The 144,179-nt window shown below is 44.2% G+C and overlaps 1 protein-coding gene across 2 annotated transcripts; it reads right to left on the reverse strand.

Moving 5' to 3' along the window:
• Positions 1 to 1,681: 1,681 nt before the first annotated feature.
• On the reverse strand, positions 1,682 to 64,216 carry VTCN1 (V-set domain containing T cell activation inhibitor 1). Of its 2 annotated transcripts, XM_043575952.1 has the most exons (6): positions 64,094 to 64,216; positions 31,661 to 31,725; positions 18,997 to 19,344; positions 15,887 to 16,165; positions 5,706 to 5,875; positions 1,682 to 3,258 (listed from the first exon to the last, which is right to left on the reverse strand). In XM_043575952.1, exons 1-5 carry the CDS (start codon positions 64,123 to 64,125, stop codon positions 5,751 to 5,753), a joined length of 849 nt encoding a protein of 282 aa, XP_043431887.1. In that variant the 5' UTR covers positions 64,126 to 64,216; the 3' UTR covers positions 1,682 to 3,258; positions 5,706 to 5,750. The 2 variants fall into 2 exon arrangements, with proteins under 2 accessions (XP_043431887.1, XP_043431888.1); XM_043575953.1 differs by lacking the exon at positions 31,661 to 31,725 and having other exon boundaries at positions 64,094 to 64,214.
• Positions 64,217 to 144,179: the final 79,963 nt, after the last annotated feature.

Below are 144,179 nucleotides of genomic sequence, written 5' to 3' on the forward strand. Positions count from 1 at the left end.
AGTTAGATTTGTGCTGAGAGATGAGATAATGCTGAAGGTCAGGCTATGACTTTGAGAAGACACAGACATACCATTATCCTGGGGAGCCATACCTTTCAGTGCGCACTTGGGCTCCTGTAGTGATTACTGCAGACCCCCCTTCTAGGCTGCGATTTAACTGCTTTGTCCCAGCAAACACCATCAGGAAGCAAGCCTTCCTGGGTTTATCCGCGTGGCCCTCTTTTAATAGCAGCCTTCCAAGGGCTGCCTGGACCTCCATCCTTACTTTGTCATCATCTTCAAGGGAGTCCAGGTACACAGCAGTGAAAACCAATAGACAAAACAGTGTGTGATTTTGTGCTAAATTGCATGTATAAAGGCGAGAGTAAAATCGTGGCGGGTAGAACTGCTCAGAAACAGCTCCATGGGGGAAGAATTTTTGCCGGAGGCTAAGTAGGATTTAAAGAAAGACAGGAGAGAGCATAGCTAAGCCTTTGTTTTTGTGACTTGTAAATTCTCACTCATGGCTTTCATACTGAAGCTCCTGGAGATGACTGATGTGAAAGAGAAAATAAGACAAAGTTAAGAGGAACCAGGAGCTCAAAGCACATTGTAAGACCGTCTCAATTAGAGCAGCCAGTTGGATGGGTAGAGACTTCACCAGCCGGGGGGAGATTGGTGAGTTATATTTCATCAATAGAACCAAAGCACACTGCATATGCCATCGGGCAGAAGTTTTATTATGCAGTAGTGAACCACGAACACCCCTTCCCCCAATCAACAATGCACGTACAGAGGCCACCGTGCGCTTAAATCTTCAAACAGCCTGGGTAGAGCTGGGAGCCAGTACGTCCACTGAAGTTTGACTTGGTCGGTCAAATGTGTTAATATTTCCGAAATGTTTTAACCTTTGGCATCTAAATGTGAGGTTCCCCAGATGTCTGTGGTGTGTCTCATAGTCTGGTCTTTGTGCTTTCGCGGATATGATGCATCTGTTGTCTGACGCATCTGCCGTGTGCTCATGGACAAGGCCAGAGAACGAACCTGGGATGGGCGTGTTTATGCTTTCACAGTTTGCTCTCTCAGTTTGCTTCGGCATTGGTCTCCTCTGGCAGAAGGCCTATTGGGACCAAGCTAGAAATGCAACAGGGAAGCGTTCTGAAAGTTTCCTGAGAATTTGTCCTTTGGCAATTAAATTTTCTATAGATTTTAACCCTCTAACAACTACCAGTGCAGTTTTTGTCAAGTCTCGTAACCTGACGATAGCCAATTATCCACACTTCCCCCTGGGCCTCTGGGTCCTCATCTGAAAAGTGAAGAGATTAGGAAAGACGATTTTGAAGTCCTCCACCTCTAAGATTTAGAATTGGATACTTCCTGAATAGTAAAAATCAGATTTTTTGACACTAGAGCAATGGGTTTATCTACCTTTATGTATTCTCCCAAACTGATCTGCCTCAAGCCACTGAGACCTTTCCCTGATAGAGACACGGCAGGCTGGTAAAGCCTATAGACTTTCCTCAAGTAACTAGGCCCAGCCAGTTGGCCCGTGCTCGCATCCTATTCATTTATCTTTTCATTCAACAAACACTTGTTGAAGGCCTGTTATGTGCTACGTTCTAATCTTCAGAACTTGATCCCTGGCTTTTTATCCATCTTCCCTTACGCTCGCTTTGTTTGACAGACCAGACAGACAACAGCATAGGAAATGCGTATTTAATCATTCTCTTGAATGGTCAGAACTCAAAAATCAAGTTTTCTATAACAAAATGTAATACAGTCACGGTGGGTCCAAAGTGCCGGGAGGCCAGTGGTCAACACATGAAGAGTACGGGCAGGGGGGTTGTGAACAGAACGTTCTTTTCGATCAGAGCTTCATTCCTCAGGGTCTCACTTCAAAGGTTCATCGCCCCTGCTTTCAGAAGTCTCTGTGTGTTTCAAGGAAGGTACATGTTTTTGTTGCCTTAATTTGAAGTGTGACCAGGCAAGGTCCTGAGCTCCAAATTTGGAGCACGAGAACTTGAGATGGAGTGTAGGCCGATCTGACAGAGCCTGATTTGTACACTAGGACAGAGGGAAAGGACCCAGCTGAAGACAACCCCATCGGGAATGCCTGATTGCCTGACACTGAGCTCTGGCTGTCTGTGCTGACACCTCTGTGCTGAGACCGAGGACAGGGCCTGTTTGTGGGAAGCAAACAGCTTTGTTTGCTCCCCTCTTTTCTAGATCCTCGTCTACTCTGCATCAGGGCTTCTTGTGACAGCACGACTGACGTTTTGGGCCAGATAATTCTTTGTTGTGGGTGGTCGTCCTGTACATTGTAGGATGTTGAGCAACCTCCCTGAGTTCTATCCGTGACAGTAGCACCCTCCCCTCTCCCCTGAGTTGTGACACCTCCAGTTGTCTCCAGACATATCCAGATGTCCCCTGTGTGTGGGGATGGGTGTGAAAAATCACCATCGTTGAGTAGCTGAGCATGCTCTAGATGCTGTTGAGAGTTGAGGTCATCGCCGTCCATGCAGGATACAAAGCAGAAGCCTGACACCTCGTGATGATACGGTGCCCTATACAGTGATGGTGGGAGGTCCTTTCCCGGACCGTTCAGGATGAACATCATCTGGGAAATGTAATGGCATTTGTTTGTTTTAGAAACAAGAGGCTCAGGTAATTTAGAAAATCCGTGTCATAATTTTTGTGTTACATTTATGACCTTCTCCACACTTCTTTAGCATTTGTCAGGTGGAAGGAGATTCCAAGGCGCTCTTGGGTCATCCTAATGAAAAGTGATTTGACCCATCACTAAAATTCAGCCATCTCTGAATTGTGAAGGGACACCCAATTAGCAGCTTCATATTATATCCACGGCCGTTTAATTCATAGAGTAGAAGATGTGGATCTATTGCAGTCAGAACGTTCTGGGATTTTAGGGCAACATTACAGCAATATAAAGATTCAGAGACGAGGGAGATACAGTATCCCTTCCTCTCACTCCCTGGATGGGCAGGGGTAAGGGGAGGTCCCTGAGGTATGGATACACCTGTCTCCACATGCATTTTACTCAGTCTTAACACATTTCCAGTTCAGGTGAATTATGTTCCCAGCTTTAAATATACACCTTTGAAGATAGATTTATCTTGTTCATCTTGGAGTCTTCCGTGGGTTGCTTTTGGCTTTTTTTGCTTCTTGATCTTATTTGTTCACTCCAAATTTCATTTCCCCCCAGAAATGTAAAACTAGGTCATATCTTGTGGTGAAATACTTCTGCAGATTCCTGGGCTTCTGAAAAGAACAGAAATAGGCTATCATTACAACCATTCAGCAAACATTTATTGAGAACTGATGGTCTCTGCCCCTGTATATGGGTATCTCTTGTTCAGAAATGGGCTGGTTATTCTGTATTTTGATGGTGTTCCACCAAGACCACATGGTACCATGGGTTGCTGGGGGAAAGGAGATGGCTTGAGTCTCTTCTTAAGGGAGGGGATCATCCTTAGAGCAAACCGGAACTGAGAGATGAACTATGAGGCTCCTGGGTAGAAGCAGAAAGATGACTTCTGCTTGAGTTTCCAACCAAGGAAAGCATGTGACCTAAAGTGTTGTGACCCGTGTTGGTTGGCAGCTGTCTCAGAGCTTCCTGGGTGTAATCCGACACTGCCTCCCCCGCTCCCCCCCCCCCGCCCCCCGCCCTCAACATGTAGGTCAGGGAGAGATCCAAGGAGGCCGGTTACTCCAGGTTGGTAGGTGGCAGTGTCAGTGAGCAGAGGGCACTTACATATGAGGCTTGTCATGGGCGACAACAAGATGAGTGGATCCCTGCAAATCTTTATACATAAAGGGGCCTTCAGGAGGTTCAAATACCGTGCAAGGTGTTCTCAACACCACATCATCATCTCAAGGCCATGTTCTTGGAGCAGCCTCTGGGAGTGGGAAAGGCAAGTGGGAACCTCATTCCAAGGACAGAGGAGGAGGTGAGGAGCCTCTGATCACCCGGGTCTAGCTCATAGGTCAACTGACAGTCACGTCTTTTCATTGACCTTCCCCAACCGTCACTTATCATGTGTGTCATAAGTAATGATCTATTTGGTTATTAAACAAAATATTTCAAGGTTATCCCTCTATAGTTCTAGGGAGAAAGAGCTAATCAGTTAACAGTATATAACCTATACATACTGCATGTGAACATTATCCCCTACATGTATGTCACGGCTTTTAAAAAAGCCTGCAAATTACTGCTTGAAGGGAATACAAGGTAAAGATGAATAAGCTATACTTTATAGGTCAGATTATCTAGTTGCAGGATATTAAAAATGTATTTACAGTGTTGTGGGGCATGAAGGAAAGAAGAAAGCGTTCCTTCTACTAGTGAGATCCTCAAGAGAGAGTTTCCTCAGGGAAATCTCCCTCCGCTGGCAGCGGTGGAGGCGGGAACTGGCTGGTTTCCTTACAGAGAATCCTTTCTGTGCACTGCGCGGTTGTGTTTGGAGCAGGAGAAAGAATGAAAAGCAGATCAACAGAGCTTCGCCTGCCCTACTTAACAATCTAGGCAAGGAGTGGATGTGCCTTAGAGAGTGGAAGATATCATACATTATTCATGCTTGCCAAGGGGATGCGGAATATAGGGACCATCAGGAAAGTGGGCCATAAGCTGGGAAGCACTCGATTGAAATGGGTGAAGGAAGCATGGGTTTGGGTCGCCATAGAGCAGAGGGCACCTCCAGGAAGGAGCAGTGAAGAGAGGGAGCAGAGCCAGAGAGAGGAGTGGGCAGCTGAGAGGAGGAGGAAGTTCAGGGCGAGACACCATTAGAGAGCTGTGACCGCACGGCTGAGGACTTCAACTTTGACGTAACAGTGCCCAGAGAGTCACTTGAGGTCCCAGAGCAAAGGAGGGCTGTGATGAAAATAGCATTTGAATAATTTTATTTTGCTATCTTGTCTCCTATCACCGGAAACAGGGAAAGGAAGGAGCAAGTATAAGGTTTTAGAACTAGGCTGGTGTGTGAAGCAATGAAGGCTGGGTTAGGGTCAATCTGAGGGACAACATGGGACAGTGCTACAGGGCTTGGTAGCAAATGGACACGAAGGCCACAGGGGGACAAAAAATAGCTCTAAGGTTGTGAGCCTGGGCCCATGGTGGTGATGCCACCGAATGTGGTCGTGCCGACTGGAGCTTCATGAGCTCAGCCGTGTACAAATTCCACACGCAGAAGGTGATTCAGAGAGAAACGTCCTGCCAGTGATTGGAGCCGGAGGACTGAGGTGACAGGGAGAAGCCTCAACAGGGGAGGCTGGTTGCTGAGTCACTTGTCAAATTTCTGGTCAAGAGGAGCTTTGCTGGGGGGGTAGGAGGAGGTCACTTGTGGAAGCAATGATGTTCATGTCATGATGCTTCGGAAAATAACGGTGAAATCCAGGGGAACTCTCGGGGCCAAACATCTCTTTCTCTTTCTCTTTTTGCCTTGTGGATGGGTGACTCAATAAATGAAAAGATGTTTGAATTTACACAAATATTTGAATGGCATCGTTGTTTTCTGCCCTAAGCGTATCGATGAGAGCTACACTCTTTGTTCACAAACATTTACCTTTCACAATACCGGTGGGAATAGTGCCCACTGGCCTGGCACCGTCCAGTGTTTCTCTCTGAGGCTGACGCCGGAGGTTGCTTGCCTCGTGTGAGGAACACCAGCACCCACGGAACCGACCCCCACCCCATTCGTGATTCATCTCACCTGTCGTACCAGTGACTGTGCATGTTTCCGTGTGGCCAAGGCACCTTATTTGAGCATCAGGTAAGGGGAGAGAGGCAGGAGTCCCCAGATGATGGCAAAGAAAGAAGAGACACACAGGGAGGCCTTTGAGTTCAGCAGCTGCAGGTGACTCCGCCTTTTAATCTCCGAGTCTATAAAGGGACAGAAACAAGTTCAGGGGTCACAGAGGAAAAGCTGGAGGTCTTCTTCGCATGGCTGGGTAGCAAAGAAAAGTACCTGAAAGACTCAACAAGTTGTTTCTAATACACCTTATACCCCAGTTGGGGGGCAGTTCTGTACCCTATTCTCTACCCCTCGAAACTGGCTTAAAATCTGAGCTTTCTCCTTCTTCAAAGGAAGTTCCATTCTGTGGTCCACTCCAGCGGACACTCAGCCAAATGAAAAACAATGCCAATACAGAGATTGTTACCGCTCAGCAAACAACGAATAGGGTGAGCAGTCATGGCCAGTGTTTGCTTTCAGACGTATTTGTTCCTGTAGGCAGGCACCTTTGCAGGCTCTGTGTCCTTTGCTTCCTCACAGCACTACAAAGCGTTGAGAAAGTATCGTCCTCATTTTGAAGCAGAGAAAGGTAGAAGTGAAGAAATGAAATTACTCTTCTTTTACTCTCTTTCCTTCCTAGACACCCCAGTCTCATCTAGTTCATTCCAGCAGTGACACTTGCTGGCTGTGTGACTTTAGGCAACTTACTCAATCTGTACATGCCTCAGTTTCTTCACCTATAAAACCAGGCTAAAAATAATAACAATCTACTCCCTAGACAACTTCTGAGGATTAGTGAGTTAATACGTGTAAAGCACTTTGAACAGGACCTGGCGCGTACTAAGCACTCAGGAGGTATCACCTGGCACAACAATAACAATGACCCCACTCAAGCCCAGTAAGTTTTACTTCCACTAGGCTGATGATCGCTTCCAGACCCACCTCCATAGTGTGAACCCCCGTCCCGAGTTCCACATCTGGATTTACGGCTGCTACCGAATATGTCAGTTAAAAATTTAATCATTCAGTAAATATTTTTTGAGCACCTGCCATTGGGGTTCAAAGGAGTCCAGTAAAAAAACAAAACAAACAAACGCCCCACTCTCTTCCCCAGCTGAGTTCTGAATCAATTAAAGGATGGGATAAAAAGAGTGGGGCTGCTGGAAAACCAGAATAGCACCTTTATTATTGGCAAGGGCGACAATAAAAGATGAAGCTTCGTCTTCAGGCAGATGGGCTGCAGCCCAGGCTGTCCCAGGGACGGGCAGCGCCAGACAGGGACAGGCTTCCCGTCACAAGGGCAGATTGCGCTTGGAAAAAACTGGTGGCTTAGAGGAGCGGAATAGAATGTAGACTTCCTGGGGGTTAGCTAGAGAGGAAAGGAAAGAATGGAGCCAAACTCCTTGTGTCTAGCTTCTCCTATTAAGGTCACCCATCAGATAAATTAATTCCTCCTCCTTGGGGAAGAAGGGGAGGAAGGGAGAGAAGAGAGAGGCTAGAAGGGTTACACTGATGGGGATCCCTGGTCATGGAAGGAAAAATGTAGAGTAGAGTTGAAGGTTTGGGGGAGAATGCTGTCACATGCTGGATAATGTGCTAAGCAGTGGACATGTGTACCTGTGTGCACAATGGGTCTTGTCAGCTCCACATCTCTAGAACCCTCGTCTTCATGTGTCTTCTCCTGTGTTTTAGGTTTTGTTTTTTTTTTTTTTTTTTTTTTTGTCGACAGCATTACTAACGTCCTAAGCAAGCTGGGTAGAAATATCAGATGCATTTTGACTTGCTCTTGCTGTCGTCCATCCTATTTGTGTCACCAAGATCGTTTTTTTCATTAACCTTTGATTCTTCCTCTTTCCTTTCCACTCTCACTGCCCCAGGTGAAGCCCTCATCGTTTCTCCCCTGGACCGCTGCCATAGGTTCCTGACTTCATACTTTCCTACTCTACCAAAACCATTCTTCTTGTCCTTCAAAGCCTAGCTTGAACTCTGCCTCATCTACTGAGCCACAGTCATAATTAGCGCTTTCCCCTAGACGCCATGTCTACACTGTGACTGACCTCTCTTATGACATTTGTGTTATTCATCTCAGTAGTTCATAGGGCTTGAAAAACTGCTTTGTACATGTTTGGCACACAATAGATACTTGCTGAATGAATGGCCTAAATTAGCAGTATAGTCAGAGAACACAGTATATAAACTTCATGGTCTCATCCGGTTGTTTAAAAACATGTATGGAGTCATTACTTTGTACATGGCAAGAAGGAATTGTGTTAATTTTCTGAATTTTGAGCTATGTCATGCTGCCATATGGTAGTCAGTCCTAGTACTGATACATGGGACACTTGTCCTAATGCATTCAATAAACACGTGTGGAAAAAGAATCTGCTCACAGAATAAAACGTGTGCTCAATTTCTGCGGTTTGTTCAGTTATTGTCCTTTCTATTAGAAGGCATTAGTTACACAGTTTGGAGATATTTATTGAGATCTGAACTGAGATACTGGTGTTAACACCCGTTGTTCTAAATGCCCAATGCTTCATTCCCCCCTTTCCTTCTAGGAAGGCCTTCCATCCATCAGGTACTATCCCATTGGTCTGTGTGTGGGCAGCTGACCCAAGTTGAGCCTTTCTGAGAATGTAGGCTAGGACTGAGGGATTAAGGCTCACTCTGGTTACTCTACTGAGTGAGAGAGACTTTTTTTTTTTTTTTAATTTTTTTTTTTCAACGTTTATTTATTTTGGGGACAGAGAGAGACAGAGCATGAACGGGGGAGGGGCAGAGAGAGAGGGAGACACAGAATCGGAAACAGGCTCCAGGCTCCGAGCCATCAGCCCAGAGCCCGACGCGGGGCTCAAACTCACGGACCGCGAGATCGTGACCTGGCTGAAGTCGGACGCTTAACCAACTGCGCCACCCAGGCGCCCCAGAGAGAGACTTTTAAACTAGGAACTCTTGGCACTCACATTCTGCCCTAGAGACTAAAACAAGAGAAACCAAATTAGAGAGTAAAGAGAGACTAGAGAATTGACAATCCCAATAGAGTTTAAATTCTTGGTTCCAGCACTTCCTGAAGCCAAACCGCACTTTGTGTCCTTGGTTCTACAAGATACCCTAATGTTCTTTTATTAAATTTCCCTTTTACCTTAGGCCTGTTTGAGCTGGTTTTCTGTTGCAGTCAACTAAGAGCATCTATTTAGTACAGTCACCAATTTGTTCCTCAGGATGGTGGGAGAGCTCTCTTTTTCTCATATGTGTGATTTTTTTTTTTTGGTTAGATACTTTTTTTATTGTGGTAAACATATCACAGATGTACCATCTTTACCATTTTTAAACGTACAGTTCAGTAGTTTTAAATATATTCACATTATTGTGAAACAGACTTCCAAAACTTTTTCATCTTGCAGATCTGAAACTCTATATCCGTTAAACAACTCCCTTTAGGGGCGCCTGGGTGGCGCAGTCGGTTAAGCGTCCGACTTCAGCCAGGTCACGATCTCGCGGTCCGGGAGTTCGAGCCCCGCGTCGGGCTCTGGGCTGATGGCTCAGAGCCTGGAGCCTGTTTCCGATTCCGTGTCTCCCTCTCTCTCTGCCCCTCCCCCGTTCATGCTCTGTCTCTCTCTGTCCCAAAAATAAATAAACGTTGAAAAAAAAATTTTAAAAAACCAACTCCCTTTGCCTTTCTCTTCCCCCAAGCTGCTGGTAACCACCATTCTACTTTCTATTTCTATGAATTTGACTACTCCATTAGATATCTCACATGAGTAGGATCATAGAGGATTTGTCTTTCTATGACTGGCTTATTTCATGTAGCATGATATTCTGAAAATTTACCCACTTTGCAGCATGTGAGAAAATTTCCTTCCTTTTTAGGGCTGAGTAATATTCCATTGCATGCATGCACCACATTTCGTTTATTCATATATCTCTTATGGACATTTTGGGTTGTTTCCATCTCTTGTCTATTGTGAATCATGCTGCTATGAACATGGGTGAAGAAATATCTCTTTGAGAACCTGCTTTCAATTCTTTTGGATATATACACAGAAGGTATTGTTAGATCACATGCTAGTTCTATTTTTAATTCTCTGAGGAATCTCCGTTCTGTTTTCTAGAGCGGCTGCACCATTTTATAATCTCATCAACATGTACAACGGTTCCAATTTCTTCACATCCTCACCAAAACTTGTTTTTTCCTGGGATTTTTTTTTTTGATACTAGCTCTTCTAATGGTTGTGGGGTGATATGTGATTTTGATTTGCATTTCTCTGATGATTTGTGATATTGAGCATCTTTTCATACGTTTGTTGGCCATTTGTTTGTATCTTCTTTGGAGAAATGTCCGTTCAAGGTCTTTGTCCATTTTTTTTAATTGGGTTATTTGATTTTTGTTGTTGTTGTTGAGTTGTAGAAGTTCCTCATGGATTCTGGATACTAACCCTTTATCAGATATATGATTTGCAAATACTTTCTCCCATGCCACAGATTGCTTTTTCATATTTACAATTTTAAATTAAAAAGTAAGCTGACAGAAATATGATTTATTCAGTTAAATTCAGCAAACATTCTTGATCAAACTGGCTAGGGGGTTGTCAATTTTGTTAATTCTTTCAAAGAACCAGCTTCTGGTTTCATTGATCTGTTCTACTGTTTTTTTGGGTTTCGATAGCATTGATTTCTGCTCTTTTTTTTATATTAAATATAATTTATTGTCAAATTGGTTTCCATATAAGACCCAGTGCTCATCCCAACATGTGCCCTTCTCAATGCCCATCACCCACTTTCCCCTCTCCCCCACCCCCCATCAACCCTCAGTTTGTTCTCAGTATTTAAGAGTCTCTTATGGTTTGCCTCCCTCCCTGTAACTTCCCCCCCTTCTCCTTCCCCCATGGTCTTCTGTTAAGTTTCTCAGGATCCACATATGAGTGAAAATATGTGGGATCTGACTTTCTCTCCCAGACTTATTTCACTTAGCATAACATTCTCCAATTCTATCCACGTTGCTGCAAATGGCCAGATTTTATTCTTTCTCATTGCCAAGTAGTATTCCATTGTATATATAAACCACATCTTCTTTATCCATTCATTAGTTGATGAAAATTTAGGCTCTTTCCATAATTTGGCTATTGTTTAAAGTGCTGCTGTAAACATTGAGGTACATGTGCCCGTATGCATCAGCACTCCTGTATCCCTTGGGTAAATTCCTAGCAGTGCTATTGTTGGGTCATGGGGTAGATCTATTTTTAATTTTTTGAGGAACCTCCATACTGTTTTCCAGAGTGGCTGTACCAGTTTGCATTCCCACCAACAGTGCAAGAGGGTTCCCATTTCTCCACATCCTCGCCAGCATCTATAGTCTCCTGATTTGTTCATTTTAGCCACTCTGACCGGCATGAGGTGGTATCTCAGTGTGGTTTTGATTTGTATTTCCCTCATGAGGAGTGACATTGAGCATCTTTTTATGTGTCTGTTGGCCATTTGGATGTCTTCTTTGGAAAAGTGTCTATTCATGTCTTCTTCCCATTTCTCCACTGGATTATTTGTTTTTCAGGTGTGGAGTTTGGTGAGTTCTTTATAGATTTTGGATACTAGCGCTTTATCTGATATGTCATTTACAAATGTCTTTCCCCATTCTGTTGATTGCCTTTTAGTTTTGTTGATTGTTTCCTTTGCAGTGATTTCTGCTCTAATCTTTAGTATTTCCTGTCTTCTGGTGGTTTTGGGTTTTATTTGCTGTTCTTTTTCCAGCTCTTTAAGGTTTAAGGTTAGATTGTGTATCTGAGACCTTTCTTTCTTCTTTAGGAAGGCCTGGATTGCTATATACTTTCCTCTTATGACCACCTTTGCTGAATCCCAGAGGTTTTGGGCTGTGGTGTTATCATTTTCATTGGCTTCCATGTACTTTTTAATTTCCTTTTTAACTTCTTGGTTAGCCCATTCATTCTTTAGTAGGAGGTTCTTTAGTCTCCAAGTATTTGTAACCTTTCCAAATTTTTTCTTGTGGTTGATTTCAAGTTTCATAGCATTGTGGTCTGAAAATATGCACGGTATGATCTCGATCTTTTTGTACTTGTTGAGGGCTGATTTGTGTCCCAGTATGTGGTCTATTCTGGAGAATGTTCCATGTGCACTGGAGAAGAATGTGTATTCCACTACTTTAGGATGAAATGTTCTGAATATATCTGTTAAGTCCATCTGGTCCAGTGTGTCATTCAAAGCCATTTTTCCTTATTGATTTTCTGATTAGATGATCTGTCCATTGTTGTAAGTGGGGTGTTGAAGTCCCCTACTATTATGGTATTATCGATGAGTTTCTTTATGCTTGTGATTAATTGATTTATATATTTGGGTGCTCACACATTTGGAGTATAAATGTTTACAATTGTTAGGTCTTCTTGGTGGATGGTCCCCTTAATTATGATATAATGCCCTTTTTCATCTCTTGATACGGTCTTTATTTTAAAGTCTAGATGGTCTGATATAAGTATGGCTACTCTGGCTTTCTTTTGTCGACCATTAGCAGGATAGATGGTTCTCCATCCCTTACTTTCAATCTGAAGGTGTCTTTAGGTCTAAAGTGGGTCTCTTGTAAACAGAATATAGGTGGATCTTGTTTTCTTATCCATTCTGTTACCCTGAATCTTTTGATTGGAGTATTTAGTCCATTGGTGTTTAGAGTGAGTACTGAAAGATATGAATTTATTACCTTTATGTTGCTTGTAGAGTTGGAGTTTCTGGTGGTGTTCTCTGGTCCTTTCTAGTCTTTGTTGCTTTTGATATATATATAATATATATTATATATATATATTATATTATATTATAATATATATTATAATTATATATATATATATATATTGATATAGTCTTTTCTCCCCTCAGAGAGTCCCCCTTGAAATTTCTTGCAGGGCTGGTTTAGTGGTCACAGACTCCTTTAATTTTTGTTTGTCTGGGAAACTTTTTATCTCTCCTTCTATTTTGAATGACAGCCTTGCTGGATAAAGAATTCTTGGCTGTATATTTTTCTGATTCAGCACTTTGAATATATCCTGCCATTCCTTTCTGGCCTGCCAAGTTTCTGTGGATAGGTCTGCTGCAAACCTAATCTGTCTTCCCTCGTAGGTTGAGGACTTTTTCCCCTTGCTGCTTTCATGATTCTTTCCTTACCTGAATATTTTGTGAATTTGACTATGATATGCCTTGCTGATGGTCGGTTTTTGTTGAATCTAATGGGAGTCCTCTGTGCTTTCTGGATTTTGATGTCTGTGTCTTGTCCCAGGTTAGGAAAGTTTTCTGCTATGATTTGCTTAAATAACCCTTCTACCCCTTTTTCTCTCTCTTCATCTTCTGGGACCCCTATGATTCTGATATTGTTCCTTTTTAATGTGTCACTGATTTCTCTAATTCTTAAATCGTGCTCTTTTGTCTTAGTCTTCTTTTTTTCTGCTTCATTATTCTCTAGAAGTTTGTCCTCTAGATCGCTGATTCTCTGCTCTGCCTCATCAGTCCTTGCCGCCATGGCATCCATTCAAGATTGCAGTTCAGTTATAGCACTTTTTATTTCATTATGACTAGCTTTTACTTCTTTATTTCCACAGAAAGGGATTCTAATCTATTTTCAACTCCAGCTAGTATTCTTATTATCGTGATTCTCAATTCTGGTTCAGACATCTTGCTTGTGTCTGTGTTAGTTAAGTCCCTGGCTGTTGTTTCTTCCTGCTCTTTCTTTTGGAGTGAGTTCCTTTGTTTAATCATTTTGAAGGGAGAAAAGGAATTAATTAGGTAAAAAAATTAAAAACAATTAAAATTAAAATAATTAAAATTAAAAAATTAAAAACAACAAACACACACACAAAATCAAATAAATGGTGCTAGATCCTAGGTGTGTTTTGGTCTGGGTGTTGAAAGGGGCTTAATAGATTAGAGGAAAAAGGGGAAAGAAAAAAAAAAGAAATCATTTGAAAATTTGAAAAAATGAATACACTGAGATAGAATAAAATGATAAGATGGAAGTAAAATAGAATTTGAAAAAATTTACACAAGACTAAAAAATATAGTAGAAAAAAATTAAAGAAAAATATTTTTAATAAAAATTGAAAGTAAAAATAAATTTTTTCTGTTTCTGTATTCAAGAAAAAGAAGAAATGAAAAAGAGAAAGAGAAAGAAAAATAAAGGAAAAAAAATTGAATAGATGGGCCAGTGAACAGACTGAAATACAATTGAAATTACACCGTTTTCCCCTAGAAGTCAAACTATGAAGTACTTTATAGTCCGTAAACTAAGTAGGTGGAGAGATTTGTCATGTTCCCGAAGAGCGAGGTTGGCCCAGTTGGGCGGGGCTCAGTGTAATGGCTCCCTTCTCCACTAGATGGTGCTGCTTAGCTTACCAGGGTGGATTGTTGTGGCGTTTGTAGGTGCGTATGCGCATGCGCGGGAAGGGCGAAAATGGTGTCACCCAGCGATCCCGTCTCTAGTCACACACCCATCCTTTGTCTCTGGTTTGTGGCGGCTCCCTGCTTTTATACCCTGCGTGACCAAGCCATCAGGGTGCCAGGCGGCACTTCCCTCCTGAGTTTTATCTCAAATGAGACTGTGTTTCCCGACCCCTCACTTTCGAGGGACCGCGGCTCTGACCCACTCCGCCCCTCTGCGGGAGGGTCTCACCGAGCACTGGCCAGGTGCCGCCACCCCCAGGAACGTTGGCGGGACTGTGCTGCTGACGCCCAGAGACTGCGGCTTGGCTGGGTGCCAGCCACCCCAGAGAAAGTTCCCGCAATCAGGTGGCAGCAGCGTTTCAGGGATTATGGAAAATTTCAACCCGCATCTGGCTTCACCCCCAGCGAACTTGTTCCAGCACCAGCGAATGCTGTTGTTCTCCGGGTGGCCGCACAGCCTCTACCAAATGTCCTCCCAGCAGGGGAACCGCCTCTCCCTGTGTGGCCCGAAGAGCCCCGGACCCCACTCTGCTCCTGGGGATTCACCCTTCCCACTGGAGCACCGCCAGGTATCAGCTGCGGAGTTGCAGACTCTGCGCTCCCTGTTTATAGTCTTAATGGAATTTAAACCTTCTCCTCTCCTTTCTCCCTTTTCAGTTCAGTCCCTGCGACTGTTTCCACTTTTCCGCTTTCTGTCCAGCTGTTTTTGAGGGGGAGTGCTTTTCCTGTATTCTCCATCGTCTCCCTGGATGGAAAAACAGCTCCCTGCCCTCCATGGCTTCTCTCCCCCGGTTCGCCTCTCTGCGCCATGTACCTGCTGAGTTCTGTGGTTCAGGTTGTGCAGATTGTTGTGTTAATCCTCAAATCAGTTTTCTCGGTGTGCAGGATCTGCTAAATTCAGCAAACATTCTTGATAGGGCTCTTAAACGTGCAAGGTATTCCACTGGTTCTGGGCTGGATATGAGACAGCAGTTCTCCTGACATACGCCTTCCACTCTAGACTGAATTTTTAATTCAGCTGCCGTAGGGACGGTCTTAAAAGTCATAATCCAGTCTGTGCATTTTCTAGACACTAGCTCAACCCTAGGTTGTGTGTGTGTGTGTGTGTGTGTGTGTGTGTGTGTGTGCATGAAAGCAGGGAAACTAGCATGTGGGGCCTCTCTGAGTCTTGGTCGTGTCAGCCTGGGAGGCCACTTAATGCCAGAGCTTTCAGATAAATCCCAGGCCAGTGTTAGTGGGATCATGAGCCAGTCCCAGATGGGCTGAATAAGACTAAGTCAGACCCTAAAAACGTCTTCTCAAAAGCAGGCTAGAACCAAATCAGTTTTGGGGGGCTAGGCATGTAGATCACCAGCTGAATATGTCAAAGATGTCAAATAATTGTCATTTTCCTCATTGCTTCACCAAAGCAGACCTACTGAGTTAGGGCCACAGATTCCTAAATACTGCTTTCCAGGGAACCACCCCCAGTCAATGAGAAGGCATACAAGATGAAGCCTCATTGCAATTTTTGACCTATATGCCATAAATATTGTCTTGTGTTAGGCTTCTTCTTATGTAATGCAGTCCCAACTATAATTGTGGCTAAGGTCTCCATGAAGAGGACTCTAGAGCTTTCCATTCCCTGATACATAATATATCTGTTAAAGAAATTAGATTTTAATTCAGATTTGATTCTCACCCCCAATAAACCCATACGAAAAGTGTACAAAAAGCATGGAGAAACCCACCTGTCACTTTGATATCCCCTGTGGCTTTGGCAATGTTGTTCTCAATCATACAGGAGTACGTGTTGTTGATCGTGACATTGTAGAGTACGGACACAACCTTCATGGTCACATTCTCAGAGTTCAGCTCAAAGCTGGTGTTGGAGACTTCTGAGAAGTTGGCTCCCTGGTCAACTTGGGATGCCCAGACCACTGTAGGCTGGGGGAACCATCGGGGAGCCTCACACCGTAGGCTCTCTGAGCTGGCATTATAGTCCACGTTCACCTCTGGGATGCTGAAGGCTGCAGGATTGAAAGGGGCAGATGTCAAGGTCATACCAATAAAACAATATAGCCTTTGAAGTGCAAGGTCTTAAAAACACAGTCATTTCCACCACTGAAGTGACTCAATACTTCCCCTGTGGGCTGTCTGTGCATGGCCCATTGTATAGTAGTTTCCAGTAAAGATTTACACAACCCTTTGGCCAAGACCTAAGTTTTAGGTATCATTGTTATAACAGGTAAATCTCTCCAACTAAGATGAGTTCCAGTTTATCCCTTTAAAGATAAAGGATAAAGTTGATCACAAGAAAGTGTATCCCTTAAGGAAATTGGGCATTTTCTCAGGTACCTGTATTTTTCTGCCTGGAGGATAAAGTTAGGGTGGGGAGGGAGAAGGAGAAGGAAAAAACAAACAGCATTCACCTGTCGCCCACAGAAATTCCATACACAGGCCTTCCCATCGTGGTGGTTTGGATTTTCTTGGGTGGAGCCTCTCCAGCCCTGGTGTCCAGGGGTAGAGGCAGGCATTTGTCTTCTTCTAAGATAGTTCTCCTTCTTGGGGAGGTAAGTGAACTTGGAAATTAAGACTAGCTTCTTCTAATATTCAGGCAGAAAGATACTTATGGAAAAATGTTAAGTCCTGGACTTTTGACTGTAAAACGCTTATCATGCCAGGATATAATTTATTAAGTTATTTAGCACTTTCCTTCACCCGGGACTGTGCTGGAACTGAGTGAGCGGTACAAGGAAAGTCCTTGCCTTGCCCTTAAAGAGTCTGCCATCTAGCAGGGGAGATGAGGCTCATCCCCCCCCAGCAGGCAGGGAATGAGCTCCCGGGAGATGATGTAAGGAACTGAGTGTACATGACAGTGAACCACCATTTATTGAGGGTGTTCTCTGTGCCAGGTACCAAATTCCAGACATTATTTCATTTGATCCTCACAACAGTTACAAGGATATCTATTATCACCATTTTAAAAATAAGCTTTTAAGTTTGGCATGATTTTAGATTTACAGAAACGTTGCCAGGATAGCACAGAGATCTTGTATACACCTCACCCCATTTTCCCTAATGTTAACATCCTAAATAACCGTGGCACATCTGTCAAAATGTGCCAGAGAAACCCATCACTGGTACATAACTATTATGTAGTTTTAATAGAAGCCATCGCTGGTACATAACTATTAACTTATCTCCAGACTTTGTTTGCATTTCACCAGTTTTCCCGCTAATGTCCTTTTTCTTCCCCAGCATCCCATATTGCATTTGGTCCTCCCATCCTCTTAGGTTCCTGTGGCCTGTGACAGTATCTCAGTCTTTCCATGTTTTTCCTGATCTTGACAGTTTTGAGTGGTATTGGTCAGATATTTTGTGGGATGCCCCTCTCTTGGAATCTGTCTGATGTTTTTCTCATGATTAGATTGGTGCTATGGGTTTTGGAGAGGAAGACTGTGGGAGGAAGAGTATCCTTCTCATCATGTCACATCAGAAGGCATGCTATCAACATGACTTATCACTGATGAGGTTAACTTTGATCACCCGGCTGAGGCAGGTTTCTCTGGAAGCTGGACTTCCTGAGAAAAACACACACTATGTGTGGTCATGGGGGAGGGAGGAAGTGTTAAGCTCTACCTCCAGGAGTGGGGAGATCTAAATACATTATTTGGAATTCATCTGTAAAGGTTTGTGCCGTCTCCCTCATATTTATAGAAGTATGGACTCACATGTTTATTTTATACTTGGAGTTCTAATTTACTACCATGCTGTTTATATGGTTGCTCAGACTGTTCCAGCTTTGCCATTGGAAGCCCTTTCAGTTGGCTCCGGTGTCCCTTTGATATGACCCTAGGAATCCCCATTTTAAGATGAAGAAACTAAGGCCCAGTCAGGTTGCCTTGCCCAGGTCACTATACTTGTCCAGGTCTGGCTCTAGATCTGTGCCTCAAACAAATATAAACACGTGTTATGAAGTGTCCAAGGAAGGCCTGTGCAGGCCAGGAGACCTCGGCATACTTTCTGCCTATCTTGCAAGGCCTTTCTCAAATGCCAAATTCTCCATGGGGGCTTTCCTATCCGTCCCCTCCCTAGGAATTTGGATGTGATCTCTCTCTCCCTCTGAATCCCCAAATCAATGTGTATTTCTCTTAAAGCATTTGATACACTTTACCAATTATTATAGTTATTTACCCATTTTTCTTATCTCTGCCCCAGCCCTCAACTCTATATGCTCTATACAAAGAGCTCTTCAAGACGGGGGACAATCATCTAGTTTTCTTAAACATCTTTTTACTCCTCACAGTACATTTCTGAGTTCCTTGTACAGTAATTCACCAAGCTGAGTTGATAAGGAAGGGTGGATTTCACTGGGGGAGGATTAGTGAGTTTATAGGACAATACTGTTTTTCATTAGTTCCTTTTGAAGTCTTCCTAAAATGGGTTCCACTGCCATAAGCCCCTGGAGGTACTGAATTCAGACTTGGGCTAGGGCCTACTTCTTGTAGAAAAGTCTCAGGCCAGATCACAGGTTTCTCTTGCTAGTAATGACACAGGCTACCATGAAAGAGACCACATTTATTTTGGCAAGATATTTCAGGGAGTATACCTGAAAATCTGGAAAAGACTAGAGTCCAGAGCAGAAGATTTTAAGATCTAATATGATAGGGGGCTATTTTTGGAGTTGCTGTGGGTCTTGGACAGCAAGGATGGCTGCTGGCAGAATTCAGACAGTCTTCGCCTTATTGGTCACTCTTGGGCACACATATTCCATCAGCCATCCATGGTCTTTAGCCCCAAATACCTTTGGGCACCTACCTTTGGGCACTTTCTTTCCCTCTTTCCCCAAGTGACTCACCTCCAGTCTTATACTCAAGGTTAGCATTCCCCTTGCCTTTGGAGGTGATGATGTAACATTTGTAGGTGCCAGCATCTGTGAGTTGCACGTTTTTCAGCCTCAGAGAGGCATTGCCACCTATCACTTGATCCGCAAACACAGCCGTCCTGCCTCTGAACATCTCGTCTTGGTCTGACAGGTCGTCTTTGCCTTCTTTGAACTCATGTACCAAGCCCATAACACCTTCCTTCAGCCACTGTATCACGATATCAGAAAGTTTGATGTCAGGTTCAAAAATGCAGCTCAGGATTCCATCCTCCCCGATGTTCCCAGCGGAGGTGAGAGTAGTGACTCTAATGGAGTGTCTCCCTGCAATTCAGGAAGCAAGGGTCAATGCTGAGGGAAGTCTTGGAATGTCTACAACCAAACCCTTCATTACTGAAGGCCAAACACTTCTGGAAAAAATTAGAAATGTAGAAGAACAGGAGAGACATAAAAAAAAGAAGACATAAGAATAGAAAGAACAGGGACACAATAGCCTTGATCTACAGCAAGATCTACAGCCTGTTTGGGAACAGGCAACCCAAACTTGAGAGGTGACAAGTAGAGAACATACGGAACTTGGAGTTTGAAATGGGAATTCAAGTCCTGGCTTTCTGACTTAATAGCTGTGTGAGCTTGAGTAAATCATGTAACCTCTCTGGGTCTCAGAAAAATGGAGGGAATGATATCTGTCTTCCCCACCTGAAAGGGTTCTTATGAGGATCAAATCAAATGGATGTGAACTTGATTTGCAAACTGCAATGACACACATCAGGTATTGTTACTCTTGGTTAACCAGAAGTGGCACAGAAGTGAGACCTCACGTTAACTAAATGTGGCTAGTGATTCTGGAGAATGCTAGATTCTAAAGTGCTGTTACTTTGATCTCCATTTGGATGATGAAGAAACCAAAGCAAAGAGGAGATAAGTGACTTGGTCAAGGTTATAGTGCTAGCTATGGTGTAATGAAGAATGGTACTTAATTTAATTGATTTTTGGCTTAAGATAGATACCACCCGCCCTCCAAACATACCACCAGTAGAAATATTAATTATGATGCCAGACGTGTCCACTGCCTCTCCCCCACTTGCCCAGTGGACAGCCTGTGCAATCTGTGAAGGACTGACCAACTGAATGACTGGGCATGCCTGTAGGGGTGACTTAATTAACCAAATCTTCTTCTTTTTTTAAATATAATTTATTGTCAATTTGGTTTCCATACAACACCCAGTGCTCATTCCAACAGGTGCCCTCCTCAATGCCCATCACCCACTTTCCCCTCTCCCCCACCCCCCATCAACCCTCAGTGTGTTCTCAGTACTTAAGAGTCTCTTATTAACCGAATCTTCTTGAGAGACTCCTTCCGTGGCTGGTTGTGAAGTGAAGGAGGGGGAGGGGCATTTGAGCCCAAGAGGAGAGTGGAGCCGATCCAAAGTGTGGGGGAGAGAACATGCGAGAGAAAGATGAAGAGAATCCTCCACCCCTAGAGCTGTCTTAGATCCTGAGGGGTTCCACGTCTAGTTCCTCTCCCAATCTCTGAGTACCTTTTAAACAAATGCTTTGTTATACTAAAACAGTCGGCACACACCTCTCCTACTTAGAGCCAAAAAAGTCCTACTTGATGGGTCCTGAGCATTTCTTGGCTTCCCTGTTGGTATTTCTGCGCTTCATCTTTGCTTCCATCCAATCTAGTTTACATGCATTCACCTTACGGGTAGACCTTAAAATACAGTCTGGACACATCAGTTTTATAATCACTAATCTTCCACGGCTCCCAAAGGCTGTGGAGTAAATAAAGTTCAGACTTACTAGCATGGCCTTCAAAGCTAAATCCTGGTTGGCACATAGTAAGTGCCCCATAGATATTAGTTTTTATCGCCGCCTTTCCAGTCTCATTTCCTAACACATCCTTCCATAGTCTCTACTATTTATGTATATCAAGTGATTTATTGATTTTCTGCTTTCACTGGAAAAAATACACAAGGTATGCACGCTATTTTTCAGATTTAAGAGGTAAATGCTATGAACATAAGGATATCCTTGGCATTTCACCTCTCCTAGCCCATTAGGGATTGGAACTAATTGGCTCATAGGCTTTATGGAAAGTAGGTGAAGGTACTGGATGGAGGACAGACCCAAAGAAGTTAAGCTCAGTGGGTTTATTTAGAAAGAACAGTTACTGATAGAAGAAAGTTCTAGGTAAAAAAGAGGCAGGGGAAACAAAGCCTGTGCACAGGCTGGCTTGGGAGGAAGTTGCGCAGACTTTTGAGTGTGGGGGAAGTGAGACCTGGGAGCAGCTGCCATGCACAGTGGCCATTCACGTGGGAGATCTGGGAGAGAAATTATGAAAGACGACTGTACGGAGTTTCAATGCATTATATGAATGCAACAGGCCCCATCCCCTGCCTTGGCATTTTCTTGAACTCTGCTTTAAAGATTTAATTTGCTTTTCAATTATTTTTACTTGACAGACTAATATCCAAGACATTCCAGGGTAGTACTGGTTATACCATTATACTATGCATCTTCACACCCCTGTTCATCTTGCACCTACAATTTATAGTTCCCCCCTCTCCTTTATCACCAGCTATCCAAATTCTACTTCTATGCAAGGCTGTTCAGATGGCAGCCCTTGCGTGAAGCCCTCTTTTGATCTGCCAAGACAAAATTAATAGATTCTCTACTCTCCCATAATACTTTCCCTTGCCTTTATTATAGCAGCTGTCTCCCTCCACCTTGTGTCTAGCCTGTCCCTGGCACACATTTGTAAGCTTTTCAAGGATGGAGGCTGTCTTCATGATATTCGTAAGCCCTATAATGCTCTGATTTTGTATGTCAACTTGACTGGGCCATGGGATGCCCAGGCATTTGGTCAGACATTCTGGGGCGTCTGTGAGGATGTTTCTGGATAAGATTAACATTTGATTCAGTAGAGTAAAGCAGGTCACCCCCCGCCCCTTATTTGGGGGGCGTCATGCAATCAGTAGAAGGCCTGAATAGAACACAAAGCCTGAGTAAGAGGGAACTCCGACTGCCTGATTGCTTTCAGCCGGGACGTTCGTCTTTTCCTGCCTTTGGGCTAGACCTGAAATACTGTCTTCTTGGATCTTGAGCCTGCCAGTTTTGGGACTGGAACTACATCATTGGCTCTCCAGGTTCTCAAGCCTTTGGACTCAGATTGGAACTCAACCATCTGGGTCTCCAGCTTGATGAAGCAGATCTTGGGATTTTTTAGCCTCCACAATTGTGTGAGCCAATTCTTTCTAAATCTCTCCCTCCCTCTCTCTCATTACACACACACACACACACACATACACACACACACACACTCCAATTGGTTCTGGGTTCTGTTTCTCGGGACGACCCTGACTAATACAAATTTTGGTACTAAGAAGTGAGGTGCTGGTGTAATAGACTAGTAAGCATGTGGAGGGTGCTTTGAAACAGGGTCCTGGGTAGGGGCTGGAAGAATTTTAAGATGCATGTAGAAATATGGATGTTAAGGGTGATTCTGGTAAGGTCTCAGATGGAAATGGGAACATGTTATTGGAAACTGGAGGAAAAGTCATCCTGTTATAAAGTGGCAAAGAACTTGGTTAAACTATGTTCTAGTGTTTCGTGGAAAGTTGAATTTATAAGTGATGGAATTTTGAATTTACAAGTAATGGAGTTGGGTATATAATTAATTGATTGTATATTTTTAAAGTGATCTCTACACCAAATGTGGGGCTCGAACTCATGACCTCGAGATCAAGAGTCAGATGCTGTACTCACTGAGCCAGCCAGGTGCCCCTAACTGAGATTTCTAAGCAAAGGTTTGAAGGAGCATTTTGGTTACTCCTGACTGCTTATATAGTAACATTTAAGAAAGGAAAGAGATGAATTGAAGAAGGAATTGTTAAGTTAAAAAAGAACCATAACTTGAAGATTTGGAAATTTCTCAGCCTATCCATATTGCAAAAAAATAAGAAAGGTTTAATTAGCCACCTCGGCAGAAGCCAGGAATAGAAATGGGGACTATACCAGCAGCAACAGCACCAGCAGGGGACAGAAAAACTAAAGGGGATAGAAAAAATGAGACAAATGAAGGAAGGCTGTCAGACTTCTTAGATCCTGCAGGCCAAGACCATAGAGCTGTAATATGTGCTATTCTTCCAGAAAAGGGAAAAACAATCTAAAGGTGATGCGCAGAGATCATCGGGTGTGCCTCCTTCCTTTCAAAGGACGAGGGCCATTGTCCGTGTTTCAACAGGCCAGAGGGCCACTACCATTGTAGCCTTAGAGACGGGACCACCTAAAACCTGGGGAGGACTTTCCAGCCTCCAGAACTGTGAGAAAATAAATTTCTGTTTTTTAAGCCACCCAGTCTATGATATTTTGTTATGGCAGCCTGAACAAAGTAAGACAAGTGCCTAATGCTACATTTCTACAAAGAAAAAGAGTGTTTGTTCATTGAATGAATACATGAATGAGTGAATGGAAATAAGTAGAAATCAAGGCACTATATGAGATAATGCTACTCTCCAAAATGGTTGTAGGAATAAGGAATATTCGGCAGGATTACCGCATCTAAATTTTGGGGAAACGTGAGCCACTGGAAAAGAAAGCAATGAAAATACAGAGATCCTCAATATAATCATGGAGCAAATGTAACTATGTTAGAGCAGGGATAAATTTGATTGTAGTTTATAAAGTGCCATTAAAGTTGAATTGAAAAATTACTTTTCAGAAAAAATACATGATTAACACAGTTTATAGAGAGAATGAAATGGTAATGACATATCTGAGTTTGGTAATTGTGCTACCGAATTAATTTTAATGTGTTGGCCTTGAGCCCAAAGGTAGAGAATTTGCTGAAATATCTCTTAGAGAACTTAATGATTGAAAGTAGGCAAGTGTGGAGTGCCCCAGGGACCCACTGCAGGCTCTAGCCCATTTAAGGTTGCATTAAAGATGGGGCAGATGGAATGAGCATAATGTCGATTAAATGCTCCCCTCCCTTATCAAATCAAGAGGAGGAATAAAAACTAGGGAGAACTTAAAAAACCATGAGGACCTAGCCATGGCTTTGCACCCAGAAAGCAATCAATAAATGCTTGTTAGCTGAATAAATGATGATTAAAAGTGATTAAAGGAAATTTCATTTGCAAGCAATAGCATACAAATATTGCTTTTCAAAAAAGAAGAAAATAAAAGAAAGAAAAAGAAAGAAAGAGAGAAAGAAAGAAAGGAAAGAAAGAAAGAAATCTGTATTCAAACTTGCAAGCAAATATTGGCTCAAAGAGCCAATTGTTTTAGGAAACACAATCTGGCCTGGTAGTATTCTCCAGGCCTCTTAACCACCAGTGGCTCTTGTGTGATTTGGTGAGCCGGAGGGTAAGAGGACTCCAGGAGATGGGTTTGAGGTGGTTATCTATTGATAGAGATTTCTGTTAATTGAAACAGGCACAGATTTTAAGAATTTCACTGGCCTCTAAGATTTCAACTTTAAAGTTGGAAAGCCCTGCCACTTACTGAAAATGCATTCTCTAGCCCTTGAGGGCTAATTGCTCTGACAGCTCTGGTTTGCATCGGAGAAGAGTAGCTGTAAAAGAGAAGCAGGCCAAAATCTGAGCGGTTCTGTTTTCACACTGGGTGAGCGCTATTCAATTGCCCTGCCCTGTAGGAGCAGAAATCTCTTGGAAAGTGAGGTTATAGGTGACACAAGGCAAGACTTCTTTACAGAAATTATAATCTGGGATGTCCAGTGCCACTGGATAAAACCTGGAAAATGAACTTTCTTTTGAAATGACTCAGTGAGACAAGTTCTGTACATTCCAGTAGCATAGACAGCATACTGGGAGCTTTCAGGAATGGTTGTTCGGCATTGGCTGGAAACACCCAGCCACCTGGATGGACACCATAGCACAAGGCTTAAAGGTGGTAACACGTAGGCTTAAGCTGGCACCAATGTGAGTGCCCCTCTTGCCAGAGAGGAGAGCAGGGTGGGGGTAACGGCTGCTTCTGTGAGAAGAAATGAGGAGGGATGCTGGGCCATGCTAGATGAAGGGACAATGTGGGAAGCCACTGTAGAATATGGTGTTTGAGAACGGGTATCAGGCTGTCTGGATTCAAGTCTCATCTCTGCCACTTACTGGATATGTGATCTTGGGCAAGTTTTCTAACTTCTTTATTTCATTTTTTTTTTCATCTTTAAAAAATTTTCTAACGTTTACTTATTTTTGAGAGACAGGGACAGAACATGAACAGAGGAGGGGCAGAGAGTGGGAGACACAGAATCCAAAGGAGGCTCCAGGCTCTGAGCTGTCAGCACAGAGCCTGACGTGGGGCTCGACCTCATGAACCGCGAGATCATGACCTGAGTCGAGGTTGGACGCTTAAATGACTGAGCCACCCAGGTGCCCCTAAAATTAAGATGTTAATGATAGTAGCTCCCTCAGACAGTCCCTGAAAGGTCTAAAGGATACAGCGCAGGCAAAGAGCTTAACATAGCACCTGACTTGCCAGATGTTAAATCTTAATGCTTTTGATAACCATTATTAACTAGAATCATTTGGAAAGATTGCAGATCAGAGCACCAGGAGGACAGGAAGACTTTACTAAGTGCTTCAGTTATAGTGACTCCTTTTAAGCCTGGTAAGAACCAGGAAAGATAAGAATTCCCATTATGCCCTTCTTATGACTGAGGATAAAGAGGCTCCATGGGATTAAATGGCTGGCCGAAGCTCTGTCTAGCATGTAGTGGAGCCAGGATCAAACACAATCTTGTCTGGAACTAACCCTGTGCTCTTTCTGCCACATTTGGCTTATATCCATGACCAGCTTGAGACGCACAGAGAGCCCATCCAGTAAGATGGTATCTTTACCTTACGTAAAATTAAAAACGATTGAAAACCATGAAACGAAAGTAAGAAAGGCCAACAACTGTTTCTCAGATGACTACAATTAAAAAATATCTCTATTTCTATATTTATATCTAGATAGGTTCTCTAGACCTAGCTCTAGAGATATAGATCTGTATGCCTCTCAAATACTTTGCAGACAATTTGTTCAGTCTCCTGTTTCGGTGCCATGAGCACATGCCTGGTTGGCTTATCCGGTGTCCAAAGATGGAGTATTTATTATGAGACCGTGTCCTGTGGCTTCCTGCCCTGGCCTAACTTCAGAGGAGGTGTCCAGCCCTGGCATGGCCAGGAAATTGCGGAAGTTTTAAGAAGTGCCATATAAATGCATTAATAACAACAATTTATTATCAATAGCACCGACGCTATCAATCTAAATAACAGTGACAGCCATTTATTACACTCATGTGCCAGGTACTTCGCAAACACTTTTCTCATTGAATTCCCACAATGGCTCTTTTACCAGCGAAGAAACCATTTCTGGAAAGTTAAGTTCTAAGTGTCAGACCTGAGATGAGAACGTCTCTGTCTGATCCCTCAACTCTTCCCTTACACAGAGCTGTTCCAAGTCATCCAGTGAGTGAGTGACAGTGTGAGGACTGGGCTGCAGAGGGTCAGGGACCTTTCCACGGTGTCCGCCCCCACCTCCCGCCCCCGTCTCGAAGGGCCATCCACAAAGGCTGTCCTATAACCAGGGATTAATGGGAGCCTCTCAACCTCTCTTCCAAATAATTCACCTCACGTGCATTTTATGTGTTCTGGGGTCCATACTTAGTACTCTTCAGGAGTGAGGTGGCGATGAGGAGCTGGCATATGTGACCTCAGGAGAGTGTTGAAGAGGTGGAATTGTTTTCTGTATTTAGGAATATCTCTATGTCTGAGCTGCGGTCTCAGGAATGATGCCTACAAGGGACACCAGAAAACACCCTTCCCTTTCCACAACTCTGTACGAAAATCATTATCTGTACCGGGGAGGTAGGGAAGAGTGTGGGTTCTGGAAGCAAATTACCAGGGCCTGAAACACAACTGTGCCATTTGCTAGCTGTGTGCAACCTTGGGTGAGTAGTTATTGGGAGGCAGGAATAATACTTTTCTCCTCTTTGTTGTGAATAGTAAGTTGGATAATGTATGCAAAGTTATTTATTGCAGTGAGGTGCACATAGGAAAGATTCAAAAGATATTGCCATCATCATCACCATCACCTACGTAATGCCATTTCCTTAATTTCACTGCCTTGTGTATGAAGCCAGCTAACATTTTTTTTAAAGTGGATTTATTTATTTTGAGAGACAGAGCGGGTGGGAGAGGGGAAGAGAGAGAGGAAGAGAGAGAATCCTAAGCAGGCTCCACACTGTCAGCGTGGAGCCCAACGTGAGGCCCAAACTTGCGAACCGTGAGATCATGACCTGAGCCAAAATCAAGAATCGGGCACTAACTGACTGAGCCAGGCGCCCCAAGCCAGCTAACATTTTATTGAATTTATCTAAAGTGTGATAATATGATGCTCTCGGGTAAGGGTTATGGGTGTTTTAATAAAGGCAACTGAGAAAAATCCAACTAAAGAGTGTTAAATTCATAAACAGCCTATTGTATTCAAAATGACCAGCTTTAACCCCATGAAATAGGACGGAGGCAGAAAACCTCTTTATTGGCAGTAGGGTTTTAATATTACTGGTGGAATATTGCTGGACTGGGTAGACTAGCTTTTATCCATGTATTTGCTTCTCCAAGCACCCATCCACTTGTCCGTTCAAAAAAGCACTTAGGGAGTACCCTCTGAGCATCCTGTTCAGGGGACGGAGCTAAGTACTGAGGTCGCTATAGTCATACAATAGGAAAAGTGTGAGTGGCAAAATGTTGACTGTCACAGGGAAGCTGTGGCAATGTGAAAATTCTTGCTAGGGTGGTCAAGTAAAAGATAATTCCATAAGGGGTATCATGCCAAGCCGTTTAGCCCTAAGCCCAAAAAAGGTTCGTCACCAAGATTTAGAGTGCAGGACAAACACTAGAGTTGTTGCTGTTGTTTTTGTTGTTTTTGTTGTTTTTAAGGCAGTGTATTTTTTATTTTATTTTAGTTTTAGAGAGAGAGAGTGTGCGAGCAGGGAAGAGGGACAGAGAGAGGCGGGGGGAGGGAGAGAGAATCTCAAGCAGGCTCCTTGCACAGCGTGGAGCTTGATGAAGGGCTGAAGCCCATGACCATGGGAACATGACCTGAGCCAAAATCAAGAGTTAGATACTCAACTGACTGAGCCACCAGGTGCCTAGGGTTTTAATTCAAGGAGATGTATAAGATCCAGAATGGGTAAATTATAACTAAGGAAGAGCTAACTAAGCATTAGTGAAGAAGTTACCAAAATGTATATACTGATATCTTTAAAAGTTAGTTCAAAATATTCACTTTATCAGTCAATATTTTATTTCCCAATGTATATATACACATATTTTATAATACATATTTGTAATGTGTGTATATATATGAATATATTTAAATTTTTTTAATGTTTATTTTTGAGAGACAGAGAGACAGAGACAGAGTGCAAGTGGGGGAAACACAGAGAGAGGGGGAGGCACAGAATCCAAAGCAGGCTTCAGGCTCTGAGCTGTCAGCACAGAGCCTGATGCAGGGCTTGAACCCATGAACCACAAGATCATGACCTGAGCCAAAGTCGGATACTTAACTGACTGAGCCATCTAGGCGCCCCTATATGTGTGTGTTAAAGTACAACACATATACATAAAAATATATACATCGTAACTGTGCAGTCTGCAGAATTATCACATTTTCATTTCCACGTAACCACCACCCATACCAAGAACTATAACTTGACTATCCCACAGAAGTCCCCTCATGCTGCCTCCTAAAGGCTACCCCCTCAACTCTTCCCAGGGTAGTAACCACTATTCTCCTTTCTAATAGAGATTCATTTGCCTGTTTATGAACTATATATACGTGGAATTATATAGAACGTACTGTTTTGTGTCTGCTTCTGTCACTCAACATTATGATTCTCATATGAACATGCACTCAGTCTCCTCAGTCACCAGGAAATAGAAATTAAAACCACAAAAGGATTCTACAGTATCTAGGGTTGGTGAGGACATGAAACACTGGATCTCTCATACACTTCTGGTGAAGAGTAAATTGGTAAACATTTTGGAAAGCTGAATGATAGCATCTCCTAAAAGCTATTAATTGGATTTCTTTTTAAAAAATGTTAATTTATTTATTTTGAGAGAGAGTGAGTGGGGCAGGGGCAGAGAGAAAGAGAGAGGGAATCCCAAGCAGACTTGGCATTGTCAGTGGGAAACCTGACACAGGCCTGGATCTCACAAACCGTGAGATCATGACCTGAGCCGACATCAAAAGTCAGATGCTTGGGGTGCCTGGGTGGCGCAGTCGGTTAAGCGTCCGACTTCAGCCAGGTCACGATCTCACGGTCTGGGAGTTCGAGCCCCGCGTCAGGCTCTGGGCTGATGGCTCGGAGCCTGGAGCCTGTTTCCGATTCTGTGTCTCCCTCTCTCTCTGCCCCTCCCCCGTTCATGCTCTGTCTCTCTCTGTCCCAAAAATAAATAAAAATGTTAAAAAAAAAAAAAAAGTCAGATGCTTAACCGACTGAGTCACAGGTGGCCATGTTGGCTTTCCTGGACATACTCTTTTGAGAAGTGTTTATTTTAAGATACTAGAAAAAAGAATGAAAAGACAGCAAAACAAAGCAGAAAGAGGGACATTAATAAAGATAAAAGCCAAAACTAATTAAATAGGAAAACAATCAGAGACAAACCTAAACGTGGCTCTTTCAAAACTACTGTTGAGCTAATAATGCCCTGTAAACCTGCTTTAAGATGAGAGAAGGAGAGAGAGATACACACAGACTGATGGACAGATAAAATGCCCAAGATCAGGACTAGGTAGAGAGAGAACATAAAAAGAAAATGAATTATAAAAGAATATTAGAATAAAACAGGCTAGTACACTCAGAAACAGATCCATACACATTTAGATACTCGATTTATGATAAAAATAGCACTTGGTGAGACGTGGGGGAAGGACAGTATTTTTGACAAATGGTGCGAGATTGCCTGGAGAGCCACACGGAACATATGAATCTTGACCACTCTCTTGCACCACACACAAAATTAATTCTGAATGGTTAATAGATATAAATGAGAAAGGTAAAATAAGAAAGCTTCTAGAAGATAACTTAGGGAAAAAATCTTCATGACCTTGGGATAGGCAAATATTTTTTTAACCAAACAGGCTACAAAAAGCTCCAGTATAAAGGAAAAGATGGATAAAATGGACTAGGTTAAAATTAAGAGCTTTTGCTCGCATTGAAAGACATCATTAAGAGAGGGAAAAAGCAAGCCATAGCGTAGAAGAGATTTTGCAATGCATATAACCAAATTGCATCCAAAATATATAAAGGATTCCTACAAATCAAAAAGAAAAAGGCAGATAATCCAATCAAAATGGATGAAAGACAAAAATACCTTTTTTTTTTTTTTAAGTTTTTAGTTTTTTTAAGTAATCTCTATACCCAGCATGGGGCTCAGACTTACAACCCCAACATCAAGAGTATCCTGCTCTACTGACTGAGCCAACCAGGCACCCTAAAATACCTATTTTTTCTCTTAAAATATTTTTGTAATGCTTGTTAATTTTGAGAGAGAGAGACAGAGACAGAGACAGAGTGTGAGCGGGGGAGGGGCAGAGAGAGAGGGAGACAGAGAATCCGAAGCAGGCTCCAGGCTCTGAGCTGTCAGCACAGAGCTCAACGTGGGGCTCGAACCCTCAGAGCCCGAGATCACGACCTGAGCCAGAGTTGGACGCTTAACTGACTGAACTACCCAGGCGCCCCCCAAAATACCTATTTTCGATCAAGGAAGTGGGGAAAGGTGCTAATGCCTTTTCTAGGCAAACACATGTACCACTACCATTTTCTTCACTTAAGCCACAACCACTGTTTGGTGGCAGCACATCCCCACCAGAGGAGAGTGACAGAGACAACAGGCAGCTGGGACTATAGAAACTGAAGTTATAAAGCGACAGCTTTGGCCCCAGACTAAGTTAAAATAGAAATGTTGGCCTGAGTCAGGCAGCTTAAGGGAAATGGAGCAAACAGTTTGCCTCGGAGAAGACAGCTGTGGCCTAACTCACTCAATGTTTTAATTAAGTGGCATCCATAATAGACGCTTCCAAGTCACGGTCCACACAGAAGAGGGGAGAGAAGACTATTCCTGCAACTGACATCAGCTGCCTTCGGAATCTCACCATCCACGCACGGTGGCGTCAGTTTCCTGCACAAACAGCAGTCACAACCTGTCTTCCCGCTACCTAGGACCCGATATTCTTTAACACTTCAGCAACGTTTCAATGCAAAGGAACCACCCACCCGGGCCAACCATTGCTAGAATGGCTCGCCGTAGCCCTTTACCTGTGACGCCAGATACCTTCAGCGCTGATTGGTAGGTAGAATACCCTGGTACACATCCCGTTTGGCTCTCGCAACTACCTGGGGACCTGGGCATTAATTCCCCCATCCTACGAATGAGGCAACTGAGGCCCTGGGAGTTAAATGACTAATTCGGAGAGAGCGGAGTCCATAAGTGGAAGAAGCAATGCTCTGCTCTGAGGTTTTCTGGGTCCAAGCCCTGCGCTCTTTCCGTTCGACCGCGCTGAGTAATCGGGCACCTAAGTGGTAAGGGGTGAATGGATCACGATAACGCAAGAAATCACATACCTGAGATACCAAAACCGATGATAAGTGCAATGGCTCCAGCCAAAACAATGATGATGCTAATAATGCTATGGAGAGATAGAGAAACAGGAAATTACTCTTCAGTTCACTTGACATGCTGCTTTGTGACCCGGGTTCATGTGTGTCATTTGTCAGAGGTGCCACAGAAAGCATCTCAACTTTCTTCTTCACCGTAAGCCCCTTCCTAGGAACAGGCGCCTTTGGAAGGGGTCTCAACAATTCCATCCCCGTGTCCCTGGGGGTGCCGGGGGTCATGAAAGCAGTGACTTTGTGTATCATCTTACTGTCCTATTTCCAGATCAGGGAAGACCACATACAAAGATCGTTGGGACAAAACTGAGGGCATCTCTGTGGTGTTGGGTGCAACCTGCGGGGGGACTGGTTCCATACTCAGCCCACACTGAGCATTAATGCCCAGCATTGATCTATCTGCCTTGTCTCCTTCCATAGACTTTAAACAATTTTTTTAATGTTTATTCATTTTTTAGACACAGAGACTGAATGCAAGCAGAGGAGGGGCAGAGAGAGAGAGAGAGAGAGGGAGACACAGAATCCAAAGCAGGCTCCAGGCTCTGAGCTGTCAGCACAGAGCCTAACGTGGAGCTCGAACCTGTGAACCATGAGATCATGACCCGAGGCAAAGTTGGACGGTTTTCAGACTGAGCCACCCAGGCGCCCCACCCTCCATAGACTTTAAACTCCACGAAAGACAATGGTCATATCTTCCCTGTACTCACCCATCCTTAGTCCACTGCACCCTGAAGATCCTCAATGGGAGTTTGTTTCCTCTTATTAAAAAATGTATTACATATTTATTACAGAAACTTTAGAAAATACAAATGTATTTTTTTTTTAAACAGAACAATAAAATGACCTGCAATTCCGTCATCCAGACACAACCATTGTTAACTTCTTGAAATGTATCCTGCAGGGGGGCCTGGGGGGCTCAGCGTCCCACTTAGGCTCAGGTTATGATCTCACGGTTCGTGGGTTCGGGCCCCGTGTCGGGGTCTGTGCTGACAGCTCAGAGCCTGGAGCCTGCTTCAGATCCTGTGTCTCCCTTTCTCTGCTCTTCCCCCATTCATGCTCTCTCTCTCTCTCTCTCTCTCTCTCTCTCTCTCTCTCTCAAAAATAAGTAAACATTAAAAACAATGTATCCTGCCAGTTTTCAATGAACAAATTAACAAATGACACTTGGGGGAAAACTAAGGCAGTACTGTTTACAAGTGCCGAGCGCTAGAATAACTTGGCAGACATGTTGTTCTAGGCACCATCCATGGATTATATCATTTATCTTTTCAATAACCTTATGAGGTAAACAAATGTATTATCCCCATTTTATAGATGAGGAAATGACACAGGGAGATTCATCATCTTCCTGAAATTCACCTTGTCGGTAAGTGGCAGAGCTGGGATTAGAATCTATCTCTGGAAGCTGCACTCATCTACTTCCTATGCTGCCTCCCAAGAGGAGGGGGGTTCACACATGGGGCACGGCCATCCGCTCTCCGGGTGGACCCATGCCCCTGGAGGGCTACCAGCTCTCGCTGTCGAGAGTGACGCGGGCAGAGAAGAAGGCCCAGGTCGGAGCTGGCGTGTTGGCAAAGCGGTTCCTGGGAAGCTCGCCCATCGCTGCCCGCCCTTGTGCATAAGTCATCAGGCAGGCGTCCTCGGGCACGCGGTCTCACTGCTGGCAAGCCGCACGCTCCCCACGCCCACACCAATGTTGCTCAACAACAGGACAAAAGAAAGGCACAGGGAGGCAAAGAATGGTGCCACAGAGAGAAAAGGGAGGCGCAGGGCATTCTGCTCTCCGCCCTGAATACGTGCATTGTGCCCAGCTCTCCCCTTGCTCAGGGCCGGACCCACCGCAAGAAACAACAGACGTACAAGAAACAATGTGAGTGAACAGTTTCCCTGGAGGTCAGGCCCTCACGAGGTGCGGCTGTGGGGGCAGCAACTGAATAAAGCAAAATGATGCTTTTAACAACGGGGTATCTGCCATTGATTCTAAGAGGAGACCACATTTGACCACTTTGCTCTCTCTACACCCTCGGTTCTGACCGCTCGAAGGGTGTGAGAACAGCCACACGCACCCAGCAGGCGGCACTGCCTGGCTCTCTCTGACTACTGAGCCAGGGAGCCACCTCGCATTTGTGGCTCAGGGTTTCACTTACCTTGGGGAAATTACTTCATCTCTCTGAGACTCGGTTTCTTTTTCCTTAAAATGGGCACAGGAGCCATCCCTGCTTTGCCAGCTGGAAGGGTGTTACAGGGTGAAGTGCATCCAGCCCTCCAGATTTATATTTTGAAGTCCAAACCCTGAGTACTTCAGAATGTGACTTTAGTTGGAAATAAGGTCATGGCAAAAGGAATTTGTTAGATGAGGTCATGCCAGAGTAGCGTGGGCCCCCAGTCCAGTATGACTGGTGTCCTTATGACAAGGGGACACTTAGACACAGACATGCACACACACACTTAGGGAACACACTACTTTAAGATGAAAGCAGAGACCTACAAGCCACGGAACATCAAAGATTGCCCAGAAACCACCAGAAGCTGGCGGGGAGGCCTGGAGAAGATTCTCCCTCACCCTCCAAAGGAATCAAGCCTGCCCCACAAGTGGTTTGCTAGTCTCCTGAGCTGTGAGAGAGCACTTTCTGTTGTTTAAGCCACAGGTCAGTGGTTCCTTGTTACAGCAGACTGAGAAGACTGATCTAAGAGGGTTGTTTTAAGATCAAATTAGATAGTGGATGTGGCATGATCCATGAAAGGCTGTGTATATATATTTTACCATAAAAACGTTTACCCGAAGCTATTTGCTGTAAGTTTGTTATTAAAAGCTGACTTACACCTGGGAACGGTCCAACTGGTAATGCTAACAATATTAGAGTATTTTGATACATCAGAAATACCGTGTACCAGGCGTGTGTGAGGGCTCAACGAGCTCCTTTGAGTTATCAGGTCCTGTTGAGTATCCTTTTCATTTCTCTCCCAGTCTCTTCATTTCTGTCTTCAGGGCCCCTGGTCACCACCGTGTGTCACTAGCATTTTTACAAGGCTCTCCCAACAGTCTTCCCTGTTTCCAGTCTGGCCCCTCCTGCCCATTCTTCATACCACCCCCATCAGCGTGACTTCAGAGTTTCTGTATGAGAGTGACTGAGGTGGGAGCCTCAGTGATCACGGGGAGAGTATGATGACAAGGTCCCAAACATGGCTTCTGGACCGAGCCCTGCTTGATTCGAGCCACAGCATCACCGCTTATAGTCATGTGACTTCCAGCTTCCATTCCTTCCTGTTAGGATTAAATGAGCTGGGGGCGCCTGGGTGGCTCAGTCGGTTAAGTGTCCGACTTCCGCTCAGGTCATGATCTCGCAGTTCACGGGTTCAGGCCCCACATCAGGCTCTGTGCCGACAGCTCAGAGCCTGGAGCCTGATTCAGATTCTGTCTCCCTCTCTCTCTGCCCCTCACCCACTCACACTATCTCTCTCTCTCAAAAATAAACATTAAAAAAAAAATTTTTTTTAAAGATTAAACGAGTTAACACAGTGTTAACACGAGTTGAGTGATTTTAAAAACCATGTAGAATAATGCCAGGCACGTGGGAAGCTTCCATAAGTATGAATTCTTATTTTTCTGCTGCGGTTATATAACAAACTCATGTTTTTAAGTTGGAATATATGTTTCCTTGGTGGTGCTGATGGAAGCTGGTGTGGAGATTGGCCCTTGGTTCAGCGACTGAGCTCTTTGTAAGAATGATTACCGAACTGTAATATAGTCATAACAGTCCTCTGCTGAAAACTTTGAGTGCCTGTCCATTTCCCTCGTGATAAAAATTCACCCTTGGATGTGGCCATGTGGCCTTCGAAAGGGGGTATCTTGCCTTCTCTCCTGCCTCTGCCTCTCCCCACGCTCCCCCTGGGTTCCTGCCCTCCAGCCACACTGAAGCATCATAGATACCCCTGCCTCAAGCCATCACATGTGCTTTCCCCTACCCTCTCTGAGGAAAAGCAAAGACACAGAACAGACACCTGCACACTCACCGGCAGGGATGGGACAGTGGAGGTCGCGTGTGTCAGTCAAAGCGGCTGAGCCCATCTCCATCACCAGCAGACCCGCATGTTTCCCTAATCGTGGAAGCTGAACCCTGCTGTCTGTCAGCAATCTCCCTAAGCAGGAATCACCTTGAGGTTTGTGCCGAGCTGCTGTTCCCTTGGGAAATAGCTCAACTCTAGCGCCTTGGAAAGAGAGGCAGGAACTCTCGGAGCTGCCAGATTAAATAATTCCTGTCTGCTGCTTATTAATTTTTTTTAAAGTTGAATAAAATATTCACATAAGGTGTTCTTACATTGCTTTTTGGCTTTTACTTTGCCAGAATGATTTCCAATAACGACGCTGTGGGAAATTTTTATTGCAAAACTGTCTTTTCACCACTGCGCTGGAATTCACGGCGCACATTTAAGAAGATCCTCCTTACAAAAGGACCCACATGAAAATCAGTGCTTTTGGAGGATCGGCTCATTTAGGAAGCTTTATTGAGTGTTGAGTGTGTGAAAGGCATTGCCGGGCAATATGGAGGAAATGTAGAGATGGGGTGCCTGCCCTCAAAGAGCGTATAGTGTAACTGAGGCAAAACACACACACACACACGCACGTACAACATACACAGACATGCACGCACACGCACACATGCATGCCGTAATAACACAAGACACATAGTCAGGGCTTCAGTACAAAGACCAACAAATTCTCGCAGGAATTCTAGGGCGTAGGAAGTATTTACATCGGAGAGAAATAGGAAGAATCCAAGAGTGTTTCCACGAAGTGTGTTTCCATGAACCAATTTCAAGGAAAGTACAAAGGAAGGTTTTCTTGAGAAATGCATTTAGCTAATTCATGCTGCAACGTACTCTCTCTCCAAGGCAGCAACCCAAAGCAACAGAAAGACCACGTATGCAGGAATGGGGTCAGGACCCCACTCAGTGCTCTGGACTTGGAGAAGGGGGCTTTGAGGTGCTGCAGGACTCAGAGCCTTCCAGGGGAGGGGCTTAGATTCTGCCAAACACATCCATGCTACCCAGGGATGGCCCTGTTCAACTCCCTCACACGCCTTTGTCTCCGCTGCTGCTGCTGTCTTGAAAGAAATGAGGCATTTCTGGGAAGACATGATCCGTGCATCCCTGCAAAACCTCACACTATACAAAATCACACACTAAACGTGGCAGTGCTTATGGAGAAAAACAGGGTAGAGGTCTGACCGCTCAAAACCTATGTGACCTTGTAACTGGTCTACCAACAGGAATAATGTTCTCTGGAGAGAACTCTGGCAGCCAAAGTGGGCAGCTCAGTAGGGCCAGAATCTGCTTCCGGGCATTATTCAAACTGCACAGACACAATTGTGCCGACCAAGGGTGCTGCAAGCCAGGGGGTCTTCTGGGAAGGTGGGGACGTGGGGAGGTGCAGACTGGGGTGTGCTGATCTGGGAAGGCAGCCCCAAGCACAGGTGTTGATTTGAAATTTAAAACACAGACAAACCTGAAAGCCACAGCAAGCCACAAAGGTCCCACGTGGCAGGAGGCCACAAGGTCAGAAGGCTCCCCTTGTCCCCACCCCTTGTGTATCTCCTCTAGTTCCATTTCAGAAAACAAGGGCTTTCTGGATCTGCTCCACGGTGCGTAGAGCACTCATTCTGGAAGGCATAAAGCGCCCTTTGTTTTATCCAGACATTAATGGTTTCTATGCTCTCTAGTTTCTGCCTCCTTCCCCAAATACTGACTGAACTGAGAGATAGCACGTTCCTTACAGATCATCAGCTTACCTCCACTTGAATAAATGATAAATGATTAAGGGCTCTGAAACGTAGATTAAGTTATCACTTGTATGATTAATCTGAATAAATTACACTTTTAAATTAAATATAGCAAGCAGAATATTTGAGTAAATCAAGTAAATATTTGAATAAATCAAATATATTACTTTGTTCATAAACTAACCAAGTGACTGAGTTTATTATAAAGACATTCATTTCAGCCTATCCAAAACATTTCTCTCATTCTTCCCCCCTAGAAAGGTGAAAAGGAATTATTTTTAAATACTATGTAGAAGAGAGCATTGGGCTTCAAGGTACAATTATTGTCCAGATATCAATTAGTACAGGTTTTAGGTTTCTGAGAGGCTTAGATTGTTGTCTCCTCAAACATTTTTTTCCTCATCTCTACATCCCCCTGCTTTATCTGTATTGATAAAATCAAGGCCAGCATTGATCCAGGGAACTGAGAACATGACCATTTAAGATTGGTAAATGGAGGGTTGGGAAGCAATTGGGAAAGAGGGGGCTGTTCCATGGAATTTTAGCTGCGTGAGGGGAGGGGGAGGAGTGGGCATCCTTCTGGGCAGCCCTGCCCTGTCCACATGGCTTTCCTGGCAGTGGACAGCCTGGCTTTCTGTTTGGGAAAGACATTTTCAAAAATTGCCCGTAAGACACTTGGGTGCTTTTGAGTATCAGGTTGAGTTCCTTCAAGCTTCCACTAAGAATAGTGATGCAGCATTATGGGGGTCCTCCAAAGCACAGGACCCAGGGTTACATCATACCCGGGCCCCAATGCCACAAAACCAGGAAGGTATGACCAACAAGTAGATTGCATCTTACGTGCCAACTTCTTTTGAATGATGGATAGTGGTGGTGGCCTAGGATATGGTGTTAGAGAAGATTGTAAGGCTGCCTCCAGGCTCAGCAGGAGAGAGTGCCACCACTGATGGGTGATTTCTGGGTGAGCACGTGGGCCCCAGGAGTGCCGTTTCTGGGCTAGCAGTGACACATGAAAAGGGGGCTTGAGCTAACCACTAGCCACAGATACCAGGGTCTTAGCCGAATTTAATAGAAAAAGAATGACAGTAAAATGGCTGACACTCCTCTATGTACATTTTTGGCCCACACTTTAAGAAGAACACTGATTGGGGCACCTGGGTGGCTTAGTTGATTAATAGTCTGACTTCAACTCAGGTCATGATCTCAAGGTTTGTAGGTTTGCGCCCCACATCCGGCTTTGTGCTGACAGCTCGGAGCCTGGAGCCTGCTTCAGATTCTGTGTCTCCCTCTCTCTGCTCCTCCCCCGCTCGTGCTCTCTCTCTCTCTCTCTCAAAAACAAATGAACATTAAAAAATAAAAATAAATAAAAAGAACACTGATTAATGTGTTTGTTTAGGACAGGGTTTCTCACGCTCAGCCATGTTGAGTATTTGGGCCAGATAATTCTTTGCTGCCGGGGCTGTCCTGTGCGCTGTAGGTTCTCTAGCAGCATCCCTGGCCTCTTTTAGATGCCAGCAGTACCCTGCCCTTTTTGTGACAACCTAAAATGTCTGGAGACATGTTGCTCTGGTTGAGAACTGTTGATCTAGGAGAAGTGGGACCAGCATGGTGATGTGGTTAGAAGACATTTCTTTTGAAGGGTAGTTGAAGTAACTGGGGTAGTTTAAGTTAGAGACGTCCAGATGTAGTGATGATCACTTCAAAATTTGAAGGGTGCCATACGGGCCTATTCTCTATCACTCTGGAAGAAATGAAGCCAATAGGTGAAAGTTCCAGGAGGTTAGATTTAGATCAAGTTATCCAGAGAACCTTTCCAACGAGGGTTCTGGTACGGGTCTGAGACTGCAGTTTCCTGTCACTGGACATGTGCCTATAAGCAGGGGCTGAGTAAGTACTTAGGGACAGAAGTGGGGAAGGGCATTTTGGGGCACCGGATAGGACTTGGAACAGTTTTGAAAGTCCCTTTCAAATAGACAGTTCTGTAATTTGATATCCCAGGGGGTTTGCTCTGGCCTTGCCCTTGCCACAGTTATGTATTCTGACTATGCCCCCTAAAACCTTTATTCATAACTTAACAATGATGGCTGGTATGTACTGAGGGCAGGGCCTCACTTATCTCATTTAATCCCTGCAACAACCCAACCGGTACTGTTATCTTTCTTTTCAGATGGGGAAACTGAGGCCTTGTGTTAAGTAACTCATCCACGGGCTCACCCCTACATTATTAAATCAGAGCAGGATGAGACTTGGGTCTAATACTCCATCATGCATGGCCTTCGTTATCGTACGGTATGTTACATAAATCCAAATTTTCTAACTCCCAGGGTTCCCATCAGTTGCTGGGTTCATGGTTTGTGCAGTTAATAACCTGTGGAGACCATCGGGCCTGATGTTCCACAGACTGAAGAAGCCCACCTCTCTGCAGGTGGTGTCTTTTGTTTGAGATGCTGGAAGGAAACCCGAAAGGGGGAGTATCAGGTGGGAAATTACTGAATGTTAACAGATAGATACCTTTCCCTAAACAATATTTGATTTTGTGGCAGAGCCATAAATTTTTTTTAATGTTTATTATTTATTTTTGAGAGAGAAAGAGAAAGACAGAACGTGAGCAGGGGAGGGGCAGAGAGAGGGAGACACAGAATCCAAAGCAGGCTCCAGGCTCTGAGCTGTCAGCACAGAGCCCGACACGTGGCTCGAACCCATAAACCATGAGATCATGACCTGAGCCGAAGTCAGACACTTAACTGACTGAGCCACCCAGGTGCCCCATTATATTTTATTCTTAAACCTTCTCTATTTATAACTGTCCCCTGATTGCCCATGAAGCACACATTAGCATTTCATCAGCCTTGTGCACACTGTTCTCCAGTGGCACAAGCAGAGCGGGACAAAAGTCAATATCAGGTTGATCGCTAGTCTTTTTTCTAATCATACCTGTGTCTCCCATTCTTCCTTATTCTCACTGCAGAGGAAATAACGTTTCCAGAAGATTTCTTCAGCAGTATAACTGATCCCATTGTGTTTAATAACAAACACACTTCACACCGGTTATGAACCTCCCATGAAGTGTCTGCTCTGTAGGAAGGGCTGGGCAGCCCCTGAGCAGTCTGTGTGGTCGGAACTGAAACAGCCTAATTATAAGTCTTCCAAAGCAAAGTTTGGGAGAGATTTCCAGGGGCGCGCACAGCACCTGGAGTGAGGTTTGGCCGCTAATAAGCTCGTCCTTCACATGATTGGCTCCTGTTTTTCAGGCCGCTCTCCTATCATGCACGGCCTCCTTCCCACCTTGTCCCACATCACCTTGCTTTCCTCACCCCTCCTGCTCCAGCCCAGTCCAGATGGGGGCTGGAGCACTGCTCAGTGACAGTGAATGGATGTATGGATGACGGTCATTTCTGGAATGGATGATGCAAAGAGAAGGTGCTCTCTATCTCTCCCCTCACCAACTCCGTGGAGAACCTGGCATTATTTTCCTAATGAAGACTTGATGGGAGCAGGGGGCTTGTATGATTGAGCAGTCCTGTAATTCTTCCTCTACCTGTGTCCTCATCAACACTTTGCCTCTACAGGATTGCTGTAAGGGTCAGAGAAACAAACTAGGCTTTGTATAGATGCTGGTTTTTGTTTTTAAATTATAAATGTTAATTCTTATTCCTATCCCTTCCCAGTATCCCCCAATTATTATTATTATTATTTTATTATTTTTATTTTTATATTTTAGAGAGAGAACACAAGCTGGGAGGGGCAGAGAGAGAGAGAGAGAGAGAGAGAAAATCTTAATCAGGCTCCACACTCAGCACAGAAATGACATGGGGCCTGATCCCACAACCCTGGGATCATGACCTAGGCTGAAATCAAGAGTCGGATGCTCAACTGACTGAGCCACCCAGGCACCCCTATGTCTCCTAATGTAAATGATTTCTCGTTGCTTATAGATCAAAGTTCAAATCGAGTCTAGAATTTGAGACCATTGTAAAATGCCCATTGTATCTACGTGACCCTTCTCCCCTTCTGGAGCCGTGAATCCTTACCAAGCGGATGAGTGCATTGTCCCCTGTTGTCCTCCGTCTGTAACATTCTTCTGACCCCTCTCTGGCTGTGAAAGGCAGGCCCCACTCAAAGAGCTCTGCCTTGACTCTGACGCCTTTCCTGAAGGCCCAGCCCAGAGCGTGCTCTCTTTTCCCTTTCCTTAGTGGATTTAAGGGGATGAGGTAGGAAGGGGAACCTCAGAGGGCAGGGCCTGAGCGAGAGGAGGAGGGTCAGGCACTGGGGTTTAGGATGGGGGCTGGGAGGCCGGCATGGGAACTAGCAAGTTTGATGGGGTAGGACAGGGCAGTCTCCCTCTGGGGCAGGTACATTTCCCTCAACCCTTTGTCCCCATCGGTCACTGTGATCTGGGCCTCATGGGTGGCCCCATGGGTGGCCCACAGATGGCACATGGGTGGCCCACAGAGCAAATGATCTAGAATCTAGATCACTTTGCAACACCCTAAAGCCACAAAAACTGTTGTGACTTTTCATCCCTTTCTTGCCTTCAGGAAACCTACACTGTCACTGAAGAGATTCAGAGAAGAACTTGGGCTGTCTTCTCTCAGAAAGCCTAGCCCTGGGATCAGTTCATTGTTTATTCATTAATAAGTCTGGGAACAAGTCTACCTGTCACCCTCAGAACTTTTCTCTCCCTGAGCACATACACCTGTCTTAGGCGGTCTGACGCCTCTGTCTTCTGAAATGGGATACAGTGTCATATTTGTATGCCCCAAGGCTTCTGTCATTCACTCTTTATTTCAGTAACACCAGGAAATCTCCCCAGTGAAAAGCAGACCGCTGTATCCTGGGAATCAATAGGGATATGCTGTTCGGTCTTCCAAAAGTCTGACCCAGGACTCTATGGCAGGCAAGTCCTCACCTGCTGGGACCCACGTTCTCATTGCATAGATGTGGACATACAGTGCTGAAAGTGTGGCTGAAAGTGTGGCTGTATGAAGCCTGGGAGGATGGACGGACTTGTGGAAGTTAGGCTGCCGGGCCCATCCCTTAAGGGATCGAGCCGCACTCCTTAGCCACAGACCCTGGGGCTGCCCTGTCCAGTACATGACAGGTCTCGACTGCTCACACTGAGGACGGTAGGCGATACGCACCCTCTCCTAGGATCCACGGTCATCCTTGACTTACACAACTCTGTGGACTTGCTTGTCTGTAACAGATACCAAGAAAGTTTCCCTGGCCTTCCAGCCTGGAATCTGCACCCTGCTTCTGCCCTGGAGCTGGGCTTGAATCCAGGGCCTCCTTGTGATTTCTGAGTCTGCTGCATGGTCATTTCTCTCTGGCCCAGCCTGACTTCTAGGGCACAGGCCTCAGCTCTCTCCTGTAGATTCATGGTTCCTGCATTCCTGCTAGCCTGGTACTACATGCAAGAAGGTCCCGCTGTATTCTCCTGTACCCACCCCCAACTCCCCGTCCCAGCCTATGCCTGGCCCAGGGGTTTGGCACTAACCCGGGGATTGGTTGGCTACAGGGCTACAATGAAACACAAAATTTCTGTTTTATCTTCTGGTTTAGACTTCTACATATTCAGATACCATATTTTAGTAACAGCTTAAGATTTACATCTAAATATAAAATATTGATTTGAGCATAAAAAGTAAAGAATGTATATGAATTCTGAAAGTTTAAAAAATCTTGAAACCAAATACAAGCTCAAGAAGAGTTTACATAAATGTGTGGATAGTTTAGGGGCTCCTGGGTGGCTCAGTCAGGTAAGTGTCTGACTTCAGTTCGGGTCATGATCTCACAGTTCGTGAGTTTGAGCCCCATGTCGGGCTCTGTGCTGACAGTGCTTGGATCTTCTTGGCCCTCTCTCTTTCTGGCCCTCCCCCACTCAAGCTCTCTCTCTCTCTCTCTCTCTCTCTCTCTCTCAAAAATAAATAAATATTAAAAAAATTTTTTTGAACTTGTGGATACTTTATCCCATTTCTTGCCCCATTTTCTGGCCCCCTACCTCCATGTTTCATCTATTCTAAATGAATTGGGGCCTCTAAAGATCCCAGGCTGTTTCTTGCCTCTGTGTTTTGTTCATGCTGTTTTTCCAGGTCTTAGAACATGGTAGGAATTTAATAAATGTTTGTTGAGTAAATGTTTCGCCTTAGAGAATGCATCCCTCAGAGTATCTAGCACATAGTACTTAAAAGTTATTGAATTAATGGATAAATCAAAGACTAAGGGAAACTAACACAGTCTTCACTTTTGAGGCGCCTTTTATGGGAGAAATGATCATTTATATTCCTCTCTAAAGGAAAATAATCTTTTAAAAAATTACAGCATATGAAATCTTGCTGGTGCCATGAATTCTAGCACAATGCTTTTGGGAGGGCTCAAAAAAGTAGAAGACCTAGTTGGCCAGGGTCAGGAAGCAAACCTGGAATTAACTGATAATAGCTGTGCTTGATCACTTATTCACCTTGGGTCCTTTTAGTCATTTCTCTCCACAGATGATTTACAAAATATACACGCCCCTTTAAGCCAAAAGGAAATTTTCAGGGAATGAAAATATAAATTTCCAGCCATAGAAACAAGAGAGGTTTCAAAAATATAAAAAAGAGGGTAGGACACACCATGACCAAAATGAGAAAATGTAATATGCATCTAATCAGAGGTGGAGAATGAGAGAGGGGCACTATCCAAAGAGAAAAAGGCCGAGTATTTTTTAGTATGTAGGAAAGATCCCAATTTTTCAGATTCAGGAAGGCCAGTGTATCTCAAGTAGGGTAAGTAAAAAGAAAACTACAAGACACTTCATAGCGCAACTGATGAACAAAGACTGAAGAGATCTTAAAAGCGGTAAAAGACAAATTACCTAGAAAGGAATGACAAACTAATAGCTTGCTTTCCAAAGTAACAAGGGATGCCAGAAAAATGATGGGATTGTATCTTCAAAGTCCTAAGAGAAAAGGAAATGCGAGGTATGAAGTATAGCTCGAGTGCCCAGCAGGTATCACAGACACAGATACGCCATGGAGGGAATATGGTACCCAACGTGAACACTTCCTGCACAATCAACAGACTATTAGATGATGCCTCCAAAAACTTAAAAGTAAGATTTATACCTTCACAGCAGGGTAGAATCAGTCTTAATGGGCATCCAGAGAATTTGCTTCAGGCAATATTGAACACGTTAGAGAAACAAGTGACAGACAAAGCTTCGCTGTCCAGGGGTCCAAGCTATCAGAACTTCAAGAGATGGGCCAAAGCAAGCTTTTTTGGGCAGCCCTGGGCTATTCATTAGGCCCACGAAGCGTGGCCTTATGGCCTTAGCCCAGCAGGAATGGCAACCTGTCCCTCCCAGCCCCGACCAACACTCACAAAGGGACCAGAGATCAAAGTTAAGTTTCAGTGGACTTTACAATCAGGAAAACTGGAAGGAAGTGTTTTTAATGTTAACTTGTGTATACTTTTTTTTTTGTTTTAAAGTTTAGTGGTTTTCGTACGTGAATTACCTGGTGGTTGGTGAGGCATTAGGGGGCACCGCGACCATCTTTTTAATGCTCTGAATGGGAGGGAGAAATATTTGAAGGCCAACGTCGGACCTACCTTCTTCATTTGGTGCCTTTCTTCATGATATATATAACACCTGTAGAACAGTGCCTGGCAGGTAGCAAATGCACTAAAAAAGCTGCATCCCTTTCCTTTAAGGCCCATGTGAAGAACCAGGGTGACTGTGGGTACACAGTGTGCTGTTTTCCAGGCCAAAGGGGTGGAGGGTGGAGCTAGGAGGGGAAGGTCTCCTGTGGAGACGCTTAGATTCTGTCAGGGACTGAGAATCCTGCCAGGCCTGGGAGAAATGCGTCCCCGGTTCTCCCTTGGTCTAGAAATGGATGGGCTTCGTTTCTCACTAGCCTGGATACAAAGGATAATTCCAGTGCCCCTAAAGCTGCACCAGCCACATCGACCTTGACTTAGATTTCAGAAGTCAGGATCAGAAACTAGTTTTGTTGGGTTCATATTTACAATGGTTTCTTAGTTTCTCCGCTCTTTCTAGGCATATATTACTCAAACCGAGGACAGAAACAGTGTCTCACATTGCAGTCAAATGTGACCATTCCAGTGGCCACAGAGTTGAGAAACCCAGGGTGACCATGGGATGTGGCAACACAGATGGGGGTGCCCAGAAGACAAGAGGTAGGAATGACTGGAGATGCTGGAACTATCTCCCTCTGGCCAATTTCCCTGCTACCACGGTCTCCCAGAGGACGTTGCCACGGCCTGCCATACGAGTCACAATCTAACAGGGTGGGGGATACCCTGGGCATGAAATGCTGCTTCATTGCTCTGAAGTGGTCTCTGGTTACAGGAGCGATCTTTCTAAAAGTGGGAAATGGGATTGGGTGGGTGTGAGAGGTCTGAAAGAGGTAGTTTCCATTCCTGACTGCTTGAATTCCTGGGCTATTCCAATGGCTGGGACGTGCAATGGGTAAAATCACTAAAGCTACAACAGGCCCGTGGACTTGTAGCCAGGGCAGGGTTCTCGTCGCGTGGAGAGTGGATTGCACCCGTTCGGACAGTTGGAGAGGACGTCTCTAGGGCCCAGGGCTCAGCAGCGTAAACTGCAGTTGAGACCCTAACAGATCACAGCTCCCTTTTCCTCTTGCCTTAGCACCACGAGCGGAGCAAGCTCATTCTTAGACGTGTTCAGTATTTTCCTTACAGTTTTGTAAAGTCGTGTTTGGGTGGGAGGTGGGGGCTGGGAAAGTGCAATGAGCTATTTATTGCAAAGGGAGAGAGAGAATTGGATGGTGGATAAAATGCAGAGAAGGTAGGAGAAGGTAGCTTTAGTGGACAGGGCCCCTTCTATTCCCTCTCCACCCCCAAAATCTGGGGCTGTGTTCGTGCAGATGTCTTCTATATGGGCACTGATACCATGGAGCCGAGAGCAGCAAGGAGACGCATCTGAGTGGCGCTGGTCCCCCAACCGGTCCTGTCTCTACAATGCCTCCAGGCAGATTCAGAGAGGATTACTATTTTTAGATGTGGCTGCCAAGATTTCTGGGCCTCCTTTCAAACCCTTAAGAAAGGATCCTTCCCCTATCCACTTTAACCAATTATACGGTATTACCTCAAATGTGTAACGTTATCATTTCTCCAGGTACTGGAGTAACTAGGAGGCAACTCCGTGGCCTTTGTGCTGAAGCATGAAGTTCCCAGGAAGACACCACATTCTTTGAGCTCACTTGTAAGCCAGACAGCCTCCTCATTCTTTTGGGTATGGCCTAACTCTGGATGGTGCTTGAGGGAAAACGGTGGCAATGTGTATCAGAGGTTATCTCGGTGTCCTCCTTGTCCCTGGTACATGTTTCTATCACGATGCCCATCCCATCATATATATCAAGTGTATAAATGATCTGCTTATACATTTGTGTCTCCTTTGGTCTCCTCTAAACTTCTCAGTAACGGGCAGTGTATCTTTTTGTGTGAGTATAATTGGATGTTAAGTTTAACGTTTCAGCTGAGGTTCTAAGATACAGTAGACGCTGCATACCAAAGCAAGATACCACAGCACTATGCAGATTTTTAAAAGGGGATCTTTGACAACCACTTCCAGAAATCTTAGCCGCCTCAATCAGGTGAAGGATTTAAAAGGGGCTCAGTGTAGGGAGAGAAGTTGCGTGAGGTAATTTCTGAGGCTGTAACTCCTCCCCAATGCACAAAGCACAAAGTTGGGGTGCAGCGGTGAAACACCCACTAGAACCGAAATCATACTTCAGGGATTTAATGTGGTCTAGAACAGCTCAGTGAGTGAGACAGAGACAGGGGTTCAGGTTGGGGGAGACGGAACACAGAGCTGAATTTGGGGGTCATTACCCTTTCACGAGGCAAGGAAAATGTGAGTTTGTCCGGTGGGCCTGATACCCTAGAGCTATGAGTCCTCACCACAAGCAATACGTGGGAGAGGACACCTGAGCGCTGAGAATCATGTGAGAAGTGCGCCTGCCATGAACCAGGGGCCAAGGAGGCATCAGCCATCTGAAGGAGAGGCCAAGTTTTCATGACAGCTTTCAGAAGGTTTGGATGGAACTAGAGAGTATCATGCTAAGTGAAATAAGCCCGTCAGAGAAAGACAGATATCCTATGATTTCACTCATATGTGGAATTTGAGAAACAAAACAGATAGCATAGGAGAAGAGAAAGGAAAATAAGATAAAAACAGAGAGGGGGGCAAACCATAAGAGACTCTTAAATACAGAGAACAAGCTGAGGGTTGCTGGTGGGGTGTTGGGTGAGGGGATGGGCTAGATGGGTGATGGGCATTGAGCAAGGCACGTGTTGGGATGAGCACTGGGTGTCATACGTAAAAGATGACTCACTGGGTTCTACTCCTAAAGCCAAGACTGCACTGTGTGTTAACTAACTTGAATTAAAAAAAAAAAGGTTTGTCATGCATTTCCCTACTATTTGAATGCACTTCAAATGGTCAGAGAGAGATAAAAATAAAATTGCGCTTTGATTATAAATTATTAACCTGCTGGTCATGCTGAATCAATGTATCAGTCACATTTATTCCCCTGAGTGTCAGACATAGTGCCTGACTAATCCTAGGCATTCGATAAATACCGAACTGAGCTGATCTGATTTTGGAACGTATCCTTCTTCTACTGATCCAAAACATGTCCACGAGGCGGCCCGATGGAATGGCGGTCCATATTTTTATTTCAGGATTATCTCTCCTTAAATAAAAGATTTTTACATGAATAACTAAAATTAGCAGCTAGACATAAACACGCCTTTAGAAATCAGCTCTTAATTATTATCCATAAATATTGTCTAGCTCGAGGGAGAGGATCTTATTATAATCTATATAAAGCCCAAATATCTTGTGGTCCAGTTTTTGACAATGTCACAAAGAAATACTGACCCGATGGAAAAGCTTCACTGAAACCACTGGACATGTAGGAAAACATCAAAAGGCATTACATGGACACTGCACGGCAAAACTTCTTAAAAAAAAAAAAAAGACACCCTCTTTTGCAACTTCTATCCTTCCTATTGGCTTCCCAAACTTTCCCTTCTTTAACGTTTATTTATTTTTTTTGAGACGGAGAGAGACAGAGCATGAATGGGGGAGGGGCAGAGAGAGAGGGCGACACAGAATCGGAAGCAGGCTCCAGGCTCTGAGCCATCAGCCCAGAGCCCGATGCGGGGCTCGAACCCACAAACCGTGAGATCGTGACCTGAGCTGAAGTCGGACGCTCAACCGACTGAGCCACCCAGGCGCCCCTCAAACTTTCCCTTCTTGAAAGTTCCCCCAAACTCTCTCTGAGGTCTACTCCCTGGTCTCTTCTCCCTCGTAGCTTTCTATCTATTCTCACCAGCAAATCCTCTCTCCTCTCTCTTCCACCTTCATCAGTTTTGCCTGTGTGGCTTACTCCACTGAATTCATAATTATGAGCTGGAGGGTGGGGAAACTTAGCAGAAAACACCAAGATTTTCCTGAGGGGGTGGGTAGAGAAGGAATAGCCTGTGAATATTCCATTGTTTTCTCTGTCCATATAAGAGACTCGCAGAGGGCAGTTCTAGTAGGAGTATGGCGGACAACTGACCCTCTGTTTTACTACCTCTTGGGCTTTCTCCACGCCACGGTCCCTCCCATCTTTAGCTTGATAATAAAGTGAAACCCTGTAAGAAATTTAGCCCTTTGGTTTTGTTACTGATTAAAATGTATAGTATAATATTTTATCTCATTAATCACTGTCTAGTGTACCTGAGTGTAAATGAGTATATTAGTGACTTTACTGAGAGTAGGGTTGGATGAGAAATTAAGAAGGAAACTAAGACATGAAAAAGAAAGCCTCAACAACAGGGAAATGTGGGAACATGAGATATAAAATTTGCCATTTTCGGGGCACCTGGTTGACTTAATCGGTTAAGCATCCAACTTCGGCTCAGGTCATCATCTTGCAATTTGTGAGTTTGCGCCCCGCGTCGGGCTCTGTGCTGACAGCTCAGAGCCTGGAGCCTGCTTCAGATTCCGTATCTCCCTCTCTCTCTGCCCGTCCCCTGCTCACCTTCTGCCTCTCTCTCTCTCTCTCTCAAAAATAAATAAACATTAAAAAAAATTGCCATTTTCTTTTTCAAAACGGTGGCAAAGGGTTAGTGCTGGTCCTGGAAAAGGCCTATGTAGACACTATTATTTTGGGAAGTTTAGATGGCTGGTAGGAGTGTGAGTTGGTGCAAACTTTAGGGCGAGGAGAAGGGGGACAGCGTCTTCACATGCATCAGAAGGCATACCGTGTACATTGTGAGTTTCCACTGTAATTCTTTCTAAGAACTCGTTATAAAGAACCAACAGGTTCTTTATATACATTTCCAAGGATGGTAACTATACGGTTGGTTGGGGGCCCCTGGGTGGCTCAGTCAGTTAAGCATCCAATTTCAGTTCAGGTCATGATCTCACAGTTTGTGAGTTTGAGCGTGGCGTTGGGCTCTGTGCTGACAGCTCAGAGCCTGGAGCCTGCTTCAGCTTCTGTGCTTCCCTCTCTCTCTGCACCTCCCCTGCTTGTGCTCTGTCTCTCTCTCTCTCAAAAATAAATAAAAATTTAAAAAAAAAATTTAAAAAACCCCAACGGGATGGATTTCCAAGGATAGTAACTATAGTGTTGGTTAAAATTAGCATCGTAATTGTGGGCAAATCATTGAAAGCACCCACATATCCAAGAACAGAGAAGTGAACGAGAGAATTAAGGTTCATTATAGAGGCAGTACTATGCAGTGGTAAAGAATCACACTTCCCAAGAATATTTATCTATATGAAAAATGTTCACAAAACCAATATGTAGAAAGTAGTTTCTAAAATAATATGCACTGTAGGGTATCACTTATTAAACATAGATACCAAGAAAAAAGACTGGAAGAACATAATAACGGTGGGTATCCCTCGGTTAGGGATGATAGGGATTTTGATAATTTTTTTCTTTTGTGCTTTTCTGCATTTTCCAAAGTTTCCACACTAATCCCACATTACTTGTAGAACAAATAAGGGAAACACATTTTGCAAGAGACAACACTAATTTCTTTAGGTTTGACCTGTCTTAGCAGGCATCTTTCAAAGTGATGCTCTCAGGAAGCAGTTCCAACAGTTTCCTGGGTCAGCTGTTGCACTTTCAGAGGCAGAGCCAGGACCCAGCGAACATGTGCTGGAAGTTATACATAACCGGTCTGCCTTCCTTTATGTGAGCAGACATGTTCTTCATAACACAATAGGCTGTTCACAGCTGCCCTGCATGATGGTTCGAGAACAGCCTCAGCTCTAGGAAGCCCAGCTGGGCAGCACCAGGAGCCCCCAGAATTTTCAGAAAAATGAAAAACCCTTCCTTCATAGTTTGACACCTTTTGGGAACGCCAATGAAAGCCCACCATCCTGCAACTCACTTTTCTACAATTGTACTTGCCTTAAGGGTAGGAAACTGGGAAGCTAGCAGGATCCTTTACACATATTAAACATTCTCTTACAGTCCCCATTTTTTCTGCCTCTGAAAATTAGCATTTAAATCTTTATTAGAATAAATGGAATATGTTGGGGTCAGTATTAGGGAAACTATAATTACCTCTTTGCTAAGTTGAGCATTTTGTTGATCTAGGAATTTGCCTATGAGAAAATGCCAACCTGGAAATATGAGAAAACAGCCAGATTTATCTTTTTTTCAGTTTTGGTCATGGTCAAAAGCTTTCAATGTTTTGGGATTTGTTTGTTTGTGGTTTTTTTTTTTCCTTTTAAAGATTTTATTTTTAAGTAGTCTCTAAACCCAATGTGGGGCTTGAACCCACAACCCCAAGATCAAGAGTCGTGCGCTCCACCGACTGAGCCAGCCAGGTACCACAACACTTTCAAAATTTTAGTCTTCTCTTAGAGTTTGAGCACGGTTAAGAAGTTTGGGGGGACCTCTTTAAGGAAAAGCTCCTTCTGGTACCTCAAGAGAGCCAAGAAGCTTATAGGTTTGCAAAATCAAAACACCTCCTTCTTACACCAATATCCCTTTTTGCTAACACTTAGAGTTTTACTTCTAAGGGCTTTTAAAGAAAGGCAGTGGCATTTAGGGTTTTGCACAGAGGCTCCTGGGGAGCTGGACTCCAGAGCTGTTGACAGAGTACAGCCATCAAGCTCTTGGACCTAAAGGGATTGGCCTCATAAGGTCCAACTTGCCACCAGTGGGCCACCCCAACTTCCCTAGCTCCTCCAACCACCTAATCTTAGTATTAAAATAAAATAAATTTGTTTCTAAACTAGGAAAGGGTATAGACTTTGGAGGCAGATAGATCTACACTCTATTTTCAATTCCCTTTGTATATATTATATTCAACAGTTGTGACAATGGATAAGCAGTGAAATTTATGATCCCTTGCAGAGAGTGTAAGTAATGGGCCTCACAGAGTCCTGCCATTAACCAATGGCTTCCTGACCTCATCATTTCTCCTCATTCATTTGAAAATCATTCTCAAAAGTGACTTGATCTCATCTGCTCATTTTGCACGTCTTCTAATCTTCCCCCCAAGTATCCGCCTTCACTTTCTCCTAGCACTCTCAAGCCTTAATTTACTCAGCTGGAAAGTGGGAGGATAAAACCCAACATCTCCAGTTGTTGAGGTTAAATCCAGCTCATGCTCATCTCTCCAGATGCCACTCTGTTCCCTGCTCTGCCTTCCCCCTTGTCTTCCCATCTTGCACCACCTCGTAGGCCTTGCACTTCGCCTGGATGTTCTTTCCACTTCTCCTTGCTTCGCTAATTCCCACTCAGCAGCCACCTCCTTCAAAAAGTCACTCTGACCATGCACCATAATCACTACCATCAACGCTGGGTTAGAAGTTGATTCCAAAGCATTCTGAAAGTGGCCTGCAGTGGCACTTTGCTTACTCTCTTATAACTGTGTGTTTACTTATCCGTCTCCTGATACACGACTATAATCCTAGGATCTCTGTTGCCAGGTACAAAGTAGATGATCAAATAATTATTTGTTAAATTCATCAATAATGTATGTGGAACTTGTGGAACTGTATTGATACACAGGAAGAACCCAACATTGGAGGCCATGATTAAAGGTTGTGGGGCTTCTCATAGGGTGATCCCATGAGAAGGCCAACACTAGAATTGACATAAGTTGCTGTCTGAGAGATCCAGAACGTGGGGCTACATTCCTGATATGCACAGACTCTTTGAAGCTGGACCCAAAGGGAAATGGACAATAGAACATGTATGACCATTGCTTTTAATTCTTCTGCCTGTTTTTTTAACTTATTTATGTATCTGAGAGAGAGAGAGAAAGAGAGAGAGAGAGAGAGAGAGAGAGAGAGAGAGAGAGAGAGCAAGTGCAGGAGAGACAGAGAGAGGAGAGAGAGAATCCCACGCAAGCTCTGTGCAGTCCGTGCAGAGTCCGATGCAGGGCTTGAACTCAGGAACCGTGAGATCATGACCTGAGCTGAAATTGCAGGCTTAACTGACTGAGCCACCCAGGCACCTCTGACCTTCTGCTTGTTTTAAAGGTCATGGTGTATGGGTCTTGTGTTTGTTTTTTTTTTTTTAAATTCTCTTCTTCAAATGGATGAGACAGCTTCTCAATTAAAGATGTAGACATGTCAAGCAATGCAAGAGATGCCTTAGGGCAGTTTTGGGAGGTCCATTTATTGTCATTACTTAACAGGAGAAATTAAGCAAGTGACTGGCATAAGATTACCCAATATAAATTTGGAAAGGGAAGTCAAGTCAGGACCCCCAGCTTCCGAATCCCACCCTCTTCTAATCTACCACGAAGCAGGAGAGAAGTAGCAATGCCCACACCCCTTCCCATTGCTCTCAGAGCTCTCTGAATGCTAGTAAGACTATTTGACTTTTATGGGGATAAGACAAAAGAGATATGAGGGCCTGCAAGATGATGTGGCCTGTTCAAGGCTTATCCGTGTGTGCTCTTTGGGCGAGCCTAGGTCAAAGGCTTTGTTTTCACTTACATCGTGAGAAATCAAAAAGGCTTGTTGTTACCCTTCCTGGAAATTGAATGTTTGTAGCCATGCCCCTGACAGGCTAGGGATTTCCTTTGTAAGGATGCTCACTCTAGACCGTTGTCTTCCACCACAGGACACAAAACTGTCAGGGGACCATTCAATGTCGTTAGTCCCAGCGAGCCACGATTCACAACTTTGATTAACGCTATGCTGTCCTAAGAAAGCAACACCCTATCCTTCAACTCTCATCTTCTACTTCCCACAGAGTCTTAGATAGTGCCTACCAATGCCTAACACCTGCTAGGTGACCAGAGGGGCTGACTGATGTCAAAATACCTAGTCCCTCCACAGAGGGTCAGTCACAGGTGGCCGTTAGGTAGCATATGAATGACAGAGAAGCCTGTTAGAGGCTCTCTCATGAGAAGAATTCCAGACAGTGGCATGGTGTGGGGGGCAGTGGAAGCACCGGGGATCTAGTCCTGGCCAAGCCCCTGTCTCACTCTACTCTACCTGAATCTACCCCATCCAACAATTTCATTCTCTGTCATGGACATTTGGCTCCAGTGCCTGGAGAACAACAAACTCACATTGGCTATGTGCCCACGTTCTTTATAGAGCGTGTGTGAGATGCTCCCTGAGGCACCGGCAGCCAGGGCTGAGTCTCTTCTCTGCATCCAGATGTGCTTAACTCACCTCACTGGTGTAAGCAGATTAGATGAACACCTATGAACTGGGATGATGATAATACCCGGAAACGATGAACTAATTAATAATTATAATAATATGAGGGCAGTCAAAATAATACCCATGTTTATTTAGTATCTGTCATTTGAGGAATATGGCATGAGCCATTGATGTCACCTCATGAATCCTCCCTACCCTTTAGGAGGGAGAGAAGGGCAGAAGTCAGTTACAAAAAAAGCTTATTTGGAAGAAGGTTCATCAAGGAAGAGCTTGACTGTATAAGGGGAATATCTGAAAAAATATGACTTTGGCTTTCAAAGACGGGCAGGCATTCCCTGGAAGGAAAACCCCATCCTGCTCTTTTTCTCCTGTGCTTTTGCTCAGGCCTGGCTGCTGCTTGCACACTCCCACCTTCTTGCACTTTTTTTCTATTCATGACTGCCGTTCTCAATTACCCCGGCCCATAGTTTCCCAAAGTGTGTCTGGTGTTTATTAATAAGTATTATTTTAAAAAGGATTACATTTTCATAACCTTGGGTCAATCGCAATCAAACAGATTTCTCTACCGTTAGGACGTGAAGATGCTAATATGCCTAAGTGAACGTCCCAGAGGAACACATATGAGGATGAACCATTTGAAATTGCCATTTCCATAGGGCAAAAGCCATTGAACATTGGCAATTTCACATGGTCCAACCTGATAATATTCAGCACTTCCAAACTTGCTTGACTGCAGGACTCTTCCAGGAAAAATTTTGTTGCAGCGTCAGTGCCCTTTAGACTCATTTGGGGAACCACGGTCTTAGGTACTTAAATACAGAGATTATTAGGGGCTTGAATCAAGCATGTTGCTTGGACCCCATGATGCTCGGATGTGACCAGATGATGGTCCAGTGGAGTGAGAAGACAGATGGGGGGATTCTGACAGGCGTTAGGGCTGTTTCCGGGAAGCGTGGCCCAATATGGCCATCCTCCTATATAGCACTTTCTAGTACACAACTTACCCTACCATCCTTATGGGACTTCATCCCAACCCTGAAGCTTACGCCAGCCCCTTTAAAGGATAATTGTCCCTATGCCATTATATTTTGTTCCTGGGCCCTAAGACTTTTTAGCAGAGTAGAGCCAATCATCAAATATAGGACATGGGGGCACCTGGGTGGCTCAGTGGGTTAAACATCTGACTTCGGCTCAGGTCATGATCTCACGGTTCGTGGGTTCGAGCCCCGCATCGGGCTCTGTGCTGACAGCTCAGAGCCTGGAGCCTGCTTCGGATTCTGTGTCTCCCTCTCTCTCTGCCCCTCCCCCACTTGTGCTCTGTCTCTCAAAAATAAATAAATGTTAAAAAAAATTTTTTTTTTTTAAATATAGAAAATGAATGAAAGTCCTCATACCGGAGGCAGGCTTCCCAGAGGAAGATCCTGGTGGTTTCCAGTTGTGGGCGGGGGGGGGCAGCAGAGGGATGGCTACCCTCAGACTAGACCCAGGCTTGGAGAAGCAGAGGTAACCCCAGGAGACCATACCAGTGCCACAGGGGAAGGAGGGTGGGAAGCAGGGGTGGGGGTTGGGGAATCAGGAGAGTGTAGTACCATGGAAACCAAGAGAAGAAATCATGAAGTAGGTAGCGGGACATCTGTGTCGAATGCTGCTGTGAAAGTAAGATGAGTACAGAGAGGTCAACATCAGGTTTGGCAGGGACAGGAGCAATACCTTGGTATAGTGGGGACAAAACTGTGTTCTGCAGTAAGGATCTGCTAAGCGCTTTATATGATTTCATTCACATAATTCTCACAGTCTTATTATGCAGATTCTAGTATCATCTTCATTTTACAGATGCAGGGCCCAGGTACCGGGGGGACCAAGAACCTGCCCAAGGCCACATGGCTGGAAGGTGGCAGGGCTGGGATTGCACGCAGGCAGCCTGGCTCCAGTCTGCGCTAGGAACCACATCATACTCCCTCTCTGATGCCGCAGATCTCATCAGCAACCCCAGACAGCTCTTTCGACAAGTTGGCTGAGCAGGGAAAAGAGACGTGGGGTGAGAGCTGGAGAGTCTGTGAGGTGAGAGAGGGTTTTCCCTTTAAGATAGCAATGGGCTGACGGGGACAGGGATGACAGAGGAGCAGAGGGGAGACCGAGGGTGTTGGCTGGCGGAGGTGTTCTTGAGCAGGTGAGAGCAGAGAAAAAGGACGCGGATGGGTGTAGCAGGTAGTTTTGGGAGTGAAAAGATAAAGGATACCTGTCTGCTGCCTCCTATTTTCTCAGTGAAGGATAAAGCAAGATAATCATCTGAGACTGGGGAGGGGAGGGCTTACAAGAGGATTGAAGAGAAGAGAGGTATGAAATGGCCATTTCAGGCGGGGGTGGAAGAGAGCACAATGTGGAGGCCATAGGAAGCTAAAAGAGACAATTCAATACTTTAAATTTTATGGATGCTCTCTCCCTTTCTCAAATCTTTCATGGTTTTTAGTGTATGAAATTTTTCATTCTAAACCTGCAGAAAAAGAAAGAGGGGAAACCGTCTGCCCTTTCCCCCATTACTGCTGTGCTGGGAGCAGTAGGAATACATTTGGAAGTGATGGGCTAGTAAATCTGAAACGTCCCAGGCAGATGGTTTGGGATTGCGGAAAGCTAATATAAAGAGAAATATAACCTGGGTTTCTTACCTGCAGAAACTTCATGTTTTTCCCTTTGTTTTCATCAAGGCCCACCTGTCCCTCTTTAGAACATTTCTTAAGGAGAAATGTGGAATGATAAATGAGCCCAGGTGAAATTTATCTCTGTCCAGATGAAATCCTTGTGGTTTCCCTGAGGAACCAAGGAGTCCAGAGAGAACGCTAATACAGAGCTTCTGGAACTTGAGCTCACGTCGGCATCACCTGGATGGCTTATTAAAACACATTGCAGGGCGTCTGGGTGGCTTAGTCGGTTAAGCATCTGACTTTGGTTCTGAGGGTCATGATCTCGCAGTTCATGAGTTCGAGCCCTGTGTCGGGCTCTGTGCTGACAGCTCGGAGCCTGGAGCCTGCTTCGGATATCTGTGTCTCCCTCTCTCTCTGCCCCTTCCCTGCTTCTCTCTCAAAAATAAACACTTGAAAAAATGGAAAAAAAAAAAAAAAACACAACACATTGCTGGACCTCACCCCCAGGTTGGGATTCAGTAGGTCTGGGGGAGTGGTAAGGGGGGGTTGTGCGTGATAATTTGCATTTCTAACAGGCCCAGGTGATGTCACCTCTGCCGTCAGGAGACTGAACCCTGAGTATCATGGGGTATGTTGCCACCTCAGGCGGCCAGGGATTTTTCCCGGATCTCACAGAACAGGGACTAGAAAAGAAAGTGTTTCCAGTTGACTGAAATCCTAGAACAATTCAGACACTGAGGTCCCTTAAACCCAGCTGCCACTGTGGGACTTGCCATTCGGCTCCCTATCTCCAAATCACTTAGTTATTCTGTGAAAACAGTGGGAGGGAATAACTGAGATAACTCATACACCCAACCGTTAACCCAAACAAGGTGCTGCTTGGAAACTTTCACGTGCATTAACTCATTTGGTCTTGACAACAACTCTGTGACATAGCTTCTGTTATGAATCGCAATTTACCGAGGAGGAAGTGAAGACACAGAGGGGTTAAGTAACGTACTTGAGGTCCCCCAGCGAGGGATTGGAGGGCTGGAATACGAACACAGGTCAGACGAATTCCAGTACCAACATTTATCTCCACATCTTCCTATGTCAAAGGTAAATATGGAGGAAGCTTTGGTCTCTCAGGTCTAGGGACCTTGCTGTTTGGTCAGTTGTGGCTGGCTGGGGTCCAGCGCAGTTTTCAGCTAGGGACACTGGACAATATAAGCTTATTGTTGTACCCATGTTTTAAAAACTGCATGACCCACGGGCAAGTTGCACAATTTATTAGCTTAGCAATAAAACGAGGGGGTGTACCGTCTGAATTGTCAAGCTCTGAGAGTATGTAATTCTCACTGAGTTTCAGTCACTTCTTCCTCCTGAGCTCACTCACCTAGAGCAGCTACTCAAAACAACGCAAACCAGGGGCCAACAGTCCACAGGCTCCTGCCTGTTTGGAGGAAGCTCCTTCCTTGGCGGTTAAGAATCCCGGCAGTCACTTGCCCCTGAGGATGTGAGTTTTGCCAGTGAGGAGCTGGGTTTTTTTAAGTCGCGCGAGATGAGGCAGAGCTGAGTAGAAAGACACTTTCCTAGTAACAGTCGGCATAGAGGTCTAAGTGGGAACTAGCTGGTTCCTGCCACTGGCTGGCTGGGGGACACTGAGCAAATCTTCTTGCCTCAACACTGGCATCTTTGAAATGGAGATAATCAGGACTGTGGGGTGGGTTAGCTAATTAACCATCACTTAGTGCTTGGTCAGATCTCCATAGCTCCAACTGCTCCCTGAAGGTTGTGGCTCCTGCTGTCAACAGTGCCTCGTCAGGAAGATGTAGATGCTGAGCTTGTATACCCAAGGGTCTCCCAACTCACCTTGTCTGCTTTCACGCTTGATACTGGGAAAGCCAGACATATATTCTAAACCGTAGTCATCCTTAGGTTGAGAGAAGGATTACGTGTCAGACTCATAGACAACAAAGTGAGGTGGGCTGGATTTTTTTTTTTTTTTCCAAAACAAGATTCTAGAAAACTGAATATGCTCCAGAGTGTTGTTAGAGTTAACTGTCTTTAAGAGACCCCAGTGGCAATTTATCCAAGTGTAGTCTCCCTAGAACACCTATTTAAGGGATGGGAGCGCCAGTGGCGTCACGGAGTTGAGGTTAACAAGTTCTTATGGAGAGCCGGTCACGGACCGAGCATTGTAGAGTGGCAACTAACTAGCAATAGCTAACATTTATAGAGTTCTTAGGATGTGCCAGGCACATAATCATCACGTGTCATCCACATGGCACTAGGAGTTAGGTACTACTGTCACCCCGTTTTAGAACGAGGGAAATTGAGGCTCACAGAAGAGAAGTGTTCAAGGTGGCAGGAGGATTTGAATCCAGGCAGTCTGATTCCAGAGCCCCGCTGTGTAGCCATGGTGTCACACATGGTGGAGCCCCCACACAACAGTGAACAAGGTGAAGGCCAGACCCTCGAGGGGCTAAAACCCTACTGAGGGAGACAGATGGGCGTCAGGAACAGAAATTCATCAACATGGGCAACCGCAAACATAAAAGGGGCAGTTAACAGCAGCTAGAAAGATCCAGGAAGACTTTAAGGTGGAAACGCCATGTGAGCTGAATGGAAAGACAGGGGCAGCAACACAGGTGCCACCTGTTTAAGTCTTTCTTCGTTTATCTCGTTTTCTAACTTCCTGTCCTGTCCACGGGGATGGACCCTGAAGGCCCCCAAACCTTAGATTTTGTAGGTTCAGAGGGTCTGACAGTTGGGCAGATCTCCTATCTCAGTGGGGTTTCAAGTGTCAGCATGGCCTGTGCTGAGATCCTCCCCAAGCCAGACCTTTCATGATTTTCTCATCAGGCGAACTTTCATTGTGTTGCCAAGTGCTGTTTTCCCTGGCCACTAAGGTCCGGTAGGTCTGAGCCAGCCACCAGCTTGAAAACTCAGGGACAGTGGGAAAGGAAGCCTCCAGAGCAAAGCCCCTTGAGCTGCTTTTGTTCTGGTTTCCCTTATTTTCTGTTTCATGTGCCTTCTTCTGGTAAAAAGATTCCTGCTACTTCTCCACCCAGTAACTTCCTTCCTTGGACATGTCTTTGTCACTCTCATTGTTGCTGGTGATTTCCCCCAGTCTTAGAGGCTCCAAAGAGTTGACTTCAGATAGAAGAGTCAGAATAGGACAGATGAAGAATCTAGGGAAAAAGAAGGAAGGAAAGGAGGGAGGGAGGGAGGGAGAGAAGGATGGTGGGGAGGAAAGCGGAATAACAATTTGAAATCTGTGCCAACTGGGCCTCACTTCTGCTACAGTTGTGTCTCTGCTTTCCGGAAAGAGAGCTGCCAGGTGTCATAGCAATCCGATGTTCTCTGCTGACCGTGCACAGTCAGAGCCCTTCTTCAGGCTCGACTCAGAGGGTCCCTGCCCCTGCTTGACCTCATCTGCATGCAGGATCTACTTGGAAGCCTGCCCTCTTCATTTTCTGGGCAAAGCCATGTGAGTTTCACTTAAATGCTGCATAGGCCATATTTTTATCTGGATTGGATCTCTCTGTCAGTGCCAGACTTTACTGAGCCTGAATGACACCGCTTCCAGCCCCGGGACCTCAATGAAACTTTGCTCTGTTGACATCCCTGAGACTTGTCCATCCTGGTCTCTTCCTACCTCTTCCACTGTGTACTCGCAGCTCTTTCTTTGACTCATCTTCCTTTGCCCACCCATAAAAGTTAGTTGTCTTTAGCCCACTTCTTTAGCTGGCTCCTTGCCCTCTCTCTCTCTCTACGTGTTCTCCTCAGAAGGAATCCCAGGTGACCATTCCCTCAACTGCTCTCCAACTGCTATCTCCAGACCTCACTTCTCCCAGTTTCATGCCTTCCACCATGACCTGGCCCTGCCTCTTCTGCTTCATCCCAGTACCCCCTGCCTCATGCTTCTTACTCTGATGATGAGAGGAGAGTAGCTGGTTCATGAGTTCTATTGTATTGTATTGTATTGTATTGTATTGTATTGTATTCTATTCTATTCTATTCTATTCTATTCTATTCTATTCTTTCCTCTGCACAGAGTGTCCTTCCCACCCTTCTTCACCAGGATCACACTAACTCATCCTTCAAGGCTTGACCCAGCCATCACCTGGCTCAGGAGACCTTCCCTAAGGCCTCAGATTAAGGAAATTCTGCTGTTACACACTGTCTTATTGTCTCATGGGTTATGAACAGCATACTGGAATTATCTGTTTGGGAGTCTTTCTTCTCCATTAGGCTACATTCTCATCAATGTCTTAGCCGCCTTTGACCCAGTGCCTAGTCTGATGCACACAGAAGGTATTGAGTTAATGTTGTTGACCATAACATAACCCCTTTCTACCCTTGAACTCCTAGCAGGTACTGCACAAATGCTCCATGGGCAAATGCTGTGTCCACTGTCAGCTACAGTGGGAGGAGGGGAGGAAAATTCTGATCACACAGCACTGAAATAGACCAAGGTCAGGTTCAGCAGAAACTGCATATTGGTATTCCATCCCTGAGTGGCATCCATTTTTGAGCATGAGATTTGAAGGTATTAAGCTCCGTGGTAATTATTTAAGAGAGAAATCCACCGGGTCTGCGGAGGTTGGCAGGCCCTCTCTTACGCTCGCCCACATCACCGACGGTCATGATCACCTCAATAAAAGGAATTATTATGAATGAAGAAAATTATGGCAAAGAAAGAGGGTTCGTTAGGGCCAAGGGTGGGATGAGTTCTCCAGCCCCTGCTTCCCACTGAGCCTGCCCACTGGTCCTCTTCCTGGTGGCCTCTTGACACAAAAGATCTGCTCTTGTGACTTGTCATGGCCTTTGCAATTGCAGAGCATGAATAGCTAATGAGGCATGCTGGGGCCAACAAGAGGAGCCTCTGTTGATTCCCTTGGGTCTCTAAAGGGTGGGGGAACATGCATTTTGAACACCCACCTCCTGCTAATCCTCCAGCAAAACCAGTCAGGCTGGTTGTAATGTATTATTAGAAAGCCCACACATCCATCCTTGGAACAACAGACCCACTTGTTGCTAGAGGAGTGTTTCACATCTATGGAACCAGAACGGAGGAATGGGGGTGGAGGAGGGAGAGCTGGGACAGGCAAGGCAAGGCGAGTCTGAGGGGAGGGTGGAGTGGGGGCAAGCATGGCCCAGAGGAGACAGCTTGGGGTTCAGAGTTAGGTAGAGTGGATTTAAATGCTGCCCTGCCTCCTGCACACTGTGTCACCTTGAGCACATGGCTGAACTTCTCTGAGGTGATAATGAACTCTCACAGGCTCAGATGAGGATTAAAGGACTTCTGTAAGGCACCTAGCCCAGGGCGTGGAGATAGAAGGTGCGGGCAAAACACCAGTTCCTCTGATGTAGGTGCTTCCTGGGACATTCTTGCAGGGCAGAAAAGCCTGAAGGGAAGCTCTCCACTACCTGCTCCTTCCCCTGGGAGTAAGGCATGGGGAGGTGAGTGCTGTCTGACAGCCTTGTTGACCACACAGAGCCCACCCCCCAACCCCCCCCCCCCCCCCCCCCCACTGCAGGACTGGCTATTCCAGAAGGACCCAAGTGAGGGGGCTATCATTTTTTTTTAAAGGAAAGAATTTTCTTTTTTTCTTTCCTAAATTTTTTACAATGTTTATTTATTATCGAGAGAGACAGAGACAGAGACACAGAGTGCGAGCAAGGGAGAGGCAGAGAGAGGAGGAGACACAGACTCCAAAGCAGGCTCCAGGCTCCAAGCTCCAAGCTGCCAGCACAGACCCCAACGCGGGGCTTGAACTCATGAGCAGTGAGATCATGACCTGAGCCGAAGTTGGATGCTCAACCGCTCAACCAACTGAGCCACCCAGACACCCCTAAGGGAAAGAATTTTCTAGGCTGCCGCTGGGAAGTAACATTCTCTCAGCCTCTTCACAAACTTCCTTGTTAATTTGAGCTTTCCTTTCCTCCCTCCCTCCCTCCTTTTCCTTTCTCTAAAAAAAAAAAAAACACCTAGAAATCAGAGGATTGGTCTCTCCAACGACCCTTAGAGTCCTCGTGTACCAGTCTTCCCATCTTCCTAAACACCATCATGAGTTATGACGGACATAGAATCATCAACCCTTTCAGGAAAACCCATCCTTCCCTTTCCAGCTCTTTCTTTCCAGAAAGGGAAGTGACGTTCTGAGGGAAAAAGAGGCAACTAGAGGTAGCTAAGTGAGAGGAGGAAATGTGAGGGGTGGGCTTTCTTTTTTCCTCATGAACCCTGCTCCTCCTCTCAGCTCTGGGCCTTCCATCCTGTCAGCTCTACGTGCCTACTGCATTTTATGCTTCCCTCTCATGCCTCCCTACTCTTTCTTTCAATTAAAAAATTTTTTTAATGTTTATTTATTTTTGAGTGGGAGAGCAAGACAGAGACAGAGTGCAAGTGCAGAAGGGGCAGAGAGAGAGAGACACAGAATCCGAAGCAGGCTCCAGGCTCTGAGCTGTCAACACAGAGCCCTACGCCGGACTCAAACCCATGAGCCATGAGATTATGACTTGAGCTGAAGTGGGATGCTTAACTGACTTCATGACCTGAGCTGAAGTCGGAGGCTTAACTGACTGACCCACCCAGGTGCCCCTCCCCTTTCTTCCTTTCTTTCTTTCTTTCTTTCTTTCTTTCTTTCTTTCTTTCTTTCTTTCTTTCTTTCTTTCCTTCTCTTTCCCTACTCTGCCCCAGTCCCCAGGATGGTCATACCCGGGCCTTAGCAAAGGCCTGCTTTCTCAGCAGCAGCATCTCGGGTCTCGTCTCCTGGGAACCCCCATGACAACTAGGGACCCCATCCTGCAGCTGGGAGTGGAGGAGGGGTGTTGGTGTGGTTTACTCAGCAGTACTGGGAAGTCACGCCCACAGAGAAGGGTCACAGCACGTTCGCCTGCCTCATCCTGGGGACCGGATAGCGTATATAGCACCTTCACATCCCATCCAGCATCAGTCACTGACTCCCTGCCATCCCAGCAAGCAGCCCCACACAGCCCTGCTCGGTGCCCCACAAGAGCCTTGATGTCTCCGTGGAGCTCTCGGCCCGATGCATACAAGCCTTGATCCAGAGCTGCCCTGGCGGGGGGCCCGGCCCTCCGTGGCAGAAAACCAGCCTCACCCCCAATGGGTGCCCTGAGTGGCTGGGGCGTGATGTTAAGTCAAGTCCAGTTAGGCTCCCGCCAGCCCAGTGCTGGAGCAGATAAGGGTATAGGTGGAGTCCCGTGGGACAGCCCAGTTGTCGTCAGCATTCCCCAGACACCTCACCCCTGTCCCCTTCACCAGGAAGGAAGGAGAAGAGCACACTACCTCCAGAAGATGGTCTGCCCCAGGGAGGCCATGGCCGGGGGAGCGCCCCTTCCCGCGCGTGTAGGGAGCCGGGTGCGTGGAGCTGCCGCCGCCTTCCCGGTGCCGTGACTCACAGCACGCTCTAGCGCGCTGGCCTTAAATAGTGTGCTCAGGCCGGGAGTGGTGCGTGCGGCCCGGGCGGCTCAGGTATGAGGAAACAGTGCTGCTGGGCAGAAGTCCCTGCAGGCACACAGGCTGCCCGCACCCAGCCAGCCGGGGAGGCCATGCACGCAGGGTTGCTTTCCAGGCCTTGACCCTGTGAGCGGGTGACAGGGGAAAGCTTCCCAGGCCCCCCGCTTCAGGGCTTGTGCTCAGCACACATCTTTTCCTCCTGATGCTGGAAGGGAACACTGGGCATGGAGATTTAATCTCCAAAGAAGAAAGGGCCTGGAACAGCTCAAAGTGACTGGGCTCTCCCAGGACGCTGGGAGGCTGGAGTCCTTATCGCTGGGGGCAGGCAGTGCTCAGACAGAGGCCCGTCACCACCAGTGGGGTCTCTCGAGGGAGATTCATGTTGAGGGACCTCAGAAAGGCTGAGGTCGGAAGGACGAGGGCGCTGAGCTTGTCACTGAGGACTGAGCTCACCTTGGGCCCCTGAGACAGCCCAGCTGGGCAGGCTGACCCCTTCAGGCTCCCTCTCGGTGAAAGGGTGAGAGGGCCTGCCCTGTCGGCCTCACAAAGGACCCTGCCTGGCATTGCACCGAAGCTTATTGCCGAGTGGGTGAGAAAAACCGATCTCTGACATTGTGCCCAGCACTCCGATTTCCAAGGAGACGGCAAGTTCTTAAGGGAGAAAGCTCTTTCTCGTGCTCTCTTCGTATTGTGCCATCCATCCCCTCCACACCCTGGAGGAGTGCCCTGGAGAGTAAACATCCACTGACTGGCTGACCGGTTCACCAGCTACTGCTTGGCCGACTGTGTTTACTTCAGGGTAAAGCACCCCAGGATTTCAGCAGCATGGAGTATGCCCGGGAAGGAAGGGAGAACCAGGTGGTGGTGGAAAGACAAGAGAGTGTCACTTAACAGCGGAGAGAACTTTAAAGTCACCCAGAGCCAAGTCCTGGGTTTGGTTTTTTTTTTTTTTTTTAGTGCTTATTTATTTTTAGTGATCTCTATACCCAACGTGGGGCTTGAACTCACGACCCCAAGATCAAGAGTCTCATGCTCTTCTGACTGAGCCAGCCAGGTACCCCCACATCCTGGGTTCTTAATTAATCACACAACCCGGGACAAATGACCTTTCTTCAAGGCATCTCTCCCTGGATTGGAGGGAGGAGTCCGCGAGAGGGGGTCCAGGCGCCTTCCCAGAGTAAGTAAACCAATGAAATGGTTCTACCCAGGTCTGGGAGGCTGGGCTAAGTGGGTGCGGTGGTTTCCATAGCTCCCGTACATCTGGCCCCACCCCAGAGGCACAAGGTTTCTGCCCAACTCCTCAAAAAGCCTTAAAAAGAGCAGTCTCACCTCAAACACCCTGGAGCAGGGCCACTGAGTCTGTGTCCTTCAGTGAGGTAATCACTGCAGGATGGGCTAAGACGGCCCTGGAGGAAAAACTGGGCCAACCTCCCGGAGGGTGACATTTAGTGACCAATGGACAGCTTCTGTTGGGGGGCTGGCTAGAGGCCAGGGCAGGCCCCAGCAGGCAGGGGTCCAGAGCTAAGAGCATTCTGTGGCCTCTGAAGAAGTAGACAGGCATTGCTCTGGTTCTGACTCTGAAGCCTGAAGAGCAGCACGTGGAAAACAATGGAAAAATCTTTGCAAAGCGACCGACCGATATCACAAAATGGTAGAACAACATGAACTTGTGTGTGTGCGTGTGTGGGAGAGAAAGAGAGAGACAGAGAGAGACAGGGACTCAGAGACATTGAGCTCTCCAGGATTTGAGAGCCTTTCTTGACATTTTCTTCTCTATGAAATGCCTCTTACTCTGTCCCGTGCCCAGGCCATCTCTGCTCCCTTCTCCCATAAGTGGCCTCTGCCTTCTCTTCTCCCAGCACACGTGTTGCCTGCGTGACCTCCACTGTCCTCTGCTTCAACGGCCCCTCTGTCTGAACATTTCATTACCTGTATCCCCACACCTCCTCCTGTGTGAGCTCCAGCCCCACACCTCCAGCTGCTTGGTGGGCCATCTCCACTCACTGTTCTACAGGGACCGTGGACATGTCCGACCTGGAACGCACCATCTTCTCTCTCTAACCCCACTGCTCCTCCTGAGTTCTACCTTTTGGAGAGGGGCAGCATCACATGCCAGACGGCCAAGTGAGAAACCTGAAAGTCACCCTCTACTCTCTTCCTTCAGCCCCTCCTGCCACTTAACCCCCAGATCTCCTGATTCTTCCTCCTTGTATTTGTTTGCTCAGGTTGCCACAGTGAAGTACTATAGATGGGGTGGCTTAACAGAAATTTATTCTCACGTGATCCTGGACGCTGGAAGTCTAAGACACTGTATCAGCAGGACTGGTTTCTTCTGAGGCTTCTCTCCTTGGTTTGTGGATGGCTGTCTTCTCCCTGTGCCTTCACATGGTCTTCTTCCTATGTGTCTCTGTGTCCCGGTCTCATAAGCACAACAATCATACAGGAGTAGAGCTCCTCCTAATGACCTTTAACTTAATCGTATCTTTAAAGACCTTCTCGGGGCACCTGGGTGCCTCAGTTGGTTGAGTGTCCAACTCTTGATTCTGGCTCAGGTCATGATCTCACGGTTCCAGAGAGTGAGCCCCGTGTCAGGCCCCGTGCTGAGCATGGAGCCTGCTTAAGATTCTCTCTCTCTCTCTCTCTCTCTCTCTCTCTCTCTCTCCCTCCGCCCTTCCCCTGTTTGTACACGTGTGATCGCACTCTCTCTCAAATAACAACAACAACAACAACAACAACAACAACAAAAGCCTTCTGTCTAAACACAGTCACATTCTGAGGTACCAGAACTTCACACATGAATTTTTTTATGGGAGGACACAATTCAGCCCATGACATTTCTTTCTGGCTCCCAAATCCACCCCCTTCTCTCTGTCCCCCAGTAGTATTACCCAGATTCAGTCCCTCATAATTTCCCATTTGAAGGGAATTTTAAACAGTCTCTTGTGTCCCTGTCCTGCCCCCCGACTGCCCGTATATGTGCTGATCTACCCACCTCGGCTACAACGATCTTTCTTTTTTTCTTTAAATTTTTTTTTTCAACGTTTATTTATTTTTGGGACAGAGAGAGACAGAGCATGAACGGGGGAGGGACAGAGAGAGAGGGAGACACAGAATCAGAAACAGGCTCCAGGCTCTGAGCCAGCAGCCCAGAGCCCGACGCGGGGCTCGAACCCACGGACCGCGAGATCGTGACCTGGCTGAAGTCGGACGCTTAACCGACTGCGCCACCCAGGCGCCCCAACAACGATCTTTCTAAGATGCAAATCCAACCAGACCACTTCCCGGGTTGAAATGATCAGCGGTTCCCCAGGACCTGTGGTCTGGCCTCTGCCACCCCTCCAGACTTTGCTGCTTTGCTCTCACCCCCCCCCCCCACCTCACTCTGTGTACCAGGCATGCTGAGCAGCTTGGGTTTCTCCAAAATGCCACACTCCCCCAAGCCACTCTGCCTTTGTACACGCTGCACTGTCTGCCTGGAATCCAACCCCTGCTTCTTCTTGTTTGATATACATCCTATGGGAAACATTCCCCGAATGCTTCAATCTGGCAGGTGCTGTACTCTGGGCTCCCGTGTGAACCTCACGCTTGCTTCTGTGTTCCTGGATTGTGACCGTTGACTTGTCTGACTCCTGCTCTAGACACCCCTCAAAACCAGGAAAGGCATCTTAATTCATTTTGTATTTCATGCCAGCAGAAGGCACGCATAGGGGAAGGGATCGTTACGTGCTCGTTGAAAAAAAATACACATTTTTCTTTCACAGCACACAATGATAGTGCTATGTCCTGTTTATGCATCTATCTCATCACCAGTCTGTGAGCAGCGAGAGGATAAAAAGTGTGCCTCATTCATCTTTGTGTCACCAGGTCCTAGCACCGTGCCAGACACATAAAAAGGACGTGGTACTATTATCTGATGGCTGGCTGAGCAGGGATCGACTTGGGGCGTGAGCCACAAACACTTTCTGGAGGAGATGTCTTGCAAGCTGGATCAACGCTGTTCGGAGCAGGAGGGAACACGTTGCGTTTGAGTTAGAGGAACCATTTAGAATTAGTACAAGAGGAAAACAGATGTGTGAAACAAAGACAAAATCTGTTTTCTCCTTGTCACTCTTGGGGAGAGAGACAGAGAGACCAAGACGAACTTAACGTCCCTCGAACCGAAAGGTCATCTCATGAATTTTTTAAAAAAATTCTCTACACAGCTCAGTCTCCCAGAACTCTCTTTTCTCATTGAGTATCTGCACATTTTCCTGTGTACCAGCTTAAAATTTCCCTCATGGCATCTCCTGGCTGATAGAAGAACACCCATTGAGGGCTTTGCACTTCCCCAAAGTCCCTGAGCTGGTGCGATCCTTACCATAACCCTATGGGGTGAGTTTTTTTGTTTTTGTTTTTTACATTATATCCCTAGGACTGACTTACTTGTTTGTTTGTTTGTTTGTTTGTTTGTTTATTAATATAATTCATTGTCAAATTGGCTTACATACAACACCCAGTGCTCATCCCAACAGGTGCCTTCCTCAATGCCATCACCCACTTTCTCCTCTCCCCCAGCCCCCACCCACCCTTAGTTTGTTCTCTGTATTTAATAGTCTCTTGTGGTTTGTCTCCCTCCCTCTCTGTTTGTAACTATTTTTTCCCCTTCCCTTCCCCCATGGTCTTCTGTTCAGTTTCTCAATTTCCACATATGAGCGAAAACATGATATCTGTCCTTCTCTGACTGACTGACTTACTTCACCCAGCATAATACCCTCCAGTTCCACCCACGTTGCTGCAAATGGCAGGATTTCATCCTTTCTCATTGCCAAGTAGTATTCCATTGTATATATAAACCACATCTTCTTTATCCATTCATCAGTTGATGGACATTTAGGCTCTTTCCAGAATTTGGCTATTGTTGAAAGTGCTGCTATAAACATTGGGGTACAAGTGCCCCTATGCGTCAGCACTCCTGTATCCTTTGGATAAATTCCTACCAGTGCTATTGCTGGGTCGTAGGGTATTTCTATTTTTAATGTTTTGAGGAGCCTCCACACTGACTCCAGAGTGGCTGCACCAGTTTGCATTCCCACCAGCAGTGCAAGAGGGTTCCCGTTTCTCCACATCCTCGCCAGCATCTATAGTCTCCTGATTTGTTCATTTTAGCCATTCTGACCTGTGTGAGGTGGTATCTCAGCGTGGCTTTGGTTTGTATTTCCCTGATGATGCCTATGGGGTGAGTTTTACAGATGGGAAACCGAGTCTCAGAGATTAATGGATTTATCCAAGACCCACAATTTGAGTTTCCCCAGGCTTACTTGCCTGTGTGTATAGATGGGATCATAGTAATGAAAGTAACAAAGATTTCACTACGTTCTAAGGCAGGAGGTCCAGTGGTCTGCAAGTTTTACCTTTGAGAATCTCAGCGACTTTTACAAAATTCTCAGAAAAGCGAACTGTGGAAGATTCTCATGCTGAAAGGCCCCCAAGGGATCATGGCTTCTTGTATCTAAGCCTTTGTGCAATCCCCTCCCACATTGGCTCTGGGTGTGGCCACTGGGACATTAGCAGGGGTGATGTAAGCAGAGGCCTGAAAAATGCTAATGAACTTGGGCTGCTGAGGACTCCTCTGCCACCTTGTGATAAAGCCTGTGTAACAGAGAAGAGCCAAGCCAGCTGAGATCCCTTAGGTCAGCTGGCCCTCAGGTGACCCGCCAGCTGGCTGCAGCCATGTGAATGACCTTGGGTGAATAGAAGAATCACCCAGCTGAGCCCAGCCCAAATTACTGACCCACATAATCATGAACAAATAAAACGCTGGTTGTTTTAAGCCACAGTTTTGGGGGTGGCTTGTTACATAAGCAATAGATACACTCTTCTTTTGTCTTTTCTACATATTTTTAAAAATTCTTAAGTTTATTTATTTGAGAGAGAGAAAAGGCACAGATGGGGGAGGACAGAGAGAGAGAGGGGGGGAGAGAGAGAATCCCATGCAGGTTCTGTGCTGTCAGCACGGAGCCCAACTCGGAGCTCGAACTCACGAACCGTGAGATCATGACCTGAGCCAAAGTCTGACACTTAACCAACCGAGCCACTCAGGCGCCCCTCTTCTTTTGTCTTATTCTGCATCATGTTTCTTTCTGGAGATCACTGCCTCTGAAGTCACTTCAGATGCCATCTCACCATGTTACCACTGCTGGGGCCTGCTGAGTCAACCCTGCCATCAATGGCAAGAGTGCTGTCTTGCTTCCAAATTGGGATGGTGTTCCAGGGAGCACCCAGTGTACTAAGACATGTTACGCATACACACGCACATGCATGCACACTAATGCCTCAGGTTCAAAATACAACAGTTTGTTGGGGCGCCTGGGTGGCTCAGTCGGTTAAGCATCCGACTTCGGCTCAGGTCATGATCTCGCGGTACGTGAGTTCAAGGCCCGCGTCGGGCTCTGTGCTGACAGCTCAGAGCCTGGAGCCTGTTTCAGATTCTGTGCCTCCCTCTCTCTCTCTGACCCTCCCCCGTTCATGCTCTGTCTCTCTCTGTCTCAAAAAAAATAAATAAAAACGTTAAAAACAATTAAAAAAAAATACAACAGTTTGTTGTTGGTGAATCTGCCTTCAGGGAGGAAACAAAGAGGGGCCCTCAGCTGCCAAAAGCAACCACTATCCCCAAGCCTCTGGACCTCTTCATGCATATTTCAGGCTTCCTCTAATGCCCTCGCACACTCTGACACCTGCTCTGAGAAATACGTCGCGGCTAGTAGAGTTTTGGAATCACTTCTGCTGGAGGTGGAGAGATTTCATAATACTCAGCAGGGCTGAGAAGAGCAGACATTGTGGTCTTAATATAGCAAACCTCAAAAAGAGTCATTGAAGGGGATGCTGATGTCTGGTAAAATATTAAGGGGCTATCATTTTGTCTGAGACTTTGACTTTCTCTTGCTAGTTGCTAGTGCTGTCTTATTAGTTAACGGGCGGATGGCTTTTGAGTAGGCCAGGGACCAATATCCTCGCGGATGTCATGCTATTCTCTGTTCTCCCTCCCTCATTGTTTCAGCAAAGCCCCTGTTTTCATTGCAAAGTCACAGTGTGCAGGAGCCCTTCCTGGGCAGCTGACTCCAAATTCAATGCTGCTCCCCACGTCACATTCATGGAAGACCTTGCTAGTTGATCACAGATTTCTTTCCTGCTATTCTGGTGTGGCACCAGAAGCCCTTTCCAAAGAGCATCCAGGACGCCCCCATCAAGCCGTTGGAGACGTTCCCTGTATTCGTTTGCTAGGGCTGCCATAACCAAGACCTGGGTGCCTTGTGCAGCAGACACTTATCGTCTTACAGGTCTGGAGGCTGGAAGTCTGACACCAAGGTGTTGGCAGACTCGGTTCCTTTTGTGGGCTCTGAAGGAAGGGTCTGTTCCAGGCTTCCCTCCTTGGCTGGTGGATGGCTGTCTTTTCCTTGTGTGTTCACCTCATCTTCCCTTGGCACGTGTCCATGTCCAAATATCCCCTTTTTGTAAGGGTACCAGTCACATTGGATCAGGACTCATCCTAACGACTTCATTTTAACTTGCGTGTCTCTGTACAGACACCATCTCTGAATAAAGTAACATTCTGAGGCACTGGGGGTGAGGGTTAGTATTCCGATATGTCTTTTGAGGGAGACATAATTCAACAGTCCCATAGGTGAGGCCACCTATTTCTCCCGTCCTGTCCTTTGCTGCTCTGGATTATATGTGTGCCCTCTAGTCTGAGCAGGATGTAAGATCTGGGGAAGAAATGTTGGGGTGGGCCTCATTTGCCCCTGGCAGGTAGAACCACAGGCTAGCAGTCATGTTCCTGAGCTAGCTGGCGAGATGGAGTTCCCAGCCTGCCTCAGGCTCCACGTGCATTTCTTTGCAAATCTGCACATTGGCAGGAGGGACAGTTATGAAAGACTGAAATGTTCCCAAATATTTGCTGTCCCTCCTCGGGGGAGAATCCCATTGGCATCAAGATGGGTTGTGCGGCTTGCTTTGCCAATGAAATGAGGGTGGAGGGGACATATGTCACTTCTGAGAGGAAGCTGAAAGGCAGTCTGTGCTTGGTCACGGCCTCTCTCCTGTGCATGACTGGCAACGATCTAGATGGAGGATGGTTCATCAGTCTGGGCACCAGAGTAAAGTTGATGCGGGGCAGAGCTTATGCCAAACCTTGATGGGCATGTAGCATGAAGTAGATTTTTCTTGTTAAAAGCCACTACCATTAGGATTTTTTTGTAATTGGGTATAACTTTGCCTATCCTGACTGGTGCAACAACCTTCCCAAACAGAAGAGGACTGTTTGTTCATCAAGAATATAAATGTGGAGTGAACACAGGATAAATTCCCAATGAATCAAAGCTCAAATGTAAGCAATGAAGCCATAAAAGAATAAAATAGGAATGACCTTTATAACCTTCAACTGGGGAAGAGCTTTCTACCTAGGACTCAAAATTCGGAACCCATGATATTGTGTTATATAAAAATTAAAAACTGCATGGAAAGACAAACTAACAAATAGTAACCTCATGATAAGGAACCCAAACCCAAAAACAAATAATTCCTGTAAATGTGGTAGGCAAAAAATAGCCACAAATGTCTCCCCTTTATTCACACCCTTGGCTATTCCTTTCCTACCCTGACTCCAACCTTAGCCATGTTACTTGCTTTGGCCATTGGGACAATAACAAATGTGATACAAGCAGACACTGAAAAACATGTGGGCATTGGTGTTTGCTCTCTTGCTGTTTTTGAAATCTGTGGCCACCATGAGAAGAAGAGTAGGTTAGCCTACTGGATGGCTAGTGATCTCCGTCATCTCTACTGACAGTCAGTCAAACACCAGACTTGTAATTGAGGCCATCAACCATCGAGTGACTTTAAAGCCTAAGTGAGCCCAGCTGACACCTCGAGGAACAGACAACAGTGGTCTCAGTGGAGGCCACAACATTGCATCATGAGCAAATAAATGTTACGTTAGGCCAATATGTTTGGGGATGGTTTCTTACACACACACACACACACACACACACACACAACTGATGCTGTAAGCAAGATCAAAAGGCAAATGGCAAATTGAGAAAGTTATTTGCCACTCATACTACAAATGAAGGGCTTGTATTTCTGACATAAAATTTTTCTTCTAGAAATTTCCTTATTACAAATACAGAAGGTCAACAACCCAATGGAAAAGGGGGCAAAGGATATGAACATACAATTTAAAGTAAATAGAATACAAATAGCTTTTAAAAATTATGAATATACCCTTAAACTCATTTTTTAATCAGATAAATTCAAATTGAAACTACACTGAGATGCTATTTTCACTTGTCAGATTGGCAACAAGGACAACAAGAGTTGGCAAGGTTTGGGTAAACAGGCACCCTCATATGTTGACATTGCAAGCAGAAGTATAACCTGATAGAGGGCAGCTTGGCAATAGCTATGGAAATGCCAAATGCACAAACTATTTGACCCAGTAATTGTACTTCTAGGAGTTTAGCTTATGAATGTACTCACTCGCAAAATGGCCTAGGTACAGGCTATTCTCAGCAGTATTGTTTGTAATAACAAAGGACTATGGCAACAACCTAAATGCCCGTCAATAGGAAACTAGTTGAATTATGGGACATTCATATAATCGAATACCATGCAACTGTAAAAATGAATAAGGAGCTGGTACGTTCTGATATGAAAACATATCTGAGATGTGTTGTTAAAAAATAAAGCAAGTTGCAGAAACATACTTATACGCATTTAGATTGACTTCTATGTGCGTAAAGACTCAGAAAAGGATACACAGCAAATTACTGGAGAATGCACAGGTTACTTACTGGGTGTGGTTCAAAGGGTGGATAATGGACAGGGGTGAGAGGGAGACTTTTCATCTTGCAGCTTTTGTACTGTTTAATTTTTGAAGCTTATAATGTATGATCTATTCAAAATGTAAAGAATCAAATCAAATATTTAGGAAAGGATGTAGAGATGGATGTGAAAAGTTGACCACAGAATTCAAAGAAGCTGAAGCTCAGAGAGCCCAAGTGTCCCAAGGTGCCTTAGGTAGCCGAGGTAGCAGAGTTAGCTTCTGAGCACAGGTCTGTCTGCCCCTAAAGATAGGAACTGGAGAAAGTCAAGGCTTCTCTAAACTCCAGTTTTCCCAGCAGTACTATTGGGAGGTTCACTCTGATGAGTTCATGTTTGTGAGAGTGCTTTGCAAACCACGGGAGGCTCTAACCATGAGGGCTCAATTGATCTGCACATACTAGATGATGTCTAACCATTTTTTTGGTCTCACTATGGCCAGCATGAAGGGCTGGGTACTTTGGGCACATTATCATTTCGTTGAATCCTCAACTGACAACTTAGGAATGAAGTATTTTATTCCAATTTTAGAAATGAGGATAATGAGACTCAGGCTTATTAATTTAGCTATTGTGTGACACGAGTGGGGTTTGAGTTCAAGTTTGTTTGACACTGAAGCAGTTGTCTCTCGGTTATTGGTGTGGGGAGTGGGGATCATCCCACCCCATCCTCAAGAATGGCTTTTCACTGTCTCATGGGCACAGTTGAGATTCATTCCCATTTTAGGATCTGTTCATGCACCTGAGTAGGTGGTCTCCTTTTTTCTTTCCCTGCCCAAATGTTGCCCATTCTTCAAGGCCCATATCAAATCCATCCTTCCTCCTAAAGACTTTCATGACAGGGGTGTCTGAGTGGCTCAGTCGGTTAAGTGACCAACACTTGATTTTGGCTCAGGTCATGATCTCACAATTCGTGAGTTTGAGCTCCATGCTGGGCTCTGCACTGATAGTGGGGAGCCTGCTTGGAGTTCTCTCATCCTCTCTATCTGCCCCTACCCCCTCGTTTTCTCTCTCTCTGCCTCTCTCAAAATAAATAAATAATTTTTTTAAGGCTTTCATGACCCCATCCCTTAGCAGTGACTTCTGCTTTCTCTAAATTCTCATTGCTCTTAATGTCTTGATTTTTAGTTTTATACAACACTTGGGATAGTTACCTTTTTGTTATGTATTTATCTTATTTTAATGTAAATGATGTTTAGTTCCTTATGGTCAGAGACTGTATTGATCACCTATGTAAATAAACTTAAGTATGTAAAAGGCCACCCAGAGCGTGGTACATAGAAAACACTCAACAAAAGGGGTTTTTTTTGGTCTTCCTCATGACATAAGGAGGGGAAGGGAAGGCTGTTCTAGAAGCATATCAGGAGGTTGCTATTCAGGTTGGTTAGCTTAGGCAAATGGAGATTGGTTAACTTGAGGGAAAACACAAAGCCAAGTTGGAACCTCAAGCTGAAGCCATGGTTTCAAGTGACCATCTGTCCCTCTCTGAAATCACAACCTTAGAATATTTTCTTTTTCCCACTACAGCCAACCTTGGAATATTTTCTTTTTCCCGTCACACCTCTGCTAGAGCCTTCTAAATCATCCTGTTACCCCAACAACAAATTCATGAGCTACAGGAAAATAAGACTCTGAGCTGACTCAAGTGATGTCATTCTTCCTTGCAATGGTAACAGTTAGGTGAGAGCTCTTACTTGACCCAGCAACTGGGTTGGCCAGTGACCCCCATTGCTAGTAATTAAAGAGTGGGGAAGCAGACATCACATAAGGAGCTCTGGCCAAATATTTAGGCAATAATTTAAGGGGAAGGGGGGGTGTGTATTTATCATCAGGTTTTACTTCTGACACTGATCTGCTACATGACCTTGAGGAAGTCCCTTTACCTTTCTGAGCTTAGTTCCTTCATCTGTAAGGTTACACTGGTGATGATCTTTACACCTGTTATCCTCCTCCTCTTTTCCCACTATGAGCACTGGTTTGTGCTACACATGGAAGTTAAAATACACTGCTTGGTACCATGAATGTTTGTGCTTATGTTTCATTCTCTTTCTCAAAAGCAAGGGTGACATTGTTTTGAACATTATATCCTGTAGAGCACCACCACAGGGCCTTCCCCACAGTAGGCAAATGGAGGACTTTGGGCATGAGGATTCACTGACCTGGTTTTCCTTTCTCTCCTCTTTCACACGTCATGGATCCTCATGCCATCTGTTCTGTTCTTGGATCCCATTAAGTTTATTTGTTGAACTACCTGATTGAGTGCTATAGTGGGTATTGTGATACGCCACCCAGATCTCCCTTCAGAAATGAAGGAATGATTTCCTCAGCTCCTGGGAGTGCTGCAGGCAGCTCTCAGCTGTCAGCCCACTACACAATTGCTGAGCTGAAGAGAGCCCCTCCTCCAAAGTCATGCCCCCTTCCTCGGGGAACCCCAGGAATGACTGATCTACATGGGCTTATCAAGGCCCAGGCTTGTCACCCCAATTTGGTACCACTCTGAAAGGCAATCCCAGCTTGATGGGTTTGTCTAAGGCCTTCATTAAGATGGTATCATCACCCAACTGCTCCCTCTGTCCAGTTCTGTTTCTTTCTCTTCCCTTTTATAGCCACTAATCTCAAGAGTACTCCCTTATAGAAGTCATGCACACCAAACCCTATCTCAGAATCTGCTTCCCAGGGACCCCAACCTATAACCAGTGTCAGATATTACTCTAGGTGGTGGGATTAGAGTGGTGAACAAGACCAGGCCCTGCCTCCATGGAGCATTTATTCTATGGAGAAAAGACGGACAATAAACAAATACACATATAAGAAGTTAAGGGAGGAGAGTGTCATGAACAGAATAAGGGAGTTGGAAAATGACTCAGGAAGTAGACAAGGATGCTGTTCCTAATGAAAGCTGAGGAGTCCCTGGTGAGTAGCAGCCTGAATAAAATAAGAGAGTGACAAGATATTTTGGGAAAGATATTTTGGGCAGTTGGAATAGCAACTTCCAAGACTTTGGGCCAAAGGAACAGTGAGGAGGATGGTAGCAGATCAGCACCGAGAGTCAGGTCATATGAGTTCTGATAATCCATTGTAAGGACTTTGGATTTTATCCTGCATGAGATGGGAAGCCATTGCAAGTTATGAAGCAAGGGTTTATGTGAGATGATCTTGAAGAATCACTCCAGATGCAATGAAAAGAATAGATTGGCTGGGGGTGGGGGTGGGATGCAAAAGAAGAAGCAGGGAGATCCGTTAGAAGACTATTGTGTGAGTCCAGAGGACAGCTGATGGTGTATGGGACACTCATGGTGATGGAGCTGGTGAGAGGGGTTTAACTGTGGGAGGTGGGGGTGGGGATACAGGGATAGGACGGAGGAAGACCATAGAGTATGGTTTCCATTATCGTCAACATTCTATTTTCTGTATTGGGCTATGGGTTCATACATATTTATTATATTATTTAAAATAATTAATAAAAGATTTTTAAAAGAAGGCCGAGCATTGACAAAAAAAAATTAGTGTGTCATCAGCCAAAGGTTATGATTAATTCATTTCTGTGCACCTGAAATTTAGAGGAAAAAAAGAGAGAAAGAGAAATGTCTATTGAAATCTAAGAGGTGGTACATGAGTCTTGAATTTAGGGCATGCGTATGAATTTTAGTCATCATAATGTAAAGAAGCTATAAAGTGGGGGAGTGAGTCTGATAGAAAAGAGATGTCTGAAGGCAGAAATGGGAATATTCCAACATTAAATGCTGGGTAGGAACCAGCAGAACCAGCAAATGTGACTGAGAAGGAAGGGCTGATGACGAAAAGGGAAGGAGACATGATTCCCTGGGTTAAACGATTGTTTGACAGGTCAAGTAGGATGAGGTCTAAGAACTGAATTTGGCAAAGTGGAGGTCATTGGTGATCTCAAAATTGCAGTAGAGTGGTAAAAACGAAAGTACAATTGGAGTGAGATCAAGAGAGACAAAGGGGTCAGGAGTGGAGACAGCAAGTATATAAACAATACTCTTGTGAATTTTGTCAGGAAAGAAGAGGAATGAATGGGGCAGCTGGGTGGCTCAGTTGGTTAAGCCTCCGACTTCAGTTCAGGTCATGCTCTCCCAATTCATGAGTCCAAGCCCCATGCTGGGCTCTGTGCTGACAGCTCATTGACTGGGGCCTGCTTTTGATTCTGTGTCTCCCTCTCTTTCTGCCCCTCCCCCACTCATGCTCTGTCTCTCTGTCTCTCAAAAATAAACATAAAACAAATTTAAAATAAATAAGAGGAAGAGGAATGGGGTGGTAGTTGGCAGGATTATAGCCAAAAAGAAGGATAATTTACGATGGGAGATCTTATCCATCCTTCAGTGAATATTTATTGAACACCTACTAATTCTCAGATACAAAATTATGCGTTAGAAAAAGTGTAGTCAGCTCCTTCAGCAGATGCTTTGGGTGCCTGCAGGCCACCTAAAGACAGCTTTATTGGACGGTGCTATGCAGGCTGTCAGCACCCAAGCACATGCCAAAGCATCTCTTTGCTTTTCTGCCTCAGAGCTTCCTCCTAAACCAATTGAGTGCTGATGGGAAGTATCCATTTGAGAGGAAAAACTGGTGATGCAGGAGAGAGAAGAGCCAACTGCAAGAGCAAAGTCTTGAGTATGCAGCAGGGGCTAGGATGCCACGTACACTCAGAAGAGTCAGCCTTGGATAGGAGCTGGGAGAAATTGTTCTTTGTGATAAGTGAAAAGGAGCAAATATGGGTAAGTTTGCAAGGGGGTGGTTGCTTTTGCTGCGGGAGGGTGTGGATAGTCTTCTCAGACTCATTTTATTTTCTCAGTCAACTAAGTAGCTGAGGGTGGACTGCAGTGAAAGGGTTCAAGGTCTTTGGAAAGAGGAGAAAGTGAAATACTTATAACATTCACTGTACATGCTATGTACCAGGCCCTATTCTAGGCTCTTGAAATAGAGCAGTGAACAGAACAGAAATCCCTGCCCACTTGGAGCTCACACTCCAGTGAATTTACTAGAGAAATGTATTCAGATAGTCAGGCAGCACTTAGGATGAGATTTGGCATCAGAGTATAAATAAAAGAGGTCACATGATTGTGATTATTGGTCAGTTGCTTGAGAGCATTGTTGAATGGTCAGCGTAGGGGAGGGAAAGTTTCTTCTACTGTCTTAGGTTCAGCTCCCAGATCTTGCAGATTAAACTGACAAAAGATAGATTAACAGGAGAAGGGTTTATTTAGTCTTTATATTAGATTTTATATTGGAAAAGAAGTGAAAACCCAAAAAGGGGTTTAGACCCAGGGGTTTATATATCACTTTAACAAAGAATGATAGTGGAGAAGTGACTAGACAGAGGAAAGAAGGAGGGCGGTTTGGGCTTCTAGGGACAGTAACTTGTGGGAAGGTAACCAGGAAATTCACGGTAGATGTTTGTTCAAAAACGTTTGTTATGCAGACTGAAGTTAGTGCTGTCTCCAGTGATAAGTGTCATCTCCAGTGATTAAAAGTATTCTCCTCTTCCTGGTGCTAGAAAGGGAGACACCTTTACAAATGGAAATTTGTGCTACCTTTACAAAGAAAAATTTATGCCTTCCTTTTAGGCAGTAAGGGGGAGGGCAGAGAATTCCTCCTGTGTCTGCTGGTTTTTAATCGCCTTGTGCTCAAAATAATCCTTAAGCCAAAGTGGCATATTTTGGGGTGTCATATTCTGATCTCCTTCATCAGCTAAGGAGGTGCTCGTTTCCAACGGAGCAGTGTGTGGAAGCTATGAAGTACGGATGGATAAATTCAACATAAAATGAATACTTTTTGATGTCTGTCTAAAATTAACGAAAACCCTCTTTTATGTATGAACCCACCTCCTTCTCTCACCCTTCTTTGTATCCCCATGGCCACTGCTCTAGTCCAGCTTCTCGGTCTGGGCTGGACTATTTCAACAGTCTCTTGACTTGTTTCTTTCCCATTATTTTCTCCCTTTAAGCTAGTCTATAAAATCTTGTTAGATTACTTTTCTGTAAATATAACTGTCAAAGTGTCACCCTCCTGCTCAGAAGCCCCAACTGCTTCTCAGTCCCTCCAGGATAAAGTCTAAACTGATTTTTGTTTTCAGTGCTCTTTTCAATCTGATTCCCAATTTGCCCGTGCCATTCCTGTACCCCCTTAGTCCCTTACCTGAATATCCTGCTCCATTTAGACTAATTTGCTCAATGGTCCTTGACCATGGCACGCTCTTGACATTCACCATGTTCTTCACTTGGAACACACAGCCTCTCTGCCTATCTTAAGTACTTCTTCACACTTCATGGACTGCTCAAGTAGCATCTTTTCTTAGCCCCCTGCCTCACCTAATACTGCCGAGTGTTTATACTACTCCTTTAGCTCTCACATGTGACCTACATTGATAATTATCTTAAAAAAAATTTTTTTTTAATGTTTATTTTTGAGACAGAGAGAGACAGAGCACGAACGGGAGAGGGTCAGAGAGACAGAGGGAGACACAGAATCCGAAGCAGGCTCCAGGCTCTGAGCTGTCAGCACAGAGCCCGACGCGGGGCTCGAACTCACAGACCGTGAGATCATGACCTGAGCCAAAGTCGGACGTGCAACCGACTGAGCCACCCAGACGCCCCGATAATTATCTTTTACATGTCTATTTCTCACCTCTCTGGCTAGGTTATAAGTTCTTAGTAAGGAGAAGCCATGCCTTATACTTCTCTGTCTGACCCTCCGTGCTTTTGCACTTGGAAAGTCAACTCTTTTCCAGCATTTAACGTGGTATGCGATTCAGAGACAAAAAGCATTCCATTAGGGAGCCCTCATGCAACACCTCTGATTGGTGGTTCCAATTACAGGAAGCTCACATGAGAAGCCGCTCCCCCCCCCACCCCACCATTTGTTTTCACTCCATTAAGAAATTCTTTGTGTTAATTCAACATTTTGTCCTATGACCCATTAAGTAAAGCTACTTTGAAAGCAATTTTATTAAAACCTTGTGATTTTGCAAGATTGCCAAAATGCTAGTAGCTCTAGACAGACCTATGGCTTATAAAATGCAGCATTTTCAGATATCGGCATAGCAGGAGAGGAGACCCGCAACTCAGGCTTGTTCAAAGATGAAGTTCTGAGAAGTTCCTCCTACATTGGTTGAGGTCACTTGGCTGGTAGACAGATTTTGCAAATGTAGGTTAACTGTCAAAAAGCTGCAGCATAAAAAAAAAAAAAAAAAAACTCCTCTTGCCCACACATATACACGCATACGCCCTCTCTTTCTTTGCCTAAATAAATATAATAGCAACCTGGGTGTGCCAGCACAGCCCAAGCACCTATACAGTTAAAAACAGCAAGTACCACATTGTCGCATCTGAAGTTCTCGGTTCTCCAAATGAAAAGTCAGCCCCTTTGAAGCTAAGTTTTCTCTGCACCCAGAACAGTCATTTTCTCAGCAGAGATTGAGAGCTTACAATTCACTAAAGACAAATGGAGTTGCAGTAAGCAATACAAAGAAAACTAAGGCCTGGGTTCTGCCCTGAAGAAGTTTATAATCTACCAACAGGAAGCAGGAAACAGAAGATCATTAAACTCAAGTTCAGGTGCCAGAAGAGATGTGTACATTGTAAGCAGTGGTAATACAGGGAGGGTAGGTTGACTTGGGTGGATGGGGAAAAACAGACCCCCAAGAACTTCAGAGTGGATTTCTTAAAAGATGCCCAATTGACTGATAAACATAAAATTACCATATGGTTCAGCAATTCCACCCCTGGGTATATAACCCCCCAAACTGATAACCAGTGCAAACAAAAACTTGTAAACAAATATTCGTACTAGCACTATTTGCAAGAGCCGAAAGGTAGAAACAACACAAGTGTCCATCCACAGATGACTGGGTAAACGGAATATCGTGTATCCATACGGTGGAATATTATTTACCCACAAAATGAAATGATGGGCTGGCATATCCTAAAACAGGGATGAACCTTGAAAACATCGTGCCAAATGAATGAAGCCAGACACAAAGGCAACAGATCACGTGATTCCACCCATATGACATATTTATCATAGGCAGATCTATCAAGACAGAAAGTTTAATGGTTTCCAGGGGATGGGGTTGGCGATAGAAATGGGGAGTTTCCTTAATGGGTACAGGGGTTCCTCTTGGGGTGATGAAAATATTCTGGAACTAGGTAGTGATAATGGTTGCGTAATACACACACACAAGTGACACAGGGATAGGGCAGAACATTGCAGGAAGAGGGAATGACACACAAAAATATACCTGTGCACCTGAAACTGCCCGGTTTCAAACTGCCTTTGACAGATCTGAGGTGACTGGGGCCAATAGCATCTCCCAGTCACCGTGACAACCAGAAGCGTCTATGCATTTCCGAACTCCTCCAAGGCACCATGTCTGCAGTCAAGAACTGCTGACTTGAAGGTTGGTAAGAACTTTCTAAATTCAATGTAAATATGCCCTTCTTGATGAACAGGCTATTTGAATTAGAACTTCTTTCCAAAGGAGGATCATAGCTAGTTGGCTCAAGGTCATTAAAAACAGGCGGGGCACTACTGAGGCGTGGTATTAGCCATGCTATCGCAAGTCTGCATAAAATAGGCAGATTGACCGTTTAGAAGTTATTACTCTATTAGTTATGGCATGTACTGAAATTCAGGAAATTGTATTAAAATATGGGCGGAAGGCAGTTTGTTATGTCAAGATAAAATGTCTTTATGATATTTTATTTAAAGATAATCTAATAGCAACACAAACTTGGAATATGGCCCTGTTTTATGAGATGCTTAAAACTAATTTCATGGGCCACTTTGAAAAAGATTAAATGTTACACATATTGAACTACTTCTTTAGGATTCCATCCATCAAGTGATAATGGATGCTGTTGGTTGGAATGGCGCAAGCCTTTCATAACCATATTTTCTGACCAAAATAGTTCAAAGGGGGCGCAGATGGGAGGGAACACAAGGCTCAAGTCCACCTAGAAACGCATTCGTAAGAAGGCAGTCCACCAACGTATCAGTCAGAAAGCAGCTGCAGGCTCTTTGGAAAAACACTTTACATCACAAGTTGGAAAGATAACATCCACCCTCATCTGTTAAGGTATGACATTGGTCAGAATTCCTTTATTCCCTTCTTGATTACCAGGATATTTAAATTAGAATCTTTTTTCAAAGGAGCATCTTAGCTCCTTGATTCAAAGTCTTTAAAAGTCTGCATCAAAGAATGGGAGAAAGGAAGGCGAAAAGGAAGAAGAGAGGGAAGAGAGGAGGGGGAGAAAGTTGTGTAAGCAACTGCAATTTGCTGGCGCAAATATATATCCATGAAGATAGAAACATGCTTTCCTCTTAACAGACACTCCCATTGTGGATCCGCACCCCCCCCCCCACAATTGTGTAAGCACAAACACTCATCTGCACACACTCACACACGTCCCTATAAGAGATTGAAAAAGAATCACTTAGCACATAGTTACAGGACTTCTTTCAGGTGTCGTTATTCAAGTGTCTTGGTACCACCCAAGGCCCAAGCCCCTCCTTCCTGTCATCTGTATTGGCTCAGCCCTAGCCAGGTCCATTCTCCATTGCTGACCTCCCTCATTGCCGCCATATTCGATTATCTCCTGGCCCTCACCCTGCAACCTCTTCTGTGTCTCTCCTTTGGCTAATACCCCCATCCTCCACCCTTCCTCCCAGCAACCTCTTAATTCTACCATCTAATGGCTCTCTCTAGTCCTCACCTTCTTAGATATTCTGCAATGTTGAGTCCTTCAGTAAAATTCATTCAAGAAATACTTGTTAAGATCTTACTGTGTGTCATCGTGGTTCAAGGCATTAGGAATACCCAAACCGATGAGCCCTGGAGCCCCCTCCCCCTTTGTTTTCATACTGTCATCTTGATCTCTTAAATGTTCAATTGTTCCTTCTACCAACAAACAAAACCCCCAAATCTGGAAATTTCCCTCGTATCTCATCAGCAAGTTATGTCATTCTACCTTCGAAACATATGTCAGGTTTCCCACCTTCTTACCATCTCCGCTGCCACCATCCGTGTCCCAACTGTCGCAACCGTCACCTGGACCCCCTCAGTAGCTTCCTCGCTGGCTCTCACTGCCCCACCCGCTTTTTACAGTTCATAGCAGGCAGAGCGACCTTTCCAGAAAGCAAGTCAGGGGCTCGGTTGTTTGGGTGTCCCACTCTTAACTCTTGATTTCAGCTCAGGTCATGATCTCATGGTTTTTGGGATGGAGCCCCACCTTGGGATCTGGGCTAGCAGCACGGAACCTGCGTGGGAGTCTCTCCCTCTCTCTCTCTCTACCCCTCCCCCACTCTCAAAAATCAATAAATAAACTTAAAAAAAAAGTGCTTCCCATACTATCCCTCCCACTTTCTTTTGCTCCCTTCACTTCCCCAAACCTCATCACTTTCTAGCCCTCTTCTGCTTTATTTTCTCCATGGCTCCATTTAAAACCTTTTAATTCCTGTGCATGTATTCTTTCACTTTAGAACAGAAGCTCCAAGAAGGTGAGGACTTTGATGCCAGGACATGCAGAAGCTTGTGGCAAATGTTGGAGCTCCTGTGGGCAGATTCTCTTCCTTGGGTACTTAAATAGCCATTTTCAGTCACCTTTTGTTCTTTGTACACTCTCGGAAGTCCCTAAGTCCACAGCACTGCCTCTCAAAGTGTGATCAGTGCCCCACATGCATCGACATCATTTGGGATGTGACTTAAAAAAAAATACAGATTCCTAGACCCAAACCTGAATCTTACTCAGTTTCTGTGTCCATAGGGCAGAGCCTAAAACCTGCATTAAATAAGCTCCCAGGTAATTCTTCTGCTTCAAAAGCTTAAGAACCACTATTCTGTCATTTCAGTAATTACCTTTACTGATTTCCAAATCTGTGTTTCCATCTTGTTTCTAAATGATCCCCAAGGCTTATTGATCCAGCTCCCTTAGCATCCCTCAAATCCGCGCTGTCCATTCACACAAGTCTCATATGGTTCAGGCATGTAAAGTTCATCTGAATCACGGCAATCATTGTTGAGCCAGCATCTGTCTGTTTTCCAGACCACTCAGCTAACCCATGTCACTTCTGATTTCTAAAATGAATGGTTTTCCATTCCCTCCTCCTTAGGGCCCACTCCCATCACTTTTTGGGGCTTGCTTCTCCAACAAGGATCAGTTTATGCACCAATTTCTCCAGGAAACTTCTCTTGTCTCAGCTGAATATCCTCTTCCTCTCCTTTGTTGCCCAAAGAACTGTCATCTCTGATGGTACTTATTCATTTTACCTTAAGTAGGGGCTGTTTGTTTATCTTTTTTTATTTGCTGTAATTCATAAGTTCTATGAGTACCAGAAATATGATTTATTCATCTTAGTATACTCCAGAGGATTCAGCCCAATTGTTGGTACTCAATAAATGTTTGTTGAATGAATGATTGAGCTCATGTTTGGTTCAAAATATACTTTATCATTGTGTTGGGTTTTTTTTTTTCTCTTCAAGTAGTTAAAAAAGAAACCCACAACAAACTAATTCAAAAAATTTGCATCATTCATTTCTGCTAGAAGAAAAATACTGACAGCCAAATACTGACATTGGTTTGTGATAATGATCAATTTAGATATCATAATGAAATTCAAAAACAAATTTAATATAATGAAGGTACATAAAACCATTTACTAATTATAACAAAGACAAAAAAAAAACCTTTGAGTTCTCAATCATGGTCACAAAACAGGTTCTGAATTAATTCAAAGACAAGCAATATGTTGTGAATATTCGATTTACAGAATAATTTAAAAAGTAAGACCAGGGAGAGTTGACATTCACCACTCCACCCTTCTAGATGACTTTGCCTTGTTCCCCAGTGTGGGACAACTTTGTCTTCTCTTAGGCAGATGTAAAGCTTGAAGAAACTGTGGATGGCTACCATTACCGGCCCACAATTGTCCTACCATGGCAGGTCTGTTTCTACTGCTGGACTGAGGGAGATATGCCCATGGCATTGCAGTAGGGAATGCAGAATGTTTTTTTCCCCCTAAGAAAATGATGCTATAAATGAGGCTAAATATATAAAAATAAAGCTTTCAATGGTCCTTTTATATTATATTTTGGGTAAAATGGCTTTTGGGATCTAGCCTGGTAAACTAGCCGTATAACCTCAATGGTCTGGCAAATGGAGTTTGGATTCCCACCAACAGATCAACTCTTGAAATACCCCCTTTCTTCACATTTGTACGCAGCTGGAAAAAATCCTCCCCTTCCTTTACGTAGTCCCATTGACCTTGCAAAATGGCTCTAGAGCCCGTGGCCTCTGTGCTGGGGGTATGGAAGACATTATAAGTACACATACCATTTGCTGAATCCCAGTGGAAACCTCACACAAGTGGCATTTTTTAGAAAGTAAGAAAAATAAGACAAAATGAAGCTACGTATCATGAGGCACTGAAAATAAGTTTTGAGATGTTCTCTCTGAGATTTATTGCCATCGTATGCTATTTGTTTGTGCAAAGAACAATTTATTTCTTACACAGTTCACCTGGAACCCATGCTGTTGTTCTCATCTGCCCAGAAATAATAAACTTACAGGCTGGAGGAACCCTCAGAGATCATCTGGTCCAATGCCCTCACTTTGCCTACAAAGTTTTATCTTTATCATAAATTCAATATGCCACAAATGTTGTGAATGCTTCCTGTGGGTTCCAAATGTAGCCTATTGGGTTTTTATATTGAACCAGCTTTGTTTATAAAACTGTCGGGAGAATTAAAACATGGCAACCCCTTGGATAATACTAGACAGAAAATGATATGAGAATCAACTCTATAAATTGGAATTCTGGAAATAAAAGACCACAGACCCAAAATTTTAAATTAAGACTCTACATGCAGGAAGACTAAATGGGAGAAGCACTCGACAGCAATGTCTGAATTCCCAGACTCCTTGGCACTCTGGAGATACACTTTCTCTTTCATGTAACTTTCTGGAAACTAGCTTAGTAATTGCAGCAAGTAGCCAGAGGCCTCTTTATAAGAATATTCTTTGTGGTTAGGAATCTTTGTCCAAAAACGTCTCTCCCTCCCTCCTACCCCCCATAATTGGGAATTTGTTGTGGCACAGGAAAGCTATGAGTGGGGGGTGCCAGGTAACACAGGGGAGTTATCTTTGGGGGTTCTTTTTGTGAGCATTAGGGATTCTTCCAGAGAGGGTGAGTGGCGTCTTCATCAGGTGGTGGAAAATATGTGCAGATAGGGGAAGGTGGCAGAAAAGCAAATCCCTTACACGTGGCTGCAGATAGAAAGAAAACCTGAATGACAAAATAGCCTTGGGATCAAACTCATCAATTTGCTCTTCAACCAGATCAGTTCCACCTGTATCCAAATTATAAATTGAGATTCCTTGTAACGTTTTGTTTTTAATAAGAGTTGTATTAAGGAGTGTTCCAAAAGACTTGAAAATCATTGATCTATTTTGATTCCCTCAATTTAAATCAATTAAAAGACATTAATTAAGCACCTGCTCCAATTTTGTGAATCATGCTGGTTTCTGGGTTTATAAAGATGGATAAGACACCCTTCCTGCTTTTCATAAGTTTATCATCTTGTGAGAAAGACAGATTCATCAATCACCATTGCAGAGGTGATAAGAGCTATGGGAACACAGAGGAAGGAGCAATTAATTCAGCCTGAGAGAGCCAAATAAAGTTATAAAAAGGTAATATTTGAGTCAGGCTGTAACTGTGTAAGAAGTTTGTCAGGTGAGGACAAATAGGATAGGAGAACTCAAGGGCAAATAATCTAGGTGTAGTTGGAGTTAGCTGCCTGCCAGGGAAGTGGGGGACCCCCAAGGTGCTCTGGAGGGGGATACTGGGGCCAAGCTAGGCACTGCAGTGGGCAAGAAGTTGTCATCACCAAAGGTTGATACTATTAAGAAGAGGGCAGTAGAAGGCTCAGATCCATGCTTTGATTATGCAACTTTGGAAAGAATATGGAGGGTAGGGCCTCCATATTGGAGGATTCTCTGCAGATCTGGATGGGACAGGACAAGTGCAAGAAAGCTTGCAGGTAGACTTGGTTGTACTTGGTGATAAACTGGATGTGACAGGTAAGGAGGGAAAGAGCCAAAATGGAATCTTTGAGCTATTTCTTGGGAAGAAGGTGAGTGTGGTTTTATCATTCTCTCTGCAAAGCATAGAAACTCAGCTTGGGCGAAGTGATGAACATATTGCCCCAAGAATACAAGTTTGGGTTAAGACACCAAACTGGGGAGCAGCTGGACATTTAGAACAGGAGAACTAGATACTATCTAATATCATTCTTTCTCCTGTTTTCCCTCCCTCCTGCTTCTCTCTGTGTTAAGTTTTCCTCTCATCTCTGATTAAAAAAAAACACTTTTGTTGAGGTATCACTCACATAGAATGAACTGCATAAATTTAAAGTGTACTATTTGATAGGTTTTGAAATACATACCCATCCATGGAACCATCACCACAATTAAAACAGTACATATATCAATCACTCTCCAATGTTCCCCATGCCTCCTTGTAATTCCTCTCTCCCACCCCACTCTGCCTCTCCTTACCTTGCTCTTCCTGGCAATGACTGACCTGATTTCTGTCACTCTAGATTAGTTTACATTTTTAAGAGTTTTGTGTCAATGGAATCATACGGTAGGTACTTACTTGGGTCTCGCTTCTTTCACTCAGATTGACTCATACTGTTGTGTGTATCTATATAGGTCATTCCTTTTTAACGCTGAGTAGTTTCTATCACTTCTGCCATTTTACCTGTGTTAATAAATCTCTTTCACTACTACCTTGCCATCTCATAGGGAAGGAAGCCTGGCCCATGGAAGTCCCAGGGTTTACTTTTAATGGCTGTCTCCACCAAGCACTTCCTGATTCTCATGCTGGTCCCAAGGTCAGAAATTCCTAAGGACTCTGATTGACCTGTATCGGGTTAGATAGTCACCTCTCGGCCAAAAGCCTGTGGCTGGAAGGGCAGGGACCCTTGAAAGACGTGGCAAAGCTACGAGAACCTTCTGGATGTTTTTGATTCCAGCCTTCAGCCCACATAGAAACATCCTTCTGACTTCCCTCCTTGTCCTACTCTTCAGGTTCATGCCAAAATTGTGAAATGCATTATACTAGGATCCATTCCAAATGAATCAAATATTGAACGTAAAAAAATAAATCCTGAAAGGAAAATGTCTGTATTAATTTAGAGAAGACCTTTCTAACTAGGACTCAAAATCTAGAAGGCATAAAGGAAAATATTTGAAAATTAAATTCCATAAATATAAAAATCTTTGCTTAGCAAAAAAAAAAAAAAAAAACCCCGAGCCAAGTAAAAATACAAATGTCAAATTGGGAGCAAATTATTTGTTACTCATTTCACAGACAAAGTTTAATGTTTTATATATATATATATATATAAAGGGCAACACAAGTTCAAACTACAATGAAATACCATTTTTCACTATCAACTTAGTAAAAATCTAAGTGTATTAGTGTGTGGTATTAGCAAGGAAAGGGGAAATAGGCATTCTCCTACTTTGTCCTTCCAAGCGTCAATTGGTGTCACCCACAGGGGGGCAATTTAGTAATAACCATCAGAATCGGTTATTCATGATAATATTGTTGGCTATGGCAAGACATTGGTAACAACCTAAATGTCCACCAATAGGTGTTGGTCATACACACTATGGTACATCCGTGCAATGAAATACTGTATAGTTGTCAAAAGAGAATGAGGGTGTTTCTTACGAATTGAACTGAAAGATTTCCTAGATGGATTATGAAGCGAAAAAAAAAAAAAACTAACAAAATAATACACGGAGCATGCTCTCATTTGTGTAGAAAGGAGGAGATTGCATTGTAAATCCGTATTTGCTTCTGCATGCGTTTAAAATCTCTGGAAGAATCCACAGGAAATATTAACATGGTTACCCATTTGTGAGGGTGAAATAGAGCTATATGCATACCTATATAAGTGCATATATATTTATTTAACTTTGAATCCTGTAAGTGTATTATCTACTTAAAAGATCAAGTGATTTTTGAAAAATTCTATTGCTTGTCTTAAATGGAACCACGTTATTTTCTTCTAAGCTTTTCTTCTAAGAAAAGTTTAGCTTTCAGACTTGCCTTAGTTCAGGACACCAGCATGTTTCCTTTAGGTATGGCTTCGTGATTTTGGCTTAAGTCCCTGATGACTACAAATCTAGATCACACCGATACAAATATTAAGCACACTGGGGGTAACGCTGTACATGAACACGCGTAGACACTCATTTAGGTTGTACCCGCATAACTCAAAAATAGAGTTGAGTGAGTGGGAGTCTCTACAGAGGAAGAATGCAGTGTCTGAGGAAGTGGGACTTGGGAGGTGACTGGAGGGGGAGGGAAAGTGAATAGGCCATAAGCGGATGGGATCAATAGAATTCTGTGCCTGCCTGTTACTGCAATCACTGCAGGTACCTGCCTGGGGACGGTCTTCCCTGACTCAGCAGATCTCAGGGCTGAGTCACCTGGTTCTGCAGCATCGTGGGGGCTCATTCAAGAGTGCCCCACTGCCCCCGCCCCCCATGAGTCCACTTCTGCACACTTTATTTTTTTTATTTTATTTTTTCCAATATATGAAATTTATTGTCAAATTGGTTTCCATACAACACCCAGTGCTCATCCCAAAAGGTGCCCTCCTTAATACCCATCACCCACCCTCCCCTCCCTCCCACCTCCCCATCAACCCTCAGTTTGTTCTCAGTTTTTAAGAGTCTCTTATGCTTTGGCTCTCTCTCACTCCTCTAACCTCTTTTTTTTTTTTCTTCCCCTCCCCCATGGGTTTCTGTTAACTTTCTCAGGATCCACATAAGAATGAAACCATATGGTATCTGTCTTTCTCTGTATGGCTTATTTCACTTAGCATCACACTCTCCAGTTCCATCCACGTTGCTACAAAGGGCCATATTTCGTTCTTTCTCATTGCCATATAGTACTCCATTGTGTATATAAACCACAATTTCTTTCCCCATTTATCAGTTGATGGACATTTAGGCTTTTTCCATAATTTGGCTATTGTTGAGAGTGCTGCTATGAACATCGGGGTACAAGTGCCCCTATCTGCACACTCTTTAATTTGAAGTCCATCTGCAGAGTTCTGAGGATAGCCAAGAACCTTCGGGGCACATCAAAGACCTGTTACGACCCCTCCCCTCTCCACTCCCGATAACCAGAGCTACGACCAGAAGAGAAATGTCCACTTGAATGACTTCTTTTAGGGAGGTGAAAGGATTCACTTGGGTCCCTGCGCCTGATTCAAATGGACTCCTCCCTTCAGATTTCCATTGTTGGCTTCACGGCCTCTGGGGCTAGAATCTTCATTCCCGGCTCAGGTATCTGGCGTGTCTCTTTGAAGCCTCCAACTCACTTGCAGAAACACCTCCCTTATGTCACCACTAGAAAATGTCCTCAGCCAGGTGCTCCACTTGCACTGGAGTCTGAGCTCAGCCCCTTTCTGGAATGCTGCCAGCTAACATGAGAAACTGTGACCTACAGAGTTTTACGTTCCTCAGCACAGAGCTCTTAGGAGGAGATACAGGATAATAAATGATTGCTAACATTTATAGAGCCCTTAGTATGTGCTGAACAGCTTACGCACGTTATTTAATTTAACCTTCACTGCTCTTTTATATACCTTATGTACTGCTATTATCCCATTTCACAGAGGAAGAAACCGAGGCTTAGAGGTTAACTGAGTTGCATGTGTTTGAAAAGTTGGTGAGAAGGAAACTAGTAGTTGATCTCAGATCTGTATGATGCCAGAAGTCTGACTCTTAAGATCTGTGCTTCATCCCAGCACACACGTTGCAAACTCAGGTTTTGCACATAGTACTTCTTTTTTTTTTTTTAAATTTTTTTTTTCAACGTTTATTTTTGGGACAGAGAGAGACAGAGCATGAACGGGGGAGGGGCAGAGAGAGAGGGAGACACAGAACTGGAAACAGGCTCCAGGCTCTGAGCCATCAGCCCAGAGCCCGACGCGGGGCTCGAACTCACGGACCGCGAGATCGTGACCTGGCTGAAGTCGGACGCTTAACCGACTGCGCCACCCAGGCGCCCCACTGCACATAGTACTTCTTGTTGTTAGTCTGGAACACTGATCATAGCTGGCATTTGTTGAGTACTTACAATATAGGTATTTCACCCATATTATCTCATTTAATCTTTAAAAATTTTTTTAATGTTTATTTATTTTTGAGAGAGTGAGACAGAGTATGAGAAGGAGAGAGGCAGAGAGAGAGAGTTACACAGAATCGGAAGCAGGATCCAGGCTCTGAGCTGTCCGCACGGAGCCCGAGGTGAGGCTTGAACCCTCGAAGCGTGAGATCATGACCTGAGCCGAAGTCAGACGCTTCTCCAACTGAGCCACCCAGGCCTCCCTCATTTAATCTTAACAATAACCCTTTGAATGTCTTACTGCCCACATAAGGTCTCCTTATCCAGGGTAACACAGAGGATGCTCTTTCAACACTGCCAGTCTGACACCAACAATTGCCCTACTTACCACTGCCCTCTGCTATCTTCCCCCACATTCAAAGATTCACGAAAAATATTCGATGAGGTGGTATTATTTCTGTTCGGAAACAAATGAACAATTGCAACGTCCCTGGTTTGTTGCTGCTCAGAACTTCGGTGCTTGTGCAGATACGCTTCAAGAAAGACAGAGGTGTGGTTGTCCAAATTTTTGGCTGAGTACCTTTCTGATTCCACCACAGTTCTGTGTCTTAGCTACTCAGCGCTCTCAACCCTTTCTAGAAGATTGTTAAGGATCAAGTAGCCAAGACGATTGTTAATTTAAGCACTCTTCTCCTTTCCTCTCCCCCAAATAGGTCATTTGTCCCATCAAACAGGCTGGCATGCCTTTTTCCTGTGGGATTTTCTTGTGACTTCCCACGGAAGAGATTTAAAGTAAGTGAAAGAATTAATTGCCGGCAAATTAAAAGGCTTCACTCTCATTTCTCTGCTGCTTGGTCTTCTGCCTTCCACCCAGAACAGTAACAAGTAACAGTTACAGTAACAAGGCTGTAGTTTCTTTTCCAAGCTGCCTGGCTTTGCAGCTTACGTTTACAGCTGGGGACCTGGAAATGTGGGAAAGAACTCTGTACTCCAGAAGCATCTCTATTTCTTAAGAAATGTTGGGACTCTTCCCTCCGGGAAAAAGGCTGAAGCATACACTGTGAGTTCCTGAGAGAGAGGAAGTAGATTTCATCCCATTTGTATGTATCCTCAGCAGCTGGAAGAGTGCTTGGCTCGTGTGAAGTCCTTCACCCAACTTGGATGCCCACCAATCAGTCAACCTCCACTCTGCTGGGAAGCTATATTCAGTTGTCCTAGGGAAATAATTCTACTTGTGCTACAAAAAATCAGTTTAGGCACATATACAAATTTCAGATCCCACACAATTACTCCTGTATAAATTCTAAGATTAGGGACAGACAGATAGATGAAAGGAGAGAGAGAGACAGAGGGAGAGAGAGAGAGATGTTGTTTTTCCTTGACTTCAAATTTGCAAATTTCTTCTCCTTATTCCCAAGGCCCAGTGTCAACATCGTGTATATATCTCTCACACTCTACTATAGGCTTCTTGAACACTGGGACTATTTCGTATTCACCTGTATCTCCCACAGTGCTTTGCACATCATATATGCTTAGTATCTATTTGCTGAATAACTGTAATTTGTAAATTTAGAAAACGCTATTTCAATTAAGGAGTGGAGCGCCTGGGGGGCCCAGTTGGTCGGGCACCTGACTGTTGATTTTCGCTCATGATCCCACGGTTTTGGGATCGAGCCCTGCACTGGACTCCATTCTGAGCACGGAGCCTGCCTAAGATTCTCCCTCTCTCTCTCCCTCTCTCTCCCTCTGCCCCTCCCCTGCTCACACACACGTGTTCTCTTTCTCTCAAAAAAATTTTTTAAACATATGTAAAAAATTAAGAAGTATTTATTATTTTTCTTAGAACGTCCTCTATACCATCAAAATTCCTACGGATCAGACAGTGCTGATAGGCAGTCCTATGTAACGGTCCTACTATGTGCCAGGCACCCTTCCAGCTGCTGAGGTTACAAACAGGATGCAATCTGCTTTCTCTGTTCCAGAAACTCACAGTCTACACTTTAGCCTTTTTCCCCGAGGGAGGAGCCCCAACCACCCCTTCAAGGAATAGAAGTGCTTCTACTGAACGTTCAGGTGTGAGCACAAGCTGAAAAACCAGGCAGCGTGGAAAAGAAGCTCCAGCCCACCGTGCTTGTGCTCAACAACGCCCTTGTTATTGTTCTGGGTGGAAGGCAGATGACCAAGGAGCAGAGACATGGGAGACGAAGCCTTTTAATTTGCTGGCAATTAATTCTTTCACTTACTTTAAATTAAAATGTTCAGCCGTTCCCAGCCACTCATCAACAACTGTTAACATCAGTGTCTTTTCAGCATTGGAAGGCTCTGAGTATAAACAGCCCATTACCTTGCAATGAAAGATAAATTGTAGAACCTTGATTAAGCAGAATGCTCTGGAAATGAGCTTTACTGGTTCATTGATTCTTCTACTTATCAGAGACTTCGCCAGAACTTTAAAAAAAAAATTTTTTTTTTTTTTTTTTACTTTTAGCGTTCATTCATTCATTAGTTCATTCCACCAATTAAACAACATGACAGAGGGGCTAAGAGCAGTCTCTGGAACCAAACTGTGTATTCAACCCCAGCTCCATCACTTGGTTACTTCGGACAGCTTGCTCACCCTCTCTGTGCTTCTGTCTCCCCATCTATCAAAGAGAAATGGTAATGGGGTTTATTTCATAGCATCTTTACAAAAATCCAATCGACTGACATATGTAAAGTCTAAAGGACAGTGCCTAGCACACAACTTTAAGTATTATTATGGTTGTTCACTCCTATATATTATTCATCAAAGGGCAATTGGCAGGCTAAGATGATCCCTGCATCACAGTGAGTTCTTACTATTTAAAAACAAATTTAAACAATATAAAATTATATAGACTAAAATATGAAAACCTACCCCCATCTCCCCTAATTCTATTTCCCAGAGGTAACTGTTAATAATTTCACAGGTATCCTTCCAGACTATTTTTCTAGGCATATCAAAATAGATATATAAACACCAGTTGTTCCTTTTAATAAAAGATACAATCATCTTGCTAACAATATATCAGATACATTTTTGCAAGTCGTCCATATAGACCTATCTTTTGTTTCTATCATATGCCTTTTGTTTCTATCATATGATAAACCAAATACTTTTTATTTCCTCCTCTTCCTATTGATGCACGTTAGGTGTTTCTAGCTTTATAACTGATGCAAACAACACCAAAATGAACTTCCTTAGGCCTGTAGCTTTGTACATTTGTAGGATATTTCTTTAGCACAAGTTCCTAAAAATGGACGTGGTAGTCCATTGGCCCTTCCTATGAAAGCATCCACTTTAATAGAAGAGAAATAAATCAGAGTTGAAAGGACAGCTTCGGACCCATTATGAGAAATGCCCATTCTGTGGTGCCTGGGAGGCTCAGTCAGTTAAGCGTCTAACTCTTGATTTTGGCTCAGGTCATGATCTCATGGTTTGTGGCATCCAGCCCCACGTGGGGCTCTACGCTGAAAGGGAGGAGCCTGCTTGGGATTCTCTCTCTCCTCCCTTTCTTCCCCTACTCTCTCACTTTCAAAATAAATAAATAAACTTAAAAAAAGTTTATTCCATCACACCTGGTTGTGGATGCCACCAAGAAAGAGTAGCCAACGGGGTGACATTCTGTCATGGGCTTAGGAAGCAGATATTTTGAGTAAATCTCTCTCTCATAACAGCTTATGTTGTTGCAGTTTATTTCTTTCTAAAGATATGGTAGAACATTCTCATTAATAGAGAGTTGTGATTAGCTGGGCTGCAGGTAATTAAGGTCTTCATCTTAATTTCAGAATCTCATTCACAACCCTTTTTCTCCTGGCCCGTCCCCCGCAAGGCACTGTGACCTGGCAAGAAAACCCATGACTCCATGACATTCATTTTTCTCCAAATATTTAGAGCACCTGAACAATGAAAGAAGAAGCAGGTGAGCAGAGGAAGAGAGGCTGGAGAGTTAAAAGAAATCATGGCCAGATGGGGATCACGATACACTTAAACTGGAAAATCACTCAAGAGAACCTCATGCTGTAACTATATATAGATTATGATAAACTGAGTAAATGCCTCTGTGGTCCTGAGCTAAGCTAATGACATGCCAAGGGGTGGACCCTGGATACGTGACTTAGGTTATGTCCTGCAAAGAGGTCCAAAACAAGACAGGAGTTGAACCCTTTGGTTGCCAGTGTCCACAGATAGGCTGGAGCTGCGTAATGGACATACAGCTCTGTTCCCCAAGGTCATCAGAAGTATAGGTCTGGGGCAGCTCTTCCATCCTCCATGGTGGCTCCTGCCTTTGGTTAAATGTGGCCATGGCAGTTACTGCCATTCCCCACACAGGAGGAAAGAGAGAGTGGGCACAGCCCTTTCTCTATAAAGAATGTGGTACTGATGTCATTCACATCACTTCCACTCAGTGTCAAATAGCAGGAATTCAGTCACATGTCCCTCCTAGCTGCAAGGGGCACTGGGAGATGTGGTTGTTACCTGAGTGACCATTTGCCCAGATAAATCTTGGCATTTTATTACTGAAGAAAGGAGGGGGAGGAGAAAAAGAAGGAGAACAAGGAGAAAAAGGAGGAAAGAACTGAGCCCTGGGTGGCTCAGTCTATTGAGTGTCCGACTCTCGATTTTGGCTCAGGTTATGATCCCAGGGTCATGAGATCGAGGCCCACATTGGGCACCAGGCTGAGTGTGCGGCCTGCTTAAGATTCTCTCTCTCTCTCTCTCTCTCTCTCTCTCTCCTTCCCTCAGCTCCTCTCCTGCTCATGCTCACTCTCTCTGTCTCTAAAAAACAAAACGACTTTCTCTCTCCCCTCTGCCCTCCCCCACTCATGCTCTCTCTCTCTCTCTCTCTCTCTCTCTCAAAATAAATAAATAAACTTAAAAAAAGGAGGAAAGGAAAGACACTGGTTTTTTTTGTAGGGTTTGGAGCTGGAAGGTAGACATGGGCTAGAACTAGCCAGCTAAGCAAACCAATAACCACCATGACTCACTATGTCCTAGGGCCAATTTACTTGTTCAAAGTGCTCTCACATGAGAATTTTATTTGACGTTGCCAGAAATTCTATGAAACAGGCAGAGAAGGTACAGGCGCCGAAAGAGAAGATGAGTTGCCAAGAGCACCCAGCAAGATTGGTTGGAGAAAGGGGTTTTGGGGGATGGGGAGCCACCATTCTCTAGGGAAGGGACAACAGATGGAAGGAAGCTACAGAAAAATCCATTTTCATTCAGTTCAAAGAGAAAGTTCCTGCTCAGGAGGCAGGGAGTAATTGCCCCCGATGTGCCCAGCTGTTGGTGGGCTTCAGGGCAAGAAAGCTCTAGAGGAGTCTGAAGGGCAGGAGTTGGGGGTTATTATGCATGATGACCTTAGGTTTCTTCCACCCCTAGCATTTCTCATTTGGGGCAGAAATTTCATCAGTTGGTCCTAAAAAGAATCTGAGGCTTAGAAATAAATAACCAGCCCTTAGCTTAGCCCCTAAGTCCCAAGGCAAGGAATGGGGCTGTGAGCTTCTCCTCTGCTCTCCAGCTGTGTGCTGCCTCCTGGACCTTCCCTGATGCACCGCCCCCCTCACCCCCATCCCCAGTCTGTAGCCCCAGTGCTCCATACGACCTGGTCTCACCTGAACGCTAGTATGTGCTGCTGGAAAAGCACCAAGCACACTCTCTAGAGAACCTAGGCCACTAGGAGGAGCCTGGCCCGTTTGCCCTGGGCGCATGGCTGACCCTACACCCCAGGCCTACCGAATCAAAACGCGCATTTGACAGTGATATGTATGCACATTCAAGTTTGAGAATGTGCCTGTTCTAGGGTTGTCGCTGCTCTAGCACAAGCTGCAAAGTCAGCAAACCCTGGATATAGAGGCAAGTTCTGGAAGATCAAGCCAGTAGGCCGAGTCCAGGACGACTTGGTCTCTTCAAAGGGGCTTCAAAGAGCCTCAGTTGGTATCTGGCTCTCTCCTGTAGGCCGCATCTCTCCTATGGGCCCTCACCCACACCCTCAAACCTGCCCAGGCTTGGGGGATTCTGGGAAGTCGTGCTTGAGATCAAATGTTCGCACAAGCAACTGAACTTCAGGCGGTACACAACACCTTTGCCAAAGAGAAAATAGGGCTTACTCTAAGGCACCAGAGAATCTTACAGATGGTGGCAGGCCCAAGGGAATTACAAAACCCACAGATGTACGAAATAGAATACAGAAAACATGTATTATGAGGGTTTTTCTTGGACCCGTGCCTGACTTCTTGACTTCTACCTTGATTTCTTTCAGTGCAGTCTTTTGGATATTTATTTTCATGGCTCCTCTAATTTGAGAAACAGGTTCACTTTGTTGTGCTTTAAAGAGAGAGAGTAGAAAGCAATACGGCTCCCATGGGTTCCTCTGAATGCACAGAAAGATTGTGAAATTCTCTCTTCCAGAGTTCTCAGTGATATTGTTTGGGGCTGAGATGTTTGCCCTGGCAAGGACTGTGTTCAGTGGTTGTTATTATGGTTTTCTAAATAAAGAACCGAGCTTCGACGTGACCCTTGAACTAACGTCAAGGCATTCGGCACCTGAAATGGAGGCAGTGCCCCAAGCCATGGCCCCCTGTCTCAGCTGCTTTGAACCTTGGCCAGCCAGAGCTGTTTGCTCCTTACCTGTTCACTTGTAGCTACTGAGGGCAATTTACAAAGACTTGTCCGCTTCCAGAAGGTGTGTTCCCAAAGTCAGTCCTCTTGTGTGAAAATCTGACTTACAAGCAGAGGCACGGAAGAGTCTCAGTGCTGACATCTGCCTTGTAACTTACCAACCTCAGTCTCCTGGTGCAGGGAAGTGACTCAGCATGGCTCACCCAAGTTGCTCGCTGCTGAACTCAGTAAATTCCTGGTGTGCCGTCACTTCCCAGCATTTTCCATTCACCCCTCAGAGAGAAAGTGACTTTGGGGTGAACCCTGAACTCTAGTTACCTGCCTTATTGCTCCAGACCATCACCAGCTTACACTTGTGCTCTGTGTTCCTAACCAGCCAGAGACACAAACGTTAGCCCCAAATTCTGTTTCCAGGGTGGTATCGCTCAGGGATGCACCTACCACCCCAAAGTCATGGACGAGAGGACTCTCTAGCAGGACTGGGCAATTCAGAATCACATGGAGGTCATGCAGGTGTGACCATGGAGTTGGCCTGCTGTACTGGGTTCTATGAACACTGAGGGGCACAGGCCTCATCTAAGGAGGCACCTAATACTCACCTCCAGTAGAGGAAAGCCTTTGGAACTGAGGGCCCAATCTTGCCAGACCTATTTTTAAAGAGACAGAATTTTATATGTGTTTATAAGTGAAATCTCTTGCATTTTAAATACTGGCTTACATTAAAAAAATTTTTTTAAATGTTTATTCATTTTTTGTTTTTTTGAGAGAGCAAGAGAGAGAGAAAGAAAGAATGGGGGGGCGGGAGGGGCAGAGAGAGAGGGAGACACAGAATCTGAAGTAGGCTCCAGGCTCCAAGCCATCAGCACAGAGCCCAATGCAGGGCTCAAACCCACGAACTGTGAGATCATGACCTGAGCCAAAGTCGGATGTTTAACCGGCTCAGCCACCCAGGCGCCCCTGGCTCACATTTTTAAATGTCTTTTAAAACATTGGCAGGCTAAACACAGCCCAGCCCATGGGCTGCCTATAAGACACCTGCAGCATAGCAGTGGATCAAAAGCAGACACTAAAGTCAGACAGACCAGAGTGGATCCTGGCTCAGCCCCTCTCTGTGACCTTGGGCGAGGCACCCCTCCCACCTTCAGTTTCCTCATCCGTAAGGCAAGGATAGCATTGGTCTTATCTCATAGCGTTCTCGGGAAGATTAAGTGACATAATGTAGCTGAAGCACTTAGAATGCTGCCAGGCACATAATCAATACTCAATAAAAGTTAGCACTGCCATTATTATAACACTAAATCATGAAGACCTGAAGGTCCTTAGTCAGAGCTCCACCCAGAAAGCTCTAAAGCAGAGTCAGCTCTCATCACCCCTCACAGCTAGTTTCTGGAGCAGCATCTTTTACAACTGAACCATCTCTGCTGAGCATTCTGTGTTGGGGTAACACAGTGCACTGACCTATCCTGAGAGACTGGACGAACGGAAGGAATGGGTGCGGCAGGCAGCTCAAACCACTCTGGAGGGTCTTGGAAGGTGCCAGGCACTGGCCGGGGGCTATGAGTATGCACAGAGGAAAGCCTGGCCTCAGTTACGAGGCCAAGGGTGCCTGGTCTAGGAGATGAATGTTCTTCCAGGGACAGCTCAGATTATCTGATACAAGCATGTGGCCTGTGACCTGAGAGAATTTTGTTCTGTTTTGTCTCAGCCAGTCAGGCATACGTGAATGATGTGGTTGAGATTGAGATCTGGCCTGCAGAGGCTGCTGGGGAACATGAAGGCTTAAAGGGGGGTGAAGGTTCTTTGGAACGCTGTGCTCTGGGGGTTACATTCCCAGCACGGTTGGGAAGGACCTGAGAACGAGAGATGCTAACCTGGCCATGCGGCTTGGTTTAAGGGGGCCTCGGTGCTCTTGTGGGGATCTGCTTCTGCTTACTGAAGGGTCAGAGATGGGGTCTTCAGGGAACACAACAGCGGCAAAAGCAAGCGGGTCTTCAAAGGGCACAGCCCTTAGTGGATAGGCACAGGGCTCAGCAGGAGGGACTGAAGCATTGAAAATGGCCTTGATAGAATGACCTCTCTTTTGAAGAGGTTAAAAAAAAAAGTGCACGAAAAGTTATTTTTGCCTAACACTCTCTGCATAGACCAAAGAGGTCATAGAAATTGCAGAGAGCCCCCCCCTCTTGGACAACAGATAAGGCCTATTTTCAAGATGCATTGTTCTGTGGACACTACTGTCCTGAATAGTTTATAAATTTCTCGTGTATTGAAATATTGAGAAATGCTTCTTATTCTATTTCCAGTTCTTTTCATGGACGTGGAAGAAATAGACCAAGAGAAAAGGTTTAATATTTATGCAATGCCTAGTATCCTTTTTTTCTAGAAAACATGGTATATCTCCTCCCCTAGCCCAGTTTTGTTTTTGTTTTTTTTTTGGTTTTTTTTTTTTTTGCAAACACAATTCTCTTAGTGCCACAAAGGAATTTATTATTTACAGGAACTACAGGGAAGCCTGCTGTACCATAGTTTCAAGAGATGGTGTTGTGTGTTTGCTGATTAGCCAGTTTTTTGGGGTCGGACAGAATTGAGTATCAGGTCTTATCCCACCACTTCCTAGATGTGAACTTGGGCAAATTACTGAAACTTTCTAAGCCTTGCTCCCCCACAGCTATAAAAAACAAAACAAAACTAATATTAGTATCTACCTCGGTAGATTATTCTGAGACTCAAATGAGCTAATGGATAGAAAGCACTTCGTAGGATCTGATACATATTAAATGCCAAATTAATGGTAGCTATTGTTAACATGTCCCTTCAGTTTGAATCTTAAAAAACAAAACAAAACAAAACACCAAATCACTGTTTCAAAAACGGGCTTTTCTTCAAGTCAGGTGTACCTATCCTTAGGATATGCTTAAATTTCTGAAGAAAGAGTAATGGAAAAAAAAAAATCCCTACTGCTTTGCATGGCTCAGGTGGGAGCTGGGCTCCCCCTGAGAGCAGTCTGGCTATGCGGTCTCAGTGAAGGCCTCAGAAGATTCTTCCGGAAGTTCTGGATGGACCTTCAGGGTTTCCTGGGTTGGAGCAAAACGACAAGAACTTTATATCCCCTAGTGATCAGTCTAGGGATCAGTGGGTCACCCTGAGACAGGGACTCTCCTGGATGGGGAGGCTCTCTGTAGCGGGGGGTCGCGGAGGGTCAACTGCTAACAGTTTTCCCGGCAGCTGGGACAGCCAGCCAGCTCTTCCTTGAAAAGAAAGGGGCAGCTGGTGGCAGATCACAGTTTTCACTACAGCTCAGTTGTACTTTCCTGTCTTTTTTTTTTTTTAACTGTATTTTGCTTCCCAACAGCTCCCCACACTTCACAAACTAGCACATTTTTCTCATCTACTTGCAGAAGGCTCTTGAGGAGTGAGGTGCTGCTCTGTGCTCTGCTCATGCCCAGTTTTCACACGGTGATAAGTGGCATATGGCAAGGCGGGGACAGTGACAGGGACTCATGCACAGTTCTCCTGCCATTGGGCCAGGGTTCTGCTGCCACATCATTGCTATATTTCTTATGTGGCCACCGTATCCAGATGCCGTGAAGCCAGATCTGATCATGATTTCTGGTTTCGTTTGGTGGAGAATAATGATCTTGCAAGGCTCTGCCTTGCTGTCTTCAGTTCATGCCTTCGTCATGACCTTTCTCAAGCATCGTGCACTCCCGCGTCTCAGTAGCAACACCAGGTTTAGGGGGGAGTAGATGAGGGGGCCAACCACTGCTAACCAGACTAAGCAAGGGGGCTTCATGCAAATAGACACCAGGGGCCTTCACACACCTTACCCCTTACATTCCTTGCTCTCTGAGCTATGCTTAGGAACCTGGCTGTCACCAGTCACAGTCCGCGCCAGGGACACCTTCACAAAAGAGGCAATCACACAGTCCACGGTGAATCCCCAGTACAACCACTTTGGAGACAGCCCCCCCCCCTTTTTTTTTTAATAGCCGATAATACATTTATTTCATAAATCGTTCCATACTAAAATCACTGTTTTCAAAGAAATGAATGTCATTATTTAACATTTGGGGCACGAAGAGTTTCATCTTCTGACCAAGAGGGACACCAGTTTGGCATTTTTGCTAGACGAAAGACTTCCAACAAGTACTAGTATTCACATCACAAAGTTGTCGGTTGGGGATCCCCGCTGTGCCAACTTTAGAAGCAATGTGAGGCTGCCGTGTTGCCAGGACAGCATGTTTTGGTGAGGACCCAATGCAAACGGCCTTTGGAAAGACTGAGTAGTTCCTTGTTAGTGACATTAATAATATTTATTTTTTTCTCCATTGTCCTAGGCAAGCAAGGTGTCATCCTTACTAAAGGTACAGACTTTGCAATGTCTCCCAGATTCCCTTGGAAACAATGTGCTTTCCGTGAGACGGGGTGGTCCATCCACCCTGTACTAGCCTTTTGTTCCTTAGACTGTCAGGAGCAGTGGGGAGGGTGCCATTCTTGTCCCAGAAAGCCAGTCTGGGGATCTGGAGACATCAAAGGGAGAACATTGCTAAGCTGGTTGACAGGTATGCAATTTCTGGCTCCGGTAGACTTGTAATTTCAGCACTCCTGGAGAATTCGCCGATATATGCTCTCTTTTCCTACAAGAGAAGCATTTCACACATACAGTGTGTTAAATTGCCCTTCAAATTTAACCTTTTGTAGCACATTAGGAAAGGGGTCTGGGAGCCATCAGGGTCCAAGGGCTAGAGTTTCCCAGGTTCTCTTTTCAGACAAACACAAACAAACACACAAAAGCAGAGGGTGGCTTCTTTCAGACAAATAGAATTCATGTCGAAAAACATTAAATGGGTCAAAGAAAAACGTGGTATGCTGAACAAAGATACAATCTACAATAAAGACCTAACAGCTGGAAACTTTCTGTGACAGTAACAAAGTATGTTAGAAATGTAAGAAAAAAATACTTGAAATACAATATTTGTAGGAGACTTTTAAACACACGTACCTCAGATGTTGACAGCTGAAATAAACAAAAACTGTCAAAAACATAAAAAACCTGGATCATAGACAGAATTTTTCTTTTACAAAGAGAAAATATACCATCTTTTTATGCTTCTGTGGAATATTTAGTAAAAGTGATCATAAATAAGATGCGAAGATGAACTCAGTAAGTTTCTTTTTTAAAAAAAATTTTTTTTAACATTTATTTACTATTGAGAGACAGAGAGAAATAGAGCATGAGCATGGGAGGGGCAGAGAGAGGGGGAGACACAGAATCCAAAGCAGGCTCCAGGCTCTGAGCTGTCAGCACAGAGCCCGACACGGGGCTCGAACCCACAAACTGTGAGATCATGACCTGAGCCGAAGTTGGACGCTTAACCAACTGAGCCATCCAGGCACCCCAGAACTCAATAAGTTTCAAAGCATAAAACTCAATAAGTTTCTAGCCATTTTATCATATAAGAAAGTAATAAAACAAGAAATTAAACAAGCAAATAAACCATCCACTTGATGTAGAGAGCAAACTTCCAGTTACTATAAAATGAAATAAAGATTACTTTAAAATTAAATTTAAAAGTTAATTTTTAATAATGTAATAATAATTTTAAAATAAAAAATTAATTTTAATTGAGGTATACTTGAGATATAACATTATATTAGCCTATTTTAATTTTTTTTATTTTTATTTTTTTTTTAATTTTTTTTTTTTTCAACGTTTATTTATTTTTGGGACAGAGAGAGACAGAGCATGAACGGGGGAGGGGCAGAGAGAGAGGGAGACACAGAGTCGGAAACAGGCTCCAGGCTCTGAGCCATCAGCCCAGAGCCTGATGCGGGGCTCGAACTCACGGACTGCGAGATCGTGACCTGGCTGAAGTCGGACGCTTAACCGACTGCGCCACCCAGGCGCCCCTAGGCTATTTTTAAATAATGAAGTGAGAACACATTTTATGAATTTATACAATAAATACTTATTGAGCGCCTACTGGATGCTAGACATTATTTCAACAGCAGAATATAAAGCACTGAAAAGACAAACTCTGTTCTTATAGTCTTAACACTCAAATAACTTAACACTTTGCTTATCTAATAAAGATAAAACAAAATAATGTGACTGGCATGAGGGTAGGGATACTTTTAGTTGGAACGGCCTCTCTGAGATGGCCTTTGAGATCTGAAGGTCAGGAAGATTTCATCATGTGAAGATGTGGGAAAGAACATTCCAGCAGTGAGACAACCTAACACTATGTATCAAAGTTAGAGACTTGGATGCAGAAAATACAAAACTGATCACTCTAAGTTTTCTCATAAGTGAAGAAAGAATGAAAATAATTGAATTACTGATTTCAATTCAGGAAGTTAGAAGAAGGGTAAAAAATTTCTTTAAAAAGGAAAAGAAAAATAGTAACAAAAATGCATAAGCAAAAACAAAAAAAGAGCAAGATTTATTTTTTAAAATCCAAGATTTATTATTTTGGAGGAAAAGTAAAAAGATAAGCATCTAATCAAAAATTGTTTAAAAACAAAAATATAAAAGTAAATATAAAGTTACCCAATTTTTAACAGAACTAAGACAACTTTAATATAAAATCTTAACCCCTCCCCTCCCCCAAAAAAAGTTAACCAGAAAGAAAGGCATATCAAACTTTAAAACCATTTTATTTATGCATCTGGATTCATAAACCTACTAAATTGAATGAATTCACAGTAAGTTAAATGGCTCATGCATCACGACCAAAAAAACTTTATTGCAGAAATGCGAGGATAATTTAGAATTAGAAAAAAAAAAGTTAATATAACATGACATATCTTTTTCAGTGAGTAAGACCTAGTTTATAATCACAGGGGATGAATGAAGGCTTTTGTTAAAATTCAACACTTTTTCTGATTAAGAATTACTGGCATCTTGGAAGAAAAAGCTAACTTGGACCTCTTGCTTCACCCAACATGGAGAAATGGTAGATAATATATGACACGTACAATTAAAATAATAGCAGGGCTCTGCCAGGTGCCTGGGCGGCTCAGTCAGTTAAGCCTCTGACTTCAGCTCAGTTCACAATCTCACGGTTTGTGCGTTCGGTAGATCCCCGCGTCGGGCTCTGTGCTGACAGCTCAGACCTGGGAACTTGCTTCGGATTCTGTGTCTCCCTCTCTCTGCCTCTCCCCCACTTGTGCTCTGTCTCTCCCTGTCTCTCAAATATGGATAAATGTTAAAAAAAAAATAAATTAAATAATGGTAGGGCTCCAAAGAAAGAAAAAACTAGGTACCTAAACAATGAAGGAATTTAAAGCCGGAATTATAAGCTAATGTAGTGATGACTTAGGAGATGGGGGGTGAGACATATTAAGTCCTGATATTAGCTCTAATGGTAAAAAAACTCAGCATTTTTTTGGTTCATTAAGGGATAAGATATATGGTTTGGGTCCTGCGTTAGATGGGAGGCCATGACTAAGATCAACGCGTGAGATTGGAACCTTAAAGGGTGCGGGCCCGCCTCCCTGACCAGTGAATTAGAAACAAGAAACATTTCATTCCCTGGATCAGAAAAGTGATGAGGAAATTTGAATCTGCCTAGAACTCTCATTAGAGGAAAAATTCTTCCTGTCGAAACCAAAATATGGAGGCTTTGCATGAGTGTGCTTTGCCTGAGCGTGGAGCCCAGATGTATGCTGCCCAGGGGGTGTGGGCATCCCCAAGTCAAGAAATTAAGGTAAACCTGTTCTGGCTAGCAAATCCCTGGGGCCCTCAGCAGATAGAAGCATACTTTTTCAACATAATGTATGATACAAATCAATTGTGGGAGCTGGCACACTAAGGTTTAGGGGCCAAATACTGCCCAGATCCTGTTTTTGTATGACTTGTTTGTTATGAATAGTTATTGCATTATCAAAAGGAAGAAGAAAAAGAAGGAGGAGGAGAACGAGGAGAAGGCGAAGGAGAAATAGAGACTGTATGACTCTATGTGACCTATGAAGACTAAAATACAGTTCCCCCCTTATCCGTGGTTTCACTTTCATGGTTTCAGTTACCCACAGTTAATCACGGTCTGGAAGCAGGTGATCCATCGGAGGTATTCAGAAGGTCGATAGCAGCCTAATCCTACGTCACAATGGCTGTGCCATTCACCTCACTTCATCTCATCAGTAGGCATTTTATCATCTCACATCATCACAAGAAGAAGGGTGAATGCAGTGAGTAAAGTATTTGGAAAGCGAGAGGGAAAGACCACATGTACATATCTTTCATGACGGTGTTTACTCTAATTGTTCTATTTCATTATTAGTTACTGTTGCTAATCCTTTACTATGCCTAATTGATAAATTAAACTTCATTATAGGTATGCATGTATGTATAGGAAAAAAACAGTGTGTGTAGGGGTCAGCGCTACCAATGGTTTCAGTCATCCACTGGGGTGCTTGGAACGTATACTCTGTGGATAAGGGGAGGTTCCTATATGCACTGTCTGTCTCTGCTCTAGAAAAATCATGCCAACCTCTGATCCAGAGCACAAAGAAAGCCCAAAGGGGGAAAATATCGTTATTAAAGATCAGCTTACAATACAAAATTTCCATGTGACAAAAAAAGAAAATTAATATATGACAAAGCCATCCGTTACTTAGGAAAGTCAACAAACTAAATAAATAGTAGGAAAACAATCTTGCAAATTTTAGGCAAAAGTACAACCTGAAGTTGTATAAAGTATGTATTTCTAAATGATTAAGAGATGAAAGGAGGTAGATTTTTACAGAACTTCTATAAAAGGGAGATCTAGTAATTGGAATTAAAATTCAAAGGAAAAATTAAATAATTTAATTGATTTTAAACATAATTGAAGAAGTAAGATAAATCTGAGAAAATGAACCAGAATGTAACACAAAGCGATGAAGGTATAGAAAGTATAAAAAAGGTATAGAAAATATAAAACAGAAGTTAAGGGTCAGGAAAGACAGACTAAGAATGACCAATTTAGTTCCAAAAGGAAAGATTAAAGAAAATGACAAAGAAGAATTATTTGAAGAGAAAATTATGGTGAAGTTTTCAGAATTGATAAAAACATAAATCTTAGATTCAAGAAGCATGCTAAATATTCAATGCGATGACAAATATACAAATAAACACATTTTGATAAATTATAAGACACCAAAGAAAAAAATTAGAAGTAATCAGAGAGAAAACACAAATTACTGGTGTGGCAGAGTTTGCTATATGTCCACCTAAATATATTCTAAATCTTTTGAAAAAATAGAGTTGTAATTGGGCATATGGATGTTAATGATAGAAATCTATAAATAAAACATGCTTTGCAGATTTGACTTTAGAATCATGTAATATTTTACATAATTATGAAACAAATTTAAAAATTTAAAAAGCAACCTCTAAGAGTGAAAAGTAAAAGAAAACAATTCTAACTTGTATTTAAATGGTGGCATAACCACATGGAAAGAAACTGGTCAGAGTGATTTTGACTAGTCACTAAGGACAAAAAAGTTATGTAAAAATTTAATAAAAAGTTTTTTTAATGTTTATTTATTTTGAGGGAGAGACAAAGCACGAGCAGGGGAGGGACAGAGAGAGAGAGACACAGAATCCAAAGCAGGCTCCAGACTCTGAGCCATCAGCACAGAGCCTGATGCGGGACTTGAACTCATTAACCGCGAGATCGTGACCTGAGCTGAAGTCAGACACTTAACTGACTGAGCCACCCAGCGTCCCATAAAGAATTTTAAAACTATTTACAATAATCATATTATTAGTGGTAGCAGTGGTATTATTTTATGTGCTTTGTAAGATAAAGCAAATGAGTTATTATGGTACTATATTAGTCTTCTAGGGCTGTCATAACAAAATACCATAGCCTAGGTTGCTTCACAATAGAAATTTATTTTCCTGAGAAGTCCAAAATCAAAGTGCCAGTAAGGTTGGTTTCTGGTGAGGTCTCTTCCTAGCTTGGGGACAGCTGCCATCTTTCTGGGTCCTCACATGGCCTCTACTCTGGGTACATGAAGAGAGAGATAGAGAGAGAGACAGAGACAGAGAGACAGGGAGAGGAAGAAAGAATCTTCTACGTCTTACTCTTCTTAAAAAGACACCAGTCCTATCAGATTAAGATGCCACTTTTGTGACCTCGTCTAACCTTAATTATATCCCTAAAGATCTTATCTCCAAGTATATCACACTAGGGTTAGAGCTTCAATATACGCATTTGAAAAGGAAACAATTCAGTCCATAATAGGTACCACTGAGAACTGAAATTTATGATATGGGAGAAAGGACACATGGCGTAAGATAAACAAGGCTAAATAAAAACTCTGTGGTCCTGAATTTGAATGAAACTATCAGTATGAGCTCATGGTGTATTTTATATTCATAATAATTCATAATTAATGTCATTTTAATATATTATATATACCGTAATATATATGTTGCACAAATATGCATACTATATCCATTTGCTTCTGACAAGTCTAGAAACAAAGACCAAACCACTAGCAATGAGACCATTAGGGCCCAGATTATAGTCTCTAAATACCATTTCCTATTAAAATGCACCAGAACTCCTTAGGGAATGTCTGATTCCAGGCCTGACAAGGGAAATGTACAAGCTGGGCATACAATATCTTGTCATCCCAGGTAGAAAGGAAGTTATTAAAGTTATCATTTCAAAGGACTCGGGAACTAACTTGAATAGAACTCCCCTAGCCAAAGATGAGATAGTTCGAGTTTTGGAATTGATTTTGGCTACTGAGTATATGAGCCTGGTTCCCCATTCTGACTGGCAATTCTATGAATTACCCAATATCCTTTAAATAAATTCCTCTTCTCCTTAAATAGGTAAGCTTTGTTTTTGTTACTTGCAAACAAAGATAGCTGATGGATACTCTGAGGAAAATTGCCTAGCACCATGTAAGCCATAATAGATGTTCAATAGATATTGGTTCCCTTCTGAAGATTCAAAAATCTATAATGACTTCTTTTCAGACATTAAAAACTGTACAGGAAATTTCCTCTCCGTCTATGAAAGAGATTCTGTCTCTGTTCATACCCCCTTAGCTCTCCCCAATCTCCCCAACTTGAGGGAAGAATATTTGTACACTGATTGGTCACAGTCCAGGATTTTGACTGAATCCCAGTTATTAGCAGGCAGGGCCACCATGTTGAAATGTCACCACCCCAGCTCTGTTCTTACACTTTCTGTGTCCTATCTTCCCATGATAAGCAGACATTAAGATCTCTTATTTCTTCCTCAACACGGTGCTAGGAGGGAAAGTGATTTAGTTCTCCTTTTAGGGCGTGGATCTCTCTATCTGCCAACATGCCTAAGATTTCAAACTGAAGAGAAGTAAAAGATCCCACATAGACATTAAAGCTTAAACCATGTACTCAAGCCGATCTTTTAGCAGAAAACCCTGCACTGACAATTATCAGGTGCTGGCTCAGCTATTGATTTGCATTGGCTGCTATTCCTTGTCTTGCCCAGAAGTCACTTGGGACACTGATGGCAAGAACAGATGCAGAAAGGGTGGGGCTCATGTATTTCTGGGTTCTCTAGGTTGGGGGAAGAAAAGAGGTAACATCATCAAGCACCACCAAGCATCAAGTAATTCTAACTCTTACAGAACCACCAAGAGATAGCGAGCAGAAAGTACAAGAGAACACAGCATGGGTGCTGACATTTCAACACAATGATCCTCAAGTTTATAATTAGGGACTTCGACAGGTAGGAATAGGGTAGAAAGAAGGAGAAGAGGAGGCAGGTGGGAGGAGAGAGGAGAAGGAGAAAATGGCTTCCTCTGTGTTTCTCACTCCATTTTCCTTACCTCACTCCCCCTCCATTAATCCCTTCCCACACATCCAAGGCAGAGAGTGATAAAAAGGGTAATGAGGATGAGTCAAGTTCATAGGTATTTTATTGGCTACATCATTCTCTTGAATGCACGTCTTGGGAATTTCTCTTTTGTACCTCTGGTGTGCCAAGATGGGTTGTAGTCAGTAACTTATACCATCTATATTCCAGATCTTTAGAAGAAACTCATTTCTTTCTCTTTTCCCTGACATGCTTTTCCTTGGATTCATCTTTTCTTGCCATCAGAAAGTTAAAATATAGAAGTCAAAGAAAGGTATAAATAAGGAGGTATATAAACTTAAGGGAAAAGTCATTTGGTCTACTTTTAATGTAGAGTTTTGCCTTTAGACTGGGGAAAAAGAATCCTTCAGTGGTTACTCTCAGCTTCTCAATGGCCTAGCATGGTGTTTGAGGCCAAAATACCACAAAAGAAAATGCATGCGTTTCCCTGGCCCTGTCCTCTGAGCATATATCTCTTGTGGACCCCATGGGTAAGGGCACATAGCTCTGGGAAAAATGGATCTGGTGTTAGGAACCTTGGGCTCAACCCCAATACTACCTCCAAATGAATACCATGTCGCCCAGAACAAACAACATAGGTGATAATAGATTTGCCATTTTGTGACCATCTGTGGCTAATGTCTTGGCCAATGACTGCTGGGCTCTGAGCCCAGCTGAGCAGTGGCCATTCATAGGGATTAGAGGGAGCAAACACACAACTGTGAAGAGGCCCCAGGTCTTGAGAATTATTACTGTGATCCCAGGTTGGCCTCTTTGCGGGCCTTGCCTCACTGTTTTCTGCTGTCTCCATCAGTCTTTTCCTGATGGGTCTCTAGGTGCTCCCCCAACCTGTTTCTTGTGTTGGCTCTGGGAAATTCATACTGGTTTGAGATGATGGCCTCCCACAACGGTACCTCATGTTCTGCAGATGATGTGGTTGAAATGTGAATGGGTCACTCTGCTTGGGTGATGTTGTTTTTGAGGCAAGCTCCTAGACTGTAGCTGCCTTATCTTAGGTCTGTTCCCAAGTCACCACAGGGGTCTGAGATGCCATCCCAGGTCCTCTGCTTCCCTCTTCTGGTCAATTGAAGGGAATCTTTATAGCCATTGAGAGTTCAGGGAAAGGAGTAATACGATGGGGCCTAATAATAAAATCAAATTGTAATCTCCAAACAACCACTTTTCAATTCACAAAAAGCTACACCCAGGAGGTGGGACTTCCTGTTAATAATGTTAAAGATAACATTATTGCATTTCAGATATGCTCACACCAAGACAGTCATGACATCTACTCTACTGTAATGACCTAGAGGGAAGATGTTAGTTAAATCAGCAGTTCCTAAACGTGATGTCAATGTGCATCTTAAATCTTATGTAGGGGGGGGGGGAATAAGTTACACAGATTTCTTTACTATGAAATTTCCCAGGGCCTTTAAGTTGCTGATGTCCATTGGGACATCATTAAGTCCTTCATTAAGGAGCATCCCTAGGGCTAGCGTTCCATCCTACAGAACACCCTTGGGGAAATGCGACACTGGACATCAAAGAGATGAACTAAGGAAGGGAGATATTCACAGTCTGAAATGACAGGTATCATCTCACCCAAGCCAACACCAGAACTAATGAAGCAAATGACCAATCCCTCTTGAGTCATTATAAGACTCAGTTTCAATCGCCAAGCTCAGAGTTGGAAAAAAATCCCAAAGGTCCTACGGATCCCTTGCGGTCTAATCCCTTCATTTTGCAGAGAAGATGACTGAGACTCGGAGCCCGAGAAAGAAGGTATAGTCTCAAAACCCATGGAGAAAAATAACTATAATATCTATTGTGGGAGTCCAGGTTTTATGACCATGTTGCCCAGAGGAACTATCCATTGGAAAGCCTGTGTTTTTATATATTAGATTAGCAGGTAGAACAAAAAGTTTAGAAGAGTATGTATCAAGCCATCTTCTTCAACGGAAAGATTTTGCAGCATTGGACAAAACAAGATCAGATTCATTGTTCATTTATAAACTCAGAGAAGACACTTTCATAAAAGTCGTCATCCTCATTCAAACATCAAATGGAAAGCCAGGAAATGGAGTTTGTGTTAAACTCCAAAGTGCTTTGATGCTTTTTCATAAATGTTAGCACATTTGGGAGAGCACCATGGCCTTCTATATGAGCTAAGACTATTCTGGTTGCTAGTGACAAGAGCCCAGATGGAACTGGCGTAGGCAGAATAAAAAGGAGTGAAGGGAGTAATTTATTGGAAAGCTCTCGTAACAAAAGGAAGTGCTGGAGAGTAGGTGAACGAGCCAGCAGGATTCTCACTCTTTCTCTCTTGTGTGCTTTTCTATCAGCCAGCTTACTCTCTTCTACGGCAGATGGGATCTGCCACCCTGTGGGGCTTATGGCTGTCACTGGTGCTCCAGAAAGGAATAGTCTCAAGTTCAAAAGTCCTGGAGAAGGGCTCTGATTGGACTTGCTTGTTGAGGTGTTCCTTTTGAGAGAAGGGTTATAAGATCTTAGAGGCAGGTAGCGTGGTAGGTAAGAGGTCCAAATACCGATGCCCTTGTCTTCTAGCTGTATGACCTTGGGCAAGTTATTTCAGCTCTTTTACTTAGTTTCCTTACCTGTAAAATGACAATAACAATGATATCTACTTTATAGGTTTTATGTGATGATTAAATGAGATAAAACATGCAAAGAATTTTATGTAGTATCTGCCCCAAGGTAAGAAATCAACAATCACTCCTGGTTCAGCTGGAGTGTTAGGAGGTCATGCTTGGATCAATCACTATGGCAATTTAATGAAGAGATTAAAAGCATAAACTCTGTGGTCTGATGATTTTGGTTCAAATTCCAACTCCTGCACTTACTAGCTATCCCTAATGCAAGTTATTTAACTCTCGGTGTTTTGGGTTTTTTCATCTATAAAATGGGGCAATAATAATTCCCGCCTTGTCAGGTCAATAAAAGTTATCATGAGGGCTATGTAGGTGATCTGTGAGAAGAAAATAACTCCCATCTGGATCTATTATATTAGAAGGAGTATTCCATTCATACGATAGATATTGAGTGTTCCGGCTATGCGAGGCATGTGCCAAATGTGGAGAATACAGAGTGATGAAGAAGACCAAGAAGACGCTGATCTCATAAAGCATACATTCTAGGAAGCCTTTTAGAAGAGGGCTATTGTTCAGGACAAAAGAAACAATAGACATCCACTACACCTGACTCATGTCAATAACTATTAGGTCAACGATTAGACACTGACTTCTGTCAATAGCCAGTCCTTTATGTTTCCTATCTTTTGCATTCTCTCAAAACATAGTCACTTTTCACCATCGTATCTCTGTCTCCTGGCAAAGGGATACCTTTTTCTATTCTTGCTGATATTTATCAGTTATTTTTGTATACATGTGTATATTGTATGTACAAATTATATTACATGCATACATTCTTCTTGGCATTTCAAAGAACTGGTAGATCACTTCACTGCCTAGGTATTTGCTAAACTTGACATCTTGACATCTTGATTAACCTCAAATTTAGAGTATGTGGAACCAAGGGTGCAGAGGCTCAATTTCACCAAAAGATAGAAGAATCCTTTAATTTTTTTTGATGTTTATTTATTTTTGAAGGAGAGAAAGACAGAACGTGATGGGGGAGGGGCAGAGAGAGAAGGAGACACAGAATCAGAAGCAGGCTCCAGGTTCTGAGCTGTCAGCACAGAGCTCGATGCATGGCTTGAACCCGCAAACCACGAGATCATGACCTGAGCCAAAGTCAGACACTTAACCGACTGAGTCACCCAGGTGCCCCTAGAAGAATCCTTTAAAAAAGCGGTTAATAAACTATACACACAAATCATTTCCAGCTGGATCATAGATTGAATGGGAAAAACAAAAACAATAAGGCTAACAAATAATATGAGAGTATATCTTTATGAATTCTGGATCAGGAAAGATTTCTTTTTTTGTTGTTTTGTTTTAAAGTTTTTTTTTTTCAACGTTTATTTATTTTTGGGACAGAGAGAGACAGAGCATGAACAGGGGAGGGGCAGAGAGAGAGGGAGACACAGAATCGGAAACAGGCTCCAGGCTCCGAGCCATCAGCCCAGAGCCCGACGCGGGGCTCGAACTCACGGACCGCGAGATCGTGACCTGGCTGAAGTCGACGCTTAACCAACTGCGCCACCCAGGCGCCCCAGGAAAGATTTCTTAAAATATAGTACCAAAGCATTTGCAATTAAAAAAATAAAAAGAAGTTTGAGGGGCGCTTGGGTGGCTCAGTCGGTTAAATGTCCAACTACGGCTCAGGTCACGATCTTGCAGTTCATGAGTTCGAGCCCCATGTCAGGCTCTATGCTAACAGTTCAGAGCCTGGAGCCTGCTTCGGATCTGTGTCTCCCTCTCTCTCTCTGCCCCTCCCCCACTCATGCTCTGTCTGTCTCTCTCACAAATAAATAAACATTAAAAAAAAAGAAGTTTGAAAAAGCTGACTATGCTAAGAACTCCCATTCATCAAAGTATACCACCAAAAAAGAGAGAGGTAAGCCTCAAAGTGGGAACATTTTGCAATGAGTCTAACCAACAAGGGGTTCATATCCAGAATACATAAAGAATTCCTACAAATGTATACATAAAAAACCAAAAATAGACAACACACACAAAAATGGCCAGAAAATGTGAACAGGTACCCCACAAAAGAGAAACCCAAAGAGACAAATATAAGAGGGTGCCAACCTCATTAGTTATCGGGAAATGTACACTAAAATCACTAAATGTAAAGTTATCGGGAAGTGTAACGTAATATACCATTACACACTCACTAGAGAGCCAACAGCAAATGTTGCAAAGATATTGACTATCAAGAACTCTGACACACTAGTGAAAGAAGTGTAAATCGGCACAATTACTATGGGAAACAGATTGACATCATCTAGCAAAATAGAAGATGTGCATAATTTATGACCCAGCATTTCCCCTCCAAATTATATGTCCCCATAAAACATATGCTTATGGGCACCAATATACATATTTATGAATGCCCGTAGCTGTATTGAATAATAGTTCCAAACTGGAAACAACCTAAATGTCTGTTAAGAGTGGAGTAAACGAGAAACTGTGTTATATTCATACTATACTCATGCCGTACCATGAAAAATGGGGGTGGGGGGGAATACTGCTACATGACCCATAGAAGATGAATCTCAAAGACAATATTGAGTGAAAAGAGCCAAACAGCACAAGACACATACTATGTGATATAATTTTTAATGTTTTATTTGTTTTTTATTTATTTATTTATTTATTTATTTATTTATTTATTTATAGAAAGAGAGAGAGAGAGAGAGAGAGCAAGCACGGGGAGGGGCAGAGAGAAAGAAATAGTGTCCACACTGTCAGCACCCACCCCAACGCAGGGCTCTATCCTACAAACCATGAGATCATGACCTGAGCTAAAATCAGGAGTCGGACGCTTGACTGACAGGTGCCCCAATCATATTTTTATTTTTAAAGCTTTCTGTCTGTTTGCTATATTATACACACGCACACATACACACAAATAAGTATATTGCACACATACTGGACAGAGATTGACATTAATATGGCAGAATCAAGAGTAGCATTGTTCAAGTCCAAAGTCATGGAGATCCCTAGGAGAGGTTATCAGTTTAAGGATGGTCACCCTCCTAGAGCAAGTACTGAGAGACTTGTTACTAAATGGGGCTAGTGGAATCTTGCCCGGCCACATTACACATGGTGTTAGTGCGACTTGTGGAAAAGTGTTTAGTTGTAGGGAAACCATGTTGCAAACATTGAATCCATAGTTTATAAATGATCAAGGCTAACAGTCTCCCCAGATGTCCATCTGGGAGCGGATGTCCTTGCTCCACAAATTTACAGGTGGTGGACAGGAAACTCAAGCAATGCATGGAGAGCGTCAGCCAGCAGAGCCTCTGCTGACGGGACAGCTTCTGTTCCTAACATGTCCCTTGTTTATTGTCCCTGAACAACTGACCTGCTCCCCAGCTGCCATTAGCAGTTCCAGTGGGAACTGCAGCCATTTCTGCCTTGAACAATGACCTTCCCCACGCTTTCGATGCTGCCCTTTTGCATCCTTTGTATCCTCCCCACAACTTTCATGCTACGAAGAGGTTTTGTTGGCTGGTTGGTTTGGCTTTCACCAGGAAAAGAGAAGTTCCTATCATGGACATGCTCCTCACATCTTCCTCATGAAGTTTACATCACACTCACGCTGCCCTTTACAGCCTTCCCAGTGTGGGTAGTGGGGGATTCTCCAACGTGTATTGGGCTCTGACCACTTTTAACCTTTGTAATGACCTACAAGATGGGTGCATTTTTATCCCTAAGTGGGTTAGAGAAGTGATGTACCTCCTTTTCACGTCTGTGTTTCCCTGCCCCTACTCATACATGTCTAGCAAAATATCTGTTTTTAAAATATCTATTTTTAATTTTCACTGAAATAACGTCATAAAAATATGAAAGGTTTGAAAGTAAATTTCATCTCTAATCTTATCATTTGAACATTTAAAAGTTTTTCGTAAGGTTTTGCCATATATATGTATAATAATGATTCTAAGTAATAATCATAATATACATGCACGTTTGTGTTTTTTTTTTAATTTTTTTTAACGTTTATTTATTTTTGAGAGAGAGAGAGACAGAGCATGAACGGGGGAGGAACAGAGAGAGAGGGAGACACAGAATCGGAAGCAGGCTCCAGGCTCTGAGCCATCAGCCCAGAGCCCGACGTGGGGCTCGAACTCATGGACCTCGAGATCGTGACCTGAGCTGAAGTCAGATGCTCAACCGACTGAGCCACCCAGGTGCCCCTAGAGTGCACGTTTGTGTTTTTTTTATGTAAGTATCAAAAATAATTTTTTGGTGCTTCAAAAACATTTGAAATTTTTATTTTAGAATAATATTTAGTTTTCCATTGAGAAAATAAATAGTCATGTACTTAGTCACTTCCATATTATTAGGTATTTAGGTCTTTTTCAATTTTAACTGGCATTCTATGATTTTACATTAAAGCTAAATGTAAGACTTTTACATTTTTACTAGTTACTAGTAACTAGTAATGAAGTTACTAGTAACTTCATTAGTTTTGGCCAGTTATTTCAGCATATGAACAGCTTTTTGAATTTTGATTTTGTTCATGTACTTATGTGATTCACGGATTTGATGTCATTAATTAAAGTATTGAAATGACACACTCTAGGACAAAAGCTTTAAGAGGTATATGTTCCAAAAGGTACACAAAGGAACCTTCGAGATAGCATTATCCATGATACTTTCAAACTACTAACAACCCAAATGTCCATCAGTCATTGAATGGACAAATTAATTACGGTATATTTACAGAATGGAGGGCTACACGGGAATAAAAATAAGTGAGCTACGCTAGAGCAATTACCGAGATGAATATCACAAACTGATGTTAAGCAAAAGAAATCAAACACAAAAGAATATTTATTCTATTTTTATAAAGTTAAAAGACAGATGAAATTATTTATGATATTAGGTATCAATATACTGGTTATCTTTAGGCAGGAGTTAGTGATTGGGGAACCGGGCAAGGCGGACCCTTGAGATCCGATGAGTGTCACTTCTAGACCTGGATGGGAGTGTGTTCATGTGGTGATAATTCATAAGCTGCACCCTCAGGGGTTGTGCATTGTCTTCAATAAAAATTTTATTTTAAAAAATAGGGATGGGCTGCCTGAGTGGCTCAGGGGATTGAGTGTCCGACTCTGGCTCAGGTCACGATTGTGTGGTTCGTGGGTTCGAGTCCCACATCAGGCTCTGTGCTGACAGCTCAGAGCCCGGAACCTGCTTCAGATTCTGTGTCTCCCTCTCTCTCTGCCCCTCCCTGGCTCATGCTCTTTCTCTGTCTCTCAAAAAAAATGAATAAACGTTGAAAAATTTTTTTTAAATAGGGATAAGAATCATGAATTCAAGAATTCATAGTGATGCTAATGAGTATACATAAATCAATTAAAAATAATAATACAGAGTTGGACCTATGTTGAGATGTTAGTTCATGAGTTCACTTTGAATATATTGAAATTGAAGTGTTGGAAGGATGCGCAGGTACAGATGTTCAGTAAATAGTGGTATACGTGGGACTTGGGCTCAAGGGATGGGGCTGGGCTGGAGAGAGATATTTGGGACTCATAAGTGCATTGATAGTAATTGAAACCATGGGGGTGGCTGGCGTCATCCATGGACAAGTACAAAGCAGTGTGATGAGAGAACTGGAAGATTACCAAGACTTCTAGAAAGAAAGCTCATGACGGAGGTGAAGGCATCCAAAGAGTAGTGGTAGGGAAACCACAGGAAGACTTTCAGAGGAGTGAGTGGTTGACAGCATCAGACGCCAGAGACAGAGAAGCTAGTTAAGGACTGACAAGTCTCCATTAGGTGTGATAGCTGGGTCACAAGTGACTCTGGTAAGAGCAGAATCAGTGGCACCATCAGGTGTGAGACGGGTTGTCCACAAGAATATCATCTAGAAAGATGGCGGCATTTGGAGAAGAGAGAAGGAACTTAAATTAAGCTAGATGCTGAGGTTTTCACTCAATTTGAGGTTGTCACCAAGATTTTGATGGGGGTAGTGATAAGGAATCGTGGAGAACAAAATAGCCAAAAGGCCTGAATATAGAGTAGTTGTGGCCTGGAAGGCGCATGGGGCCTTGGGAGAGGACTGACCACCCATCTCCCAGCTCTTTGGTACACGGGACTGAGGAAAATGCTCAGCCCCTACTCAGGAGGCTATAGGAGTCCAAGTATATGTCAAGAGACAGCGAGGTGTCATGCCAAATCAGGAGGCGGGGAAACATTCTATGAAGTGGTTCAAACAGTCTTATTATGAAGGTGATTCTGCTTGAAACTGAAGAACCACCACTTGGCCGCCTAAGCTTTATCGGTTGCAGTCTGAACGGCTGTCTTTGTGTGCCCGATTACCCTCATGTCCTCAGGTAACATGTTACTCTCCTCTCCCCTCTGCCTGATAACTTCCCCTGCCCCTTGTCGTCAGGGAGCTCTGCATTTTTCTTGTCATTCCCAACCTTTTTCTGAGCCTAAACATTTCCTGCCTGCAGCCCCAAATTTCAGATTCCTCTCAGGCTTTTCGTTATCTCCTAAAGCCAAAACCAGTTTCTCTCCCCTGGGGGGGGGTTAAGGTATGTTCTGTTGACTTATGAACATATCAGCTACCCACAAGAAGGGTACAGATACAGAAGCTGTCCCAGCCTCACGGGAAAATTAGAATTCTCAGTTGGTCATTGAGAGGAACCTGTCTAGCGGCCTGATTCCAGACATGCGCTTTTCGCCCAGGACCATCATGCCCCGAGTCTCCTGTGTCCCTGGGACTTGAGAGGTGACTGTGCAAAAAGAATGTGAGTCAGCCTTTTCTCAAAGGCTTTCATTTTACCCCCCGCTTTCTCAGTGAGAGAAACACGACCCCAAACCACCTGCCCATTTCCTTGGTTACTTAATTACCTCATTCTACTTCCATCCCTTCTTTGGAGGTTCACTCCAGTAGAGAATTCAGTGAATCAGAGTGTGGGAAAAGTGCGGGACAGTGCCTTAACCTGCAACGTGTGTCGGTTTCCTTCCCCTTGAGGTAGGAAATGTGCCGTGAGGTCCTATCCAGTGAGTTCCCACGGGCTTATCTTTCAGACTTCCGGGGCTCATTCCCATGAAAGTTTGATGCAATTAAAGAAGGATTTATAGAGCACCTACTTGTGTACACAGCAGCCTAGGATATATAAGGAAGACACCCGCGTAGTAGGCTGAATAATGTCCCCCAAGGATATCAGGTCCTAATCCCTGGAACCCGTAATAGTGCCTTATTTGGAAACAGCGTCGTTGCAAGACGTGGTTAAATTAAGGGTCTTGAGAGGACATTCTACTGGATTATTCTACTGGATTATTTGGGTGGGCACTGCAGTCACACGTGTCTTTACGTGCGGACTCTCGTACAGGGAGGATGAGGATGATTAGACTCACACCTGCAGAGGAGAAGGTGATGAAGACATAACAGAGGGAGACCTGAAGATGCTGGCCTTGAAAATGGGAGTGAGATGGCTACGGGAAGGATGCAGGCAGCCGCCAGAAGGTGGAAGAGGCGAGGAGCAGGTTCTTTCCTAGGGGCTCCGGGGGCAGGGTGGCCCTGCTAACGCCTTGGTATCCAGCTCCCAAACAGTGTTAAAATAAATTGCTATTGTTTCAAGGCACCAGACTTGTAGTTATTTGTTATAGCAGCCACAGGAAACTAATAGAGCGTGTAACAGTTTGGAAACAGTCCATCTCTCTGAAAGGGAAAGGAGAGAGGGGTTGTGCTGGCTTACACACACACGGACACACGCACACACGCACACTGAAATAAAACAATACAGGGTAACAGGTGAAATCCAGCGTTGACTTGTGTGCCATCCAGCAACAGGATCCTACGTGCAGATGGCTTTGTGTGCAACTGGTGGCGATGGTGTGAAACCTCACACTCAGCACATGCTTACGGGCTCACCTCGCACATGACACCGCTTGTGGTGACAAGGCCCGGCACAAGGACCAAGCAGAACCTTGAGCCCAACAAACACGGGAGCTGTGCTAAGGCTCTGGGAAGGAAGCCATTCTTGGCAATGTTGGAGGGGGGCTGGAGCCCTTGTGAGAGTTCACACAGGGGATCAGAAGAGGGAGAAAACTGACTTCTTGTTTGAAGAGCCCAGCTGGACGCTGTGCAGAAGCACTAGCTGAGACCTCTTGGATTTGCTGGCCTTGGGCAGGGCTGGAGGTAACCCAGACATGGGGAGAAAAGTGGGCTCCGGGAGGGGGTGGGCGACCCGGGGCCGAGGAATCCTGCCACACACTGGCAGGCCATAGACTCCAGGTCCCAATTTTAGTTACCATCAGAGCCCTGAGGAGAGGGGGGCTGGGATTTATGTCATCTTTAAAAGGTAAATCTTACTTAACCACAGAAAAGAAAGACTTCATTCAAGTTCATCAACACTGTCAAGAAGAACAAGAGAAATATGATGCTAAGTCATGAGAACGAATAAACCCTCTGAGCATCACAGACTTGAGGTTTGTGGGTGGACACTCTCAAAATGTTAGGGACATGCACGTCTCCCCCCAAACACTTCTAATTCCCCCAAAGAATCATCCATTAACACCATTAGCATCCATTAGTCTTGTGATCCTTTGGTTTGAGGATTCAGGGTAAGGACTGTGGCCATTATACTTTCTGCTCAGACATTGGAAAAGGCAAGGCTTCCATTTGTAATTCAGAATGGTCAGGGGTACCTTCAGAAAGTACTGACCGAGCGGTCCTAGATTAAGGTCCCTGTCAGCACAAGCCTTGTCCACGTGACAGCTTACTTCCTGTTGCTCTCTGCTGTTGAGAACAATGTGAGCTGTCCTGTGACCAGTATATTATGCTACCTTTGATTGGGATTGTGCAGCCTGAATTAACCTTCCCGTGATTCAGAAGCTGATGGGTCTGAATCTCATTATAGATATGACTTCTATGCTCTCCTCCACTGGGGGCATGGGGATTCACTTGGAGAAGTGTTGTAATTACTATGCAGATTGCTTCCCTATCACTTGATTGGACCTTCAGGAAGAAGGAAGGTCATTACCGTAACTTCTTCCTCAATTTCTCACTTTCGGAAATCTGAAAGCAGAGCCAGGCATAATTCAGTATAATTCAGCCCACTGAGCCACTCTCCACAGAAAATATAAATAGAGCACAGAAGTTCTGAAATGGATTGTAACCACAGAGAGAAATTCTCAAAAGACCCATTTCTTGGAAATAAGTTCGTCTAGTGGAGCTGGATCCCAGGCTGCTCCTCCAGGTCTGTATCCCTCAGAGGGCTGTTCTAGCAACTTCACCTGCTTTGTCATCCACCCAGCGGTAAAATGTACAGGAGGCCTTTCTCCATATCACAGCAGATGTGGGGGGTGGGGGTGGGGGGTGGGCACTGCAGGGGCGAGTTCACATGTCACCTTATGGATCTCTTTAGAAGGGGGCTACAGTTTGTGTCAGACCCATGAGAAGCAAAATATGCCTTTCCAATGACCAGCTCACATCATCCTAACCCCCAGGGCCCATCAAACATCAGTAAGCCAAGCTTGTAGAAGGCAAGAGATTTGCCAGGTCAGGTGCCCCACTGGGGCTTTTAGGTCATGGTACCCTGAATTGGACACAGCACTGACTCTGTTTCATTCTCCTTATTGGAGCGATATGCCAAAAGAGACATAAAGAACACTAACTAGAGTATCAAAATAATAAGAGATTGGAGAGAATCTCATACCCAATAACAGAAGGCTGGTCAAATAAACTAGATTCCATCTATGTAATGGGATACCAAGTAGTCAGTAGAAAGAAGTTGGCAAACATATGCTGATATGAAATTCAAAATACATTAAGTGAAACAAGCAAGGTGCAGGAAGTATGTATGGAAGGAACACTTCATGCAGATACAAAATAATATGTGAATATATAGATGTGTGTGTGTATATACATGCTAGTACATTCGTAAATTTTTTTCTAGAATCTTCAAGAAAGTCTCAGCAGTGGTTTCTTTTGGGAAGATAGAGATTTTTCCTTTCGTATCTTTCCGCATATTTTTAGTGCTAAGTGTATTTTGCTCTTAATTTTATTTTTATAACATTATTTCAAAGTTTCCCTGACCATCCCTCAGAGGATCTTTCCCATCTCTTCCTCTTGACTCAGGGCAACCTTCTGTGGTTGTACATGCTGTATCCTGAACATGAGCATCCAACCCAAGGGACATGTGGGGGCTGAAATCCGACCCAAGATGTGCTTGCCTCACTGTGATCTCTTGCACCAGGTGGCACACACCCAGAGGCACGTCTTTTTCTAACTCCCCAAATGCCATCATACGGGCTGGTGGTGGCTCAGCATAGTTCTTGATGTTACCGTTCACTATCGGCAGCCCTTTATTTCTAGCACAGTTTGGTTAGGTTCTTTCTCCTAACCTGTGCCTGCCGCAGCTGACCTCTTCAGACCACCCTTCACATCCTGGCCCTCCACCCCCTAATCCGGGACTCAGCCGAACTCCAGATCCATCCACTGCCATGTTCAGTCCAGGCTTGAACTCACGCGACCCACTTGGCTTAGCTGGAGCGAAGCCAGGCAAACATATTCACGATGTCTCAACTTCTGCATATGTGCATGCCAATATTTATCATGCTTAATTTATGGACCGTCAGCTCTTGATTTTCCACACAAATGGCAGTGAGCATTGGCACCTATCATTCCAAACAGCAGATGATCCCCAAATTAGGGCCTTGGATCATTGTCCTTAGACCGTAACCAGTGATTTTTTAATAAGATTTTTTTCCACCATAGGTGCACTTGAATTAAAATCAATTTGCATCTGCTTCGTGTCTGTAGAAGGTCGTAGGACTGAAGGAAGATAGAGCAAGTTTACCAGAGATTAAATTGACCAGAGATTGAAGATTTATTTGAATAATCTGCATGGAGGGCTGAATTCACTGTATTAACCATACTTAGGTTTCTTTTTCTGTTGTTACATAGCAGCCTTTCTGCAAACCTAAATGGTCAATCTAAGGCCAAAGTAGCTTTTCTTAAAAATATTTTCTTATCTTTAATAAAGTGTGTGTATGGGGGGCGGGGAGCGGTATTAGTGAGTTGGATTTTACAAAGCATCCCAAACCTTCTCTTATTCTAGTAGTAACCACTTGAATTCTACGTCAGCTCCATCTACATTCTCTGGTCTGATCTTCCGAAGTAGGCCTCGCCAGCCTATGAACTTTCAGGATGTTGGACTAAATATCATTAAGTAAGGCTCATTGCACTGCCATACCTACAAACATAATTAGAACGTCATATTGTGACTGTTGACTTTCAGGCTTAGGGTACCAGGAGAATGAGGTTTTCCAGTACATTAATTATGTGCCTTGTGCGTGTGTGTGTTCACTCGTGATGGTTATGCCTGAGCTAGAATCATGGCACATTTCATCAGAGTAACGTATATCCACAGAATTAAGTTCACATTTTTGTGGAAGCGCCTACGCGTGAGACCCCTCCTCTAAAGAGTATAAAATAGAACGTTGTTTTCTATGACTCTCGGAACGTTGAGAAGCAGTAAGTTTCCCTTCTTTTTCTTTTCCTTGTTTCCATGGGGCCTCCATTCCGCAACACCTGGCAGTGTATATACTACAAGGGACCCCAGCGTTCACACTGGGGAAGGGATGGGTAGGGTCAGTACATCCCAGGCACGGGCCTGTGACTGTGACAGCCAATCACAGCCTGTGGCTCACCAGAGAAGTTTGTCAGCACAGAAATGTCATTTTGAGCAGATGTGTTTTCTGTTTTTGTCATACAATGTCGAGAGACGGAAGGGTTGTCCCAGGATGGGAGTTTTAGCGAGAGTTTTAAGTTCAACAGAGAACTAACCAGGAGGTAGGTACACAAGCAAGGCATGAGCGAGGCATTTCATACTTTAGCAAGAAGCTGATGCGTCCCTCTCGCGCTTTACGGCAAAGATTTTGAAAAAGCAGTGAGGATAGTTCCGATGGGGAACAGCAGTGCCACGCAGAGGCGACCGGACTTGTTTTTTTGAGTGTAGGAGCTGGCTTGCGACCAGCCCGCCGTTTCACACTTGGCGGCAGGGGTAGCTTGGAGCCGGGGTCTGCCCCTTACGGGCTATATGACCTCAGACAAGAGTCCCATTTCTCTACCTCTAAAATGGGGTTGCTAACACTACCTATCTAACGAGGCGTCTAAGAGGATTACGGATAATAACAGATGTAAAGGGTTTAGCGCAGCGCAGAGCACATAGTAAGTGCTTCATAAAAATTGACTTATTATGCTTAAGTATTTGAAAACAGTGTGTCCTCGTAAAAACAGGCTAATCCACCTTGAATATTTTTCAACAAATTCCCTCTTCAAAGAATATACACAAGTAAACTCTAATCAAGCCCAGGTGAAATGATCATAAATTCCAAATTAGCGGTGGTTTGAATAAATGCAGCGTCGCTGTTTTCTATTATCTGTGTTAATACTCCCCTCCATTTGGACAGATAATTGAGAGCTGAGTGTAGTCTAAGTAAAATGTAATGCCCAAGTGGAACTTATTTAAGGAGTGATTATGGCTAGAAAATGGTCTGTAAAAATAGCTTTCGTCCTGACATCACATCTCTTGTTCCCAGCGGTGCCTCCAAGCCTTCCTGAAAAACAGGCCTGCCCTCCCGCAGACCCAGGATCCTATTCTGCCTCACAAACCACTGCCAGCTGAGTTCTAATTGCAGAATCTTCATTACCAGGGATGATTGAAACTATAAAAAGAACCCAGCTGAATTTTTCACATCCTGCTGGGTGAGCACAGAGACCGACTCTCCTGCTCCTGCCCGCCTCCTCCTCCCAGCAATTATCCCCGGTACATGTGTGGTCCAGCTTCTGCAGGACACTCCGAGCACTTGATCGAGGTTACCTCAATTTCCTCTGAGCCTCTCTCCGTAGAAGGTGGTCTTAATACCATGAGAGATATGCCTGGCCTCCCTTCACGGCTGCAGAGACAAGAGCGTCATTGCTTTACCTCCCCAACTAAGTATCTTGCCTGACGTCACCCAGAGGTGTGTGGCCAGAAGGATAGCAGACTTTTCTCTTGGCCCCCTAGGCCTTCATGACAATATATGCGTAACTCTATCTGCAAGTTAGTCTTTTTCTGTTATACAGATACTCTCGTGTTTTCGTCCACCAACAAGCATTTTAAACTGCGTGGCAATGAGAGAGAATGAAATATGGCCTTTTGTAGCAACATCGATGGAACTGGAGAGTGTTATGCTAAGTGAATTAAGTCATAGAGAGAAAGACAGATACCATATGTTTTCACTCTTATGTGGATGCTGAGAAACTTAACAGAAGACCATGGGGAAGGGGAAGGGAAAAAAAAAAAAAGAGAGGGAGGGAGCCAAAACATAAGAGACTCATAAACTGAGAACAACCTGAGGGTTGATGGGGGGTGGGAGGGAGGGGAGGGTGGGTGATGGGTATTGAGGAGGGCACCTTTTGAGATGAGCACTGGGTGTTGTATGGAAACCAATTTGGCAATACATTTCATATTTAAAAAATAAAAATAAAAAATAATAAAAAATAAAGTACCTGCTCAGTGCTCAGCACTGAGTTCGTTGCAGTGAAGGGAGATCTCGAGAAGCAAGAGGCTACCAAGGAATTGAAAATCTACTTGGAAGGCAAACTAGACAGGACTGCTGTGGCTAATAGCTTTAAGAATGAAGGGAGTTATTTATGCAAATTTTATATAAAATTTATGCAAAACCTTGTTCTAACTACGAGTGTGTGCGTATGGGGGGTGGAGAGCGAGAGGGGGAGGGAGAAGGGCACATATGTCTGTATATCTAGAAAGAGAAACACAGAAAAAGAAATGTCTAGAAGGATACTCCCCAAAAATGTTAACGGTAGCCGTCTCTGACACCAGGGTAGCAAAATGAGGGTATAGTCTCTGAAGGCACAAAGTACGTTGAAATCCCATTTCTGCCACCGACCACATTACCTTGCGCATGTTATAGTGAGTCTCTCTTAAGTTCCAGCTTCCTTAAAATGGGATAGTAATTGTAGCATCTCACAGGGCTGTCGTAGGATTAACTAGGATAATGTATGTATATAGAGGGTTTTGCAGTATCTGGTGCCTGGCACTTAAATATAAGTGCTCAAGAAATATAACTGTTTACAGTGATGAGGTGTTGAAGGAGGAGAGGCACGGGAGGGGAAATCATGGGGAAGGCCAGACTTGAACTGGTCCCCAGAGAGTGGGAAGGATTCCGATAGCTACAGGGAAAGACTAGGCATTCTGGGTTAGGGAAACCTGGGCAGAGGCAGGGGCAGAGGCAGAGGCAGGAAGAGCCTCATCTGTTCTCCACGTTAGAGAAGGCCGTGTATGAAGTGAGTTGCCTAAGAAGGGGACCCCCCCCCCCCCGACAGCGGAGGGCCTCAGGGATTTGGGTTGTTGTCCAATCATGGAAAGAAGCCTCTTGAATGCATCCGAGCTGACAAAGAGCTTAATTAGTTTAGCGCGTCAGAAACATTGTCCTGAGGTGAAAAGGTGGAGCTTGAAGGAGAATAGAGGCAAGATGGTGGCCATGATGTGTGAGCTTTAATCTCTCCGATTCCCCCCAACAAAAATAGAGACCATAGCGAAGGTGGCAAACAAAAAGGAGGCCACCAGACGAGAAGGTAGCAGAAAGAAGACCATTCTAAGAGCCACAGAACCCAGAGGTTGCTAATAAAAGCTCGCCCTGGAAGGAAGGGATTTCACAAAGGTGTTGAAGCTTAACAGGCCCAGCTGAGACTGGGAGGGATCTGCACAGGCGCCAAACAGTGCTTTACGGTTGGCATGTGGCCAGCTCTCCCTCAGAGGGAGAGTCAAAACGTGAAAAGGACTCCAAAAGATTTCAAAAGCGAAGCGCCCGGGAGGGATCATTACCTGCCCTGACATTGTTGCGAGACAGGAAGACAGAATCTCAGGCCAGCAGAGGGTTGGTCTGTCAGCATTATGTGAATCTGGAAGCCTGCTGTGAGGACGAGTGGACAGATAGCCACAGAAGCAAAGGTTACACTGGGGAGTTTCTTCTTCCTGCCTTCCTGCCAAGGGAGTTGAAACTCCTAAAGGAAAACAGCGAGGACTTAGACTGTGGGGACAAGGTCACCTTGTGAGGAGATAGCAGTCAGGGATGGTCAAACCAGACTCTGATCCATTGATTCGCCTCCTTGGGGTGCTCTTTCGTCTTCCTGCAAGTCAGCAGGAATGACCCAAATGAGAAGCTGAGTTTAGGCTTCTTCCCACACGTAAGGGTACATCAACAGCCAACAGCCTTTCCTACTATGGAAAGGGAAAAAAATGTCACAGAGAAAAACGCCAGATAGCCGACAAGTGTGACCGCTGATAAAAGAAAAAGGAAATAGACTGAGGTAGATAAAAGAAATGAAAGTAAGTACAATAGAGACTATCAAAGAGGGGCAAAGAGGATAATGCTCACATGAGGTGGATACTTTAATTTTTATTTAAAGCCCCAGAAAAAATACCAGGTAGGAAAACTATAACTGTTTAAAACTAAGGAGCTCAATCAAAAAGATAAATAACAGAGTAGATCCAGACAAATTTGAATTAGGGGACAAAAGGTTAGGTTAAAGAACCATCTCCCAAGGCACTGGGAAGAAAAAAAGCGAAGAAAAATATATCAGAAAAGGTAAAAGTAATGAAAGCTAGAAGTAGAAATTTTAACGCCCATATAACAGGAGTCCCAGAAGGAAAGGAAAAGACTAGACAGAGAGAGATGTGGAGGGCTGTGACACCAGGGGCCCCTCGGATCACAGCTCTCATAAGGGACAGGCTGTACCCTCTCACGCTCACAATGAGCTTGATAACATGCCTCACTTTGACCAATGGGATCTCAATAAACATGAAGCCAGCAGACATATAGGTACACGTGCTTTGGGGAGGGGGCTGTGTGAATACGAGACTTTCGGCGACTAACACAACATCGGTAAATTTGAAGCAGACAGAGACTTAGTAAGCACTGAGCGCACTGCCCTGGCCATGTTGAGGTAAGCCTCATGTGGCCCCCTTGAGGCTGAAAGGCCTCATGGAGAGAGAGAGAGAGAGAGAGAGAGAAAGGCCCAGTCAGCCCAGCCCCCTGGATTCTCTTCAGCTGGGTTAACATCAAAAACAAAGGAGACCAGCCTTGAAAATTGCCTGAGCAGACGAAATCAGTTTCGTCATACAAGGAAAGCTTAATGTAGCTATTTTGCAAGGCTAACTTAACCTGGGTCATTTCCTGCTTATGCCTCTGAAAATCAGAAGCAAACCTTCTACCGTTTCCCAAGGTTGATATGAGGTAACCACTGACCAATTCTCTATCATGTAAGAAAATTCTAATATTGTAACCAGTCGCTGTGAAGAATACTCACTACTTCCTCACTGTAGAGGTTGGTTTATAACAATGTGCCCTGAGCCTCATTCCATGTTTTGGTTTGAGTGCTCCTGGTTTGCAAACTGTCTTTTTGGAGTGTGCGCTATAGATTTTTACTAATTACTGCTTTGATGATTCACTGGCTTTACCTCTGTTGTTTTGGGCTTTGGACAGCTGAAAGCAGCCACATGAGTATGCCCAGGTGAAGTCAATGGAAGACCACCCGCCAGCTCACACACTCATAAGAAATCATTGCTGTTCTTTTGCACCATTATATTGGGGGTAATTTATTATGTTTGCAGCGATAGATAATTGATATGAGGCATGGAGAAATGATGACCTAAAATTCCCATGGTAAAAGATTTTAACTGAAATTAAAATATATATATATATATGTGTATATGATATATAATACATTTTATATATGAATAAGTAAATGTATAAATATAAATCTATAATATATATAAATATAAATATATAAATATATAAATTAATATAAATATATAAATATATAAATATTAATATAATATAAATATATATAAATCTATTTATATATATTTATTTATTTATTTAGAGTGGTGGGAGGGGCAGAGGAGAGAGAGAATCTTAAGCAGGCTCCATGCCTAATGTGGAGCCTGACACAGGGCTCGATCTCACAACTGTGAGATCATGACCTGGACCAAAATCAGGAGTCGGACACTTAACTGACTGAACCACCCAGACACCCCTAAAAAAATATTTTTGACTGAAAGGTTAGTACAGTGTGGAAAGGATAAACAAAAATCATCACTTAGGATTTATAGTGTAATGCAATAACTTCAAATTCGGAAAGCCGATTTTACAAGCATGTAGAAAGAGAATGTATACTTACAAAGTAACATGAGTTAGTCTGACATCGTATTTCCCAATTGTGACACTGAAATCAAGACATCAGTGCAGCATTATTTTCAGGGAATTGAAAAGAACTTCTAACTAGAGGTAAGCTATCCCATTTATACGTGAGGATTTAATAAAGACGTTCTTAGGTAAACAAAGCACCAGGAGCCTTAATATACGAGAGACACTCCTAAAAAATACTCCTGCCCCCAAAATGAATGAGTCAAGCTATCCACTCAAAAAGTTAATTATTATAAAGAAAACCAAATATATAGGCATATATTTTAGTATAAATACCTTGAATATTTAGTATGTCCTTTATTATATGCATTGTATTTATTGTGTTCTGTGTGTGACAAAATCTAATAAAGAAGAAAAACAAGACCTCTTCATTGAGAAAGTTTCTGAGGTAGACACATCTACTGATATATTAAAAAGCACACGTGAATGTAGACTGGAGGCCTTGAGATCAGCTGCAATCCCGGATGATGGCAGCATCCGGTGGAGAATGAGGTGCCTTGGCACTCTCTTGGTAGACTGGCAGGGGTCGTTATGAGGTATATTTCACAGAATGACAGGAGGAATTTCTGAGGGGACGGATGTGGGGGTCGAGGAAAAGAGAAGAATGGACTGGTTGGGAGGTAAGGCTGGCCAGATGGATTAGGGATAGATTGTGTGGGGCCTTTACAGGAACTTGATCGTAGAAAGGCAGCCTAGAGGATGAATCAGAAGAGAAAGAAAGAGACCAATTAGGCTAATTGGAGAAATACTCATTAAACCATTACAACAGTCAGGCTGAAGGACTGAACGAAGGCTGTAGGAATTAAGGGTGGGAAGGGAGGAGTCAGAGACAGGCAATATTAAAAACGTTGACTCTAAATGACTCGGTAGGTTAGTCCAAAGTGGATGCTGAAGGGAGGGGAGGGTTCAAGAAAACGGAGTTCTCTTTGGAGGTGAGTGGTGGCAGCATTCACCAATAGAGGAAATTCAGAGAGCACCATTTTAGCTAGAAATTACTTTAATTTTGAATATGCAAATCTGGATGCTTTCGATTACACAGGTCCCGTGGGTAATTAGAAATGTAGTCTGGAACTTGAGAGGTTAGGGCTGGGATATAGAATTGAGAATCACCAGAGTTTGGGAAAGTAATTGAAGCCCCAGTTGTGCCTAAGACCTCACAGAAAATAAATATGGAAGGAAAATGTCAGGTGGTCGATTCTCCAGGAGTCTATAGTCCAAAGGCAGAATCCAGTCTTGCTCAGGGTATGCTGGAAAAAGGGAGAGCCACAGTTGGTGACTGTCAGATCACATCTGTTTTCTGTGGTGTGGTTTCCTCACTGACTGACAATCAGAATACAAAAATATATGTAACACATCAGAGACAAATCCACTCTGCACAGATCTGCCTAAATATTTAGACACAGCCAAGCAGTGACAGAAATTATTAAGAAATTGAAATTCCAGGGGCACCTGGGTGGCTCAGTCGGTAAAGCGTCAGACTTCAGCTCCGGTCATGATCTCGTGGTTCATGAGTTCTAGCCCCGCATCGGGCTCTGTGCTGACAGCTCGGAGCCTGGAGCCTGCTTCGGATTCTGTGTCTCCCTCTCTCTCTGCCCCTCCCCCACTCATGCTCTGTCTCTCTTTGTCAAAAATAAATAAAAACATTTAAAAAATTAAAAAAAAAAGAAATTGAAATTCCAATCCCTAAAGGTGGTCAGTGAAACAGAGAACCGCTCTCATTCCAGCCTCTCATCATCAGACTGTTGATTTGTCCCTTCTGGAACGGGGAAAGGACAGTTCAACAAACATGGAAGGTTCTCTATTAAACCGATTGTGTATACCTTATCTCTTATTCCCCTTTGGTGAATTTTCTTCTCCTGGTGTCCCAGCATGAGAGGGTAGGCTGGGAAAGTGAGCAAAGAGCAGGTTTAAGGTATAGTTAAAAGAGTATTAAATTTGGCATTAGAAGATTGAGTTCAAGTCCCAGCATCAGTGGGTTACCTGTGGGACACAGCCTCCCTGAACCCGTTCTTATTATAAAATATGAGTATTAATTCCTGACCTGCCTACTTCACAAGGCCCATGAGAGTCAAGAGCCAGTGTATGTTAGTGTTTTTCCAATCGTGTTCTTCAGGGTTCCAGGCTTCCACAGTGATCCCGCGGGAGCCACAGCTAGAAGGGGACTAACCCCCGGGGACAGAGCTCTGATCCCACCATCCCTGGCTATACCAGAGCAGGTCCACCTTTATCTGCTTTAAATACTAAGCTGCCAAGAGAGATTTTGTCTGAAACTATGTATCTGCTGCTGAAAACATCCTTGAACACTACTGATGTATGTGAAAGGGCCATACATAAACATGAATTTTTTTTATTAAGGTATAATTGACATATAACATTATATTAGTTTCAGGTGTACAACATGATTTGATATTTGGATACACCATGAAATGATTCCCACAATAAGTCTAGTTACCATCCATCACCCTGCATGGTTACAGAAGGTTTTTTTTCTTGTGCTGATAAACATGAATTCTTATCATTAGAGGGGAAATTCGCTTCTCTGGGTAAATGTGGAATGAAAAAGAGCATGTATCTGAAATGAGCTTTTTGGATTATCTGTGCTCTGCAATTTCTGGTGTCCTCTCTTGAACTTCATTATCAGATAATTAAGAATGCATTGTATGTGAATTTTTATTATAATAATTATAACTTGGCTCCTAGCACTACCCTGAATTACATCTCCTATAAGACCACAGACGTACGGATTTTGATTACATCTGTGGGCTGGGTGCTGAGTAGCCAGAAAAGGACTGCTACTGTCTTTCAGTGTTCCTGGTTTAATCATGATTCCCCATCCTGGAGCCCATTGGAATTTTCTGGAAGGGGCTGTGTCCCTGGCTTCCCTGCTCCAGAGACACCATTCCGCAGAGTGAACAGCCCTTCAGCTCAGAGTTCCTGGGGGAGAACTCAGTATCCCTCCGAGTCTGGCACATTATTTCACTCTATTAGACAAGGCCCTAGCACAAGGGAGGACGCCAGGGATGAGAAGCAGAGCTTAGGTTGTCTGCCGACAGATCATTTAATGACTTCACTCTGGCGTGTCTTGATAGGATTCCCAGGAGCTCAGGACCTGAGTGGTCTGTAAGTGCTTTTCTGCCGAATAGAGGGAAATGGGTTGGCAAAGGAAAAATTTCAGACCGGCTCTAGTTTAAAAAGAGTGGCACAGCTCGTGGGTTCAAGCCCCGCGTCAGGCTCTGTGCTGACAGCTCGGAGCCTGGACCCTGCTTCATATTCTGCGTCTCCCTCTCTCTCTGCCCCTCCCTTGCTCGCACTTTGTCTCTCTGCCTCTCTTTGTCTCTCAAATATAAATAAAAACATTTTAAAAAATATTTTAAAAAAGAATGGCGTAAATCCACAGGTGGAGTGACCATGGAAGTTGGAGGTAGTTAATTTTTTTTTTAAGTTTATTCATTTTTCAGAGACAGAGAGAGACAGAGTGTTAGCGGGGGAGGGGCAGAGAGAGAGGGAGACACAGAATCTGAAGCAGGCTCCAGGCTCCGAGCTGTCAGCACAGAGCCCGATGTGGGGCTCGGACCCAGGAACCGTGAGATCATGACCTGAGTTAAAGTCGGTCGTTTAACCGACTGAGCCTCCCAGGAACCCCTGGAGGTAGTTGATTACAATTCATGTATAAGAGTATCACGAGGGGTGCCTGGGTGGCTCAGTCGGTTAAGCGTCTGACTCCTGGTTTCAGCTCAGGTCATGATCTCACAGTTTGTGAGTTCTAGCCCTGCATCAGGCTTTGTGCTGGCAGTGGGGAGCCTGCTTGGTATCCTCTCTCCCTCTCTCTCTGACCCTCCCCAGCTTGCTCTTTCTCATTGCCTAAAAAACCCCCAAAATATCATGAGTTACCCACAAGTCTCTCCTTTTCAGTGGTAACACCCAGGAAATGCCAGTCAGTAATAAGGGGAACATTTGATTTAAGAAAGCTCTTAAATTCTTAATTGTTTTAGTCTTTCAAGACTGCAGGCGTCTCCAGACGGTGGCTTTGGAATCAACTTACTTTTTCCGAAGTCGATGTTTATGCAGCAGCTTGTCTCTCTTCGGGTGTGGCTTTCTCTGGAGCCACCTGGTCATCCAGCCAGGACACTAGGAGGAAGCACTGAAGATTTTTCCATTTCTGTTCAACCAGGAAAAGGGCAGGATTGGAAAAGTTTCCTAAAATCATGTTCAAGATCCCAGTAGCCTCTATCATGGTTGGAAAATGAGAGAAGTTTGGGGTCGCTCAGTGTAAGCATCAAGATCTTACGTGGGGGCTAAAGGAAAATTCCAGAATACTTCATTTGCCCCAAGCTGGAGTAGGAAGAGACCCAGAACGCTGTCGGCCACTAGGAGAGCCAAAGGATCCCAGCTCCCATTGGCTTGTATCTCAGAGCTCTGGAATATGGACAATGCAAACTGAAGGGAGGGCCCAAAGCACATGGTCCACACATGGTCACACAAAGCACATGGTCACACCTCAGTTGGGACTTCCAGAACATTACCAGGAAATTCTGGTTGCCTCCTCACATAACTTAAGATACAAGGATTGTGGGGGCACCTGCGTGGCTCAGTCAGTTGAGCGTCCGACTCTTGATTTCGGCTCAGGTCATGATCTCATGGTTCGTGAGATCAAGCCCTGTGTCTGGCTCTGTGCTGACAGTGTGGAGCCTGCTTGGGATTCTCCCTCTCCCTCTCTCTCTGCCCCTCCCCCGCTCGTGCTATGTCTCTCCTCTAGCGTCTGCCTTTAAGTCCCAAATCTGTCTCCTCTTTGCTGGTCCTACCACCGTGAGCCTTGTTCAGACCATTGCAATGACTGCCTTACCATCCTCCCCACTCATCTGACCACCCGCCTCTTCCCCCTGCCTCTGATGGCACTGCCCCGTGCTCCCCTCTGGCCATACTTACCCTTCTAAAATACAGAGCTATCTTATTACTTGGCTGTGCAGAAGCCCTCCATGACTCTGACATCTACAGGATAGAGACTAAGCTCCTCCGTGTGGCTTATGAAGCCCTCTATGGCCTGGTTCCTGATAGCTCTCTAGGCTCTTCTCTGGCCACACCTATTCTAACTTAAAAAAAAATTAACATTTATTTACTTTTGGGAGACAGAGAGACAGAGTGGAAACAGGGGAGGGGCAGAGAGAGAGGGAGACACAGAATCTGAAGCGGGCTCCAGGCTCTGAGCGTCAGCACAGAGCCCAGCGTGGGACTCGAACTCACGGACGGCGAGATCATGACCTGAGCCGAAGTCAGATGCTGAACCGACTGAGCCCTGCCCCTCTATTCTAACTTTAAATTCTGTTCATGTACACTCTCTTGCAGTTCTCCAGCAGGACCTGCTGCTTTGTGTCTGGGTACATGCTGTTTCCCTGGACCCCGGGTGCCCTTACTCTAGACTGGACTGTCGTGGGAAATTCTTTTCTCCCCTTTATGTCCCACCTTGGAACACCACCTTCTCTGTGAAGCCTGTCCTGATACCCACAGGCTTAGAAGTTCCTCCTCCCGTGCAGTACCTTGTAAGCAGCTCCTTTATAGCAGCGATGACATTGTACCCTGATCAGCTCTTTAAGGCTGTGTCTGTGTCCTCACCAGACTCTGCTTTCTCTGGACAGGCCTCATATCTCTTTTCACCCATTTGCCCCTCGCACTTAAATGAACACAGTGAGAGCATAGGAGGCACTCAATAAGAACTTGTTGAATAAATGACACTGAAAAAGCCCAGGTATCAAGACAAATATCATAGGACTTCACTCATATGTGGACTTTAAGAGACAAAACAGATGAACGTAAGGGAAGGGAAGCAAAAATAACACAAAAACAGGGAGGAGAACAAAAACATAAAAGACGTAAATATGGAGAACAAACAGAGGGTTGCTGGAGGGGTTGTGGGAGGGGGGATGGGCTAAATGGGGAAGGGGCATTAAGGAATCTACTCCTGAAATCATTGTTGCACTGTATGCTAACTAACTTGGATGTAAATTAAAAAAAAAAAAAAAAAAAAAAAAAGAAGCCCAGGTATCTTGGACTCAAAAGCTGCGCGAATGAGAAACAATCTTGAATCACTAGCAGGATGTTAGATTTCTTTTGTAAACACAGAAGGAACAAGGAAAGTAATTATGGAATAAACCTGATATGTCAAATTGGAGTCTAAAACAGATAAGTTCATATTATTGCTCATTTCAGTTTGCAATAAGCATGCACAGGGCTGCGATACAATGTATATGTGTCCTAGTTCATAGTTTTCAAGGGATAGGTATACACTCTATTTCGTCTGAACTGAACAGCAACCCAGTGGGGTAGGGGAGAGGAGGTATTTTTTTGTCCCCTTCGTTCAGAGGAGGAAACTAAGGATCAGGGAGGTTAAAGTGATACACCCAACGTCATCCAGGGGCAGAGGTGAAACAGAACCAGAGAATTCTGAAGGCAAGTTCAGCTTTCTTTCGGCTCTACCAGGTAACCTCTGACATCAGGCTTTGATCTTGGCAGTGGACATGTACTGTGTGATTTTCCAGCTTGCCACTCTGACAAACTTCTCACCTCCCTGTCTGACAATAGGCAGTGGGGTCCCAGGCACCTCCAGACCCAAAGCAGGCAAACTTCACTGTCAAGTCTCTTCTCCCTCAACCTTCTTAGCGAACAGCTGACACTGGTTGATTCGACTGCTCCAATGTCTCATCCTTGAGATTCATCTCTCTTCAGACTGTGGCCAGAGAGGGTAGTAGGGCAAAGACCAGGCAAGGGTGGGAACTCAGATGTAGTGAAGGGAAGAAGAAAGAGGCAGACGGACCTAGGGTCACATTCTAGCTCTATCCACTTACTTTGCCATTTAGATATTCAGTTGTTCGGGCACCATTTCCTGAAAACTTTTTTCTTTCCCCATTGGATTGTTTTAGTGCCTTTGTCAAAAATCATTTGGCTGCGTGTGTAAAGGGTCTATTCTTGGGCACTCTATTCAGTTCCGTTGGCTGATTGATTTTTCTGTCCTAACAGCACACTGTCCTGATAGTGTAGCTCCGAAGTAAGTCTTGAAGCCAATGTAAGTCCTCCAGGTATGTTCTGTTTCTGTATTTCTTTGGGCAGCTGAGGTTCTTTGCACAGAAATGGGAGAATGAATTTGAGAATTTCTACATAAAACCCTGGTAGGATTAGGATCAGAACTGCTTCGCATCTATAGACCAACATGGGAAGAATTGACCTCTTAACAACACGGAGTCTCCCAATTCATAAACATGGTATATCTAACCCTTTAGTTTGGCCCTTTTCACTTTTTCTTAGTGATGCTTTGTAATTTCTGATGTAGAGGTCTTGCACATCTCTGGTTAAATTTACTCCTGAATATTGTATATTTTTGCTGTTATTGAAAATGGAGTCGTAGGTTTTAATCTATTTTTTTTTTCATTTTCCAATTCTATCTATGAACAGCAAATGTGAGCTTGGAGTTAATAAGGCCCAAGCTTCAGAGTCCTCCATTGCAAAGACCCTTTGCAGGACCTCTGGAGGCACCCTAACCATTTTGTAATAATAATTTTGTATCAGTTCTCTTAAACCGGGCTCCTCAAATTGTAAAATATTTAGATGCATCCCTGTCTGATAGTAACGTTGTTGATCTCTCTTAGACCCTCAGTCTTCCTATCTGTAAAGTTGAGATAATGATCCCTACCTTCCAGGATTATGTTATGTATATTTTTTAATTCAGCAAACTACACATAATGCAATTCACCATCTTAACCGTTTTAAAGTACACTATTCAGTAGCATTCGGTACACAGTATTGTTCCAGGATCACCGCTGTCTAGTTGTGGGAATTGTCATCACCCCAGAAGGCAACTTGTACCCATTAGGTAGACACTCTCATTCTCCCCTCCTCCCAGCCTCAGGCGACCGTGAATCAGTTTCCTGTCTCTATGGATTTGCCTATTCTGAATATTTCACGTGAATGGAAATCGTGCTACCTGTGGCCTTTTGTGTCAGGTTTCTTTCACTTAGCATAATGCGTTCAAGGTTGATCCGTGCTGTAGCAGGCGTCCGCACTCCATTCCTTGTGATGGCCGAGTAATATTCCATTGCAATATACCACACCGTATTTAACCGTTCATCTGTTGATGTACATTTGTGCGATCTCCATCTTTCGGCTACTGTGAATAGTGTTGCTGTGAACACTGGAGGACAAGTTTTTGTTTAAACACCTGGTTTCCAATTCTTTTGGGTGTGCACCCAGCAGTGGAATTGCTGGGTCGTGTGGGAATTCCCAGTTTAACTCACTGAGGAGATGCCAAACTGTTTTCCTTCCTAGGGTAAAATTTCAGGATCAAACGAGCCAACGCGTTTGTAGAGCTTTTCAGTCTAGTGCTTGGTGCGTAGGATTCCATAAATCGTTGCTAAAAGGTATAATTCAAATTACTTACAAGTTATCGGCAGCATCTGTTGTCAAATATGTAATGTGTTGGAAGGAACAGTTCATCCCTGCTCTTCGTCTTTTGGTGTGGAGGGACCACTGTCATAATAACATTCCAAGACTCTAGTTCCACTCTTTTCCTCACCTCTTCCAGGAAAAGAGGAGCGACTTTCTACCTGGAAGTCCAAACTGGCATGCTTATGCCAGTTCACTTAGCGGGGTGGTAGGGAGCTTAATCTGGGGCAGAGGACCAGCAAGCATTCTTGCTCACAGATTTAAACCACCTTCTCTAAACTCCTTCTTTATGAGTAATAAAGCTAATATTCTTGATTTACGCCTGTCTGACCCCTGTGTGTCTTACACAATTGGCTCTGTCAGCAGAAAGGACAGGGATATTATATATTGCCCAGGCCCTTCCCCTCCCACCCCGCCCAAATACCCTGACTCTATCTAGAAAAATTAACAAGCCTGCTTCTAATTCCCAAGTCTTCTCCATCTGTAGGTCAAAATACGAACCTCAAATTGAGATAGAATATAATGAATGACTGTTTGTGTTTTTTTTGTAGAGTTTTTTTGTTCTCTGATTTTGGACACATTGGAATTAAAATAGAAAGGCTCTGGGCTATTCTGTGGTATTGTTATAGTAAACCTTGATATAGAAAGTGCTTGGCAAGCAGTTCTGCATCGTGGAGAGGCTTTATTTCAGAGTCCTCATATCCTGAAATTACCAGCCTTGAGATGGCATGTGTTTTCATTTCTGCACTTAATAGAGCATAGCATCACATTCATTCTTTTCTCTCCCGGGTTGAGTGCGGTATTGATAAATAGTGGGTGTTTTCTTTTTAATTCAATTCAGTGAACATTTATTGAGCACCTGCTATGTGCCTGGCTTTTGGGGAGAGACCGAGATGAGTAACCTTCAGTTTCATATACAAGGGGCTTGTAGTCTACTGGCAAATGAAGATACTTACCTAAGCAAATACATGGCAGCGTGTAGCTGGTCTGGCTTTAAATGGGTTTCAGCCATTTGGTGTAGATGATTAAAATCTAATACATCTAACCAAAGGAAATTGGATTCCGAATTTTCCTTTTATTACCATTCCCATGTTAGTTCTCCTCCCTTCTGTCAGGCTGAATTCCTCTCTCCCTTTGGAAAATGACATGTTTTCTCTAGTTGCAAACATATCATGGCCTATTCAATAAATAGCTTATTTCCTCATTTTGAACCAATCCTTTAAGTAGCCAAATCGTTTAGTTTTTCGCGGCTATTCCTCAAGCAGGTAGCAGGCAACATCAGGCTGATGAACGAACAAACTGATAAATAAATAGACGCCGAGGCGGGGACTCAGAAAAATCTGGATTTTACTTTCCTCTCAGCTGTGTCCCTTAGAAATTCCTTCCTCCAAAGCCCCTTCCCAGGGTCCCAGCCCACACTGTCTAAACTTACAGGACAGACGGAAAAGAATAGAAAACAATGATATGCGCAGCATCTCCATTCAGACAAACCTAGGTATGAACGTACCCTGAAGGACAGAGACGGGTGTTTGAGGTCCAAGTAAGGCAGCTGTAGCCAAATGACTTACGTTGAGGCTTTGAGGCCGGACTTCTCAGCCTGGACTCTTGGCTCTTTCCCGACTAGCTGTGTGGCCTGGGCCAAGTTAGGTGACTTGGTTTTCTCATCTGTAAAGTGAGGATAAGCGCAGTGTCTGCTTTAGAGGTTTGTTTTGGGGAATAAAAGTGGGTTGCTATTTGCATGCACGTGGACCTGTGTCAGGCACATCAGGTGAAACACAGTCGTGTAGGTGGAACCAAGAAGGAGGGATGGAAACAGAGCCCTCAAGGGGCACGGAGAGGGCAGAATCAAGTGGAATGGAGTGAAACAAAAGAATGGGCAGAAGGAAGAGAAAGTTATCAGGTGGAAAGGAATATGAGGCAAGCACGTGGCTCAGAGTGAGACAGTGCTCATTTGCAACATAGGGAAAGAAAGGATTGAAGCCCAGTGATGTGGCTTTACATGGCCCTCTGCAGCTCCCTTGACCTCCCTGCCCCTCTGACCCCTTCCATGCAGAACGGATGAGAGGCACTCAAGCCTAGTGGTTAGATTCCAGGGTCACCACTGTCCAGCTATGTGACTTCGGGCAAGTCACTTAACCTCTCTGGGAATGCGTTTCAGTGGTCCCTTGAGGATACCAACAGTCCCTTCCTTACAGGTACTGTGGGGTCAGGGAGTGTGAGTTTAACACACGAGGTCTCAGAATATCCAGTTTGTATATAAAAACATTTTATAAACTTCACAGGAACCCATCCCCCTAAACATTGGGAGTTATGATGGCCTGTTTTTCATTTAGACAGCGATATGGCCTAGACCTTGTCTGTCTCTCCTCATCCAGCTGATTTTTGAAACTAATTGAGAATCTCGGTCAGTAGAGACATTTCATAGCTCCTGTCTCTGCTCTCTGTGGGCTGACTTCCTAGCTATTTCTCTCTCTCTGGATAGCTGTAAAAACAAGAAGTACCACCAGGACAGCTCTTATCAAAATATTTTAGCACTTCCGCATCTGGTCCTGGCCATAAAATAGAAGTGAAGAAACACTTATGTAAAGCTTTCAGAGCTGTGAAGGAAAAAGAGAGCTCTTATTTTATTGGCTCTGGTTCATATATCTCCAGGACAGGAAGGAAAAAATAACTCACAGATTGAAACCAAAAAGGCATTCAGTGAAAGAAACTCAGAGATATGACATGAGCGCCCGCAACCAAGATAAGTGAGAGAGGAAGAAAAAGTGGATGTTTTCGAGTGACATCCAGACCGGCGAGCCTCCAGCGCCCCAAACCTCTTCCTCCCATTTTTTTGTTCATCCCTTCTTGTGACCAAGTAGGAAGTGGGTAAGGAAGGTAGTGTTCATTCCATCCGTATTGGGCACCTACCATGTTCCAGACACTGGGCTAGGATGTGGGGTAGGAAGATAAACAAGACAAGAGCCCAGCGCTCAGGGAGCTCTCTCTGAGTAATGGGAGAGATACCTCCCAGGCCAGGAGAGCTAACACGGGGAACGCATGGGGGGCACAGGTTGGGGATTGTCACTCTCTGTAGGCAGTGGGAAAGACAAAAGCTTTAACTTGGCATTTCTTAGCGCCATTGTGTCATACAGTCCTCATGATATTTCTTACGAGGGAGGCCCTGTGTGGTTTTTTGTTTTTGATTTTTTTTTTACATTTATTTATTTTTGAGACAGAGAGAGACAGAGCATGAACGGGGGAGGGTCAGAGAGAGGGAGACACAGAATCCGAAACAGGCTCCAGGCTCCGAGCTGTAAGCGCAGAGCCCGACGTGGGGCCCGAACTCACGGACCGCGAGATCATGACCTGAGCCGAAGTCGGCCGCTCAACCGACTGAGCCACCCAGGTGCCCCCCTGTGTGTTTTTTTAAATCACTTTATAGATTAGGAAACAGAGGTTCAACGTAATTATGTAACTTACTCGGGGTCACAACTGACCGAATCCCAGTCTGATTCCAAAAAGCCTCTGTTCTTTCCAGTAAACTTATGCTGTTGGTATTGGACAGATTGAGATGCTGGTGATTTTCAGAGGTTGGTAGGGAACCCAAGGTGAAACGGTGGGTAATACATGGCAGAGAGGGAGGGTGATTGGGACAAGCAAGGAGGAGTGAGGAGAGGCAGTGTGTAAAGAGAGAGACAGGGGAGCAGTGGTGTGCTGAAGGCTGCCCCAACCCACTCTCAGGGTCAGGAATTTTGCTCGCTAGTTATCAAAGCGCAGGTACTTTAACCTGCCATAGTGGCGGATTTCATGGAACGGAAATTGCCAAGTGTTAGAAAGCAGCATTTCCACCCTACCACCCTGCCTGGCCCCAGATACCCGTTGCCCAGCACACCACCGGAGGGAAGGCATGGCAGCCAGGGTGGGGGATCACTGAAACATTTGCAATTAGTAAGTTTCTTCCATGGGTGGAGGAACTGAGGTCTGCAGTGGTCCATATGTCTCCATTTCTAATGACGGGAAGAGTTTTGCAGGGAGCTCCTAGTGTGTCAACATTATTGACAATTCTAATGTCCTGTAACTGTCGGAATTCTTTGGGCGAGTGACAGACACTGGACACAAAAGACCTGGAGCAAAAAGGAGCACTGTAACCAGGAAGCCCAGGAGGGAGTTGGCCTCCGATCCCTGAGAGTCAGCAAGTGCTGTCGGTTACCGGCCCTAGATCTTGATTTCCCTCTCCATCTTTGCCTTATTCTTTCCAGTTGCACAGGAGGTAGGAGCAAGGGAATCTAGAGCAGGAAAGGAAGGCGGTGACCAAAGCATGCCAAGCCTGCGTCATCTCAGCGGGGAGACCCCAGACGGAAGAGACCACTTCTCCCTTCCAGCCTCCAGCTTCCGGCTGTTCTCTCTGCCAGAAATGCTCATCCCCTAAGATATTCCCATGGCTGATTCATAAGTTGAAATGCATAATTTAATTATTAGAGATAATCAGCAAATCTTTACATCCGCTAATGGAATAAAATACAAATTACGTAGTCAGCACAATTCAGGGTTTACAAGCTACGAGGATAATAGGAAACAATAAAGAACAGCAGCTAAGTTAATTGACCATTTCCGTTTTTATTAATTGGAGAACTATAGGGTGATCATTTAAATTAAGAAGAACTGTATTTTGTGGGTAATGCGTTTAACCATGTCAGACACTTGCCTCAGTGAAATATTTTCATCCTCTTATCAGATGATTTTATTTATTTATTTATTATTAAATGTTTTTTTACTTTTATTTTTTTTTAATGTTTTCATATTTATTTATTTTTGAGAGACAGAGAGAAACAAAGCACAAGCAGGTGAGGACAGAGAGAGAGAGAGGGAGACACAGAATCCGAAGCAGGCTCCAGGGTCTGAGCTGTTAGCACAAAGCCCGACATGGGGGTTGAGCCCACAAGCCGTGAGATCATGACCTGAGCTGAAGTCAGATGCTTAACCGACTGAGCCACCCAGGTGCCCCATGTTATTTTTAATATTAAAAGCCCAAACAGTGTGCTATCCCTCTAGGCCTTCATTTTCTTGTCTGCACAATAAGGGTGTTGGAGCAGTGGCTACACTTGATTC

Source organism: Prionailurus bengalensis, chromosome C1 (genome assembly GCF_016509475.1).
Source record: "Prionailurus bengalensis isolate Pbe53 chromosome C1, Fcat_Pben_1.1_paternal_pri, whole genome shotgun sequence".
In the NCBI taxonomy this organism is placed as follows: domain Eukaryota; kingdom Metazoa; phylum Chordata; class Mammalia; order Carnivora; family Felidae; genus Prionailurus; species Prionailurus bengalensis.

Excerpts from the sequence above, each read along its gene's own strand:
- VTCN1 (XM_043575952.1), bottom strand. The coding sequence starts at position 64,125 with ATGGCCTCCCTGGGGCAGACCATCTTCTGGAG. Across the intron at positions 31,726-64,093 it reads GGGCAGACCATCTTCTGGAG|CATTATTAGCATCATCATTG; the intron begins GTAGTGTGCTCT and ends ATCTCTCCATAG. Across the intron at positions 5,876-15,886 it reads AGGGGATATCAAAGTGACAG|ACTCGGAGATTAAAAGGCGG; the intron begins GTGGGTTTCTCC and ends GTCCCTTTATAG.